We start from the raw sequence: 134115 nt of genomic DNA, 5'->3' as shown, positions 1-134115 counted from the left end.
CCCCTTTCCCGTTATATGGAGGAACTGTCCCTGCCCTCTCCAAGGCCACCTCCTCCTTTTGTGAACAGAGCCCACCCCCCTCTCTCCAATGCAACGAAGTGGCTCCAGCAGGTATCCCCACTCGCTCCTACTCTTCCACTCTTTTCTTCAGTGGATCATAAACATCCATTTATGCCTCCCATCTTAAAAAAAAAAAACATTGAATCCCACTTGCTCCTCCAGTAACTTTTCTCTGACAAAACTCCTTGAAAGCATTGTCTATGCCGGCTCCAGTTCCTCTCTTCACAGTCTCTCTGGAAGCCACTCCAGTCAGGCGTGTGCCCACCACGCCAGTAAAACTGTTCATGAGAAGGGTGATTTTCCTCCACGTTGCTAAATCCAGTGGTCAATTCTGTCCTTTTCTCACTTGACCTGACAGCAGCTTTTGTCACCACTGACCGCTCTGTCCTCCTCAACACTTTGATCACTTAGCTCCCAGGACCTCACACTTGTCTGATTCTCCTCCCATCTCCTTTTCAGTCTCCTTTGCTGGTCCCTCTTCATCTTCCTGACGTCTTCTTTTTGTTTGTTTGTTTGTTTTTTGATAATTAAATATTTTTATTTGACATACAGAGTTCAATCTCACATGTATTTGTATGAAATTAATTTTTTTTCTAATGAGTAACTGTTCAGAATTGCCTGTTAGTTCCACTGATCCCCTTTTAATTTTCTATTTACATTCTAAGCCTCACGCTGCCCTTTCGTAACCAAAGTTGTCAGCACCAAGAAGAAAACAGCTGCTTGTCCCTTTCCTTGCAGCCACATAGGGACTGTGTGTACATAAAGCATGCTGGGCAGGTTCATGTTTCTACGGCAACATTTGGTTTATTAAATATATATAATGAAAAGGGTCCCATTATAAAAGAAATATGAATATATTCAATGGGCCAGGCTGTTTAACCTGGTGTGTCAGTAATCAGGTGCATTATCTGCCTTGCAACTGCAAAGTGCAAGAATTTACAATTTGAGTGTGGGAAGGCACCCGAGGTACATCAGTCCAACCCCTTCCCTTCCATTTTACAGATAAGGAAAGGGGTTCAGGAACACAGGTGAATGGCAGGACTGGGACAAAAACACAGGCTCTCAGCACTGGGCTCTTTATTATACTATGTTCGTTTATCTCCGTAGACTGTCAAACTGTATTTGAATAAAATTGTGCTACATGAGCCAAATTTTTTTCAGTCTGATGTGCCAGAAAAAATGCATTTTTATGATTAAGTTTCTTCTGCATGGCTTTTTCAGCCTAGGTTTTAATTAAGATGGGGACAATTTTGATCTGTCATTCCACTGAAATTTAGGGCATTTACTTCAACTTGAGTTTGGGGATTAATATGTGAGTGGAATGGGCTTCAAGAATTATTTATCTTAATTATTTACATAATTACCTATTCTCAAATTTAATATTGAGGTCAATGACTTGATTTATTTTTTAAAAGGTAACACCAGATATAGTAATAGGACAGAGAGAAACAGTGTAGTTTTCATATCCCAATCAGGAAGAAAATTTTTTCCCAATAAAAGGTGATATAAATTATATGGAGAAATAATATTAAAAAACATTTAGAAGTAGCCCTTGTTAAAAGCATTTTAACAACGGCCAGCAGGGGCGAGTGATGTGCTAGACTCCAAGGAGTTTTATCAGCTTCAAAATTAAAAACAATTTTCTAAGATAAAAGGAATGATTAATAACACAATAAAGAATAATCAGTGCTGAATTTCCAACTGAAAACAGTAGAGCTTATTTACTTTCCTAAAAAAAAAGGATTTTGCCTTTCACTGTAAAATTCAGATCTGTCATTTATAATGTTGCCTGGATTATCTGAACTAGTGGGCTTCCTGGGGAAGTGTAGATTCTGGTAGACCCAGGTGAACTGTTCTTATTGAGCAATAAATCATTGGCAATGAGGTAGGGTAGAGGCACACCTGCCTCATTAATCTTTGATGGCCATGGTTCAGAGGAGCAACTGGTCAGTTTCTATACTCACGACCCCAGATCCATCACAGATATTAGAAGTACTGACCAGTATTCCAAAACCAAGCACATGATTGGTGAGGTTCCACGTTAGGCCTGTTGTGGTAACCTGATTGCCAGGCTGTCCAACAGGTATAAGGCCACACCAGTCACTTTCCATTCCAGTGTCTACATGCAACTTGTGCTTTCTGGTTGGAACAGGTAGATGAGAGATTTATTTTGAATTATTACAATTGGCAAAAAGAGTGATATCAGTCGCCTAAAACAGGGTGCTAGCAGATGCCGTAATCTGGTCAAAATGTCCACCAAGTCCTCCCAGTGTCACAATCATATCAACCTGTAAGTCTTTCTCTTCTATCTTCTTTTGGAGCACTTGGAGGCACTTGGTAGTCAGTGTGGTCTTGATCAGGAATCGAAATCAGCTCATAATCCTTAATACTGTAGTACTCTCTGACTTCAGGCCTAACAGAATCAAAATCTCCATTGACGAATTCAAGCAAAAAGCTTTCCCACTCCCCTTTGGTGATACCATGTAAGCGGTTGGCACCTTCGTCAGCATAGGCTTTTAAAAGAGCTTTGCTCCAAAGTTGATGAAAACAGTCATCCAAAGGCTGGCTCAGAATCAAAAGGCAGTACTTCAAATTCCCAGTGGGAAGCAGGGGTTCCAATGGGGTAAAGATATTCTCCGTATTGGAATATTGGCCTGCAAGGGCAGGTGGAGCCACTAGTGAAAGGAGCGCACACTGTGAGAGCAAGGGCGGTCGATGACTTGGCCCTCAGCTGAAGACCCTCTGGAGCTCTTCCTGACTTCTTAATGTCAGAGTAGCCCAGAGCTCAGACCTAGGATCTATTTCCTATCTATACCCACTTCCTAGGGGATCCATCCAGGCTCATGGCTTTAAATACCATCTTGAAGGCTGTCCCTTAAGGCTAGAGCAGAACTTAAGAGTGTGACTCCCAAGGCCAGGCCATAAAAAACACTGTGGCTTCTGCCTCCTTTTCTCTTGGATCACTTTCCAGCCGCCATGTTGGAAGGACACTCATGCAACCTTATGGCAAGGAACTGAGGCCTTCTGCCAACAGTCAACAGTAATGTGACAGTCAAGTGAGTGAACCACTATGCAAGTGGATCCCCCAGGCCCAGTCAAGCCTTCAGAAATTGCAGCCCCTGCTCACATTTTGCCTGCAGCTGCATAACAGACCATGAGCCAGAACTACCCAACTGTGGTGGTTATGTTCATGTGTCAACTTGACCAGGTGATGGTGTCCAGCTGTCTGGTCAAGCAGGGACTGGCCAGGCTGTCCAACAGGTATAAGGCCACACCACACCAGTCACTTTCCATTCCAGTGTCTACATGCAACTCGTGCTTTCTGGTTGGAACAGGTAGATGAGAGATTTATTTTGAATTATTATAATTGGCAAAATTATAATGTTGCAAGAACATTTCGTGGACTAAATCATCAGTATGTTGATTGCATCTGTGGCTAATTACCTCTGCAGTTGGCCAAGGGGAGTGTCTTCCGCAGTGAGAGATGCTTAATCTAATCATTGGAAGGCCTTTAATGGGGAGGTGATAGCTTCAGCAGTCAGAAGAGAGAACTTTTCATCTCTACTTCATCCAGCCAGCCCCTCCTAGGGCATTCATTGAAGACCTTCATCAGAGTGCCAGCTTGCCACCTGCCTACTGAATTTTGACTCATGCATCCTCACAGTTGTGTGAGACACCTTTACAAAATCTCATACTGTTTACAGATATCTCCTGTTCATTCTGTTTCCCTAGAATACCCTGTCTAATACAGCTTGGTACTGGGAGTGGTTCTTGAGAAACAGAATCCTAAAAATGGGTTTTTGCAATTTGTTTTCTACTCTGATTAGATTCAAAGGCACTCATGACTCTATTTCCAATAATCAAGATGGCACTGACAGTCCATGGTGTGTGTTGGCAATAGAGATGCGCAAAATATCATCATTTGATTCTGCTAATCATACACTTACATGAGGCAAGGCTCTGGATGACAGTGTTTTTGACACCTTGAAAGAGTTTTCTGGAGTTAAAAGGTATAATGATGTTGGCTGGTTGTTTCTAGATATGCTGGATACAGTTATAAAAGAAAGGGATGAGCTGAAGGCTTCAAATTTGGTATTTAATGTGGTATGAAAGATGTAAATATTTCTATGTGTGCCCTGAAAGAAAATCTTATTTCCTATAGACACAGACTTGAAATCTCTGAAAACCAGACCCAGAGTCTCATTGTGCAAGTAGCAGATTTACAACATAAACTTAATTCTCAACCTTGCAGGGTGTCTATTGTTAAAGTAAGGGCATTGATTGGAAAGGAATGGGATTCTGAAAACTGGGATGGGGTCATAAGGGTTGATAATGATGGCAGTGGGGACACTGAAACCCTAGATTCCGCTGAGTCTTTGCTAGATAAACCCATAATGGTTTGCCCTGAGGAGACAGCTGCCCTATCTCCAGCCAGCCCTGAGAAAACAGCCACCCAATCTCCAGCCTGCCCTGAGGAGCCTGCCATCCAACCTCCACCTGAAGAGATTAACCCTTCAGTGTCTGCTAAACCTGTAAACACCTCTCCTGAGGAAACAGCCTTCACTCCTCTGTCTTGAGAGATTTATCCTGTTTCACCAGATTAAATTGCAAGGGAATGTCCTGAGGTAATTGGTTTGAAAGGCACTTCTAATTTTTTTCATGACCCCCCCCCACTACCCCTTTTTCTTCCAGGCCTATAAATAGACTGAAGTCCAAACAGGCCCCAAAAGGTGAGATACAAAGTGTGACCCATGAGGAGGTACGCTATACTCCAAAAGAACTGCATGAGTTTTCCAATTTATATAGACAGAAATCAGGGGAATATGTTTAGGAATGGATATTAAGGGTGTGGCATAATGGTGGAAGGAATATGAAGCTAGATCAAGCTGAATTTACTGATATGGGCCCACTAAGCAGAGATTCTGAATTCAGTGTTGTAGCTCAAGGGGTTTGAAAGGGTGTTAATAGTTTGTTTGGGTGGTTGGCTGAAACATGGATCAAAAGGTGGCTGACATTACCTGAGGTCCAAATACCAGAACTGTCCTGGTATAATGTAAATGAGGGAATCCACAGGCTTAGAGAGATTGGAATATTGAAGTGGATTTATCATGGAAGACTTGCTCACACACCCCAGGAATGTCCAGAAGACAGGCCTATTACCAGGACATGAGGAATAAATTTATAAGACTAACTCCATCATCCATAAAGAGCTCTGTAGTTGCCCTGTCTCTGTAGGTCAGATATTACTGTGGAAATTGCTGTCACTGAGCTGGAATCCTTAAACACAACAGGTTTGATTGGATCCCAAGTTGGGAGAAGCCACATGGCAGCAGTTAATCGCCAAAGAAAAGGTAGGCATGGCTACCATAGTGGACAGCAGGCTCAAGGCAGCAGTCAAAATAATCTGACTTGAAGAGACTTATTGCTTTGGTTAGTAGACCATGGGGTACCTAGAAGTAAAACAGATGGGCAGTCTACTAAATTCTTGTTTGATCTCTATAAGCAGAAGATTTCTAGGTAAAGTGAATCAAGGTTTACAAAAACAGAGAGTCACGGCCTGTATTAGTCAGGGTTCCCAAGGGAAACAGAACCAACAGGAGATATCTGTAAATATGAGATTTTATAAAAGTGTCTCATGCAACTGTGGGGATTCATGAGTCCAAATTCTGTAGGGCAGGCCACGAGCTGGCAACTCCGATGCAGGTCTTTGATGAACTCCCAGGAGAGGCTGGCTAGCTTAAGAAGAAGTGAAAATTCTCTCTTCTCTCATGAAATACTTCAACTGATTGGATAATATCCAACTGATGAGATTCTCTCATTGGAAGACACTCCCTTAGTTGCGCATAGATGTAATCAGTCACAGATGCAGTCAATTGACTGATGATTTAATAAACTAGCCTTCTGGTTTATTAACCAGCCATGAAATGTCCTTGCAGTAATGGTTAGGCCACTGCTTCCTTGACCAGACAACTGGGCACCATCACCTGGCCAAGTTGACACATGAATCTAACCATCATATGACCCATTAATCAATTCCCAGACTTGAGACAGTTTGCAGACCCAGAGCCCCTTGAAGGAGGGGAAGGCCAGGTACCCTTGGGGAAGGATACTGTTACACTGCCAAAAAGTTGTACTGTTAATCTTCCTCCAAGCCTTCCCCAAAGAGACCTACATCCTTTTACCAGGGTAACTGTGCATTGGAGTAAAGGAAATGATCAGATATCTCATGGATTATTAGACACTGGCTCAGTGCCACTAGAACTGCCCCTGCCTAGCAAAATAGTAAATCGGAAGCTTTACCGGATTCGTGGAGGGATTGCAGAGATTAATGCCACTCTTGAGTACCTGAAGGATGCAGAGGTGGTGATTCCCACCACATCTCCATTCAACTCTATTTGGCCTGTGCAGAAAACAGATGGGTCTTGGAGGATGACAGTGGGTTTTCATAAACTTAACCAGGTGGTGACTCCAATTGCAGTTGCTGTTCCAGATGTGGTATCATTGCTTAAGAAAATCAACACATCCTCTGGTACCTGGTATGCAGCTATTGATCTGGCAAATGCTTTTTTCTCAATAGCTCTTAGTAACAGTTTGCTTTCATCTGGCAAGGCCAGCAGTATACCTTCACTGCCCTACCTCAGGGGTATATCAACTCTCCAGCCCTGTCATAATCTTAACCGCAGGGACCTTGATCCTTTCTCCCTTCCACAAGACATCAAACTGGTCCATTATATTGATTATATCATGTTGATTGGACCAAGTGAGCAAGTAGCAACTACTCTAGACTTACTGGTAAAGCATTTGTGTGTCAGAGGATGGGAGACAAATCCAACAAAAATACAGGGGCCTTCCACCTCAGTGAAATTTCTAGGTGTCCAGTGGTTTGGGGCATGTTGAGATATCCTTTCTAAGGTGAAGGATAAGCTGTTGCATCTGGCCCCTCCTATGACCAAAAAGAGGCACAACGCCCATTTGGCTTTAGATTTTGGAGACAACATATTCCTCATTTGCGTGTGCTATTCCAGCCCATTTACTGAGTGACCACAAAAGCTTCTAGTTTTGAGTGGGGACCAGAATCAGAGGAGATTCTGTGACAGGTCCAGGCAGCTGTGCAAGCTGCTTTGCCACTTGGACCATATGATCCAGGAGATCCAATGGTGCTGGAAGTGTCAGTGGCAATTAGAGATGCTGTCTGGAGCCTTTAGCAGGCCCCTATAGGAGAATCACAATGCAGGCCCTTAGGATTTTGGAGTAAAGCCTTGCCATCCTCTGCAGATAATTACTCTCCTTTTGAGAAACAGCTTTTGGCCTACTACTGGGCCTTAGTAGAGACAGAACATTAACCATGGGCCACCAAGTCACCATGAGACCTGAGTAGCCTATCATGAGCTGGGTGTCGTCTGACCCACCAAGCTATAAATTTGGGTGTGCACAGCAGCACTCCATCATAAAATTGAAACAGTATATACAAGATAGGACTCAAGTGAGTCCTGAAGGCACAGGTAAGTTACATGAGGAAGTGGTCCAAATGCCCCTGGCCCCCACTTCTGCCACATTACCTTCTCATTTCCAGCCCACAGTAATGGCCTCTTGAGTTCCTTAAAGTCAGTTGACTGAGGAAAACTCGAGCCTGGTCTATAGATGGTTCTGCATGATATGCAGGCACCACCCAAAAGTGGACAGCTGCAGCACTGCAACTCCTTTCTGGGATGTCCCTGAAGGACAGTGGTGAGGGGAAATCCTCCCAGTGGGTAGAACTTTGAGTAGGGCACCTGGTTGTTCATTTTACTTGGAAGAACTAGCCAGAGGTGCATTTGTATACAGATTCATGGGCTATTGCTAATGGTTTGGCTGCATGGTCAGGGACTTGGAAGGAACATGATTGGAAAATTGGTGACCAAGAGGTCTGGGTAAGGGGTATGTGGATAGACTTTTCTGAGTGGGCAAAAAACATGACGATATTTGTGCCCCATGTGAATGCTCACCAGAGAGTGACTTCAGCAAAGGAAGGTTTTAATGATCAAGTAGGTAAGATGATCCATTCTGTGGATACCAGTCAGCCTCTTTCCGCAACCATTCCTGTCATTGCCCAATGGGCTCATGAACAATGTGGCCATGGTGGTAGGGATGGAGGTTATGCATGGGCTCAGCAACATGGACTTCGACTCCCTAAAGCCAACTTGGCTACAGCCACTGCTGAGTGCCCAATCTTCCAGCAGCAGAGACCCACCCTCAATCCCCCATATGGCACCATTCCCCAAGGTGATCAGCCTGCTACCTGGTGGCAGGTTGATTACATTGGACCACTTCCATCATGGAATGGGCAGCTATTTGTTCTTACTGGACTAGACACATACTCTGGATATAGGTTTGCCTTCCCTGCATGAAATGCTTCTGCCAAAACTACCATCCATGGAGTTACAGAATGCCTTATCCACACATTGCCTCTGATCAAGGAATCCACTTCACAGCAAATTAAGTGAGGGAATGGGCACATGTTCATGGAATTCTCTGGTCTTACCATGTTCCCCATCATCCAGAGGCAGCTGGGTTGATAGAATAGTGGAATTGCCTGTTGGCACTCAATTATGGTGCCAACTAGGTGGCAATACCTTGCAGGGCTGGGGCAGTGTTCTCCAGGAGGCTGTGTATGCTCTGAATCAGAGTCGTCCCTGTGGTGCTGTTTCTCACATAGCCAGGATTCATGGGTCCAAGAATCAAGGGGTGGAAATGGGAGTGGCACCACTCACTATCACTCTTAGTGATCCACTATTAAAATTTTTGCTTCCTGTCCCTGCAACTTAAGCTCTGCTGGTCTACAGGTCTTAATACCAAAACGAGGAGTCCTTCCACCAGGAGGCACAACAATGATTCCATTGAACTGGAAGTTAAGACCGCTATCCGGCCACTTTGGGCTTCTCATGCCTCTGAATCAACAGGCAAGGAAGGGGATTACTGTACTCGCTGGGGTGATTGATCCTGACTATCAAGGGGAAATAGGACTGCAACTACACAATGGAGGTAAAGAAGAGTTTTCATGGAATTCAGGAGGTCCCCTAGAGCATCTCTTACTACTACCATGCCCTGTGATTAAAGTCAATGGAAAACTGCAACAATCCAATCCAAACAGGACTACCAATGGTCCAGGAACTTCAGGAATGAAGGTTTGGGTCACCCCACCAGGCAAAGAACCATGGCCAGCTGAAGTGCTTGCTGAAGGTAAAGGGAATATGGAACGGGAAGAAGATAGTGATAAATATGAACTATGACCATGGGTCCAGTTACAGAAATGAGGACTGTGATGGTGTGAATATTTCTCGTTATGTTTGTATTTGTAAATAAAGCAAATATCTTTTCTTCTCTATCTTATCCCCTTATCCTATGACATAAGTTGTATTGTTCATTTTGTAGTATTTAAGTTATAGGATATCAGTTTTAAGAGTTAATACTACCTAAGGGCTTGTACCCTATTCTGGAGAGATTTAGTGCATTTCTTGTTGTATGCAGGACAGCTGAGTATTGTTAGCCAATACATATGTCTGTTATTATTTTTTATTTAGGGATTAAGCATGGTTTAAGGTGATGTGTATACCTGCCAAGTTGACAAGGGGTGTTCTGTGGTGGTTAGGTTCATGTGTCAACTTGGCCAGGTGATGGTGCCCAGCTTCTTGGCAAGCAGGCACTGGCCTATCTGTTGCTGTAAGGACATTCTGAGGTCTAAATCATCAGAACGTTGATTGCATCTGTGGCTAATTACCTCTGCAGTTCGCCAAGGGGAGTGTCTTCCGCAGTTAGAGATGCTTAATCTAATCAGCAGAAGGCTTTTAGAGGGGAAGTGATAGCTTCAGCAGTCTCAAGAGAGAACTTTCTTTATTTTGGCCAGCCAGCCTCTCCTGGGGAATTTACTGAAGACTTATCAGAGTGACAGCTCACAGCCTGCCCTAGAGAATTTGGATTTGTTCATCCCCATAGTTGCATGAGACAACTTTGTAAAATCTCATATTATTTACAGATATCTCCTGTTGATTTTGTTTCCCTAGAGAACCCTGACTAATACACCAACCAAGATAATGTCAAATTACGAACCCACAGAAACTGTGTGAGGTTATAAATATTTACAGTTTTAAGCTGTTGAATTTTGGAGTAATTTGTTATGCGGCAATGGATAACTGATACACATTACCAAATGTACAATAATAACCCACAGCAGTCTTCTCTTTCCTACTTTATACCCACATCTGGTGAATTGAGAGGCATCTCATATTTAAGATGTCCAAAACCTAGCTTCTGATCTTTTTCCTCAAACCTCCTCCCATAGGATCCAATTTAGCTACTGGCAGCTCCATCCTTCTAGGCACTTGGGCCAAAAATCTCAGAGTCTTGTTTTCACTTCTCTTTCTCTCACATTCCACCTCTAATCCATGAGTAGATAATGTTGGCTATCCCTTCAAAATAAACCCAGAACCAGCTACTCATCACCACCTTCACAGTCACCACTCTGGTCCAAGACTCCATCATTTCTCCCTTGCGTTATTGCAGCAGCTTCTTATCTGGCCTCTCTGACTCGATTCTTGTGCCCTTTTGTCCATTCTCAACCCAGCATCCGGAGTCATCTTAGTAAAACTCAAGTCAGGCCAGACCACGCCTGTGCTCACAGCCCTCTAAAGGCTCCTGTCTCACTCAGAGTAACAAAGTCATTACAAGGGCCCCAGAACCCCACATGTCTCTGACCTCATCTCTCACTCCTCTTCCCCCTGGTTCATGGGTCCAGCCACTCTGGCCTCCAGCTGTCCTTGAACTCCCAGGCACGCACCTGCCTTCCTGATGGTTGCTCCTGCACCCTGGAGCCCTTAGATATCCTCAGGGCTCACTCCCTCGAGACCTTGCTCAAACATCACTTCTCAGTGAGCTCAGTGAGCCTCCCCTGACCACTCCTTCCGAAATTGCATTCCTTCCCCTTTCCCAGGTGTGCTCGTCCCTCTCCTGCTTCCTTTTTCTCCATTACGATCTACACCACGATCTGGCTTATAAGTTAATTTTTTCTTGTCACCCCTCCTGGAATGTAAGTTCTCCCAGGGCAGGGACATCTGTCTGTTTTATTCACTGTGGAAGCCCCGGGGCCAAGAACAGTGCTGGCTCATGACAGGTACTCAATAAATAATGGTAGGATGAATGAAAAGCTAACTTGAACCAGTGAAGCTCAACGCCTGGGCGCTGACTGGGCTCCAAGGACCAGGGCAACTATGGAAACCACAAAAGATGGGCACCGAGCCGAGTAAGCCCAACCACAGGGGGGGCACTGCATAGCGGAGGCCCAAGTCCCTCCTGAGACTGGGTGTGGGATCTGAGCAGCCTCCAAAGCTCGATGTTGCCAAAAGATGATGCCTTGAGATGGAGGCTGACGCTGCTGGGCACAGGAGCTGGGCATCCTCTCAGTCGGGAAGAGCAGGTGCTTTGGGCTGGGCAGGAGTAGGGAATCTTTTGGGAGCAGGGGTCCTTAAATTGACCTCCACTGGGCCTCTGAAGCCAGGTCTGAGGCCAGAGCTGGGTAGAGCCACTGGGGGTCAGGTAATAATCGCCAGAGCTCCCTGAGTACTCACAACCTGCTAAGCTGAGTTCTAAACATTCTACATGCTCTAAATTATTCAACCCTCCCATGAGCCCTATGAAGTGGGCCCTATTATCAACCCCATTTTACAGATGTAGAACAGTGTCTGGTTCCTGGGTCAAGGTCACACAGGTAGTAAGTGGTGGAGCTGAGATCAGGACATGGGGACTGGGCAGCAAAGCCTGCTCTCTTCTGCACAAAGCCCCCCCACCTCTCAGGCACCGGCAGGAGAGGCATCCCCTGCTGCCCCTCACTAAGAGATAGTAACGTGGGAGACATGGGAAGCTGTTTGCCAAACTATTCCCAGCACCTTGATGACACAGGGGCCTGGGGGACCTGGGCCCAGCTGGTGACCGGTGCAGAGGCCTCCTTTGACTAATGGCTCTGGGGAACGTGTCCGCGTGTGTGAACTAAGTTCTGGCAATGCCTTGCAGCTTTGCTGTGGGACCGCCCCTCAAAAGGGTCCGCTGGGCTGGGCTGCTGCACTGCTAGGATGTGGGGTCAACAGGAGTGGCTGCAGTGACTGAGCTCAGGGCAGTAGTGCTGCCAGGGGTTGAGCCGCAGGGCCATGGCCAGCGTGCATTTGGACGCTGCTCAGCCCATCTGTGGTTTAAGCAATCTGCGGAGGGGGCCTCTGGAAGAGACTTGATTTCCTGCAGCCAAGCAGCATTCACGTAACCACACTTGCTTTCCCAGACCAAGGTGCTGGAGGTTTGGGGAGAAAATCGGCTCAAATGGGACCGTGCTGAAGACAGTATCTTGTTGACAGAGGGCCTTAAATTGTTAAATCTCAGTATCAGATGATTCCTTTCAGGAAAATGGCAAGGTAGCCCTCTGTACAGCCACTAGCCCCCAGCCAAGGACTGGTCAGGAAGTAGGTGGGTGGGGGGTCCCGGGACCCCTAGATCTGTCCAGGTGAGGAGAGAGCTAAGTCATAGATGTCACCTCAGCTCATCTCAGCCAGAAGCTGTGACATAACCAAAGCTTCACTAACCAAGGGTGTTATCACTTATTTTGTCAGCTCTGAAGTAAGACAGAAAGTGGGGCAGTCCCAAGGGATCTGGTGTAAGTCAAGCCCCCAACGGACTCACAAAGGGGAGGAGGTTTAGGCAAGGTCCCAGGCGGGTAGTGGTTTCCTGCCTCTCCCAGGCTCTTTCTGCCCTTTGGAGTGAGACAGGTGCCTTGATCACCCTGGGGAGGGGGGCCCCCCTTCTGGCCCAGCCCCAGTGCTCATCGCAAGGACATTGTCCTTGAGCGATGACATCAATCTGATCTGGAACCTCCTCTGTGTGTGGGGAGAGCAGGGCCGTGGAGCAGGAGACTCAGGGCCCCGGGGATGTAGGGAAGTGGGGTTGCTGGAGGGGGACCCAGGCCCCGAGTGTGGTTTGCAGTTGGTGGCCTCCTGCCCCCCCACCCAACTCCCAGGACCCACAGACATGGAGCTGCCAGCTGCAGAGAAGTTTATTGCTGGGACTCGGAGAGGAGCTGAGGCTGGGGCCTCCCAAGGAGCTGTGTGGTCTCCAGACTTGGGCCCGGCCAGGGTGGGCACTGGTTTCTGTGGTTGTGGGGGGGGTCAGGCAGCAGGATGAGCAGTGTTGCTTTCGGGGCGCAGGGCTGCTGCTGGGAGTGGGGAGATCGAGGGAGCAGCACTGGGCGGACACCCTCTCCTTCCCCAATGCCACTGCTTCGCTGCCCACGAACCTGCAACAGTGCTGCCTTCTGGAAGGCCTGGGCCTCCTCCTGGATGGCTGGGGCTCCCTCCTGGATGTCCCGGGCTCCCCCCTGGATATCAAGGGTTCCGTCCTGGACGTCTCCGGCTCCCTCCTGGACGTCTCGGGCTCCCTCCTGGACGTCTCCGGCTCCCTCCTGGACGGCCTTTGCTTCCTCTTTCTTCAAACTCTTGTATAACGAGTTGGGCTGGAAGAAAGGATTGCAGGGGCCAGAGAGGGCAGCAAACCCTGGGCAGGACTGTCTGAGGCCCCTCTAGCCCTGGAGCTGGGCAGGGAGGAAGGCGAGACAAAGGAAGGGGGTCCTGGACAGAACGTCTTACCAAGTTTTGCAGCTTCTCCCCCAGGACCAGATTTTCCATTCGAATAATGTTCAGTGATTCCCAAAGCCTAGGGTTGAAGAGACACCCCTCAGCCCCCAGGCTCTCATCCCTGGCAGCTCCTGAATAACCCCTTTATGACCTGACACAGCCTTACTAAGAGCCCAGTCTTTTCATTCAGGCACAGCCACAGGTAGGGAGGGGCTGTTCTCCCATGACAGGGGGGCAAGAGAAGGGTAGGCTGGAGGACTGTGGGAAGACGGGGGAGTAGAAAGCCCAGGAACCAGTCCCTTTACCAAAACAGCTGCTGAGTTGGCAGGATCTGTCTGAATCAACTATCTGGAAACTCTGGAGTCTAATGGAACACTGGACTGCATCCAGGGAAGAGCTGAACAAGCAGGCTGGTAAACTGCAGTTGTTAGCAGTGAATCTCACCCTGTACATAGCAGCTACCATCCCTCCATACCCCAGGCGTGTGGCAGGCAGCCTGGGCTCCTAATGCAGCTTGCTTGTCCCAGGATGGGCTATTCGTACCTAGTCCTCCAAAATCCTGCTTCAAATGGCTAGAGGGCCAAATCTGAGGGCAGCCATTGTTCCAATCCCCCTCAGGGAAAAGCAGCAGAGGGGACTTAAAGAGACAGGATCTATTCTTTATTTTATGTTTTTCTCCTCTTGACACTTTCTATTCCCTATGTGAAAGCAAAAATAGGTTGGAAAAAATCACAAGTTGATGGCTCCAGCCATCCTCATCATCAACAACAAAAACAACCACAAACATCCTGCAATCTCAGAGGTGTAGAAGAAGGAGATTTCCAGAGTTATATAACAACATAACACTCGGCTGTTAAGTTCTCAACAAAAACTTACAAAACAGGAAAGTATGGTCCATTCACAGGGAAAAAGAATTTGCCAGAAACTATCCCTGAGGAAGCTCATATATGGGAATTATTAGTCAAAGACTTTACATCAGCCATCTTAAATATGTTCCTTTGGCCACAGGAATTCATATACAAAGAACTAAAAGAAATTAAGAAAATAATGACTGAAAAAAATAAAAAGAAGGAAATTATTTAAAAAGAACCAAACAGAAATTTTGGAGATGCAAAGCACAGTAATTGAAATGAAAAAACTCACTAGACAGATTCAACAGCACAGTTGAACAGGCAGAAGAAAGGATCAGCGAACTTGAAATTCAGACAATAGAAATTATACAATGTGTAGTGCACAAAGAGAAAAATAATGAAGAAAAATGAACAGAGCCTGGGATACCTTAAGCATACCAACATACACATCATTGGAGTCCCAGAAGGAAAAGAGAGAGAGAAAGGGGCAGAAAAAGTATTTGCAGAAATAATGGTCCCAAACTTCCCCAATCTGATTAAACACATGAATATACACATTCAAGAAGCTCGAAGAATTCCAATCAGGATAGACTCTAAGGGATCCACAACAGAACAAATTATAGTGAAATTGTCAAAACCCAAAGACCAAGAGAGGAGTTTGAAAGCAGCAAGAGAGAGGGAACCTGTCACAAACGAGGGATCCCCAATAAGATTAACAGAGGATTTCCTATCAGAAACTATGGAGGCTAGAAGATAATGGGATGGCATATTTAAAGTCCTCAAAGAAAAAAATAAACTATCAATCATGATTCTATGTCTGGAAAAAATATGTTTCTGAAATGAAGGCGACTTTAAGACCGTTACATATAAGTTGAAGCTTAAAGAGTTCATTACCAGAAGATGTGTGCTACAAGAAATGCTAGAGTCCTTCAGGCTGAAATAAAAGGACACTAGATAGTAACTTGAAGCCACAAGAAGAAATAAAGAACATTGAGAAAGGTAACTACATAGGTAAATATAAAATCCTGTATTATTGTACTTTTTATTTGTAAACTGCTTCCCCCCCCTGCTGTATGACTTAACAAGCAAATGTGTAAATTAACATTAAAAAGCTATGCTAATATCCAGACAGTGTTTAAGATGTAATCTGATACAATAATGATATAAAGGGGTACATAGGAGTAGAAGGTTTTCACTACTGAAACTAGGTTGGTACTAGTCAAACTAGGTTGTTATTAGTTCAAGAAGTTTATTGTAAGTACAAAAGTAACCACTAAGAAAATAACGAAAATATACAGAGAAAAAGGAAAGAAGGGAATAAAAAGTGTACAATAGAAGACAGCAACTAAATACAAAAACAAACAAAAACAAACAAAAAAACAGGCAGCCATGAAATAATTAAGGGATAACAAACACACAGGACATACAGAAAACAAATAGCTAAAAGGCAGAAGTAAATTCTTTCTTCTCAGTTATTACCCTAAATGTCAGGGAGAACCGAAGATGGCGTCTAGGAGAGACAGGGCCAAAAAACACCTCCGTGAAAAATACTAGCTAAAAGCCAGAAAGTGACCGAGAACACCAGTTCCAGTGATGCACCAGCTGGACAAGGTCTGCTAAATCCACATGGACTGTGCCCTTGGAGTAAGCAGGAGTCAGCATTCCGAAACGAGTGAGTGAGCCTGGTGAATGTCCAGCAGCCATGCTGTGGTGTGGGCAAACCGTGGGTCAGTGTTTTGAGTCAGACTAGCTCTTTTTTAAAAAACCCAAAAGTGCCTGCGCACACAGCAGCGAGAACTGCAGAGTGAAGTGCGGCAGGAACGGGCTGTGTGAATGCCTCAGTATCTGGAGTAGAAGATAGCCTTTCACACACCCGCTGCTAACTGTCTCAGAGTGAGGAAGGCAGAGTTGAGCCAAAAGGAGAAAATAACCACGCCCCTTGCAGCCATCTTCCCGGCAGGCTGGGAACGCTTCTTCCCAGCACCGGAGCCACAGGCCAAAGTCGCACCAAAAAACCTAGTGTGACAGGAAGTGTTTCCAGCAACTCCCGCACACGCCACAATATCGAGTGTGGACAATAGCCTTTCGCTCACCCACAGCTAATTGTCCCAGAGCTGGGAAGGCAGAGCTGTGCGAAAAGGGGGAAATTAACATGTCCCATACAGCCATCCTTACAGCAGGCTGGGAATGCACCTACATGGCCTGGCGGCCCAAAACTTCCCTTAAGGGACGGCGACACTTGTGATGTAGCACAACCTTCCCTCAGCAGAGGTCCTAGAAGGGCACGGCCTGGAAGAGGGACCCACTCGGAAATCCCAGGGACCATATGCCAATACCAAGGACTTGTGGGTCAGCAGCAGAGACAATCTGTGGCGAGAGTGAAATGATGGTTTAGACCCTTGCAACAGCCTTAAATCTCAAGGAACACCTGGGAGGTTTGGTTATTAAAGCTGCCCTCCCTCCCTAACCGCTCAGACACACGCCCCACTTTCAGGGCGGACAGCACAAACAACACACCCAAACTTGGTGCACAAATTGGACCCCACAAGAATCAGAATCCCACACACCACAAAGACAAAGTTGGGGAGAACTGACTTGAGTGGAATAGGTGACTTGTGGGCGCCATCTGCTGGTTAGTTAGAGAAAGTGCATGCCACCAAACTGTAGATCTGACAAATTAGAGATTAGTCTTTGAATAATCCTACATATCCTAAAAGAACCCTATCAAGTAAAGCACATGCCAAGAGGCCAAAAACAACAGAAAATTTTAAAGCATATGAAAAAAACAGACAATATAGAGAACCCAAACCCAAACACCCAAATAAAAAGATCAGAGGAGACACAGTACTTGTAGCAATTAACCAAAGAGCTAAAGACAAACAATGAGAGCATGGCACAGGATATAAAGGACATGAAGAAGACCATGGCACAGGATATAAAGGACATGAAGAAGACCCTAAAAGAGCATAAAGAAGAAATTGTAAGAGTAAATTAAAAAATAGATGATCTTATGGAAATAAAAGAAACTGTTGACCAAATTAAAAATATTCTGGATACTCATAGTACAAGACTAAGACTAGAGGAAGCTGAACAACGAATCAGTGACCTCGAGGACCACAGAACAGAAAAGAAAGAACAAAAGAAAGAATGGGGAAAAAATTGAAATGGATCTCAGGGATAGGATAGATAAAATAAAACATCCAAATATAAGACTCATTGGTTTCCCAGAAGGGGAAGAGAAGGGTAAAGGTCTAGAAAGAGTATTTAAAGAAATTCTTGGGGAAAACTTCCCAAACTTTCTACACAATATAAATACACAAAGCATAAATGCCCTGCGAGCTCCAAATAGAATAAAACCAAATAAACCCACTCCAAGACATATTCTGATCACATTGTCAAATACTGAAGAGAAGGAGCAAGTTCTGAAAGCAGCAAGTCACCAATTACAAAGGAAACAACATAAGACTAAGTAGTGACTACTCAGCGGCCACCATGGAGGTGAGAAGGCAATGGCATGACATATTTAAAATTCTGAGAGAGAAAAATTTCCAAGCAAGAATACTTTATCCAGCAAATCTCTCCTTCAAATTCAAGGGAGAGCTTACATTTTTCACAGACAAACAAATGCTGAGAGATTTTGCTAATAGAAGACCTGCCCTACTTGAGATACTAAAGGGAGCCCTACCGACAGGGAAACAAAGAAAGGAGAGAGAGATAGAGAGAAAGGTTCAGTACTAAAGAGATTCAATATTGGTTCATTAAAGGACAATAAAGAGACAGGAAAAAAATATATTTGACAAACATAAACCAAAGGATAGGATGGCTGATTCAAGAAATGCCTTCATAGTAATAATGTTGAATGTAAATGGATTAAACTCCCTGTGCCGGTTTGAATGTATTATGTCCCCCAGAAAAAGCCATATTCTTTGATGCAATCTTGTGGGGCAAGCATAATAGTGGGGATTAAGTTGGACCGTTTGGATTAGGTTGTTTGCATGGAGATGTGCCCCACCCAGCTGTGGGTGGTGACTCTGGTGGGATACTCCCATGGAGGCATGGCCCCACCCATTCAGGGTGGGCCTTGATCAGTGGAGCCATATAAATGAGCTGGCTCAAGGAGAGGAAACGGAGTGCAGCTGTGAGTGACGTTTTGAAGAGGTGCAAGCTTGCTAGAGAGGAACGACCTGGGAGAAAGCCATTTTGAAACCAGAACTTAGGAGCAGATGCCAGCCACGTGCCTTCCCAGCTAACAGAAGTTTTCCGGACGCCATTGGCCATCCTCCAGTGAAGGTACCCGATTACTGATGTGTTTGTTACCTTGGACACTTTATGGCCTTAAGACTGTAACTGTGTAACCAAATAAACCCCCTTTTTATAAAAGCCAATCCATCTCTGGTGTTTTGCATTCCGGCAGCATTAGCAAACTAGAACACTCCCCAATTAAAAGATAAAGATGGGCAGAATGGATAAAAAAAATATGAACCATCAATATGTTGCATGCAAGAGACTCATCTTAGACACAGGGACACAAAGAAATTGAAAGTGAAAAGATGGAAGAATATTTCATGCAAGTTACAGCCAAAAGAAAGCAGGTGTAGCAATATTAATCTCAGATAAAATAGACTATAAATGCAAGGATGTTATGAGAGACAAAGGCCACTACATACTAATAAAAGGGGCAATTCAACAAGAAGAAATAACAATCATAAATGTTTATGCACCCAATCATGGTGCCATAAAATACATGAGACAAACACTGGCAAAACTAAAGGAAGCAATGGATATTTCCACAATAACTGTGGGAGACTTCAACACACCACTCTCTCCTATAGATAGATCAACCAGACAGAAGACCAGTAAGGAAATTGAAAACCTAAACAATCTGATAAATGAATTTGGTTTAACAGACATATATAGAACATTACATCCCAAATCACCAGGATACACATTCTTCTCTAGTGATCATGGAACCTTCTCTAGAACAGACCATATGCTGGGACACAAAACAAGTGTCAATAAATTTAAAAAAATTGAAATTATTCAAAGCACATTCTCTGACCACAATGGAATACAATTACAAGTCAATAACCATCAGAGACTTAGAAAATTCACAAACACCTGGAGGGTAAAAATGAGGGGGAGATGAAAACATTCCCGGATAATCAAAAGTTGAGGGACTTTATCACCAGTAGTTCAGTTCTGTAAGAAATGCTAAAGGGAGTTGAGCAGGCTGAAAGGAAGGGACACTAAACAATTGAAACTACATGAAGAAATAAAGATTTCCAGTAAAGATCACATGGGAAATATAAATACCAATACTACTGTATTTTTGATTTGTAACTCCACTATTTACTTCCTACCGGATCTAAAATACATAAACTGTAATGATAAATCAGTGGTTTCGGACTCAATGTAAAATATGTAATTTTTGACAAGAAATACATAAAGGTCGGGGAGTGATGGAGTATTGGAACATAGTTTATGTGTCCTATTGAAGTTAAGTTGGTATCAAAGAAAAACAAGATTGTTATAGATTTAAGAGGTTAAATTTAAGCCCCATGGTAAACACAAAGAAAGTTTCAGAGAATATGACCATAGAGATGAAAAGTAGAGTAGGGGTTCTGAGAAGTGGGGAAGGGGCAATGGGGAGTTAAGAAATGAGTGTAGGGTTTCTATTTGGGGTGAAGGGAAATTTCTAGTAATGGATGATGGGAAGGTGATCGTTAGATCCCAGAAGAAGAAACTAACATGTAAAATGAGTTTCTAACTCAGGGGCCCCACAGCTTATCTCACAAGAAAACAGGTGCCCTGTAAACTAAAGAATGAAGCTGTTCAAAGCTGTTCAAGGCCATCCCAGTGGCCCCTTGAAGGCGAGTAAGGCAAGGTCAGAGATGCCCATAAGATAAACAACCAAAAAGGCCTGCTCTCCCCAGTTAGATAACGCAGCTGCTTTCCTAAAAAGAATATTGTCTCCGAATTCTACCAACCAATCAGCCCAAAACTAGATAGGCACTTACCTAATCGAGGCACAGAACATCACAGCAGACACCCTACCCAACGTGGGTTCCGTTTTTCGTTAAAGAATGCTGCTCTCAGATAGGGAGTGGGAGCCATTATCTTTTTCTTGTTTTCTGCTGGCTCCCACCTGCTTTCTTTCTCTAATAAATCTTAAACTTTATACTTAAACTTTGACTAGCTGCATTGTGTGGATTCCTGAACGGCTCCGAACCTAACAGTGATAGCATTGCAACATTCTAAATGTGATTAATCTCACTAATGGAATACTAGGGAGGGGGTGGAATGGGAAGATTTAGGCTGTATATATGTTTCCACAATTGAAAAAAAAGACAGTCTAAATAGATGACAATTAAATGCCAAGGATGATCCTGGGTGGAATCTGAGGATAGAGGAGAGGACGCTCAAAGGGACACAGATGAGACATAAGGAAAAAAAGGAAATATAGAATGTAAGCTTTGTATCAATGTTGAATTTCTTGAATTTCTTAGCTGCGCTGAATGGGACTGCATAAAAGAATGTTCTTGTTCATGGGAAATGTATATGTGAATTATATTGTTTGTTCAAAGATGTGTGCAGCTTGCTCTCATGTTCAGAGGACAGAGCAATAGATGATGGATGATAGAGAAGGAGGGAGAGAGGGAGAGAGGGAGGGAAAGAAAGAAATGGTGGTGTGACATGATGTTAAAGTTGGTGGATTGGGGTATCAGGGGAGGGGGGTCGGGGTATGCTGGAGTTCTGTGTATGGGGTTTGTGTTGTTTTTGCAACTGTTCCTGTAAGTTTGAATTTATTTCAAAATAAAATAAAAAAAAAAGAATGAATGGGGATCCCTGTCTCTCACCATATATGTAAATTAATTCAAAATGTATAAGAATTAATTCAAAATTAATTCAAAACTCTTGTAAGACTAACATGCCCACAGACATAGGGGACTGGTAGTTTGATGGGTTGAGCCCTCTACCATAGGATTTACCCTTGGGAAGACAGTTGCTGTAAAGGAGAGGCTAGGCCTCCCTATAATTGTGTCTAAGAGCCTCCTCCCGAATGCCTCTTTGTTGCTCAAATGTGGCCCTCTCTCTCTAGCTAAGCCAACTTGAAAGGTGAAATCACTGCCCTCCCCACTACGTGGGATCAGACACCCAGGGGAGTGAATCTCCCTGGCAACGTGGAATATGACACCCGGGGAAGAATGTAGACCCGGCATCGTGGGATGGAGAACATCTTGACCAAAAAGGGGATGTGAAAGGAAATGAAATAAGCTTCAGTGGCAGAGAAATTCCAAAAGGAGCCAAGAGGTCCCTCTGGTGGGCACTCTTACACACAATATAGACAACCTTTTTTAGGTTCTAATGAATTGGGGTAGCTGGTGGCGGATACCTGAAACTATCAAACTACAACCCAGAACCTATGAATCTTGAGGACAATTGTATAAAAATGTGGCTTATGGGGGGGGGGGGACAGTGGTATTGGGGGGGCCATGGGGATCACACTCCCGTTTGTCTAGTTTGTGGATGGATGAGTGGAAAGGTGGGAAGGAAACAAAGAAACAGACAAGGGCGCCCAGTGTTCTTTTTTACTTTAGTTGCTCCTTTTCACTTTAATTATTATTCTGGTTATTTGTGTGTGTGTGGTAATGAGGGTGTTGGAGATTGATTTTGGTAATGAATGTATAACTATGTAATGGTACTGTGAACAATCAAATGTACGATTTGTTTTGTATGACTGCATGGTATGTGACTATATCTCAATAAAATAAATAAAAAAAAAAACTCTTATAAGAAAACGTAAGGAAATATCTTCAGGACCTTGTAGTAGGCAATGGATTTTTAGGTTTTATACCAAAAGTATGAGCTACAAAATAAAAAAGATGAGGACTTCTTCAAAATTAAAAACTTTTGTGAATCAGAGGACATTAACAAGAAAGTGAAAAGACAACTTACAGAATGGGAGAAAATATTTGGAAACCATGTATCTGATAAGGGTTTAACTTCCAGAATATATAAAGAAATCCTACAACTCAACAACAAAAAGACAGACAACCCAATTTAAAAATGGGTCAAGGGGCAGCCCAAAATGGCCGACTTTGAGGATCGGGTGTCGGATGAGGAGAAGGTACGCATAGCTGCTAAATTCATCACTCATGCACCCCCAGGGGAATTTAATGAAGTGTTTAATGATGTTCGGCTACTACTTAATAATGACAATCTTCTCAGGGAAGGGGCAGCACATGCATTTGCCCAATATAACATGGATCAGTTCACACCTGTGAAGATAGAAGGATATGACGATCAGGTCTTAATTACAGAACATGGTGACCTGGGTAATAGCAGATTTTTAGATCCAAGAAACAAAATTTCCTTTAAGTTTGATCACTTACGGAAAGAAGCAAGTGACCCCCAACCAGAGGAAGTAGATGGAGGTCTGAAGTCTTGGAGAGAATCCTGTGACAGTGCGTTAAGGGCCTATGTGAAAGATCATTATTCCAACGGCTTCTGTACTGTTTACGCTAAAACTATAGATGGGCAACAGACGATTATTGCATGTATTGAAAGCCACCAGTTTCAGCCTAAAAACTTCTGGAATGGCCGTTGGAGATCAGAGTGGAAGTTCACCATCACACCACCTACAGCCCAGGTGGTTGGAGTGCTTAAGATTCAGGTTCACTATTATGAAGATGGCAATGTTCAATTGGTTAGTCATAAAGATGTACAGGATTCAATATCTGTTTCGAATGAAGTCCAAACTGCCAAGGAGTTTATTAAAATCATAGAGCATGCAGAAAAGGAGTATCAGACAGCAATTAGCGAGAACTATCAAACAATGTCAGACACCACATTCAAGGCATTGCGCCGGCAGCTTCCAGTTACCCGCACCAAAATCGACTGGAACAAGATACTCAGCTACAAGATTGGCAAAGAAATGCAGAATGCTTAAAAGGCTGAATGTAGGATTCTTCAGTACATGGGGGATAGAGGATTCATTCAACGTGTGGTCATATGATAAACAGGTGGTTTATAAATGAGAGTGATATTTTGCTAGGGCTTTCAAAGTTAACTGGTTTTCTAGCCTCATGGGATACTGTTGAACCTCTAGGATTGTCTTGATTCTTTTGTGTTTTTTGCTTTGTAATTTTTTGTTCCGCTGCATCTACTTTTTTTTTTTTTTTTTTAAATTTTGCCACGTTTAATGTTGGGGAGAGAGCTCTATCCAGGAGTCATTTGACTGTTTAGAAAATTTTCCTAGCCATGAAGCCCTGGTGCCAATATAGACAGGTAATATGTTCAATATTTTTTATCCCATCTTCAAAGCATTTCTGGTACTTCATAGGCTTTTACTGATCTACCAACAGCCCAAGAGGCTGTCCTACACTATAGCTAAATGGAAGACACATTCATCCTTCTCCCTCCAACTGCTTTGATCATCACTTAGGGCATCTCATAACGGTGGTTTTCAAAATTTGGGGTTAGCGCTTTCAGGTTCTTTTTGTGGGGCAAAGGAAGTTTTCTGGAAATTCCATTATAGCCAGCTTCTCTGGGGAAGTTGTTTTTAAATCCAAAGACTTGAACCACATTCCCTGCACATGAATGTGTTTGCTTTTTTTCCTTCCCTCATTGTCTCTTTTCCATTTAGTACCATTATAAATATATACATCTGCATTTTTAGAAGAGAGTTTTACCCATTTATTATTATTTTTTTAATATTCAAGAACTGCTGACATACTGTGGATGTAGTAGAGTAAATCTAAAACTTGAAAAATGCAGATGTTGAAGAAATAATAGGTATCTTGTGCTTTAATACTTTGTGGCAGGATTGTACTATAAGCAAATGAATTAACTATGTAAATCACAAATAAAAAGTAAAAATGAACCAAAGTGAGAAGGATAGCTTCCAGTCAGTATCTTTCTATTGTAACCTGTTATTTAAGGGAATACTAGTGATTTGTTCTATATAGGATGTAAAACTTTTTCCAAATTACTCTTCTTCAGTTCTGCCTGCCAAGAACGCAAACCTAACTGTGATATAGCAAGCCTTCCCAGGTATATTGGCAGGTATGTGTGTTTAATCTCAGAGTACACAGGTGACATAGATATGATATGACAACTGGTAATGATGGATTCATTTACATTGTTTACACTTCTATGACCAGGCCTTAAAGGAAGGTCAGTTTTTTAAAAACCAAGTAGTGTCTTCCTACCTATCTCCAAATACATGTCAAAAAAGAAGGGTGATTGTGCTTCAGCTTTGTTTTTGCTCAGTAATACAGTCAAGCAAGAGTGTTTCCAAGTGACTCGTTGTGCTGTATAAGCATTTTTATTTCAAATAAAATATATTTGTATTATTTGTCATACATACTCTTCATCCATACCACACTATCCTCTGTATCAGGTAGTCTAATAGAAATATACCTGTTTTGTTCTAAAAAAAAAAAAAAAAATGGGTCAAGGATTTGAATCGAAATTTCTCCAAAGAAGATATTCAAATGAACAATAAGTATATGAAAAGATATTCAACATCATTAGCTGTTAGAGAAATGCAAATTAAAACTACAATGAAATACTACTTTATACCCATTAAGATAACTATTATTTGAAAACCTGAAAATAACAAGTGTTAGCAAGGATGCAGAGAAATAGGAACCCTGATACATTTTGTGGGCAATGTAAAATGGTGCAACAGTATGGAAAAGAGTTTGGTGGCTCCTCAGAAAATTAAACGTAGAATTACCATATGATCTGGCAATTTCACTCCTAGCTATATAACCAAAAAAACTGGATGCAGGAAGATGCCAGAGTGGGTGAGATGGAGCGGGCTTCTCTTCTGTGAAAGAAACTAGAGAGGGGCCAGAGGACCACTAGGTCCATGGTTTCGTGGTGTGACTGGTCATAGAGGGACTCCTACAGTACACGGTGGGGGGTGTGAAAGAAAGAAAAAAAAGCAACAGAGAAATTGCTCCTTGAAGGACAGGGTGAGTTTGTTTGGCTGGGACCACTTCCTGGGGCTGGCAGCAGCCAGATGGCTGCCAGGCAAGGGAGTGAGCAGCAGCTCTTCTCTCCCATGCACCCGCCTTGGCAGTTAGCCGGGGAGGTGATCCTGATCCTCCACAGCCATATGGCCAGGGGCAACCGTGAGGGAATCCAGGAGTCGGCATTTACTCTCCCCCCACGGAAGTCTGGGGCGTGCACCGGCAAGAAGTGGAGATAGGAGAGGGTACTTTACGGAGACATCATGACCACCTCTCATACCCCAGAGGCTTCTGAGTGCACGGTAGGAAAGGAACAGGGCACATTTGAGCTGAAGGGTGCCCTTGAGCAGACTCCCTGCTGAACTGAATAGGGCCACATTGCACCCCAGGGCAGACAGTTCCCAGTGCACAGGGAGAACTGGTGCATTGATTGGCTCCCCACTGGGTTTGGACCCTGCAAAGAGCATAGGAGAAATTCAGGGAAGGCTGACTTGAGAATAAAAGGCTGCTCAAGGGTGCCACCTGCTGGTAGAATAATGAAACTTCACTCCAGTGAGCTATAGCTCTGCCAAACTATACATGTGCTCAAATAATCCTGCATTTCCCAAAAATAACCTTATCAAGACAAGTAAATGCTCTGAAGCCAACAGAAAATCACAAAGCACATGAAGAATCTAGACAATATGGACAAGGCAAATGAACAAATTAAAAAACCAGAGAGACACAAAAGTTGGAGCAGTTAAGTAAAGAAGTACAAAGAAATCCCCAAAACAACTTCAATGAGATGGCTAAAGACACAGAGGACATCAATAAGACTCTAGAAGAGCATAAAGAAGAATTTGAAAGAGTAAATTAAAAAATAGCAGATCATGGAAATAAAAGAAAGTGTGGATCAAATTAAAAATATATTAGTGTGCCGGTTTGAATGTATTATGTCCCTCAGAAAAAGCCATATTCTTTGATGCAATCTTGTGGGGCAGACATATTAGTGGGGATTAAGTTGGAATCTTTGGATTAGGTTGTTTGCATGGAAATGCGCTCCACCCAACTGTAGGTAGTAACTGATGAGATATATCCACGGAGGCGTGGCCCCACCCATACAGGGTGGGCCTTGATCAGTGGAGCCATATAAATGAGCTGACGGGCAGAGGGAACTCAGTGCAGCTGTGAGTGATGTTTTGAAGAGGAGCTACAGCCAAGAGGGACACTTTGAAGAAAGCACAGAAGCTGCAGCTGAGAGGCATTTTGGAGATGACCATTGAAAGCAGACTCTTGCTCTGGAGAAGCTAGGAGAGGAGAGATGGCCATTGAAAGCAGACTCTTGCTCTGGAGAAGCTAGGAGAGGACAAATGCCCCAGGTGCAACTGGGAGTGGCGTTTTTGAGGAACTGCAGCCTAGAGAGGAACATCCTGGGAGAAAGCCATTTTGAAACCAGAATTTTGGAGCAGATGCCAGCCATGTGCCTTCCCAGCTAACGGAGGTTTTCCGGACACCACTGGCCATCCTCCAGTGAAGGTACCTGATTGCTGATGTGTTACCTTGGACAGTTTATGGCCTTAAGACTAACTGTGTAACCAAATAAACCCCCTTTTATAAAAGCCAATCCATTTCTGGTGTTTTGCATTCCAGCAGCATTAGCAAACTAGGACAACTAGAGACACACAACAACAGATTTGAAGAGTCAGAAGAAAGAATAGGAGAATTAGAGGACAGACAAATGAATGCGAATGCACAAAAGAACAAATGGTGAAAAAAATTAAAAATTTTGAAGTGGATCACAGGGAAATGACAGACAATGTGAAGCAAACAAATATAAGAATCATTGGTGTCCCCGAAGGAGAAGAGAAGAGTAAAGGGCTAGGAAAAGTATTTCAAGACATACTCGGGGAAAACTTCCCAACCTTTATAAATGACATAAATATGCAATCAGAGATGCCCAATGAACTCCAAATAGAATAAATCCAAACAAACCCACTCTGAGACATATACTGATCAGATTGTCAAATGCTGAAGAGAAGGAGAAAGTTTTGAAAGCGGCAAGAGAGAAGTGATTCACAACATACAAGGGAAACAGCATATGACTACTCAGCAAGCACCACGGAGGCCAGAAGGCAGCAGTACAACATATTTAATAATCTGAGAGAAAAAAAATATAAATATATACATAACTAAATTCACTTGGGAAGTTATAACTTTTATATATATAAATTTTACATACTTTTCTTTCAAAGTATGATTTACGAAATAGTCATATAGGAAATTTCCAAAACTGTTGAGTTACAGCACCATAGTTTCAGTAATTTCTTTATTGTGAAATATAATATATATACAAAAAGTGATAACTTTCAAATTACAATTTAACAAGTAGCTCTAGAACAAATTTCAATGCATGTTTTGGTTGCATTTCCACCATTTCAATTCTTTTCTTCTAGTTCTTCTAATACACTAGCAACTAATAAAAAAGAAAATCATATAGAGATTCAGTATTCATAATCCTTTGTTAAATTCCATCTTGTTGGTTGCTAACCCTTTCTTTAGTTTAGTCACTTTCCCAAACTTCAGGAATGTCTAAGCAGTGACCACCCTAACTTGTTCATGTTGAAAAGGGGTGTTGACTATATACAAAAAGGGGACACGTCTGGTTGATGTTCATAAAGAGACTATTGCCTCTTGGTTTTGGGACTTAGCTGGCTTAGGAGTTCTCTGAAGCATTTGTTTCTGAAGAATAAACTTAATGATTGAAACTTTTATAGTGTCCCAGATAGGGATCCGGGTATTCTTTAGGGTTTTCAGGACTACTGTTGACTTGGGCTTATCATACTGCGGTCATTTGGCATATCCAGGTGAAGCTTGCATAGGAGTAACCTCCAGGACAGCCTCTTGACTCCATTTGAATTCTCGTAGCCACTGAAACATTATTTTGTTGCCTTCCTTTTCTCCCTTTGGTCAAAAAGGCACTCTCAGTTGCTCAAGCCAGGGTCAGGCTTACTCTGAAATCTGTGTCCCATGTCACCAGGGAGACTCATTCACCTGGATATTCCTGTCCCAAATCAGGGGGAGGGTGATGAATTTATTTGCAGAGTTAGGCTTAGAGAGAGGAAGTCCAAATTTGAGCAACAAAAGAGGTTCTCTGGAGGTGACTCCTAGGCATAATTATAGGTGGGCTTAGCCTCCCCTTTACAACCATAAGTTTCACCAGAGCAAGCCTCAAGATTGAGGACTTGACTTACAAAGTAGGGGGTTCCTAAATTCACATAGCATATGTTATGTCCACAATAATCTATCCAGATCTCACATTATCATCACTTAGTTGTACAATCCTCATCACTCTCCATTTTAAACAATTCTCATGACTCCAAACACCTCACAGCTCTTTTCAGCCCTTAATTATCTGTCCCTAGTATTTGTGTGGAACTTGTATGGTATTCCTATTAATTATGGCCCCTAGTATGCTATAAGTAGATTTTTCCCATATGCCATTCTGTTGTCAATTCTCGGTACCAGTGTCATACCTTAGGAGTGTATCGTGTAAGTACCTATCTATATTTGTAATGCTGATCTGTGGGATATATATGCCTTTAAGCAACCCCTTTCAATCTTATTTGCCTTCAGTACAGCTCTGATACTTATAATCCCACTAACAATCATCACCCCTATCTGTTCTCATACCTTTGAATTCACCCTCATTAACATATCTGAATATAATAGATTATCTATTCCCCCTACACTACCTTCTATCTATCACTAGGTCTCCAATATTCTACATAATAAGACATTGATTTTACATTGTTCAGGGAGTTCACAGTAGTGGTAACATACAATATCCCTCCTTTTGTGTCTGACATTTCACTCAGCATTATACCTTCAAGGTTCATCCATGTTGCCATATGTTTTAGGACCTTGTTCCTTCTTACTGCTGCATAGTATTCCATCACATGTACATATCACAATTTGTTTATCCACTCCTCTTTTGAAGGAAACTTGGATTTTTTCCATCTCTTAGCAATTGTGAACAGTGCTTCCATGAACATCGGTGTACAAATGTCTGTTCGTGTCACTGATTTCAGATCTTCTGGGTATATTCTGAGAAGTGGAATTGCCAGGTCATGGGGTAATTCGATATCTAGTTTTCTAAGAAACTGCCAAACTGTCATTCCCACCAGCAATGAATAAGAGTTCCAATTTCTCCACATCCTCTCTAGCATTATTGTTTCCTGTTTGTTTAATGGCAGCCATTCTTATTGGTGTGAGATGGTATATCATTGTTGTTTTGATTTGCATTTCCCTAATAGCCAATGAAGACGAACATTTTCTCATGTGCTTTTTAGCCATCTGTATTTCCTCTTCATAAAAAATGCCTTTTCATATCTTTTGCCCATTTTATAATTGGGCTGTTTGTACAACTGTTGTTGAGTTCTCAGATTTCTTTATATGTGCAGGATATCAATCTCTTATCAGATACATGGTGTGCCGGTTTGAATGTATTACGTCCCCCAAACACCATTATCTTTGATGTAATCTTGTGTGGGTAGACCTATCAGTGTTAATTAGATTGTAATTCTTTGAGTGTTTCCATGGAAAGTGCCCCACCTAACTGTGGTGATAACTCTGATGAGATATTCCCATGGAGGTGTGGCCCCACCCATTCAGGGTGGGCCTTGATCAGTGCAGCCATATAAATGGGCTGACAAACAGAAGGAACTCAGTGCAGCTGCAGCTCACAGTGACATCTTGAAGAGGAGCTACAGCCAAGAGGGACACTTCGAAGAACACACTGTAACTGAGAGGAGCTTCAGCTTACAGAGACATTTTGGAGATGGCCTTTGAAAGCCGACTTTTGCTTCGGAGAAGCTAAGAGAGGACAAATGCCCCAAGAGCAACTGAGAGTGACATTTTGGAGAGAAGCTGAAGCCTAGAGAGGAATGTCCTGAGAGAAAGCCATTTTGAAACCAGAACTCTGGAGCAGATGCCAGCCACGTGCCTTCCCAGCTAACAGAGGTTTTCCGGACACCATTGGCCATCCTCCAGTGAGGGTACCTGATTGCTGCTGTGTTACCTTGGACACTTTATGGCCTTGAGACTGTAACTGTGTAACCAAATAAACCCCCTTTTATAAAAGCCAATCCATTTCTGGTATTTTGCATTGCAGCAACATTAGCAAACTAGAACATATGGTTTCCAAATATTTTCTCCCATTGAGCTGGCTGACTCCTCACCTTTTTGACAAAGTCGTTTGAGGTGCAGAAACTTTTGATTTTGAGGAGCTCCAATGTATCTAATTTTTCTTTTGTTGCTTGTGCTTTAGGTGAAGGTCTAAGGAGCTTCCTCCTATTACAAGGTCTTGAAGATGTTTCCCTATATTATCTTCTGAGAGTTTTGTTTTGCTGTCTCTTCTATTGGGGTCTTTGATCCACTTTGAGTTAATTTTTGTATAGTGTGTGAGGTCGGGGCCCTCTTTCATTCTTTTGGTTATGGATATCCAGTTCTCCCAATCCCATTTGTTGAAGAGACTGTTCTGTCTCAGTACAGTGGATTTGGGGACCTTATCCCAAATCAATCAACCATAGATCTGGGGGTCTATTTCCAAACTCTCTATTAGATTCCTTTGATCAATATGTCTATCTTTGCATCAATAGCATGTTGTTTTGACCACTGTGGCATTATAGTAGGCTTCAAAGTCTGGAAGTGTAAGTCCTCCCACTTCGTTCTTCCTTTTTAGGATGTTTTTGGAGTCTGAAGCCCCTTTCCCTTCCAAATAAATTTGATAACTAGCTTTTCCAAGTCTGCAAAGTAGGTTCTTGGAACTTTGACTGAAATTGCTTTGAATCTGTAGATCAGTTTAGGTAGACGTTTAGTCTTCCTATCCATTAGCACAGAATATTTTCCCACCTATTTCGGTCCTTTTTTATCTCTTTCAGTAACATTTTGTAATTTTCTGTGTCAAGGTCTTTTACATCCTTGGTTAAGTTTATTCCTAGGTACTTGATTATTTTAGTTGCTATTGTAAATGGAATTTTTTTATTACCTCTTTGGTTAGGTCATTACTAGTGTATAGGAACATTACTGACATAATGTGCCTTAATCTTATATCTTGCCACTCTGTTGACATTTTTTATTAACTCAAGTAGCTTTGTCATCTATTTCTCAGGATTTTCCAAATATAAGATCATATCATCTGCAAATAATGACAGTTTTACTTCTTCCTTTTCAATTTGGATACCTTTTATTTCTTTGTCTTGGTGAATTGCTCTGGCTAGAATTTCTAGCACAATGTGGAGTAACAGAGATGACAGTAGACATTCTTGTCTCATTCCCGATTTTAGGGGGAAGGCTTTCAGCCTCTACCTTTGAGTGTTCTGCTGGCTGTGGGATTTTCATGTATGCCCTTTACCATATTGAGGAAGGTTCCCACCATTCCTACATTTCATCAAAAAGGGATGTTGAATTTTGTCAAATGCTTTTTCAGCATCTAACAAAACGATCATTTGATTTTTCCCTTTTGATTTGTTAATGTGTTGTATTACATTGATTTTCTTATGTTAAACCACCCTTGCATGCCAGGAATGAACCCCACTTGTTTGTGTTGTATAATTCTTTTAATGTGCCTTTGGATTCAATCTGCAAGGATTTTGTTGACAATTGTTGCATCTATGTTCATGAGGGAGATTGGCCTATAGTTTCACTTTTTTTGTAATATCTTTATCTGGTTTTGGTATCAGAGTGATATTAGCTTCATAGAATGAGTTAGGTAGTGTTCTCTTTATATATCTTATATATATCTTATAACATCTTTGCATTTAAAGTCTATTTTGTCTGATATCAGTATATCTACCCCAGCTTTCTTTTGGTTGCAATTTGCATAGAGTATTTTTTCCATTCTTTCACTTTCAGTCTCTTTGTGTTGCAGGGTCTAAGATGAGTCTCTCGTAAACAGCATATGATGGATCTTACTTTCTAATCCATTCTAATCTTTCAGTTGGAGAGTTTAATCCATTCACATTCAAAGTTATTACTGTGAAGGGAATTCTTGAACCAGCCATCTTATCCTTTGGTTTTTAGTTATTAGATTTATTTTTTCCCCTCTTTCTCTTTTTTTCCTGTAAGTTATCCTTACTAATACTCTTCAGTTCTGTGCCCTTCTCCAGACCTCTCTCTCCATTCTTTTTTCTCAGCTGGTAGAGCTCCCTTTAGTATTCCTTGCAGGGTAGGTCTCTTGTTAATTCTCACTGCATTTGTTTGTCTGTGAAAATTTTAAACTCCCCTTCAATTTTGAAGTTGAGGTTTGCTGGATAAAGAATTCTTGGCTGGAAATTTTTCTCTTTCAGAATCTTCACTGTCATGCCACTGCCTTCTTACCTCCATGGTGCCTGCTGAGTAGTCAGTATTTAGTCTTATGTTGTTTCCCTTGCATGTCGTGAATCGCTTCTCTCTAACTGCTTTCAGAACTTCCTCCTTCTCTTCAGTATTTGACAATTTAATCTGTATATGTCTCAGAGTAGGTTTATTTGGATTTATTCTATTTGGAGTCCGCTGGGCATCTTTGATTTGCATATTTATGTTATGTAGAAGTGTTGGGAAGTTTTCCCAAGTATTTTTGAAACATTTTCCTAGCCCTTTACCCTTCTCTTCTCCTTCTGGGACACCAGTGATTGTTACATTTGTTTGCTTCATGTTGTCCATCATTTCCCTGAGCTCCATTTCAAATTTTTCAATTTATTTCACCATTTGTTCTTTTGTGCATTCACATTTGATTGTCCTGCCTTCTAGTTCACCTATTCTTTCTTCTACCTCTTCAAATCTGTTGTTGTGTGCCTCCAGTATATTTTTTTTTTTTTAATCATCATTTTATTGAGATACATTCACATACCACGCAGTCATACAAAACAAATTGTACTTTCGATTGTTTACAGTACCATTACATAGTTGTACATTCATCACCTAAATCAATCCCTGACACCTTCATTAGCACACACACAAAAATAACAAGAATAATAATTAGAGTGAAAAAGAGCAATTGAAGTAAAAAAGAACACTAGGTACCTTTGTCTGTTTGTTTGCTTCCCCTACTTTTCTACACATCGATCCATAAACTAGACAAAGTGGAGTTTGGTCCTTATGGCATTCCCAATCCCACTGTCACCCCTCATAAGCTACATTTTTATACAACTGTCTTCGAGATTCATGGGTTCTGGGTTGTAGTTTAATAGTTTCAGGTATCCACCACCAGCTACCCCAATTCTTTAGAACCTAAAAAAGGTTGTCTAAAGTGTGCGTAAGAGTGCCCACCAGAGTGATCTCTCGGCTCATTTTGGAATCTCTCTGCCACTGAAGCTTATTTCATTTCCTTTCACATCCCCCTTTTGGTCAAGAAGATGTTCTCCATCCCACGATGCCGGGTCTACATTCCTCCCCGGGAGTCATATTCCACGTTGCCAGGGAGATTCACTTCCCTGGGTGTCTGATCCCACGTAGGGGGGAGGGCAGTGATTTCACCTTTCAAGTTGGCTTAGCCAGAGAGAGAGGGCCACATCTGAGCAACAAAGAGGCATTCAGGAGGAGACTCTTAGGCACAAATACAGGGAGGCCTAGCCTCTCCTTTGCAGCAACCGTCTTCCCAAGGGTAAAACTTATGGTAGAGGGCTCAACCCATCAAACCACCAGTCCCCTATGTCTGTGGTCATGTTAGCAACCATGGAGGTGGGGTAGGCGAATACCCCTGCATTCTCCACAGGCTCCTCAAGGGGGCACTACATCGTTTTTTTTTTTTTTTTTTTTTTTTTTTTTTTTTTCCTTGTTTGTCTTTTTTCTTTTTCTTTTTTTTTTTTTTAACTTTCCCTTCTTTTTTCAAATCAACTGTATGAAAAAAAAAAGTTAAAAAGAAAACAAACATACAATAAAAGAACATTTCAAAGAGACCATAGCAAGGGAGTAAGAAAAAGACAACTAACCTAAGATAACTGCTTAACTTCCAACATGTTCCTATCCAGTATATTTTTAATTTGATCCACACTTTCTTTTATATCCATAAGATATACTATTTTTAATTTACTCTTTCAAATTCTTCTTTATGCTCTTCTAGAACTTCTTGATACTCTTTATGTCTTTAGACATCTTGTTGAAGTTGTTTTGGAGATTTCATTGTACTTCTTTAATTAATTGCTCCAAATTTTGTGTCTCTCTGGCTTTTTAATTTGTTCAGTTGGCTTGTCCATATCTTCCAGACTCTTCAAGTGCTTTGTGATTTTCTGTTGACTTTGGAGCATTTACTTGTCTTGATAAGATTATTTTTGGGAAATGCAGGATTATTTGAACATTTACACATAATTTTGGAGAGCTGTAGCTTACTGGAATGCAGTTTCCCTATCTACCAGCAGATGGTGCCCCCAAGTAGGTCTTCCTAGAACTTGTCTTGTGCAATGGGCAGAGTCCACACCAGGTAGGGATCCAGTCAGTGCACTGGTTCTCCATGTGCACCGGGGACTGCCTGCCCGGGGGGCCGCGATATGGGCCTTGAGCAGTTAGGTAGGGGGTCCACTCAAAGGCACCTTGAAGGCCACTCCCTGCCTGCCATGTGCCCACGAGTCTCTGGGGTCTAAAATGATTTTTGTGTTATGTATATTTTACCACAATTAAAATAAATAAATAATTTAAAAAAAAAAAAGAAAAAAGAAGGGCAGGCTGTTCCACCCTATAGCTGGGCTGGAAATCTCCCGAGTCACCCAATCCCCCAGATGGGGGAGGCACTGGGTTCACCACTAACTGGGGTGTGATGGGGGCTGTGACAGGACTCTGTGGCACTATGGGCAGACATGGGCTCCGGGTCAGGTGGGGGTGAATGAAAGCACTGATCGCTCAGATCCGTAGCCCAGGGAGCCCACCTGCAGCCCTGAGGGTGTGTATTCCCTCCTCCCAGGACCTCTGTCCCCTGGTGGGGCGGAGGTAATGGGATTGCACAGCCCCTAGCTCCAGAGCCTGACATCCAGGGAACAGACCCCTTCCCCATAGACTGAATCACCCCTAGTTCCTGGACAATGAAATGTGGGGTCTCCTATGGGCAGCTCCCAGACTGCCTGCCATCCAGGCAGTTGGGTGTGTTTGGTTATCTGGAAAGAACTATGGCAAGAGAAACTGCAAACCCACAGCCATCAAGGCCCAGGCCTGGACCCAGGAACCAGGTCTGGCCTCAGTGGAGAAAAGGCCCTTCACCCTCCCTCTCTCCTGCATCGCCCTCCGCTGCCCCTGCCCGGCTCACCTCATGCAATCCTTCTTCAAGTGCCTCATCTCCTTTGCAGTCTGCCGGGGGCCCCAGTCGTCCTTCTCTAGGAATGGGCACTCCGGGGTCTCCAAGTCCCTGGGGCGCAGTGGGCAGTGAGGGTTGGACCAGAGGGTCTGGGGTGGGGTGCAGGGGGCCCAGGCAGAGGCCTTGGCTTCTTCATCCCTGTCTGGGGCCTCTGCTCTGCACACCCCAGGGCTGAGTCCTAGCCCAGGTGTGACTATCCATGAGGGGGAAGACATCCCTCCTCCCCCACCATGGGCACACCCCACCCACTCCCACACACCCTCACAGGCTTACTCTCCGGAGTCATTGGGCTCCACGGGCTCCGATGTGTTCAGGAGTGTAAACAGGAATGTGATGGTGGGTTCTGATTGCAGGCCCAGCTTCGGCTCCCAAGAAGGTGGCTTTGGCAGAGGAGGTACTGTGGTAACCAAAGTGGCTTCAGGCCACCAGAGGCTCCACCCCATGAACCCCGACCCCATGGAGGAAAGCCATGGGAGGGGTGTGAATGAACGTCGTCCAGGAGGCCCTCCAGCCCCGGAACTGCCCTTTGCTCTCCCTTCCAGAACCTTAGCCCCAAAGCTGGGTCCAGGCTCCCCACCAGCTGGAGACTGCTGAGAGTGGGTGGGGGTGAGATGTTGGGAGTTGAGGTTCATCCAGCCAGGAGAAGATTTCTCCAGCCCCTTGTTGACCCTGCCCTCTGCCTTGGGAGGCCCTGGTACTTCCCATCACCTCCACATCCGGCTTCTTGGAGACCTGACGGATTTGGGGCTTCTGTTCCTCAACGTGCTGCACCACCAGCTCTGCCACGGGCTTGGGGAAAGCTCTTCGTCTGCCCATGGAAAACTGAGGAGACAGAAGCCCTGGTTGGTGAGCCACGAGCCCCCATTCCACCTGCCTGTCCTTCCAGCCTTGTCTGGTCTGTCTTCTTGGGGCAGCCTCCAGCCTGGGGACACTACACCACCAGCTCTGATATCTCAAAATTAGGATGGCCAGATTTAGCAAATAAAAATTCAGGATGCCCCATTAAATTTGAATCTCAGATGAAAAAGGAATATTTTTTTAAGTATGGCCCATGGAATATGTATGACATACTTATATTAATAAAATATTCCTTGTTTATCTGAAATTCAAATTTAACTGGGTATTCTGTATCTTATCTGGCAACCCTACCAATGCAACATGTTCAGAGCATCTCAGTAAACTGAGTTCCTAAAAATGCAAGGTGTGGGGAGGTGGGGGTGGGGGGCACCATTTAAAGGAATCCTACAGAAGTGTGTCAGTCTGAATGTATTATGTCCCCCAAAATGTCATCACCTTCGATGCAATCTTGTGTGGGCAGATGTATTAGTGTTGATTAGACTGTAATTCTTTGAGTGTTTCCATGGAGATGAGACCCACCCAACTGTGGGTGATGACTCTGATTGGATAATTTCCATGGAGGTTTGGCCCCGCCCATTCAGTGTGGGCCTTGATTAGTTTACTAGAGCACTATATAAGCTCATACAGAAGGAGCAAGCTTGCTACAGCCACGAGGGACACTTGGAAGAACACACAGAGAGCTGAGAGCAACTGAGAGTGACATTTTGAAGAGGAGCTGCAGCTAAGAGAGGACAAAATGCCCCAAGAGCAACATTTTGGAGAAAACCATTTTGAAATGTAACCTGGGAGCAAGCAGATACCAGCCACAAGCCTTCCGAGCTAACAGAGGTTTTCGGGACACAAATGGCCATCCTTCAGTGAAGGCACCCCCTCACCTTGGACACTTTATGACCTTAAGACTGTAACTTTGTAACCAAATAAACCCCCTTTATAAAAGTCAATTCATTTCTGGTGTTTTGTGAAAAGTCAGCGTTAGCAAACTGGAACAAGAAGCTTGGTAAAAACGTCTAGAATCCCTCCCATTCTTGGTGTGGAAATTACCTGTTGGATGGACTGGGAGGCAAATCAAAGGGCAGAGTGGCCAGAGTGGCATTCAAGACCCCCAGTGATCAACACCCTTGTTTTCTAACCCACCTGATTTTCCACCACCCCCAGGCACACCTCGCTCAGACCAACCAGGGGCCTCACCTCCCAGTGCCATCCCGAATTCATCCCCGCCACTCACCCCTCTCCTCTTCCTCTCCACTGTCTGCCCATGTGAATTCTGCCCCCCCATTCCCCTGCTGGGCAATGTGCCTCCCGCAGGGCCCTCTCAGGCTAGAGCTGGAGCTGGGATGAGCCTGAGGATTTTTTGATCTCTAGGAGTTGGTGTGAGATGCCCTACCAAGAAGTCTCGAAGTAGCAGCTTCTCCCCAAGTCACCAAAAGTCTTAAGTCAATAGATAGAATTGTCATCATTTTTCACCCTCAGATTTTGCAGGACCTTGGTTATCTGCTGCAATTGTTCAAGGACAACCCAACTAGGGGGACAAGTTGTCACCTTCTTCACACCGAGCTCTACCTGGTCCCTTGACAGACCCGTGGGTTTGTGGCAAGGACTGTAGGGCAAACAGTTTTGCTGGTGCTAACCTTGCTTCCCTTGCTTGTCCCATGGGAATGAAGGAATCCCTGACCCATCATCAATCTCCTAGGAAGAGGGAGCACTGGAACACAAGATTTGATGGCTCTGGTTGAAACTCCTTCTTGTGTCCGTTGAGTGTCTTGGTGCACAGACCAAGAGAAAGAACTTCAGAAAGAATGAATATTCCTCAAGATACCTTTCAAGTCTTAGGATTTACCTTCCCTCTGGCTATGTGCCATCTTTGTTCTTTGCCTATATAAACTGCTGTGAACCAACGGCCCCCCCCACCCCTACCCTATTGGCAGAGATCTGCCTGGTTGCAATTGCCGCCTTGGACCACGGTTGTCTCCGTTAGCAACCCTCCTGCAATAAACAATTGTATGAACTGCCCATCTCCCAGAAGCATTCTGCAGGCTTCTCGGCAGGGGTGCCAGCACCCTAGGACCAGACGCAGTGGTCTTGTGGCTGTAGTGCCACAGGGATTCTATAGAAGGTGTCATCTGCATTCAATGGAGCTTCCTAGGCGGCTGAAAGTAGCTCATTGCCCATCCACATGATGTAAATAGGTCTCCCAGTGGCAGCCGGTGGCCCGTAGAGGGCCTGGACCTCCAGGGTGGTACGGATGCTCGGAAGCAGGCAGCTCTGTCATCTGCTGTGATGTTTCCCAGAGAAACCTGGCAGCATATAGCAATAGCTAAAAAATTAGCTGGAGCCTTGCTCTGGGTAACTTCACTTTGGAGACTATGCTCTAAAGAAAGGACCCCCCAAAAATAAAAATAATTTACATAGAGGTCCACAGTAGCAGAGTCACAGCAAGAAGAAAAACCGGAAATGGCCTAAAAGGCCCAAATGTAACCAAATGTCAGCAACCATATGACCAAGCTATGAACATGAGAGAACACAAATCATGCAGTGCATGGTCCCCAACAAAAATTTCTTGACCGACCACTGTCGGTGCAGTAGGCTTTGGGCCAGTCCCGAGAACCCACAGATGGACACAATTCACGGTGCCTAGGAGAAGCTCCCGGGGTGTGGGGGAGGCCCCAGGCTTGCAGGTAATCACAATGCCTGCAGATGTGCAAACAAAGTCTGCATGGAAAGTCACGGCCTCAGAGGAGGGAGTCACGCAGTCCACTTAGCAGCTCCAGAAATACTCCCCCGGGAGGGGACGTCTGATCTTAAACCACGAGCTGGGTGTCTGTTGGCCAGGGAAGGACAGAGGGCCTCCTGGAAGAGGAGTGGCTTGGGCAACAGCAAGATGGTGCAGATGGTATGGTATTCGGATGTGGCGTGCTCCTGCGATGCAGGGTGTAGAGGCAATGGGGAAGTGTGGGGGCGTTTGGTGTGTTTGTCTGCCTGGGCTGTTTGGGCGGTAGCTGGGAGGATGGGTGGGATGAGGAGACCTTGGGGGCAGGAAACTGAGGGCATTGGGAAGGAAGGAGGGAAGCAAGATGCATCTGCTGCATGTGACACTGTCACCACAACAGCAGGCCTCATGAGGGTCTGTACACAGAGGGACCAGGGCACCATGAGGCTGCCAACCCAGACAGATGTGAATTCCCGATAAACAACAAAAAAGTTTTTTTAGTACAAGCATGTCCCAAATATGGCATGGGACATACTTATATAGAAAAAGTATTCATTGTTTATCTGATTTAGGACATGCCCATAGGAAAAAAAAGACAAAAAAATAGTTGTTTATCTGATATTCAAATTAAACTGGATGTCCCATGTTTTTATTTGCTAAATCTGGCAACCCAAACACCACGTCCACATGTTGGTACTTTTAAGGCAAATATTTTCTTATGTGCAAACTTCACTTCTCCCCTTCCCTCTCCCTCCCTCTGCTCTCTAGGAAATGGTACAGAAAGGGTTCCAAGGGCCCTGGCCTAGCCCCAAGGAAGGAGGGGGTGTTTGCTTCATCAGAAAGTGTCCAGGACGCAGGGCAGATAACGCTGGTCAGAACTGCCCTGTGACTGTGATGGATGAAGTTGTTTTAGACAAGATTTCTGTGACCGTGCACGGGGAGAGCACATTCACATTTCTGAGCGTGATAAAAAAAAACTCTTGAGACCTGCCCGGTCTGGCTCGGTGCCTTCTTTGAGCTCCCCCCATACACCCCCATGTAACCGCTGCCTGCTGCTTGGAGTCCAGTTGCCACCCCGGACTGCGTCTCCTGTCCGTGAGCAGTATAGTGAGTGAATAAAGGATTATTGTGTGTTTTGCCCGTGTCTTCCCAAGGTGTTCTTTGGGCTCCTGAGCAAGGGCAGGACCACCCTGGGACTGCAGCTGTGTTTCCATGGCAGTGCCATTGGCGAGCTGGCCCAAAGTCTCCAGACACAGAAGACTATGGGTGAGCCGGGAAAGGAGACTCCGCAGGGAAAATCCCGGGGTGGCCCGTGTCTTCCATGTGGGGGGCTGTGGGGCGGATCTTGGACACTCAGGATCCAGTGCGTGAGTACAGGGTACCCCGAAAATACCAAAGGGCCTGACTGAGGTCTTGGAAGCTCCTGGCGCAGAAAGGAAAAGAAAGAGTGCTGGGAAGCGGCTGTAGTCTTGGGATGGCCTCTGCTGGCTGAGACAGCAGCCACCGGCAAATGTCTGTCAACAGGACGAGAGCCGAGTTTAGAAAAGGACGTGCGAGTAGCATGCACCAACAATGCAGAACTAATGACCAAAGAACAGGATGCACAGGTGGAAACCTTGGCCTGCCATGTGGCTTGGTGGAATGGCCATCGCTTATTGCGACAGTGGGTGCAAGCCCTTATCTCCATGCTGCAGTGGGACCCATGAAGTTAGGGTCCCAGTGAGAGTAGGACATCGGGTAAAGTGAAGTGTGGGGGAGTAGATTGGAAAGGAGAAAGAGAGGCATCTCTGCAGGCTAAGCTTCTTATGACAACAAAAATGGAGGCCGAGAGACCCAGGACCTGCATCCGGAAGAGGAAATTCCAGCCTCTTGGTATACGACTGTGAGAGATCACACCCTGGCTGAGTTTATAAAACCAGGGGCAAGGTTTCGCCAAGACGGAAAAGAACCAGTTGCTGGTTGGTTACTGCACCTGTGGGATCAAGGGGCTGAGGGTATGGTCCTGCCGGGACCTGAGATGTCTACACTGGCGGTTGTTACCATGCATCCCGTGCTGCAACAGTGCCCCTGTGCAGCCGCTAATGACCAGGGAGGATGTCTCTTTTATATTTGTTGTTTCAGGCTTGCTGGCAGATGTGGCCGATGAAGGAGATATACTGGGATGGCAAGTTCGCTGGGCAGCCACGGGAAAGTTACAGGAGGAAGTAAGGGAATTGGGAATCAAACATGCTGTTTATGCTGAGCACTTTGGAGGATGTGACGATGAATTATTCATGGCAGTTATGAAAGATAACACCCTCCAATCAGCTCCCAGACAAGGGTGGGGTTCTCTTGTTTCTATCCTCAGTCCCATGGCCCTTATCTCCCTTGGCCTCTGTGTTCAGAGCCACTCAAGCTGATCCAGGAGAAACTGAGCAGATATGGAAACAGGGTGCCCGGGCAGTGGGAGCAGCGTTTGGACAAAAGGCAAAAGAGAAAAGTAAAAATGGGCCTGAGCAGGTAACTAGAAAACAAATGCGGACTGACTTCCTAGCAGCTGGGATACCAAAAGAAAACCCAACTTGGTATTAGTGGAACCGTGGAAGAAGCTAAAGCTGGAACAAAAGTTCTGCAAGGCCCCATTGGCCCCTCCCAAAGTGGAGGCTTGAGGAGGCCTCCGGGGGAGTGGGATGGGCTCCCCGAGTCCCAGTAGATTAGGGGAGGCCAAGGTAGCCGGGTGATCTGGTACATCTCAGGTGACCAGAGGCCTCACGTTGAACTCACTATCCATTAGTCTCCTCATGCTAAACAAAAGGTTTTGGCTGCAGTGGACACTGGGGTGGAGTGTTCCCTGATTTGTGGCAATGTAAATGCCTTCCAAAGTCCCCTGCCAGCCACTGATAGTTGGGGGTGGATGGGAGTGGAGTGGTGGAGGTGAGGCAGTTTTCTCTCATTATGCAAATAGGCTGGTTAATTCCCAAATGCTATGCTATATGCAGAGCCCCCATACCTGAATATATTTTAGGCACTGATTTTTTACCTGGATTGACCCTGTCAACATCAGCAGGTGAATTTCGCCTATGCATACGACTAATTACACCAACAGGATAGATTTCGGCTAAGTGGGAGCTGTTAAGCTCCCAGTTACTCGCCATGCGGTGGTCACAAAGCAATACCAACTGCCTGGGGGACATAAAGAAATAGGGGAAACCATCAAAAGACTCCATTGTGTGACTATTATTGCCAAAAGCTCCTTTAATTGTCCAGTGTGGCCCGTTAGGAAACCAGATTGTTCATGAGGAATGACGGTGGACCGTCAGGAACTGAACAACATAGTGCCACCTCCACATGGTGCAGTGCCACATACTGCCCAACGGATGGAACAAACAGGAGAGGCTTTGGGCACCCATGACTTTGTTTTAGATCCAGCCACAGCAATGGCCCCCGAGACATGGCCAATTTGTTTTCACATGGGAAGGGAGTTCATAGACCTTTCAAGTTCTCCCACCAGGATACCTTCATAGCCCCACAATTTGTCACAGGGTGGTCGCTGCAGAGCTGTCTAACTGGGTGTGTCCAGAGGGGGTCACCAGTTTCCATGACACTGATGGTGTCATGCTACCCTCTGGCTCATTCCAGCTCCTGAAAGTGGCTGTGCCTGATCTGGTGGGCCACCCCGGGAGCCGAGGATGGGCTGGAAACGACAACAGACCACAATGTCTGTGGCTCTAGGTAAAATATGTGTGTGTTCTCTGGTCTGGGAAGACTCACGTTGTCCCCGAGGCGGTTATTGATAAGGTCCAGCATTTCCCTTGACCCCAATCACCAAAGCAACTGCATAATTTTGTGGGATTGTTGGGGCTTTGGCATCTTTATACTCCACTTAGTCCAAATATTAAGTCCTCTACATCGACTAATAAAGAAGGGGACTGTCTGGGGTTGGGGAACCCCAGAGGAAGAAGCCTTAGAAGGCTAAGATAGCAGTAAAGCAAATACAAGCCTTGGGAGTTTTATTCCAGACACAGCCATGTGAATTGGACAAAACCTGCTACCCAAAGGGGTAAGGATGGGGCCCCCAGCAGTGGCAAGGAAGTAAACAAATTCCCCTGAGGTTGTGGTCTCAAATATGAAAAGGTGTGGAAAGCAGGTGTAGCCCCTAAAACAACAACTCTGTGTCCCCTACATGGCCCTCTGACAAACAGAGACCATGATAAAAGTCCCCCCAGTAGTGGTCTGCACCTCTTTTCCCATCCCTGGCTGGATCAAAGGTACACTTATTAAGCCAGCCTCGGGAAGGGCATAAAGCCAGCCCTTACAGAGATGGCAAGCATATTTGCAACAAGGAACTAGGGCCAAAAGTCCCTTGAGTGCTGAGTTACATGCTCTGTTGGGGCTGGGGGAGTAACCACCCTAGATTGGCACTCCACTATGACATGGGAGCCAGACCCTTGGCCTTGCCTGAAAACATAAAAGGAGGAACAGGGCCCATTCAGAACGATGCTTGGCACACTGACAGGTCGGCTAAAGGCTCTCATGCATCTGGATGGCTTTGCAGTGCAGCCCAAGACTGACACCATCTGGATGGAAGATAATATGGGGCAGAGTAGTCAATGGGCAGAGCCACAAGCCACTTGGCTGGTGCTTGTTCATGAATCCAGCCCGATAACCCTCTGTGCCAATGGCTGGGCTGTATACAAGGGTCTGACTATTGACTGCCCCAATGGGAGTATCAAAATTAGGAGGTTTTAAATAAACCCTACATGGGGACAGGAAATGTGGAAGCAGATTGCATCCTGTTTAAAAGGAATGAAAATAAACGATTTTCACGTAACTGCACATACTGCTCGAACTCCTCCAGGAAGTCAGCAGGCGGATCAATTATCTCATCTGCGAGCCCTGGAAGAAGTGTCAGCGGACGACATCACTGTATGGCTACATCGCAAGGCAGGTCACAAAGGACAAAAAGCCCTGTGGGCCCTCTCAAAGGAAATGGGACTGCCATTGAAGTCTCTGGACATCTTAAAAGACTTGCAACCAGTGCCCCGCAGGCCAAGTGCAGCAACCTCAGACCATCCCCCATCGACAAGAAGTAGCACGAGCAAACCAGCCAGATGGCAAATAAACTATATTAAACCCTTACCTGTAACAGAAGGTCAGAAGTATGCTCTGGTATGTGCGGACATGGCCACCGGCCTTCCACAGGCCTTCCCCACCAGAAGGGTGACTCAGCAAGCCACCATTTTGGAGTTTACAAAAATTAAGCGTAATGTATGGACTCCCCGTCACCATCGACAGCAATCAAGGGACCCACTTCACCAGCCATGAGGTACAAGAATGGCGGAGGAGAATGACCTCCAGTGGAACTGCCACCTACGCTATAATCCAACAGCTGCCAGCCTGGTGGAACGGATGAATGGAGTTTTGAAATAGGAATGAAGGTTTCTAACATCCCACAACACCTGAAAAGTTTGGCCCTAGACACTCCCACGAGTCATCCAGAACATCAATGCTAACTTGCCCAGCGGCTTATTAACCACTCACTGCTGAACCAGTTATAACTAAAGCTGTAGTGGCCTGAGCCACCATTTCTAGCGCCCCACTACTAGAAAAGGGGCAACCAAGTAACATTCTCCTTCATCTGCCAGAAGACTTATCCATGGGGTCATCCCTTGTCCACTGGCCCTGACGATGGACAACTCCACCATCGTTTGGGGTTTTGGAGCTCCTGGGGAAAGGATAGAGCAGGACCTTGCAATAAGCCCCTGAGCATCTCCCACACCACCCACACAGGCCCACATCGCTAATCCAGGGCTGCCTCTCCAGAAGGGAATGTGGGTATTATCCATGGGTGGTGTTACTTGTACTATTGCAACACCAAGCTCCAGTTGGACGATTATGGTATTGTAAGCCTGGCACAAAGCCTCAGGGAGTGTGATCCTCAGCCAAACCGATGTTATTGCTCGTGCTCTCGTAAATGGTCAGAACCTACCTAGTCTAATCCCTTGAAAACAACTCACTTTTCACACCTACTTTCCTAAGTAGCATTTATACCCACACCTTTCCAGACTGGATGGAGACATTTGCTGCTGGGCACAACTTGTCACACCGCTGGGGCTGCAGGGAGCTGCCCCCTTGGCTGCACACAGCAGGCCGTGGACTCTTCACCCGGCCGAGTGACCAGACAGTGTGCTCAATGACTCCCCGAGTGGGGTCTACTAACTGCCCCCTCTACCCCACAGTCCCCCACTTGGAACCAGACTAAAATGCATATCCTAATCAAGGTAAAAATAAAATCAGTATAATTGCACGGTAGCCCGTGTCAGTGTGGGGTATTCTATTACGGACGGCAAGGGATGGTTTTATACTGAACAAGGCAAGTTAAATATCCCTGCTCCATCGTGGGTTGAAAAATTTAGTAACAGTCTAAACAGTGCAGGAGGACCCCATATGGAGTGGTGACTGCGAGAAGTATCGAGAGCACACACACGCTACGGTGACACCCGAATGGGGCATTCAGACAGGGTGCATATCCTGCGCCTACAGTGGGTTATGGTTATGTGGGTATCACCTCTGGCCTTACCTCCCATATACCTGTATAGGTGGTTGTACCTGGGGCATGGCCCAGCTGCCTGGCATCATACAAAATGCCCTAACAGACATCCCTCACGATCTGCCAGTCCTAAAACATCGACTAGGGATCACCAGGGCAACCCCCTGGTGGTTCTATCCAGTAACCATATTTAACCCAGCAGGAGGTGTATAATAACTGTAGGATACCAGGTGTGAGCACTCACCAACCACACAGCCCAAGCCCTAGAGGACAGGAGAGAAGTCATACTACTGTTATCAGGAGAGACGCAACAAATGCAAAAGGTGGTGTTATAGAACTGTGTAGTTCTAGATATTCTTACAGCTGCCCAAGGTGGGACATATGCTTTAATCCGTACACAATGCTGTGTTATATTTCCCTGACTGTGGAAGTTTGAAGCTGTTATGTACCCCCAGAAAAGGCCATGTTCTTTTAATCCATTCCTGTGGGTGTAGACCTGTTGTGGGTAGGACCTTTTGATTAGGTTATTTCAATTGAGATGTGGCCTGCGTGGGTCTTGATCCTCTTGCTGGAGTCCTTATAAGAGGAAAAAACACATACAGAAGCTAAGAGATGAAATTCAGAGAACCACCCACCATGGAAGTTTAGAGAAAAAGCAACAGATGGAGAAGCCAGAAGCGGAAGCAATGAAACCCAGGAGCAAAGGACCAGCAGATGTCATCGCCATGTGCCCTGCTATCTGACCGAGGAGCCCAAGCTCGCTGGTTACCAGTCTTCAGAGAAGGTATCGTCCTGTTGATGCCTTAATTGGGACATTTTCATGGCCTCAGAACTGTAAATTTGTAAGCTAATAAATCCCCATTGTTAAAAGCCAGTCCATTTCTGGTATATTGCATTTTGTCAGCTTTAGCAAACTAAAACACTGACCAAACCCAAAACATTACTAATGTCTTACAAAACATGGCAGGATATGTAAAAGCCATTGATTCACTTCATTAATCCTTTCCTGGAAAGGTTACATTCCCTCCCTGTAGCACGGTGGCACACTTTCACCAGTGTGCTAACAATCCTTGGAGCTATTTTATGGAGTTGCTGTACTTTATATTGTTGTTGTGAAATGATCATGCAATGCTCCTCTGCAAATCTGGCTCAAGAGCTGTCATGGAAGAATGGCTAATAAAATCATAAGGGTCAACAAGGTTTGCAGGAGTGGAGTATAAAGTGAATATTTTCTCACATGCAAGCTTGGCTTTCCCCCTTCCGTTCCCTGGGAAACGGTACAAAAGAGTTCCAAGGGCCCTGGCCCAGCCCCAAGGAATGAGGGAATGTTCACTTCATCAGAAAGTGTCTGGGACGCAGGGCAGATTATCACTTGTCGGAACTCTGCCCTGTGACCATGATAGATGAAGTTGTCTTAGACAAAATTTCTGTGACCGTGCACCAGGAGAACATGCACATTTCTGAATGTGATAAACAAGTCTTGGGACCTTGCAAGGTCTGGCTTGTTGCCTTCTTTGCTCTCTACCCCCATACACCCCCCATGTAACCGCTGCATGCTGCTTGGAGTCCAGCTACCGCCCTGGACCGCGTCTCCTGTCCATAAGCTGCCCTGAATAAATGATCATGTGTTCTGCTCGTGTCTTCCTGAGGCATTCTTTGGGCTCCTGAGCAAGTGTGGGACCACCCTGGGACTAGAGCTGTGTTTCTGCAGCAGTGCTGTGCTCATTGGAAGCAACGGGAGCCTGAAAAACTTCATGGTTCCCAGTCAGTACACGAGGAGAATGGCTGGAGAGATGTACAGACAATAAGAATTAGAAGGAAAGTTGTAACGAAATAGGGAGTCCAACTATCACTGGCTCCTTGGCTCTCCCCTCCGAGCCCACGGCCCGGCCTTTAGCCCTGGCTGCCTAATTGTCAACTGCGCCTGAGCTCTCTCTCCCGGAGAATGCTCTGCGGTTCCCTTGGGGCCCCCCTCAGGGTTTCACTGGCCAAGCCCAGACAGATGCCTAATTCAATCTTGGACAAAAGACAGCTCAGAACTGAAAATCAGCAGCCTCAGGTCTGAGTCCTGCCTTGCCACTCTCAGGCGGGGCAGCCCCAGGCACGTGAAATAGGCTTCAACGCCACAAACACTGTTCCAGGTCCTGTCCTTGGGTGGCAGAAGGGTACAAAAATGAATCTCTTCCTTTGAGGAGTTAATCCTGGATCGGGTATGATAACACTAGCAAGCATTTATTAAGCACTTGAGAGTACCAGGAACCCAACCAGGTGCTTTACATGGGACCATCAGCTCTGAAAATAAGCCCCAAAGCAACTCCATGAGAGAGAGGTGGAATTAGCCCCCTTTTCCAGGAGAGGAAACTGAGGCTCCAAGAGGCTGAGTGACTTGCCTGAGGCTCACAAAAGAGGCAAGGTTGGGGTTCAGACCCAGGGCTATGTGCCTCTCCCCTCAGATGGCTGGTGTTCCGGTTAGCTAAAGCTGCCATTATACAAAACACCAGAAATGGATTAGCTTTTATAAAGGGGGTTTATTTGGTTACAAATTTATAGTCCTAAGGCCACGAAAGTGTCCAAACTAAGGCATCAACAAGAGGATACCTTCACTGAAGAAATAGCCGATGGAGTCTGGAACACGTCTGTCAGCTGGGAAGGCACGTGGCTGGCGTCTGCTGGTCCTTTGCTCCTGGGTTCTGGTTTCAAAACGGCTTTCTCCAAAATGTCTCTGGGCTTGTCTCGCTTAGCTTAGATTCTCTTGTGTATCTAAGCATCTGGGGGTCCTCTCTTAGCTTCTCTCTCTCAGCTCCTGTGCACTCTTGCTTGTTCTCCCAGGGCGTTTCTAAGCATCTGAGGATCCTCTCTTAGCTTCTCCCGAGCAAACTCTGGGCTAGCATCTCCAAATGTCTCCGAATATCTCTCAGCATCTGTCTGCTCCAAAGCTTCTGGAGCATTTTTTCCTCTCTTCACAGGACTCCAGTGAATCAAGACCCACCCATTCGGGTCCACACCTCCATGAAAATAATTCAATCAGAGGTTCCACCCTAATCAACAGACTAATCAATCTGCTCCACAAGATTGCATTAAAGAATATGGCTTTTGTGGGGGGCATAATAGATTCCAACTAGCACAGCTGGTAAAGAGCTTGGCAACTCATAAGTCACAAGGCAGGGGTGCCTGAGGGGAAGGCAGCGTGCTCTAGGCCTAGATGTTGGGAGGACAAGCCAGGCCTGGGGCCAAAGCCTCATCTGCAGGGGTGGGGAGGGGGCTCAGGACCCCAGTGAGCAGACACTGGGCCTGTAGGCTACGTGGGGAGCTGTCGGTGGAGGAGTGAGGGAGAAGCCCACTCCCCAAGGGGTGGGGTTGGCATGAGCCAACTGGCTGGCTCCTGGCCTCACATGTCTGCTACTGGGACTAGGACTGACACTGTGGGAGGCGAGGCCAGGCAGGCCACCGAGGAGCCACTGCTCCCAACTCCACCTGCACCTCCCCCCTCCAGGGTGCTCGGCGTCCTTTGGAAGCCCCTGCCCCCAGCTGCCATGGGTGGATGCGACCAGACCAGGCTGGTGGAAAACTACCACATCCCTTTATCTAGTCACTGTGTGGTGGATGCTGGGGGACAGGGACAAATACAACACTGCCAATACCCTCAGGGAGCTCCCGGACTGCTATAGAAATATGTGTGCAGGACAGACAGAATAGAGTTTAAAGGGACAGTGATGGAGGTCTGTGCAGGGTGAGGGGGTTAAAAAAGGAAGGAGTGATCATTTTGACTTGAAAACAATAACAATTGTTCCTCAGGCATTTACTGTGTACTTTACTTGTATTATTTCATATCACTCCCAGCAAAACACAAAAAGGCAAGTAGTGCTATTAGTCCACTTTACAGATAAGGAAACCAAGGCACAGAGAGGCTAATTAACTTGCCCACAGTCACACAGCTAGAAACTGGCAGCACCAGGATTCAAACCCTGTTGGATTCCGGAACTGTGCTCTCACTCACCATGCTATAGCTGCTAAGGGTGCTGGCAGGAAGGAGCAGAGAGGACGCTGAGCCAGGACTAACTGATGCAGGACTCAATGGGTGAGGCGGGACTGGTGAGAGCACTGGAGCGGGCAGCTGTCTGAGCAAAGGCTCGGGGGTGTGGACCCTGCAGCAGCTTGGGGCCTGCACTGGTTCTGCAGACTGTGGGACCAGCGATGTGGCACCTGCCCGGTCCTGGGATTCTCATCAGCTCTGCTAAGGAGCCTGCCCCTGACGGAACAATAACAGTTTCGATTGTAAACAACAGAAAACAATGCTAGCTAATTTGACAGAAAAGTTTATTGGTAGGACACTGTGGAGTCACAGAACTGAAGGAAAAACCAGATTCAAAAGGTCAGGAACTGTGGGATACTGGTGGCTGGAGCAAAGGATGGTGCTCTGCTGTCTCCACACTGGACGGTGGAGGCCCTGGGGGCATGAGTGCCACTGGACACATGCTGCCACCTCGCCGGGCCTTCCAGATGTCCACGTCCTGGCCTCAGATCAGGGAGAGCAAGTATCTGGCCTCTTCAATCCCATGGAGGGAAGTGGGGTCTTGCAGATCGCCCATCTGTAGGAGGTTGGGACACTGGGCAACCAAAAACTGATGACCATCCATTTCACCACCATATGGACACTGGGAGGTCATGGAAGGATTTTAAGCAGGGAAGCAATGGGCTCATATTTTGTCTCAGGACACTCTTGGCTGCATTGTGGACAGTTTGGTGAGGTGAGAGATCAAAGAGAAGGATACCCACTAAGAGGCCCGTGCAATTGTCCAGTGGCCATGGGATGGAGGTATGTGAAGAGGCAGCACTCACAGGCCTTACGGGTGACTGGACAGGGGAGGCAAGGAGAGGGCAGAGCCACACATAACCCTTAGAGTCCTGGCTTGTGCGGTTGGTGGCGACACTAATGGCATAGAGCACACAGAGGAGGCGAGCTGTTGGGTAAGCCAAGTACAAGATGATTTCTGGGTCAAGATATCTGCAAGGCAGTTCTAGATTCCGATGGGAAGCTCAGGAGCTAGAATGACAAGTCTTCGGCAAGGACATGGCCCAGGGAGCTTGAGGTTGTCCAGGGAGAGCAAGCAGGTCTGAAAGAGGGTACAGGACTGAATCCGGGTGCCCCGACATTTAAGGGGAAGCCGAGGAAGAGAAGCTGGTCAAGGCGTGAGCAGTGCCATGGACTCCAGGGAGGGTGACAAGGAGGGTGATCCTGGGCCAGGCAGAGTCCCGAGTCCGTAGCTTTGAGGATTAGGTCACCAGAATGAATGGGAGGAAGCCGAGAGCAACTTTAGAACATTTTTTTCAAGGAATTTAAGTGTGAAAGGAGGGAGTCATGGTAGTAGCTGAAAACAGATGCTGGTCAGACTCTTTGGGTTGTTTTAACAATAAAATGAAGTCATTTAGGACTTGCAGGAAAAAGAGAAGCACAGTCTCAGAGATGAGAGAAGAGGATCAAAGGCCAAAGAGGAAAGGCTGGCCTTGAAGAGGGGACCCCTCTCCTCTGGGTGGGGAAGAAGTAAAAATGGGTAGGTCTGGGGAGATTGTGGGGAAGAACCTAATGGCCTTGATTTTGTTCTAAGGATGAGGCGAGGACAAGCAGAGGCTGACCCTGGAGGGAGGCTGGTTTGCCCCGCCTGCACCAAGGCACATGCATGTTCCTGGGCCCGACCTCAGACCTGCTCAATTTCCAGGGGCAGGGCCCAAGAAGCTCCCCAGGGGCTTCTGCAACGCCTACTGCTGCGCAACATCCGGGCAGGATGTAAGAAGCGTAAAAGGAAAGGGGGCATGAAGACTGGACCTCAGTGCCTGGGGACCAGGACACTGGGGGAGGCTCTTGGCAGCATCACCCCAGATGATTTCTTTCCTCCTGGATAGGAGGGGGTGGGGCTTGCCTGCCTTGAAGGCAGGTCCAACTGATTGGACAGAAAAGACTTGGGAGGGGGTGACTAGAGAGAGGCAGGGATTCACCACCAGCTACAGGAAGGCCAGGCTGGTACCCACTGTTCAAAGGGACAGCCCTGATGACACAGCCCAAAGGCTTGGCTTCCTGGGCCTTACACCCTCAGTTCAGTCTTTGACCCAATAAAAAAAGTCCACATGAAGGCAGAAATTCTTTAACCGTTTTTTTTTATTAAAAACAAAAAAATCCCAATTTTCCCTTAACTCAACATTCTTAGTCCCTAGGGACAGAGAAATGTTTGCAGTGATGATATGAACTCAACATCATCTGTCTACCCTGGATTCTGTACGACTGACATCTCCCAAGAGCCCTGCCCCACCAGACAGTGCAGACGATTCTTCAAATGTGGTTTGACTTGAAGGGCTTCTGGGCCCACATCAGCAAGGGGGCTTGCATGCAGGGTACACAATGCACCAGATATCCTGGGACCTCCAGGCCTTGCAAGGGGTGTCATGAGCACCCAGTGGGTGCTGTTACATCCAAGGGCCCCATCAAGTGCTCGTCTTCCCTGGTGTTATCTGTGAGCTCCTCCACATTCCACTTAGCTTCTAATGACGCAAACTTGTATATGTCAAAAGAGGTATTGGCCTGGAGTATGGCGGGAGTAGTGGAGGCTGAGGGCAGCATTCAAAACCACCCCCTCTACTAGAATTGAGAAAATGGGTAGGAAATTCCCGACACAATGGGATCCCCAGTTCAACTCCTAGCACCTACCTCAAGCAATGTTCTCATCTAAGAAAGGAAGCTAAAAGTTAAAATTTCTACCTTCCTGGTATGTAAGAAAAGCTTCCCCAAACTTTACAAGTGTAGCTGTACAATGCTGGTGGGACTGGGACCTTTCAGAGCAAGATTCTTCTAGGGCTAAGTAAGCACCGTGCTTTGTGCCAGAAATGGGTGTGAGGGACAAGAGGGGGCCCCTCCCCACCCCTGCAGCAGAGGCAAGACCCCAGGCTCTGGGCAGGTGATGTCTCATAGTCCGTGGGCCTCAGGTTCCCTGGCGGCTGTGCCCTGAAATATACCCTGAGCCCCAGACAGCCAGCATTCTGCCAGTCTGGCATTTACGGAACATTGCAACAGCAGAACACAGAACTATGAAATACAGCTTCTATGCAGGAAAAACTTCTGGCCTGAGACCCTCCAAGGCCTCCCTTCTTCCTTCAAATCTTAGGCTCCACAGGCTGAAAGTCCAGCTTTTCCCTCCAAGATAGGACTGGCCCCCAACCCATCGACTCTCTCGGGGACCATCCCCTGCAGAACCCCAAACCTCTTTACATAGATGGCGTGGGGCTGGGACTCAGGAGGGAAAGCCAGAGGCCATCAGTGGCCTCAGCACCAGTTTCTGTTGGGGCTGGTTCAGAGCAGCCAGGCACATCTCAACAAGGGCAGAGGTGCCCTCGCCTTCAAGCCCAGCCCTTTAATGTCCTTTGCCGGGTCAGTGATTCCTATTCCCCAGCCTGAGGCCAACCGGCAGTTGGGTGGGACACTCAGAGGCCAGCAGGCCACTGACCAAAGACAGGATACGAGTGAGGAGCTGGCTCAATGGTCGTTTCCTGAAACTGAGACCGCGGCCGCCACACGAGCCCTCAGAGGTGGACAAGCCTCCCGTACGGCAACGGCATAGGCATTGGGAGCAAGGAAGCCCAGGGAAGGTAGACCCCAAGTATCTTCTCCAGACTACCACTGAGATGGGGGAAGGGCTATGTATAGGGAGAGGAGGGAGAGTCTGGCCAGAGGCACCCCCACTTCATCTCATTCAACCAGGAGATCAAACTGCTCAGCAGCTTCAAACTCCGCATTCATGGCCGCGGCCCACTCATCCAGCTGTGATTTCTGGGGGGAAGAGAAATGGGGCTCAGGTGAATGGGATAGGGGGACAGTGGCCAGAATATCTTCACCCACACCCTGCAGGTGCTGACTTTTCTCCCAAACAGCCATTGCTGAGCCCCGGCCCTCCACATCTTCCCTTGTGCATGTGTGATGGCAGAAGAGCCCACCCCTCACTCACCAGGATCTCTGGCACCTTCTTCTTCTTCCGTTTCTCTTTCATGATTAGTGGGGAGATTCCGGGAAGGGCTGTGTCTGGGATGCAGGGTTTCACAGGGACACTGGGGGCCTCAGCTGACTTTGAACACACCACAGGGGAGACTCCGGCCAAGTCTTCTGCCCCCAGCAGCCTCTCGAAGCCAAAGCAGGACCGGCGGCCTGGGGTAGAGGTGGAGGTGGAGGCAGAACCAAGGGCCTGTAGCCGGCTGTAGGATCGCCTGACCTTCTTAGACATTTCCAAGTCTCTGGCATCCGGGTGTCTTTCCTTGGAGCTGGACTCAACCTTCAAGGAGTTGAGCACCGGAGTAGTGGCTGGAGTGATGGGCACGCTGCATGTCTTGAAAAGGTCCTCCTTGGTAGGTTCCTTGATAGGAGGGTTGTTTTCTTTCTCCAAGAAAAAGGCAATCTGCTCCAGGACATAAGAGAGAAGGCTCCCTGTTACTAAGCTATACTTTCAGAAAGCAGCATGGAGAATGAGGTTGGAACGACAGACCCATGGGAGAAACACTTTTAAAGGGAAAACATGAGAAACGTAACAAATCAGACCCTGAGGCAGAGGTGGGGAGGGAAGAAAAGAACAATCCATCACAGCTTCTAACGAATCCGCTTTTGTGATAAAAGACTGGCCACCATCAGCTGGTGCTGTCGGCTCTGTCTCCAAAACCCAACTGGAATCCAGCCACCTTTCGCCAACTGGTACCAGCCACCACTATGTCACCTAGGCCAGCCACCAGTATGACACCTAGGCCAGCTCAATAACCTCTTAACTCTTCTTCCTGCCTCTACCTGGCCCTCTATGGCCCAGGTGCTGCAGCTGGCAGCGACTTTTCTGAAATGTCCATCCAGGCAGCAAGACTTTATTGATTGCCTGCCACGTGCCAGGCACTGTTCTAGGCTCTGGGAAATAAAGCAGGAAACAAAACAGGCAAATTCCCTGCCCCCACATAGCTTCCAATCTAGTAAGGGAAACCAGATAATAAATAAGGAGAATCACACAGTTTGCTAGATGGTATTAAGCATGACACGAAAAACAGCAGGGCTGACAGAGCTGGGAGCAGGCTGGGATTCTAAGCAGAGAGTCAGGGCAGCAGGCCTCAGTGAGGTGACATCTGCGCTCCAACTGGAAGGTAAGGGAGCGAGTCATGTGGATATCTGGGGAGGAAGTGTTCTAGGCAGAGGGAACAGAATGTGCAAAAGCTCTGCGGTGGGAGTGTGCCAGCCAGGGTAATGGGACAAGGAGGCCAGTGTGGCCGAGGTGAGAGGAAGCCAGGGGGAGAGGAACTGAAGATGGGGCTCTAGAGATAAGAGGGGGCGGTGGCCACAGGGAGCTTCGTAGGCCACTATAAGGGGTTTTTGCTCTGAGACACAGGGAGCCGTGACAAGGCTATGATGGAGTGCCCTAACCTGACATGTGCATCAAGAGGTTCACCTGTGGGCTCCTCACAATTCCCCTCTCAGCTCAAAGCCACCGCCCCAGGGAAGTCCTCCCTTACCAGTCTAGAGCAGCCCCTCCTTACCTCAGCCCAATGCCCTTTTTTATTTCCTGTAAAGCAACCACAGCTCTGATTTTGGTTCACTGGTTGACTGCCACCCCAACTAGAACCCTGCCTGTGCCCAGCCTCTACAGCAGAGCCCTGCATGGAGCAGGCACTCAATTAGTGCTCACCGAATGATCAATGCACACAAGTCTTGGCACTGCACTTTCTGGAGGCCCAGACAAAGGAGGAAAGAGGACAAGCCCCAAGGTTCCTGTGATCTACTACAAGAAAGTACATTGGTCATCAAGACAGACATTTCCTGGCTATGGGCTCAGGGGGGAATCTGCCCCAAGGGTTTTGGTAAAAAGGGATGCTGAATGAAATGGAGGCACCCCTGATTATTTCCTGATTTTCTACAGCCAAGCAATCACCTGAGTCCTGGCAGCTTTAGTTGCTCAGTGTCTTATGAATTGGCCATTCAACCAAGAATGAGTGGCAACCACGGGGATGCAGAAGCCCCTGCCCTCAAGATGCTTATGTTCTTCTAGGGGAAAGCAACTGACGTGAACAAATATGTGCTGTCAGATATTGGTAACTCTTAAGGAGAACAACACAGAGAAATGTGAGTGGCAGGTAGGGTTGGTCAGGGAAGGCCTCTGGGAGGAGTTGCCCTTTAAGGTGACAGGGCAGGCATGCGGGGAGCCGGGTGGGTGAACATCACCCTGTCATTAGCTGAGTGCAGGCCTTGACCCCTTCTCTGCAGGATTCCAGTCCAGTCCTCTTAACTGGTCTTGGGGCCCCAAGGCAGCCTTTTGCCAACTATTTTCCACACTGGCCCCCAGAGGGATCTTTCTAACACCCTTTCCCCCACCCCCCAGCTTGACTCAGTCACTATCTTGCTTAAGACCCTCCAAAGGCTGCCCACTGACCTGAGGATAAAACCCAAGCTCCTGAGCATGGCTTTCTTGGTTAATCAGGATCCGCTCTGGCTTACTGCTCTCCTCTTCCCTGACAGGCTTGCTGATTTCTTTAGATTCCACGTCTCTGTAACACGGCCTCCTTTGCCTGGAACAGCTCTACTTCTCTTTAAAGACTCACTTTAAACATTTCTTCTTCCGTGAACCATTCCCTGAGCCACCTAGTCTGGGCTAGGTGTATCACAGCATCTAGTACTTCCCTCATCACAGCCCTCTATACACTGTTATAATCACTTATTCATTTGTCTTTCTCCCTGCCTGACTGTAAGATCCATGAGCTCTTCAAAGGCAATTAACATTCCTCAGTTATCATATCTTTAGATATACATTTTCTAATAATGAAACACCCTTGGTAATAATTTCTATGAAGACTACAAAGACATTGTCCACACTACTTGTCTTACAACAACCATAAGTAAAAGTGGAGAACAAGATGGGTAGGAAGGAAGGAGGAGTAGTTAGGACACACCTGAGCTTTTGAAGGAAGCACTAAGGGAAATGGCAGAAATACACAGGACATCACCAGGAGCTAAAGAAATGAAGTCTACAGGGAGTAATCACACCTGGCATTGCATGCAGGTATCCAAAGGCATTCAAACACAAACTGTTTCAAAATACTGCAAAACAGTGTTCCCTGGGGAGATCTGCACAGCCAATTTGCCCTGCCCCAGGTCTGGAGTGTCCTGATTCCACCCAGTTTAGCAGATGAAAGGAACTCACCCTAGGGCTCCTGCGAGGCGAGTGGACAGCTGGGATCTGTGGAGACAACACTAGTTCAGAACAGAGCCCGCTACCAATTTTGGCTCCCCACCCCACAACCCCCTTCTCAGCCCTCACCTCCAGCGAATGGGCCACTATCTTCTTCAAGACGATGGGCTTTCGGACTGGTGCTGCAGGGGATGCCTGGACAAGAGGGGTGCGTGTGAGATCCACATTAGTCCCGGGGTCTCTGGGGCAGGAACTGAGAAACTCAGGACTCACCTTCGGCCAGATTTCAGGGAGGGTGCTCGGGAGATCGGAGCCTGATTTCCGCTGGGACCTCCGCGTTAACCTGGTAGGAGACGGGGCCTTAGGCCCTGTAAAGAGAAAAAAGGAAAGAGATAAGGCGGGTCTCTAGGCCCTAGAGTCTAGGGAAAGGGTTCTGGAGAGCGCGGCTTCCCAAACAAGCCATTTGCGAGCGCCTTCCCAGGGTGAGACGAGCTGGCTTTCCCTGCGGGGATCCCCAGCCTCCCCTCTTGTGTGGGGGTGGGGGTGGGGTGTCTTCTTCCCGGGGCTGCGGCCCCATCTTTCCGCACGCTCTCCGCTCACCTGAGTGCCGGGCGGCCCCTCCGGACCGCGTCTGCCTCCCAGACATTCCTGGTTTTGGCTTCAGTCTCCTCCGCAGCCGCCGCCGCCAACGGCTCGCGCCAAGCCGGACGGCTGTCGGCCGCAAAAAACGTTCGAATTACCCGCCCTGCCGAGGAGGAAGCGGAAGTGACGTCAGGCGGGCCGTTTTGGTCTGGATTTCCCTCCTTCTTTACCAGCCTCTGGGCTAGCGCCAGTAGGGGCGTGGGCCGGCGGCGCCGTGGCGTCATCAGCGCGCGCCGCACCCGGAAGAGACGTGGCAGCGGAGGGGTAATCCGAGGGGCCCGAGCCGAAGGGAGCAGAGAGGGATCTCTGGTGACCGTAGTCTCTGTCCTGCCGCGCTTACGGCCACCGCACGCGCCCGTCGGGACCGGTGCCGCGACCGATCAGTAACACGGTCGGGAGAGTGGGGTCTGTAGAGAAGGTGAGGGCGGGGCCTAGAGGGGGTGGGGTTCAGGAGGGGTCCCCCCCGGAGGCGGGGCCGGTGGGATGGGAGACGCTGATGGAGGGGCCAGGAGGGGGGCGGGATCCAGGAGGAATGGGGGCTCTCCGGAGGCGGAGTTTGTGAGGGGGCGTGGCCCGGAACGCGGGGGCGAACGGTGGACCGGAATTTGGAGTTCGTGCTAATATGAGATTTATTTAGAGGAGTTGGGAATGGAAAGGAACTTGTCTGGTGAGAACCCAGTAGCGGTCTGGCTCCTCACCAACCCAGGCCCTTTCCCCAGGGTCGACCATGGGGCTTTGCAAGTGCCCCAAGAGGAAAGTGACCAACCTGTTCTGCTTCGAACACCGGGTCAACGTTTGCGAGCACTGCCTGGTAGCCAATCACGCCAAGGTGGGGCCTTAGGGAAGCGACTGAGCAGGGCACTGGGTGGGCAGACAGCATTGGCTTCTGCCAGATCAATGACTGAGGGCCCCCACACTAGAATGTAAGCTCCACGAGGGCAAGGACTTCGTTGATTTTGTTAATTGCTCCATCCCCAGCACCTTAGACAGAGTTTGGCACACTGTACTTGCTCAATAAGTGTTTTTTTGATGGAACAAATAATAGGATGAGCCTCCTCTGTGATGAGAGGAAAAGAGGCAGTTGAATCTTGGGGTAATGGGCTGTGGGACCCCCACGCCAGTTTTGGCATCTCTTTCTCACTCCAGTGCATCGTCCAGTCCTACCTGCAGTGGCTCCAAGATAGTGACTACAACTCCAACTGCCTCCTGTGCAACATACCCCTGGCCACCCGAGAGACAGCCCGCCTTGTCTGCTATGGTGAGGCCTGAGCATCTTGGGGGAGCCAGGGCAGCCTCAGGGTCCTGCCTTATGACTGGTTTCCAGGCCCAGCCACAGCAGCAGGATAGTGAGACCCCCACTCTGGGGAGGAGGGAGCTCCACATTCTAGTCCTGCTAGGTTACTTACCTGCTTACTTTGGGGCACTTGCAAGTCACTTTCCCTTTTTAGGCCTCAGTGCCTTTCCCTGAAAAGTAAACCTCCCAGTCTCTGCCCTGCCAAACTTGGAGAGTTGAGTGAGAGCCAGTCAAGCTCATGGCTGGGGCTGGGGCTATAAGCAGGGGCTGGCCAAACCAGCAGGGGGCTTTCAGACATTCAGGATCCATCATGAATTCCCAGAATGAACAGGGAGGAAGTGAATTTTCCATGTTAAAGGTAGTTCCTAAAAGAAGTCAGCTGACACATGGTCTGACTTTGACCTAATATAAGAGCCTTAGCTCTGTTTTTTTAAAAAGCTATGCTTGCTTTTTTTTTTTTTTTAAGTTTTTACAAAGTTTCTTTTTTCAGTTTTTAATTGTGGTAAAATGTGTATAGCATAAAAATAATTTGAACCACTTTAGGTGGGTAATTCTTTGACATTGATTAATGCACATTGATAATGCTGTATGACTTTCACTGTTATCTACTTCCAGACTCTTTTTATCAACTAAACCAAAACTTATACTCATTTAGCAAGAACTCTGAATTTCCTCCACCCTCCACCCCGGGTAACCACTATTCTGCTTCTGCCTCTATAAATTTGCTTAATCTAACTATTTCCTATGAGAGAAGTCATACAATATCTGTCCTTTTGTGCCTGGCTTATTTCACTCAACATCACAGCTTAAAGGTTCATCCATGTTGTAGCATGAACCAGCACTTCCCTTCCTTTTATGACTGAATAATATTCCATTGTACAGATATAACACATTTTGTTTATCCATTTATCAGTTGATAGATACTTGGGTTGTTTCCACCTTTTGGCTGTTTGTGAATGATGCTGTGATGAACATTAGGGTCCTTTAGGAGTAGAATTGCCAGGTCCTATGGTCAAAATATAATACCCTTCTTTGTCTCTTATAATCTTTTCTGACTTAAAGGCAGTTTTGGCATATATGTACATGTGCATATATCCTGTAGCAGAGTGGGGTTCTTGCTGGGTGAGGGATTATAAGTGTCATCTACTTCATGCCTTTCCTTCCCTATGTCATGGACCCTAAGATCTCTTCCACTGGGCCTGCCTCAATGAACGTGCTGCCCAGTTACCCCAAAACACGGCACCTGCTGGCTACCAGTGCCCCAGCTGCAATGGCCCCATCTTCCCCCCGAGCAACCTGGCTGGCCCCGTGGCCTCTGCGCTGAGAGAGAAGCTGGCCACGGTCAACTGGGCCCGGGCAGGACTGGGCCTTCCTCTGGTGAGTGTCCCTCTCTCTGGCCGTCCTGCTCTCCTGACCCCATCCAGGGATGGGGGCAGCCCTGGGCAGGCTGATGACACAGGTTCCTTCCTCCAGATTGAGGAGGTGCTGAGCCCGGAGCCCAAGGCCCTCAACGCCTCTGACTTCTCTGACTGGTCCAGTTTTAACGGTCAGTGTTGGCCTCCACCTGCTGCTTGGGCCCTTGCTCCCTGCTCTGCTCACAGCTTTCTCCCTCCCTGCCCACAGCCAGCAGTGCCTCCGGACAAGAGGAACTGGACGGCGCTTCTGCTGCCCCAGCCTTCTACAGCCAGGTCCCCCGGCCTCCTGCCTCCCCAAGCCAGCCTGAACAGCACACGGTGATCCACATGGGCAGCCCTGAGCCCTTAGGCCATGGTGAGCTGGGGAACTGTCTGGGGGCAGAGAAGGACCAGGGGTGGTTTGTGTGGAGGGAGGCCAGGGTTCCACAGACCCACTCAGAGGGACCCTTCCCCATTCCAAACACAGACAGTACCCCCCTACAATTCCGGGTTGCTCTACCAACCTGAGAAGGGTAGGGGTCTCCTGTCTTGCCATCCTCCACACCCTGGGGCCAGTTTCCTTGAGCTTATTGAAGCTGGTGGCCCCATCCCTACAGTCTCAGCCCCAAGGAAGGTGTATGACACGCGGGAAGATGACCGGGCTCCCGGCCTCCACGGGGACTGCGACGATGACAAGTACCGCCGCCGGCCTGCCCTGGGCTGGCTGGCCCAGCTACTCAGGTACATGGGGTGAAGAGGGACAGGCCAGGTGGGGCGGGAAGCCAGGAAGGGGGGTAAGAGGAGGTGAGAGGCCAAGGCCCCGGGTGGGATGATTTCACAAGAGGAGGCTTGTTCTGGTAATAGAGTATCTGGTGTCGGGGCTGTGCGAAGAGCCCTGGGCTTTGCAGTAGAAATCCTGGTTCTGCTTCTCTCTGGGCCCCTTTCTGTGCTTGCCACCTGTGAGGTTTGGTTCCTTGAGGACTCTCCCTGCTCTGCTGTTTGTACCTCTTCCCAGCCCTGACACATTGCAGTTTACAGAATGCAGTCATGTGCCTCACCTGTTTGAGTCTCACAATCACCCCACATAGTGGGAAAGAGCACCCCCAGGGAGGCACCGATGAGGAAACCGAGGCTCAGGAGTGGTGGCGCTGGGACCAGAAGATGAGTGTGCTGACTGGGGCTCCTCTCTGGGCCACGGGGGCCCCCAGGGACTGGGGACCCTGACCCTGACCAGCCTTGCCCCCCATCCCTCCCAGGAGCCGGGCCGGGACTCGGAAGCGGCCGCTGACCCTGCTGCAGCGGGCGGGGCTGCTGCTCCTGCTGGGCCTGCTGGGCTTCCTGGCCCTGCTCGCCCTCATGTCTCGCCTGGGCCGGGCCGCGGCTGATAGCGACCCGAACCTGGACCCGCTCATGAACCCTCACATCCGCGTGGGCCCTTCCTGAGCCGCTTGCTCATGGCGGGGCCAGCCTGGGACCTGGGAGCCTGAGGAAGGAGCCGTGGGAGACCTGGGGGCCCTTCTTGTCTGACCCCCTCCCTCAAGCCTGAGACACTAAGACTCCAGGCCCAAAGCCGAGTCCACCCGGGGTGGCGCAGGCTGGGCCTGGGGTCCCTGCAGGGCCACCGTTTGCCTCGACCTGCCTCTCCCGGGGTCTCCCGTCTCCCTCCTCACCCCTCATGAAGGAGCTGACAGGTGGAAATAAACAACAGACTTTATTAAAACACCAAAGCAGACTTTTCCTTGCCCATTCCCAGCCTTGTCCCCAGTCCCCAGGCCTCAGTGGTTCTCCTCTCGGTACTGGATGGCCAGAAACTCCAGGGACAGGCGGTTGAAGAACATGATTCCATTTAGTACTGGGCAAGGGAGAGGGCACCCATCAGCCTCACTCTCCCTGCACCCTTTCTCTGCCCCCTCCTTGCCACCTTGCAAGGTGCCAAAACTTCCCCTTCCCCTCAGCATAGCCCCCTACCCCTTCCTCCACTCACTCAGGATGACCAGAGCAAAGCACCGAAGAAATTTGTCCTCTGTCATCTCAGCGTAGAGCGACCCCATGGCGGCCCAGCAGATGCTGATCACCTGGGAGAACTGTAGGCCCCGGCCAGTGGGAGAGGGACCCCCTGGCACAACAGTGGCATTTCCATCAGCCCCTCATGCCTCCCCCAAGCAGCCCTTGAGCCCCTGCCCCTGGCCCTACCATCAGGACAATCGTGTACTGGAAGCTCATGCGGTCGTAGTGGTGGGTGACATAGAAGTTGTGCACGTCGCTGGCAAAGACGCCCAGGTGCACAAAGAAGAATATCAGGGCAGCCACAGTGAGCATCATGCCCTGTGGAAAGAAGAGCACGGCCACGCGGTCCTGCCACCGCATCCTGGCACCAGCATAGATTCGGGTCACACAAGAGAGGGTGAGCAAGCCGGCCCTGCCCAGGAGGAGCGCCCCACCCCTCTTGTTCTAGAGTGGAGAGTCTGGAATGGCAGTGAGATTCTAGAACCAGGAGGACACTGAAGGGGATGAGATTCCAGAACAATACAGGCTAGTTCCTGCCAACAAAGGAGTGTTTCCTGGGTGGCTGGGGGTGTTCTGAATTGTGGAGAGGCAGCAGGCTGAAGGCATAGACCAGTGGGGGCTCATCCCTTTGGGGAAGGGGCAGCAACCCTTTTCAGCCCACCCCTCACGTGTCATATTCCCATGCACACATTCTCACTGAGTCCTCTTGACATCCCCCAGAGGAGGTAGTGCAGGCATATTCTACAGAAGAAGAACCAGGGTCAGAAAAGTTGAGGGGCATGTTCTAGGATCTCAGCAATTCTTAGATTAGGACTTAAATCAGAGATTAGGACCTAGAAAGCATCCCTGGTGAGGGGAGGCGCTGGGCTGAGTCCTGAGTTCCAGGTAGTTGCTCCAGTCCCTGATAGGAATTAGGGGAAGGGAAGGGATCACAGAGTTCCTTTGCACCATTCCCAAGAACTTCCCAGGGCCTTCCCCCTGCCCTCCCCAGAGAGGGCCCAGAGAACAACTGCTTTTTCACCCTCTCCCAGATGATCTTCCAGGACGCAACGCAACCAGCTCTCCTCTCTCTGCCACCTTCAGGTGCTCAAAGCATTTTCACATCCATCACCTCCATCATTCCAACAGTCCCAGGAAAAAGCTGGGGCATAAATTGTGTTGTACATATGAGTCTGAGACAAAGAGGGTTTGTCTTGTTCAAGCTTTCACAGCCAACGAATGAGAGTCAGGACTACCTAAAGTAAGATCTGATTCTAGCTGGGGCCGTGTTGAACAGGCAGGGGGCAGCTGGAAGCCAGGAAGAAAAACAGTTTCCTCCCTCCAACTAGGGAGGTGAAAAACCCTAAGGCTGTTAACAAAATAAGCCAGAAAAACAGTCAGAAATGGCTTGGAGAGACATGCAAGCTCCCAGGAACTGTAGTAGAGAAAGGAGGAGGAGAGGATTGGACAATCAACTCCACATCCCACTGCCTACTACCCAACCATCTGTCCCAAAAGCAGGTTCCCAGGTCAGGCCAGACAAGCCCTGGAGGTCTCCTGCCTCCAAGCAGGGGAATTAGAACCTGCACCCGTCATCCAGGCTTGCTGCCCCATCAGTGACATTAGTCCCCAGAGACCCTCATGGGAAAGGGATCATGGCCCAGTGCCCAGTCATGGTCCCATGTTGGAACAATTTATTTACACCTCAGTTTTTATTTGAATACAGGCGAACTTTTAAACATTAGGGTTCCTAGCTCAATGCCATTTAAAAAAATTATCCAATCTTGTAAAGGATTATCCAAACTTGTAAAATATTTGGATAATGCACAAGTGACAGTCTCCCTCCTCTGCTTCCATCCTTGCAGAGGTGATCCCTTTACCAGTTGGGTGAAGGGGGCTTCACTGGGGTCCCTTTATGTAATTCCATGCAACTAGATGTACATATAGATGCATAACTGAAAAAAAAAAAGTAAAAACCATATGTATTGGTAAAGTATAATTTTCAAGAAGTTAAAAATGACATCAGAATATAGAATGAACATGTAATTTATTCATTTATCAATGAGGGGGTTCCCTCATTGATAAATTGGCAATGCATCTTGAGGAATTGGATTTTGATAACTATTTAAAGAGGAATGTTAGAATAAGATTACTAGGTTAGATACAAAACTGGTTAATGTCCTACAGGGCGATGGAAATTATAACTTTTGAGTTATCTTTTCTACTGGATATAAATTTTGCATCTCCTGGATAATACCTACAGATGAACTTGTAATTTCACAGGGTCTGACCCCTTAATATAAAATAGCAAAATCAAACAAAAGTACTTTCCCATGGGTAATTAAATAACCCCTGGGTAGGCTTGTGAAATCCTATCCCAATATGACATTGACAGGACATGCTAGACTCTTGGCCTTATTTCCAAATTTTGAGTAATTTTCCCCAGTAGTCTTTTTTTTTAATAGACTTTCTTTCCTAGAGCAGTTGTAAGTTTACAGAAAAATTATCCACAGAATTGCTGTAGACACTTCCCACACACAGTTTTCCCAACTAACATTTTTGCATTACTGTGGTACATTTGTTACAACTGATAGTTGGAATATTATTGGAGTATAATTAGACTATTATCAGAATTAGAATATTAACTGAAATCCATCAGTTAATCCATTAGGGCTCACTCTGTGTTGTACATTTCTATGGGTTTTTTATTTTTTAATTTTTATTGTGGTAACAAATAACATAAAAATTCCCACTTTAACCACTTTCAAGTATACAATTCAGTGGTGTTAATTACATTCAGAATGTTGTGCAACCATCTCCACCATCCATTACCCAAACAGAAACTCTGTACCCATTAAGCAATAATTCCCCTTAACAGTATTCTGCAACATTTTTTTAAGTTTATAGACCTCTTAGAATAGATCTGTATGTTTTTTTTTTAAACTATTTTTACTAGTAGCAAGTACAAGATAAACAGAGATCAACAAAACTGACAAATTTGGGGGAAGTTACAGAGTTACAAGAAATCATAAAATTACTAGTAAATAATTATTCCTGGTCATCACTCAGTTATAGTTGGGGTTTGGCTTGCTTGCTTTTAGTCCTTCTCCTAACTCCCTTCTTAGATGTTGGCTCCTGGGCTTCCCTGCCAATCTTGTCTGTGTTGGACTATAGACCAGGCTACTCAGACTCTAGCACAAGGTAGATTCAAGTTGGCGCCAATGCTGGGTCTGAATCCCAGGTTGTTCCCTCTGACCCTGGGCTGAACTGCATGTCTATTCCACAGCCACCCTGGATCCAAAACCCCCTGGGTAGGAAGGCACTTTCCTATCTGACCTCCAATATTTCTCCTTTGAGGTTTCCCTGGTTCCGTTTCCTTGTAGCTTCCCTTTCTTTCCTGGTCTGTTTTTCTCTCTGGTTAATTTGTCTGAAGTGTGTCCACTAGCTGGTAATTCAACTGGCTGTACCCTCAGTAAAGCTAGTTTCATTTACCCTTGTTCCAAACTAGTATCTAGGCCCAGTCTTGATGTAGCCCTGTGGTTTTTGCCATCATGCTAGAACTCTGCACTTAATCAATTTTTTCTAGTAGCCATCTCTCCTTATTCCAGAATTCTTGCCCCTTTTGTGCTTTTCATTAAGGTTTTTGTTTTTTAAGGGATGCCATTATTTTGCCACTTAATTTTGGAGGGAAGTGACATGCTGAGCCCATTGAATAATCAAGTTCTTCCCAACTGAGAATACTATTTCCTCCCACTCCCCAAGCTTCCCTTTGATAACTGATACCTCAGGTGCCCTGCACCCCCAGGGAGTGTTCTAAACAGAATCCAGTAAGTACAATTTTACATTACAACATCAAACACATAAAACAACAATATTGTAATTACAGAAATTACATATAATGCAGAAAACATTTCTACCAAGAGAGGAAGAATAGGGGAGTTTCTAAACCCTCTTTAACTAAAGAATTCATATCTTTTAAATACATAGTTCTTACAAATTAGCCCAGAGGTTTCAACCTTTGGTCTGCTGGCTATGGACACTTTTGTTTGTTCATTGATTTGTTTTTCACTTTTAAAAATTTGGTATGTGGAGAATTTTCTTTCTTTTTTTGTTAAAGGATTTCCTGAGTAGTTCTAAAATTTATTTATAAACTTGTCATTGCATCTTGGAAAAATGAAATGGAATTTTGTTTCAATAGTATATTCATACTTGACCCATCATATATCTGCTTAAAACCAAATTCCTTTCTATTTTTTATTCTTTGCCAAAAAGTCTAAAATCTTTAATCTTTGGCCAATCTGAAAGTTTTGCTGGGCCATGAGAATTGAAATACCAGGGCATGGATGGTAATAAAGCAGTCTTTCTTTTCTGCATTTTCCCATCGCAGATATTCCAAATTTTACCAATTACTTCAAAATCTGTAAGATCTAAATCTTTTCTCTTTTCTTCAGCTAGGATTCTGTCTGAGGCTGAAATCTTCACGTGTATTTTTTTTTTAAACAGCCTCTGAACGTTCCATACATTCAGGGGACAGCAAACTGTGAAGGACCAGATAGTAAATTTTTAGAGTGTGTGGACCATATGGTTTTGCAACTACTATGCTGCTGTAGCACAAAAGCAGCCATAAGATTTTAGGTAGATGAATAGGCATGGCTGTGTTCCAATAAAACTTTATTTATGGACACTGAAATGTGAGTTTTATATCATTTTCATGTGTCAAGAAATGTTATTCTTCTTTTGATCACCCCCCACCCCTTAAAAATGCAAAAACTATTCTGGGTTCCCAGGCCATACCGTGTTTGGCCTGCAGGATTCCTGCCAATGAATTAATTATATTAGTGGGTTGTTTCCATTTTAATCCTCCTTCCCCAGCTCATCACAGATAATGTTTCAATGACCACGCTGATGAGGAACAAAGACTTTTTCTCCTTTTCATCCATTCAACCTCAGCGTTTTCCAATCTGAGATTCAAGTCATTCCCCATCTTCCCACGTTTTTATCTCCGCGACAAGTAGTGCCTTTGTCCAAGTCAGAATACCTGGGAATTATCCTCAACCTCACCACTTCAAGCCCTCACTTAGTAGTCATTCAAGACCTACTTCTAAGCATGGTACAATAGCGGTTCTCGAGCTTAAGTGGGCACTAGAACCACTCGAGGAGTTTTTTAAAAGAAGCTAGGTCGGTGGGGTAGGTGGAGGTGGAATCCCCGAGTGCGTGCATAACGTGCCAAAAGTAATTCCGAAGGCAATTCCGATGCCCGTCAGAGGACCAGGCCTTGAGAAACACTGCTCTAGGAGGCACCGGGTACGGAACATGCATGTAACCCTTGCAGCCCCGCTGTGAGGAAATGCCATTTTAGGAATGAGGATAAATTGAGCCGCTGCTCAGGTAAGGAGGCAGAGGCAGGACTCTCACATCCACTCTCCCAGGCTCCACCCACGTCACCTGAGAACATATTCTGTGGGCCGCCTGCCTGCAGGGGTGCGGGGTGCTGGAGCCACGGCCCACCCCCCTTTTGGGACGGAAGTAACAGGAGGCAGTTTCAGAAAAGTCCTTCCGTCCGGAACCTCTTCGCTCGAGTAGGCAAGGCACGGGGGAACTCTAGTCTCAGAGGACCCAGTGTTGCAGGGGGACGTTTCACCTGAAGGACTGCCTCGTTTCAGTAACAACTTTATGGCTCCCGGAAGTGCCTCCTCCCCGTCCTCTTCCCAGCCTCAGGGCTGTGGGCTGCAGCTCCAGCGATGGAGGCGGTAGCCGCCGGGCCTGGCCCGGGGTCTGGACCTGGAGACTCCCCCGAGAGTCCCGAACCGGAGGCTCCGGAGCGGCGGCGGAAGGCGCATGGGATGCTGAAGCTTTATTACGGCCTCTCGGAGGGGGAGGCGGCGGGGAGGCCCGCGGGGTCGGACCCCCTGGACCCGACAGATCTTAACGGGGCGCACTTCGACCCGGAAGTGTACCTAGACAAGGTGTGGGGGGAACGAGGCTCCAGATATATTGCACCCCGAGATCATGCCTCCGACTTGGTTGTGGGAGTCGGGGACGGGAGTAGGGGTTTCATAAGAGTGGTCGGGCCTGGGGAGGACGCCCCTTCGCCGGGTAGTAGGGGCAGAGCTGGAATCTGAGGGGGCGTGGGCAGGTTTGGACAGGCCTGAGGTGGCACAGCGTTTGCGGTCCCCTGGGTTGATGGGCTGAAGGACCAGTGTGGGGGCGTGGCCCAGGCGCTGACAGGCACAGGGTTGGACTTGGGTTGTGTCTGAGGATTTCAAATGCTGGCAAATCCCAAACAGGCTTGAGCCTGGAAACCCTGAGCTATGCTGTTTACGAGCTCCATGTGTGGGATTCCTGACAAGGGTGGGATCAGGATTTTCTTGCATCCAGTTGGGAGCGTGGTTGGGGGGTTGTGAGTGCCCTCTGACCAGAAACACTAACCACCCAACTTCCTCCAGCTTCGTAGGGAGTGCCCCCTGGCCCAGCTGATGGACAGTGAGACGGACATGGTGCGGCAGATCCGAGCTCTAGACAGCGACATGCAGACCCTGGTCTATGAGAACTACAACAAGTTCATCTCAGCCACAGGTGACTCCCACTGGGATGGCCCGTCACAGCCCCACAGGCCCCAGTCCCTCCTCCTGGGTAGGGGGAACCAGTGGGGGATTTAAAGGGAGGAGCTCCAAGTTCCAGTCCTGCACTTGTGTTGATATACTTTTCACCTGCCCCTCTCTAAGCTTTTGTGGTGAGATGACTGTGGCAGTAATAGTGGCCCTCAGAACGTTGTTTTGAGGACCAAAGGGGAGAATGGATAAAATGGAATTAAAAAATGAAATACATTTCTCTAAAGCACTTAAAAGAATCCCTGACACCAAGGAAGACTCAGTGAGGCTTAGTTTCTCTTATTAGTGTTTGCTTTCTCCCCTGGTACAGGCCTATCTTGAAAGTGGCCTTTTCCTGTCTTGTTTCTTTTCTTTCTTTTTTTAAAATTAAGCAAAGACACAGAAAGTTTATGACATTAGGGACACAGAGACCATGTAAAAGTTTTATCTTTTCTTTCTTTTGTTCCCTTTATTTTCTTTTCAAGACAGTACTAAATGCTCTTCAGCTTTCATACCCACTGGCTTTTTGGTGAGATACACTACTTGGACTTTTGTAATATTTTTGGATCCACATGAATGTACTCCTGGAGGCAGACCCAGAGGGTTTACCTGCAGTCCATGGGAATGTTCTGCGTGCATCTGGGGGGGAGTGTTCTGATACCTGTTACTCTCCTGGTGTCACAGTCATGCGTGTAATAACATGCTGTTTGTTCTTTTATTGATCTGAAGTAGGGTTAACATTACCTTTGTTGGAATATGCGTAATGTTTTGGCATTCAGCTTGTGCAAGGATGGTTTGTTATTTTCATCTTTTTCCGAAGAAAGAAGGGGAAATTATAAAGTGAGTATTGGGGGTCAAGAGCTCGGAATCTATAAAGACTAAAGTCTTTTACTCATTGAAGAAATATTCATTGAAGGCCTCATTGTTTTTGCCAGTGGCTGTTGTATACATTGGGGATATAGCAGTGAACCAGCCAGACAAAACTCCTACCTCTGGGAGCCCACATTCTAGTTGGGGAGACAGACAATAACACTCAAAGGTGGTAGTAAGTGCTACCAATTAAAAAAATAGTAGAGTGGGAGGAAAAGGGAAAAGAATAATATTGTGGATGGCGTCCTACTTTAGATAAGGTGAGTGTGGAAAGTTTTCTCTGAGGTAGTGACATTTGAACAGGGCCCTGTTGAGAAGGAGCCAGCTATGGGGAGGAGGGGTCGGGGGAGGAAATGAGGGTACAGAGGCTCCAAAAGGAGAGCATATCTGGTGTACTTGAAGGGCAGCAGGGAGGCCAGGTGAGTTTAGGAAGGGATGAAGGAAGGAAAGAGTGGTAGGAGTCTAGGGCAGAGAGGTAGTGGGGGCCAGATCATGTAGAGACTTGAAGGTGGTTTGAGAAATTCTCCTTTTTATTCTGAGAGAGATTGATGGAAGCTGTGAGCAGAAGAATGGGGTGATCTGACTTGTGTTTTAAAAGGATCCCTCTGTCTGCTTTGTTAGAATGAACTATGGGGAGGTGAGGACAGCAGAGACACCAGTTAGAAGGCTATTGCAGCTGCCCTGGCAAGATGCTGGTGGCATGGACCAGGGTGACAGCAGTGAAAAAGTGGAATAATTGAAGATTTACTTTGAAGGTCGAGCTTATGGGATTTACTGATGGGATTGTATGATATATGAGAGAAAGAGCATCAGGGATGATGGAAGTTTTGAGTCTGAATCACTAGAGGGACTAAAATGATGTTTATTGTGAAAGGGAGCACTGGGAAGGATAGAGGGGTGAAATTCAAAAATTCAGCTTTGGCCTCGTCTAGTTTGAGCTGTCTATAGACAAGTTCAGGAGAAAGGCTGAAGCTCGAGCTACGTGGAATAGGATGAAATCTCAGGGCACCCTGACATTGAGGGATCAGAAGGAAGTTTGAGGACCGAGCCCTGGGGGTACTGTGACATTCAGAAGTCACGAAGAAAAGGAAGATTTCCATGGAAGGTTTGAGGACAACTCAAATGAAGGAAGTATTTCAAGAAAGTGGTAAAATGCTAATGAGAATAATGTTGCATGAGTGCCTAATGATGGTGAAAGAAAGAGAGGGGAAACTGCAAGAGCAAAGTCCTTGGGAAAGAGCAAGGGATGGAACAGTGCACAGGTGGAGGGATTGGCCTTGGCCAAGGGCTGAGAGCTCAGCCACTGTTGCAAGGCAGAACACAGAGTGTGGGCTGAGGGTGGATGTGTGGGGTTTACCTAGAGACCTTCCAGGACACATTAAGGAATGTTGCCTTTTTCACAAAGTTCTAAGCCAATCGTGGTGCGTAGGCAGATGAGTGACGTGCTCATTACCTCCAGCCGCAGGGGGAGAAATGGATTGGAGAGGTGGCAGGAGTCAGGCCCTATCAGTGGTCCAGGGCAGAGATCTCGGTAGCTGGTGCCAGGATAGTAACGGTGGGGACGAGCAGTCATGGGCAGGTGGAGAGGTATTTGTGGGCAACACTGATAGGAATTGGTATTGGGGAGCTTGGATATAAAGAATGACTCTGGATTTCAGCCTGAGCACTGGATGGTGGGTGTGGTACTTAAGAAACTGCAGGAGGATCAGGTGGAGACATAATGAGCTCGTTTTTTGGTTTTGTTTTGTTTTTTATTATAGCAGTTGTAGTTTTACAGAAAAATCTTGTAAAAAATACAGTTTTCCCATACACCCCCCCCATTGGCGCTCTGTGTGGTACCTTTGTTACAGCGGATGAAAGAATATTAACTTTGTACTATTAACTATGGTCCTTAGTTTACATTAGATGTATTTTCCCCCCATATACCACCCTATTATAATTTTTTTTTTTTGGCTTTTATAAAAGGCGGTTTATTTGGTTACACAGTTACAGTCTTAAGGCCATAAAGTGTCCAAGGTAACGCATCAAAAATCGGGTACCTTCACTGGAGGATGGCCAATGGCTTCCAGAAAATCTCTGTTAGCTAGGAAGGCACGTGGCTGGCGTCTGCTCTGGAGTTCTGGTTTCAACATGGCTTTCTCCCAGGACGTTCCTCCCTAGGCTTCAGCTCCTCAAAAATATCACTCTTAGTTGCTCTTGGAGTGTTTGTCCTCTCTTAGCTTCTCCAGAGCAAAAGTCTGCTTTCAAAGGCTGTCTCCAAAATGTGTCTGTAAGCTGAAGCTCCTCTCTCAGCTCTATGCATTCTTTTTTTTTAATACCAATTTTTTTTTATTTTGAAACAATCCAAACTTACAGAAAAGTCACAATGATAATACAAAGAATTCTCAAAACTCTTCATCAGGTTTCATCAATTGTTAACAGTTTGACACATTCACTTTAGCTCTTTATATATGTACCTATTTTTTTTTTCTGAACCATTTGAAAATACATTGCAGACATATCCATTTACCCCTAAATATTTTCACTGTATATTTTCTTAGAACAGCAAGGTTCATTTTTATAACCACAGTATAACTATCAATATCAGGAAGTTTAACATGATACAGCACCGTAATCTGCACACATTTTTCAAGTTTTGCTAATTATCTCATTAATATCATTTACAGCAGTTTTCCTTATTCTGGTGTAAGATAGTCCAGGATCGTGCCTTGCATTTAATTTTCATGTCTCAGTCTTTGTTGGGAAAGTTCTTCAGCCTTTCTTTGGCTATGATGACTTTGAAGTTTTTGAAGAACCTTGTTTTAAAAACAATGCCTAACATCTGCCCACCACACCACAGCTGGTTTTGTTTTTTTGTTTTTTTAATTCAATTTTATTGAGATATGTTCACATACCATGCAGACCACCCTATTATTAACACCTTGCTTTAGTGTGGTACATTTGTTAGAATTCATAAAAGAACATTTTAATAGTTGTACAGTTAATTATAGTCCATCATTTACAATAGGGTTCACTGTGTTGTACAGTCCTATGTTTTATCTTTTAATTTTTATTGTAGTAACATATATATGACCTAAAATTTCCCCATTAACCACACTCACACAAATAAATCAGTGCTGTTAATTACATTCCCAATCTTGTGCTACCAACACCACCATCCATTTCCAAACCTTTAATCAACCTAAATAGAAATTCTGAACAAATTAAGCATGAACTCCCCATTCTGTATCCCCAACCCAGTGTCACAGTTCTTCTCTTTTTACCTCAAACCTATGATCTCCGTTAGAAAAGGCCTGAGCTTCGTCAGGTCGTGATTCAGTGGGTTTGGGCTTCTTTCAAGCAGCCTCCCACTCAATTAAGAGTCTAGGGACAGACAATAGTTTAAAAGTAAAGAGCACTCAAGACAAGAATTCACCTTTAACACATTTTTACTAAAAGGAGCATTTAAGGTAAAAGGAACAAGTTTACAATGTAAAAATTAATTGATACATTACCAAGCCTGGGAGCCCCCCTTTCTCCCGACACAGCTGGACATGAAATCAGAGAGAGCTCCCCCTTGTCTCAATTACAGAAAATTTATAGCCCTTGATTTAGAGTAACTTTAATTGTCATTCTCTATTTTTACATTAAATGATGCTTCATGAACACGAATGCCTCACGAAGCAGAGCATCTCAATCCATGAGTTGTTCAAGATCAAAGGAAGGTATCCATGTTATCAGAGACTTAGCCTTGAATGCCCATAAAACTCTACTGATAACATTTTTACTAATTAAGCTATGATTTCTGTAAGAATGATGTAATACAACTTTTACTTGTATAAAAATTAGAAAAGAGATTACTATTACTTGTTTCTGTCAATATAGTTTTTTTTTTTAATTCTATTCTGTTGATTAGTTTAGCCATTTAATCATATTGATAAACATACATTTGATTTGGACTGTATTCAACCTTGCTACATTATTTATGACTTCTCTATGATTAAAGTAATAGCTGCAACCCATCCTGTTTTCACAGAGGACTAAGGGATTACATGTTATCTATATCTAAGAAGGTTGAGAGGGCCTTTCTGCTTTCTTAAAAAATATTCACAGTTCGTTTAACTGTTTAGCTTCTCCTTCAGTATAATTTTCTAATATGGGACTTGAAGGGTATGAAACATCTGTCCCGGTTATTATAGTAATGCCTTTCCACTTTTTATCATTTGGAAATTGTGCTTGAGTGTTTTTAGGTAAAAGTTCTGTTAAATATGCTTCTATATCAGAAGGAATAACCAGTTATTCACTATCAGAACAGAAAATATCAGGTGGTACATGAGAGCAGTATAAAGAGAAAGAATCAGCATTCTCATTATCAGATTCCTCCACAGAGGTATTATCCTGTGATACTAGCCCATGATAACCTGTATTCTAGACCCTAACTCTATGAGTTTATTTATTCTAATTATTTCATGTCAGTGAGATCAACAATATTTGTCTTTTTGTGTCGGGCTTGTTTCACTCAACATGAAACATGTCTTCAAGTGTCATCCATGTTGTAGCATGCATCAGACCTTCATTCCTTTTTATGGCTGAATAATATTCTGTTGTTTGCATATACCACATTTTGTTTATCCATTCATCGGTTGTGGGCACTTGGGTTGCTTCCATCTTTTGGCAATTGTGAATAATGCTGCTTGAACATCAGTGTGCCAATATCTGTTTAAGTCCCTGCTTTCAGTTCTTTTGTGTACATGCTTAGTAGAAGGATCGTCAGGTCCTATGGTAATTCTATACTTAGCTTTCTGAGGAACTGCCAAACTGTCTTCAACAGCAGCTTCACCATTTTACATTCCCATCAGCAATGAGTGTTCCTGTTTTTCCACATCCTCTCCAACACTTGTAATTTTCTTTCTTTTTTTTAAATTTAGCCCTTCTGGTGGGTATGAAATGGTATCTTGTGGTTTTGATTTGCGTTTCCCTAATAGCTAGTGATGTTGAGCATCTTTTCATGTGATTTTTAGCCATTTGCATCTCATCTTAGGAGCAATGTCTGTTCAAGTCTTTTGCCCATTTTTAAATTGGTTCTTTGTCTTTTTATCGTGGAGTTGAAGGATTTCTTTATATATTCTAGATATTAAGCCCTTACGGGCAGTATGTGGTTTCCAAATATTTTCTACCATTGAATAGGTTGTCTTTTCACTTTTGTGACAAAATCCTTTGATGCACAAAAGTTTTTAATTTTGATGAGGTCCCGTTTATTTGTTTGTTTTTTTTTTCTTTCATTGCTTGTGCTTTGGCTGTAAAGTCCAAGATACCATTGTCTACCACAAGATCTTGAAGATGCTTCCCAACATTTTCTTCTAGGAGTTTTATGGTCCTGGTTCTTACACTTAGGTCTTTGATCCATTTTGAGTTAATTTTTGTATAAGGTGTGAGATATTGATATGGATATCCAGTTCTCCAGCACCATTTGTTGACGAGGCTATCCTGTCTCAGTTGAGTGGACTTGGCAGCCTTGTCAAATGTCAATTGGCCATGATGTGAGTGTCTTTTTCTGAACTCTCAGTTTGATTCCATTGGTCAATATAGCTATCTTTATGCCAGTACCATGCTGTTTTGACCACTGTAGGTTTGTAATATGTTTTAAAGTCAGGAAGTGTGACTCCTCTGACTTCATTCTTCTTTTTCAAGATGTTTTTGGCTATTTGGAGCCTCCTACCCTTCTAAATGAATTTGATAATTGGCTTTCCATTTCTGCGAAGTAGGCTGTTGGAATTTTGATAGGGACATGTTGAATCTGTAAATCATTTTGGGTGTAACTGATATCTTAACAATATTTAGTTTTCCAATCTGTGAACACAGAATGTCCTCCCATTTATTTAGGTCGTCTTTGACTTATTTTAGCAATGTTTTGTTTATTTCTGTGTATAAGTTCTTTACATCCTTGGTTGAATTTATTCCTAGATATTTGATTCTTTTAGTTGCTATTGTAAATGGAATATTTTTCTTGATATCCTCAAATTGCTCATTGCTAGTGTATAGAAACACTAATGATTTTTGTGTGTTGATCTTGAGCCCCACCACTTTGCTGAATTCATGTATTAGCTCTAATAGCTTTTTATGTAGATTTTTTGGGGACTTTCTATGTATAGGATCATGTCATCTGCAAATAGTAAAAGTTTTGCTTCTTTCTAATTTGAATGCCTTTATTTCTTTTTCTTGGCTTACTACACTACTCTGGCTAGAACTTCCAGCACAATGTTGAATCACAGTGGTGACAGTGAGCATCCTTGTCTTGTTTCAGATTTTAGAGGGAAAGCTTTCAGTCTTTCCTCATTGGATATGATGTTAGCTGTGGGTTTTTCATATATGCCCTTGATCATGTTGAGGAAGTTCCCTTCTATTCTTATTTTATAATGTGTTTTTATCAAGGAAGGATGCTAGACTTTGTCAAATGCTTTTTCTGCATCAATTGAAATAATCATGTGATTTTCCCCCTTAATTTTATTAATGTAGTGTATTACATTAATTTATTTTCTTATGTTACACCACCCTTGCATACCTAGGATAAAACCCACTTGATCATGGTGTATAATTCTTTTAATGTGCTATTGGATTTGGTTTGCAAGTATTTTGTTGAGGATTTTTACATCTGTATTCATAAGAGAAATCTGTAATTTTCTTTTCTTGTAGTATCTTTATCTGGCATTTGTATTAGGGTAATGTTGGCCTCATAGAATGAGTTAGGTATTGTTCCCTTACATTCAGTTTTTTTGGAAGAGTTTGAGCAGGAATTGGTTTTAGTTCTTCTTAGAATGATTGCTAGAATTCACCTGTTAAGTCATCTGGTCCTGAGCTTTTCTTTGTTTAGGAGGTTTTTTGATGACTGATTCAATCTCTTTACTTGTAATTGGTCTGTTGAGATCTTCTAATTTCTTCTAGAGTCAGTGTAGATTGTTTGTCTGTGTCTAGGAATTTGCTCGTTTCATCTGGGCTGTCTAATTTGTTGATAATACGGTTGTTTATAGTATCCTCTTATCTTTTTTATTTCTGTGAGGTCAGTAGTAATGTCCCCCCTCTCATTTCTGATTTTATTTTCTTGCTTCTTCTCTCTTCTTTCTTTGTCAGTCTAGCTAAGGGTTTGTCAATTTTATTGATCTTTTGAAAGAACCAACTTTTGGTTTTATTAATGCTCTCTATTGTTTTTTATTCTCAGTTTCATTTATTTTGGCTCTCATCTTTCCTTCTGCTTGTTTTGAGTTTAGTTTGCTGTTCTTTCTCTAGTTCATTCAGGTGTGCAGTTAGGTCTTTGATTTTAGCTCTTTCTTCTTTTTTAATGTAAATGTTTAGGGCTATAAATTTCCCTCTCAGCACTGCCTTTGCTGCAGCCTATACATTTTTATATTGTGTTCTCATTTTCTTTTGTCTCAAGATATTGACTAATTTCCCTTACAATTTCTTCTTTGTCCCATGGATTGTTTAAGAGTGTGTTCTTTAACTTCCATGTATTTGTGGATTTTCCAGTTCTCTGTTATTGATTTCCAGCTTCATTCCATTATGGTCAGAGAAGATGCTTTATAAAATTCCAACCTTGTTAAATTTATTGAGACTTGTTTTGTGATCTATCTTGTGGTCTCTCCTGGAAAATGATCCATGTGTACCTGAGAAGAATGTATAACCTGCTTTTTTGGGGTGCAGTGTTCTATAAATGTCTGTTAGATCAAGTTCAGTTGTATTATTCAAGTTCTCTGTTTCCTTATTAATCTTCTGTCTGGAAGTTCTAGCTATTGATGAAAGTGGTGTATTGAATTCTCCAACAATTATTGTAGAGGTGTTTATTTCTCCTTTAAGTTTTGCCAGTGTTTGCCTCATGTATTTTGGGGCACCATGGTTAGGTATATAAATATTCGTGATTATTATTTCTTCTTGGTGGATTACCCTTTTTATTAATATATAGTGCCCTTCTTTGTCTCTTGTAACAGCTTTTGACTTAAAGATGTTTTTGTCCAATATTAGAATAGCTACCTCAGCTCTTTTTTGATTACTGTTTGCATGGAATATCTTTTTCCATCTTTTCACTTTGGGTGTGAGTCTTATGAACACCATATAGTTGGATCCTGCTTGATTCTGCCAATCTGTGTCTTTCGATTGGGGAGTTTAATCCATTAACATTTAGTGTTATTACTGTAAAAGCAGTACTTCAGCCATTTTGTCCTTTGGTTTTTATGTCATCCTTTTTTTTTTTTTTTTTGGTCTCTCTTTTCCTTTATTGCAACCTCCCTTTCTGTATTGTTGATCTTTTGTGATATATCTGATTGGTCCCTTTCTCATTTCTGTTTCTGTATATTTTCTTAAATTAAATTCAGTTTTATTGAGACGTGTTCACATACCATACAATCATCCATGGTGTATAGTCAACTGTTCCTAGTACCAGCATGTAATTATGCATTTATCACTCCAGTCTATTTTTGAACATTTTCCTTACACCAGAAAGAATAAGAATAAAATATAAGTAAAAAAGAACACCCAAATCGGTTGCTGCGTTGCGGGTTCGGTGGCCGTGACGCGTTTCTGTCTGCGGAGAAGATTGCTTGCGCCATAGCTTTGAGTCGTGGAGTTGTTTGAGCTGTAGGCCGTCGGGAGCGGTCGGGAAGGCCGGAGCCTTTCGGTGCTGTTTGCGGCGTTTTGGATAGAGGCTCGTTATGTTGCTGCTGTGCCGTTTCGTCTGTGAATTCTTTTGAACTGCGGTGGGAGCTCAGCCTCGTCCAGTAGCCGGTAACAAAAAGTACAGAAATAGTGGTTCATCTTCACTCAGCACCTCCCAACCAAGAACCTGGTCCATTCCAAAGAAGTAAGAATTCCTATATCAAACTCTCCTTCAAAGAACTTGGCCAGACTGAATGTAAAAATAGTGGTTCATCCGTGGAATATGACTCCCGGGGAGGAATGTAGACCTGGCATCGTGGGACGGAGAACATCTTCTTGAACAAAAGGGGGATGTGAAAGGAAATGAAATAAGCTTCAGTGGCAGAGAGAATCCAAAAGGAGCCGAGAGGTCACTCTGGTGGGCACTCTTACGCACACTTTAGACAACCCTTTTTAGGTTCTAAAGAATTGGGGTAGCTGGTGGTGGATACCTGAAACTATCAATCTACAACCCAGAACCCATGAATCTCGAAGACAGTTGTATAAAAATGTAGCTTATGAGGGGTGACAATGGGATTGGGAAAGCCATAAGGACTACACTCCACTTCGTCTAGTTTATGGATGGATGAGTAGAAAAATAGGGGAAGGAAACAAACAGACAAAGGTACCCAGTGTTCTTTTTTACTTCAATTGCTCTTTTTCACTCTAATTATTATTCTTGTTATTCTTGTGTGTGTGCTAATGAAGGTGTTGGATTGATTTGGGTGATGAATGTACAACTATGTAATGGTACTGTGAACAATCGAAAGTACGATTTGTTTTGTATGACTGCGTGGTATATGAATATATCTCAATAAAATGAAGATTAAAAAAAAAAAAAAAAAAAAAAGACATAATGCTGAGCAAAATAAGCCAGGCACAAAAAGAGAGATATTGTATGTTACCACTAATGTGAATTCTGTGAAAAATGTACAATGTTTTATACTGTAGAATGTAGGGGACCTAGAGATACCAATTAGTGGAGGGGGAATGATAATCTAATAAGAACAGATAAACTATGGAGGGTAATCTCAAGGTTATGGGAATGCTCAGGAATGATTATGGTTTGTAAACTTTCTTGGATATAGTAAGATCATGTTGGAAGCAATAGAGTTATTTTAGGTTTTTTTTTTCTCTTATTCCATTGTTTTCTTAGGGATTGTTAATTTTCTTGGTGTATGGTAGGAACATATTGGAAGCAATGTAGTTATTTCAGATTATTTGTTTTTCTTACTCCTCTGTTTGGACATGGTTTATTAATTTTCTTGGGGTGTGGTAGGAACATATTGGAAGCAAAGTAGTTATTTTAGGTTATTTGTTTTCCTTAATCCATTGCTTTGTTTGAAATATTGTGGGGTTTTTTTGGTGGTTGTTTGCCTGTTTGTTTTTAATTTTTTGATAAAGTTAAAAAATTGAAAAAAAATCAGTAGAAAAATGGGAGTAAAAACTAAATGACAAATAGGGTGGGATGGGGGGATGGTTTGGGTATTCTCTTTTCACTTTTATTTTTTATTCTTATTCTGATTCTGATGTAAGGAAAATGTTCAGAAATAGATTGTGATGAACGCATAACTATATGATCATACTGTGAACAGTTGATTGTATACAATGGATGACTGTATGGTTTATGAATATATTTCAATAAAACTGAATTAAAAAAAAAAAAGGGGGGGGGATGTGAAAGGAAATGAAATAAGCTTCAGTAGCAGAGAGATTCCAAAAGGAGCCTAGAGGTCACTCTGGTGGGCACTCTTACGCACACTTTAGACAACCCTTTTTAGGTTCTAAAGAATTGGGGTAGCTGGTGGTGGATACCTGAAACTATCAAACTACAACCCAGAACCCATGAATCTGGAAGACAGTTGTATAAAAATGTAGCTTATGAGGGGTGACAATGGGATTGGGAAAGCCATAAGGACCACACTCCACTTTGTCTAGTTTATGGGTGGATGAGTAGAAAAATAGGGGAAGGAAACAAACAGACAAAGGTACCCAGTGTTCTTTTTTACTTCAATTGCTCTTTTTCACTCTAATTATTATTCTTGTTATTTTTATGTGTGTGCTAATGAAGGTGTCAGGGATTGATTTAGGTGATGAATGTGCAACTATGTAATGGTACTGTGAACAATCGAAAGTACGATTTGTTTTGTATGACTGCATGGTATGTGAATATATCTCAATAAAATGAAGATAAAAAAAAAAAAAAAAAAAAAAAGAACACCCAAATCATCCCCCCCATCCCACCCTATTTTTCATTTAGTATTTTCCCCCATTTTTCTATTCATCCATCCATACACTGGATAAAGGGAGTGTGATCCACAAGGTTTTCACAATCCAACTGTCACCCATTGTAAGCTACATTGTTATACAATTGTCTTTAAGGGTCAGGGCTGCTGGGTTGGAGTTTGATAGTTTCAGCTATTTACTTCTAGCTATCCCAATACATTAAAACCTAAAAAATGTTATCTATATAGTGTGTAAGAATGTCCACCAGAGTGACCTCTCGACTCAATTTGAAATCTCTCAGCCAGTGAAACTTTATTATATTTTTTAATTAAATTCAGTTTTATTGAGATATATTCACATACCATACATCATCTATGGTGTACAATCAGCTGTTCACAGTACCATCATATAGTTATGCATTCATCACCCCAATCTATTTTTGAACATTTTCCTTACATCAGAAAGAATCAGAATAAGAATAAAAAATAAAAGTAAAAAAGAACACTCAACTCACCCTCCCCATCCCACCCTATTTTTCATTTAGTTTTTGTCCCCATTTTTCTCCTCATCCATCCATACACTGGATAAAGGGAGTGGGATCCACAAGGCTTTCACAATCACACCGTCACCTCTTGTAAGCTACATTGTTATACAATCGTCTTTAAAAGTCAAGACTACTGGGTTGGAGTTTGATAGTTTCAGATATTTACTTCTAGCTATTGCAATACATTAAAACCTAAAAAGTGTTATTTATATAGTGCATAAGAATGCCCAACAGTGTGACCTTGACTCCATTTGAAATCTCTCGGCCACTGAAACTTTGTTTCATTTCATTTCGCATCCCCCTTTTGGTCAAGATGTTCTCTATCCCACGATGCCAGGTCCTGTTTCTGAATAGTTTTAAAATATTTTCTTTGTGGTTACCCTAATTTGAAAAATATACTAACCTAGCTTCAATAACATACGTGTTCTTTGCTCCCATATCCCTCTGATTCCCCTGTGTGTTTTTTGTTTGTTTGTTTGTTTTGTCCCACTTTATTTATATTTCATGTCTGTTACTCGGAAATATGCCTTTTCCTTGTTCAGTTGTTTTCTGACTCTTACAGGAATTAAAGAGTAGAGTTCTAGATTGAGGATACAGTACTATTGGGTTTTGCATTTATCCTTTTAGTTACCCTTACTGAAGATCTTCATTTATTCCCTCTACTCCATACCACTCTCTCCTTTCTTTTTCTTTCAACCTGCAGAACTCCCTTTAGTAATTCATCATTTCATTATGTCTGGATTTTTAAACCCTCTATTCTATTCAGCTGATCTCTAATTATCCTTGTGCCATGTCCATATTTAACACATTTTAAATTGTTGTAGCTTCATAATGCTTTAAGTTGTGGTAAGGCTAGCTAGTTCTCCCTCAGTACTCTTTGCTTCTAAAATTTCTTATGTATTTTTATTTTTCTATATGAATGTTAAATTAACTAGTATTTTTCAAAAAAAAAATAATAAAACCAGTTTCTTAAAATTTCACTGGGATCAAGTTAAATTTTGGGGGAAAATTGACATCTTTGTGATATTGGACTTCCTGTCAGGGAATGTAATATACCTTTCTGCTTTTTCAAGCATTCTAGTAAGTTCTTTATTAACTTAAAAAGGTATATTCTATGGAATCTTGAAAAGAATTCAGTGTAAATCAATTAGGTCTATATCAATTATGTTATTTAAGTCTTCTATAGCTTTGCTTGTTTTTTTTCCATTTGATCTGTCATGGATTAATAGAGGTAAATTAAAGTCTCCTTTGACAGATAAGTTTCTGCTCCATTCTTGCTTTATGAATGTTGATGGTATATTCAGGAGTGGAATTAGGGAAATTAGGAATTGTTGGCAGTGGTTGGACAAGGATGATGGTGGCTTGGAAAGAAAATGTTGGAGGTAGACCCTACATGACTTGCTGATGGATTGAGTGTGGGAGGCAGGAAAAATAAGAATCCAAGATGATGCTTTGGAAATGGGTGGGAATCAAGATGGAAGAGACTAACAGAGGGTCAGGTGTGGGGTGAAGCCCAGAGTTCTGTTTTGGGTGTGTTAGAATTGAGTTGCATGGAGGTGTTAAGTGGGTCATTAGGCAGGGGTGTCCAGAACTGGAGCTGAAATGTCTAAGTCACCACAGCTGGGGCACAGGGTGAGACCCTCAGGGAGAGGAGAGTGGAAGGCACAGGCTCTACCCCGACGTGGTCAGCTCCATGGACTTGGAGGGGGTTGATCTGTACGGTATGAGGCAGGATCACCAGTTGAGAGTTAGTTCTGGTTTGCTAATGCTGCTGTTTTGCAAAATACCAGGAATGGATTGGCTTTTATAAAGGGGATTTATTTGGTTACAAAGTTACAGTCTTAAGGCCATAAAGTGTCCAAGGTAAGGCATCAACAACAGGTACCTTCACTGGAGAAAGGCCACTGGCGTCCAGAAAACCTCTGTTAACTCGGAAGGCACGTGGCTGGCATCTGCTTGGTCCCAGGTTGCATTTCAAAATGGCATTCTCCAAATATTGCTCTTGGGGCATTTTGCCCTCTCTTAGCTGCAGCTTTTCCAAAATGTCACTCGCAGTTGCTCTGAGGTCCTTCTGTCTGGGAACTCCCCTGTACAACTCCAGTGATCTAATTAACACCCACCCTGAATGGGCGGGGTAACACCTCCATGGAAATTATCTAATTAAATGTTTCACTCACAGTTGATTGAGTCACTTCTCCATGGAAACACTCAACAAATTCCAATCTAATCAACACTAGTACGTCTGCCCCCACAAGATTGCATCAGAGAACATGGAGTTTTCAGGGACATAATACATCCAAACCGGCATGGGGGCATGCAGGGAGTTCTGAAGACTAAAGACAAAATGTGAATGTTATTTTGGAAAATGGGGAAGCAGACCCACCAGAGGGTTGGGAAGGATGACTGGGCAGTGTGGAGTGCCACTTTGGGAATTTAGGTAAAAGGAGGCCAGTTGGTGTGATTTGTGGCCTCTTTGAGCTGTTCAGGTACACAGGGTATGGGAATTGTTGGGTTTAACCTGCACTGGGACTGACCTGACAAGCAATGGGAGGGGGCTAGAGAGGTAAGGGGGCTTGTAGACTGCGTGGTGATGACGGAAGACCACAGATTCTAAGAGGGATGAGAAGGGAAGTGCAGCCAGGTGGGGTGTTCCTACCAGTGATTAGTGCTAGAATCACTGGGTCAGGGCTCCTGAAAAGGCCGGAGAGTTGTCAGAGTGAGGAGAAGCTGAGATGCTACAGGGGGCAGGAGAAGCTGGCACAGACAAGGCAGAGGCAAGAGTAGATGGGATTGCGGTGGTCAGTGAACGGAGAGCAAAGAATGTTTGAAGGTTCATCTTTGTAGTTGTTGATGTCCACAATGCGATGGCAGGAAGGGGACAAGAAAAGACAGCAGGCAGGAACTGAGGGGAGTGGCAGGGAACAGTAGGGGCAGCCATCGGATGGTTTGATGGCATGGTCTTCAGAGAAGCTAGGTTTTTGAAGGGAGGAGGAGAAAAGATCTAGAAGCATGAAGAGGCCAGGCCCTGAGGCACCATGGGGGTGGCAGGTGGGGCTAGGCTGCGGGGGGCTGCAACCTTGGGGACAGGCAGGTTTCTCTCGCGCAAATGGAAGGGCATGTTAAGAGAAGACACGCTGTGCCAGAAGGCAAAGTTGAAAGCTTTAGGTCAGAGAAGAGATAAGGGTGAATAAGTATTTCTTGTCTTCCTTGTGTGGGCTGGTGAGCAGGGCAGGAGGATGCCCCTGGGGACAGCAGATCTGCCTTTGCCAAGCTCACCTTCCACTCTAGTTTGCTAATGCTGCCAGGATGCAAAACACCAGAAATGGATTGGCTTTTATAACGGGGGTTTATTTGGTTGCACAGTTACAGTTTGAAGGCCATAAAGTGACCAAGGTAACACATCAACAATCAGGTACATTCACTGGAAGATGGCCAATGGCATCCAGAAAACCTTTGTTAGCTGGGAAGGCACGTGGCTGGCGTCTGCTCCAAAGTTCTGGTTTCAAAGTGGCTTTCTCCCAGGACATTCCTCTCTAGGCTGCAGTTCCTCAAAAATGTCACTCTTAGTTGCTCTTGGGATGTTTGTCCTCTCTTAGTTTCTCTGGAGCAAGAGTCTGCTTTCAACCGCCGTTTTCAAACTGTCTCATCTGCAGCTCCTCTCTCAGCTCCTGTGCATTCTTCAAAGTGTCCCTCTTGCCTGTAGCAAGCTCACTCCTTCTGTCTGAGCTTATATAGTGCTCCAGTAAACTAATCAAGGCCCACACTGAATGGGCGGGGCCACACCTCCATGGAAATTATCCAATCAGAGTTATCACCCGCAGTTGGGTGGGGTGCATCTCCATGGAAACAATCAAAGAATTACAATCTAATCAACACTAATATAGTTGCCCACACAAGATTGCATCAAAGATAATGGCGTTTTGGAGGTCATAACACATTCAAAGTAGCACACCTTCTAAGGGGGCAGTCAAAAAAGTGCTTCGGCTGGGGCTGTGGGCCCTCCCCCAGCTCTGGGCACCTTCAGGAGGCTCCCCACAGCCCCAGGGCTAGTGGCACACGGGGGTGCTCAAGACAATTGCCTGCTGCATTGATGAAGGACCCCCACCCACTACCCCAAGTTTATAAGATGACCATACAACCATCCCAGCCCTTTTCACTCTGAGTAATCACTGCGACCCTTGAAGTCGGGCTCATGCCCCTTCTTGAATGTGGGTGGGCGGGGTGATTGTTTGTACCCTGTCCCAAGCCACGCACTGCGCCTGCCCCTCAGTCATCTCGCTTTCCCTCTCCTGGGTCTTTGGCCCCCCAGACACCATCCGGAAGATGAAGAACGATTTCCGGAAGATGGAGGACGAGATGGACCGACTGGCGACCAACATGGCGGTGATCACGGACTTCAGCGCGCGCATCAGCGCCACGCTACAGGACCGTCACGAGCGCATCACCAAGCTGGCAGGTGGGCTCTGCCCTGTCCTGTTCCACTGGTGTGCCACCTTCCAGGTGGGCCCTGGGGCTAACGCCGCACCCCCGGCCCCCAGGCGTCCACGCGCTGCTGCGGAAGCTGCAGTTCCTCTTCGAGCTGCCCTCGCGCCTCACCAAGTGCGTAGAGCTGGGCGCCTACGGGCAGGCGGTGCACTACCAGGGCCGTGCGCGGGCCGTGCTGCAGCAGTACCAGCACCTGCCGTCATTCCGCGCCATCCAGGATGACTGCCAGGTCATCACGGCCCGCCTGGCCCAGCAGCTACGGCAGCGGTTCAGGTACGGTCCGGCGCCCTGGCCCTTGCCCCTGCCCTCCTCCCGGGCCCTGCGCGCCAGGGGCCTTGGAGCCCTACCTGCACCCAGGCACGTTTGGCCCTGCTGAGCTCTCACCCTGCCCAGGCTTCCCTGTCCCCCACCAGCTTCTGTCTTCCTCGCCCCAGCCACCCTTCCAGTCCCACCTGCGGCTCAAGTCCCTGCCCTGACCGCCCTGTCCCTCCCTGCAGGGAGGGCGGCTCAGGCGCCCCGGAGCAGGCTGAGTGCGTGGAGCTGCTACTGGCCCTGGGCGAGCCTGCAGAGGAGCTGTGTGAGGAGTTCCTGGCACATGCCCGTGGGCGGCTGGAGGAGGAACTGAGCAGCCTGGAGGCAGAGCTGGGGCCCTCCCCTCCCGCACCCGACGTTTTGGAATTCACCGACCGCGGGGGCAGCGGCTTCGTGGGCGGCCTCTGCCAAGTGGCTGCGGCCTACCAGGAGCTGTTTGCCGCCCAGGGCCCGGAGGGTGCCCAGAAGCTGGCGGCCTTTGCCCGGGACCTGGGCAGCCGCTACTTTGCGCTGGTAGAGCGGCGGCTGGCACAGGAGCAGGGGGGCGGTGACAACTCGCTGCTGGTGCGGGCACTGGATCGCTTCCACCGGCGCCTGCGAGCCCCCGGGGCGCTGCTTGCCGCCGCAGGGCTGGCCGACGCTGCCACTGAGATCGTGGAGCGGGTGGCCCGTGAGCGCCTGGGCCATCACCTGCAGGGCCTGCGCGCTGCCTTCCTTGGCTGCCTGACCGATATGCGCCAGGCGCTGGCAGCACCCCGCCTGGCAGGGAAGGAAGGCCCTGGCCTGGCTGAGTTGCTGGCCAACGTGGCCAGCTCCATCCTGAGCCACATCAAGGCCTCGCTGGCCGCCGTGCACCTCTTCACCGCCAAAGAGGTGTCCTTCTCCAACAAGCCCTACTTCCGGGTACGCCTGACCCAATCCTGCAGACTGGCCCTCTAGTTCCCTTCTGCCAGTGCTCGGGGGACTGGGACAGCAGGGACCAGGGCACACAGTCCCTGCCCCAGGCACTCTGGGTGTGGTTTCAGGCTCTCTGAGGAAGGTTGGCACAGGAACAGAGCAGATGGAGGGGTTGGGAAAGCTCTGAGGGGCATCTGCAGCCTGGGTGAGAACAGGAGGGTGACAGGGTCCCTGGTGCTGGCTCTGCTCCTTCCGCGTCCCCTTCCCAGCACAGGAGCTGCTCCAAGGAACCAGAATGCAGGATGAAGCTGCCCCTGGGCCCAGCACCCAGGGCCATAGCAGAGGGTCCCCTGCAGTGCTGTCCTGGAAGAGGGAACCTGCTGTGAATCTGGGCCCCTCTTCCTTGCAGGGTGAGTTCTGCAGCCAGGGCGTCCGTGAGGGCCTCATCGTGGGCTTCATTCGCTCCATGTGTCAGACGGCCCAGAGCTTCTGTGACAGCCCCGGGGAGAAGGGGGGCGCCACGCCACCTGCCCTGCTGTTGCTGCTCTCCCGCCTCTGCCTGGACTATGAGACGGCCACCATCTCCTACATCCTCACCCTCACCGATGAACAGTTTCTAGTGCAGGTACCCGGGCTCGGTGGCTGGGAGCCCAGGAGGCTGGGTGGTGCCCTCCTGGCCCAACCCAGGCCAGCTGCCCACACCACCCCCAAGCTCTGCATCGCACACTCCGGTCCTGGCTGCTGGCCTGGCAGTGGCCCCTAGGATCCACTTCTCCCTCCACCTCCCCGACTCAGGACCAGTCTCCAGTGACGCCTGTGAGCACGCTGTGTGCGGAGGCCCGGGAGACGGCGCGGCGGCTGCTGACCCACTACGTGAAGGTGCAGGGCCTGGTCATCTCGCAGATGCTGCGCAAGAGCGTGGAGACGCGGGACTGGCTCAGCACTCTGGAGCCACGGAATGTGCGTGCTGTCATGAAGCGGGTGGTGGAGGACACGACGGCTATTGATGTGCAGGTGCTGCCCCGGAGCCCTGAAGCAAGCTCCCTAGGGTGTTGGGGAGACAACCCTGTGAGGCTCAAGACAGCAAGGCGGGCATTGCCTGCATCCGTGGCCTTGTTGCTCTTTGGTCCTGGAGCATGGCTTCATCGCCCCCACTTCACTGATGAGGAAGCTGAGGGCAGGGCTGGGCTGAAGACTGGGCCTCAGAACCAACACTTGGGTCCTGCCTTTGTCCCTCTCGACTGGTTCGATAAACAGTGATTGGGAACCAGTTAGGTGGCAGGCACGGCAGTGACAACTCTGATTCTTGTAACCAAGGAGTAGGAAACTTGGGGCATCCTAGGTGGGCTTCTTGATACCCAAGGGCACCTGGTGGGGGGCTGGAGGTCCCCCGTGCCCTGGCCTTCCTGCAGTACCTGCTTTCCCCCCAGGTGGGGCTCCTGTACGAGGAGGGTGTCCGCAAGGCCCAGAGCAGCGACTCCAGCAAGAGGACCTTCTCCGTGTACAGCAGCTCACGGCAGCAGGGCCGCTACGCACCCAGCTACACACCCAGGTCAGGCCGTGTGGTCTGGGGCACCCCAATGGGAATGGAGAGAGAGGATGGGTGTGCAAGACGGGTTCTGATTCCTGTCTTTTCTCACCCTCCCCCAGTGCCCCGATGGACACCAACCTCTTGAGCAATATCCAGAAGCTGTTCTCTGAACGAATTGACGTGTTCACCCCTGTGGAGTTCAACAAGGTCCAAAGTCCCCGCTGACCTGGGGAAGGTTGGCTGGGGGTGACCCTGGCCCCCAGGCCTTGTCTCTGAGCTTCCCCAGGGCTGCTTCTAGGAGTGGGTGGTCGACCAGAGACCCACCCTTTTCCTTGCCTACCCCCACCCCATCCCATAGCCCCCTGCCTGTCCTTGGTATGGCTGTGGTTTATGGGGACTGACCTGCTATGCCTCTTGCCCCTGTCCTTGTACCCATAGTAGTTCTTGGTCCTCCCTGGGAATCCTATTCACACCATGGTCCCTGTCCCACTCCACTCCAGGCTCAGGGACCCAGTGTTCCTCTTTCTGTGACTAATGCCCCCCATCCCTTGTCAGTGCTGACCCCCATCTCTGCCTTTCCCCTCCCCTCCAGATGGAGGTTGGAACCCTCTATCCCTCCCTTTTCCTGATTCCTGGGACTTCCCACCCCAATCCCTACTTGAGGCACTTTTGCCTCCCGGGCACCTGCCCAGAGCTTGTGTTCCCCTCCCAACCCCTGCTGTGGTTGAGCTGCGGTCCCTGGGTCCCTGTTGCAGGTCTCGGTGTTGACGGGCATCATCAAGATCAGCCTGAAGACGCTGCTGGAGTGTGTGCGGCTGCGCACCTTCGGGCGCTTCGGGCTGCAGCAGGTGCAGGTGGACTGCCACTTTCTGCAGCTCTACCTGTGGCGCTTCGTGGCCGACGAGGAGCTGGTGCACCTGCTGCTGGACGAAGTGGTGGCGTCGGCGGCCCTGCGCTGCCCGGACCCGGTGCCCATGGAGCCCAGCGTGGTGGAGGTCATCTGCGAGCGCGGCTAGGGCCCGCGGCCGCCCCGCCCCGGCCCCCCTCACCCCAGTCTCTCTCCTAATAAAGAGGTGCCGTCTCTTTCAGGCTCTGGCTTTGCTGCTGCTGGGTGTCTGCCGGCGCTCGCCGGGGGTGGGGTTTGCAGGCTGAGGCTACCGGAGCGCTCGCGTCGGGCACGCCCCCGAGACCCGATTGGCTGGTCCGCTGGGTCCTATTAAAGGCTCAGGGACAGGCGCCTTCACAGCCGAGCTGAGGTGACAGGTGCCGGAGAGGCGGTCCGGATCCTCGGCGTCACCGAGCCCTTCTCTGGGGCATGGGGCGGGCTCCGTTTCCTTTGTGAGCCGCCCCCGGACCCGGGCGTAGAGGAGACCATGGCCCCTCCTCAGGGTCCCCGGGCCCCGCTGGAGTTCGGGGGCCCCTTGGGTAATGAGGCAGGGAGGAGAGGGGTCCTGGGGGTAGGGGTTCAGCGAGGGTGAGCTCCGAGCGGGGTTGGGGGCGGGGGCTGCGGAGGACGAGGTGGGTGTCGGGATGGAGGGCTTGAGGGATCTGCGGGCCTGCGCGGAGGGGGGGGGGGTGGTGTCCAGTTCTTGGACTGCAGAGCGGGGGGCTTAGGAGTGGAGGGCTGAGAGGAGTGGGGGAGCAGGAGGAGGGTCTTCGAGGGGTCCTGGGGACGGAGGACCAAGAACGAAGCCTGGGAAGGGGGTTAAGGACTGAGAACAGGCTATGGAGGCGGGCAGTGGGAACGCGGAGCGGCTCTGGAGACGTGATCGGCCCCGTGCCTTTGTCGCCCCATCCCCCTTAGGCGCCGCGGCGCTGCTGCTGCTGCTCCCCGCCACCATGTTCCATCTGCTCCTGGTGGCCCGCTCGGGGCCGGCGCGCCTCCTGGGCCCGCCCCCCTATCTGCCCGGGCTGGAAGCCCTGTGGAGCCCGCGGGCGCTGCTGCTCTGGTTCACCTGGCTCGGCTTGCAGGCGGGGCTCTACCTGCTGCCTGCGCGCAAGGTGTGGGTTCCGCTCCCAGACGCGCGGGGTGGGGGGTGGGATGGGGGAGAGCCGAGGGAGGGGGTCGGCGAGGGGAAGGCACCCCCCTCCTTACTTCTCTGAGTCCCCCTGTACCCACAGATGGCCGAGGGGCAGGAATTGAAGGACAAGAGTCGCCTGCGCTACCCCATTAACGGTGCCTGGGGGGACCTGCCCTTGCAAGGGCGTCGCGCGTGTGGGGGGTGGAGCTCTAGGCCTAGTGGGGAGGACCGTGGGGATTAGCCTGGGCTACCCCCAACTCCCTTTCACACCTGCCGCGGACCCCCGGGGGAGTCACTGCCGGTCTCCGCGCCACTTGCCCCACCCCCCCCACCTCGTTTGCTGCTATTCTGTGCACCTAAGCAATAGCTGGGGAGACTCTGAACACCAGAGAGACAGCCTAATGGCTCGGGACGAGGTCCGTGACCCCCTAAGCTTGGGGCTGTGTGCGTCAAGGGTGGAGGGTCGGGGGTGAGGGGCCGCAGCCCCCAGGGCTCACTGTGTGCCGCGGTTCAGGCTTCCAGGCCCTGGTGCTGACAGCCCTGTTGGTGGGGCTGGGGGTGTCAGTCGGGCTGCCCCTGGGGGCGCTCCCGGAAATGCTCTTGCCCTTGGCATTTGCGGCCACCCTCACCGCCTTCATCTTCAGCCTCCTTCTCTATTTGAAGTCCCTGGCAGCCCCTGCTTCGGCCCTGGCACCTGGCGGGAACTCAGGTAAGAGGGTCCCACTGAGGGAGGGGGATGGGGGTGCGTGCCTGCATCTTCACCCTCCGTTATTCTCCAGGCAATCCCATTTACGACTTTTTCCTGGGACGGGAGCTCAACCCGCGCATCAGTTTCCTTGACTTAAAATATTTCTGCGAACTGCGGCCTGGCCTCATTGGTTGGGTATGTTGAGCTTGGTGGAGCTGGCCCCGGGCCTGGGGTAGGGGTGCGTTGGGATGGGGTAGGGCAGTGGGCAGGGCCAAAATTATGCAGACATAAATAATTACTCATTCATCCAGTCCACAAACACTTGTTGAATTCACTATGTGTCCCAGGGCTGCTCTAAGTACTGGGAGACAAAAGAGGAAAAAAAAAAAAAAAATCTGTGTCCTCAAGGAGCTTGTATTCTAGTGGAAAAGAGAAAAGAAGGTTAGCAGGTATATATATGTATATAGCATGCTAGGGTATGACAAGTGCTATGGAGAAAAACAACAGGGAAGGAGAGAAGAAAGCATGTGCATTTTTTTTTTTAAATTTTATTGATATTGTTCATATACCATATACAATCATCCAGGGATCCAAAGTGTAGAATCAGTTGCCCACAGTACAATCATACAGCTGTGCATCCATCACCACAATTTTTTTTCAATTTTTAGGACATTTTCATTACTTCAGTAAAGATATAAAGACCAAAAAGGAAACTCAAATCCTTCCAAACCTCTCACCACCCTCCCTCCATTAATGACTCATAGTGTTGGTATAGTACCTTTGTTACTGTTGATGAAGGAATGTTAAAACACTACTAACTGTAGTACATAGTTTGCAATATTTTTTTCCTATATGCCCCTCTATTATTAACTTCTAGTTATAGTGTCATACATTTGTTCTAGTTCATGAGGGAGATATCTAATATTTGTACAGTTAATCATGGACATTGTCCACCACAAGATTCACTGTTTTATATGTTCCCATATTTTAACCTCCAACTTTCCTTCTGGTGACATACATGGCTCTAAGCTTCCCCTTTCCACCACATTCACACACCATTCAGCACTGTTAGTTATTCTCACAGTAACATGCTACCATCACCTCTGTCCACTTCCAAACACTTAGGTCCAACCTAGTTGAACATTCTGCTTATAATAAGCAACTGCTCCCCATTCTTTAGCCTCAGTCTATATCCTAGTAACTTATATTTCATGTCTATGAGTTTACATATTTTAATTAGTTCATATCAGTGAGGCCATACAATATCTGTCCTTAAGTGTCTGACTTATTTCACTCAATACAGTGCCTGCAAGGTTTCTTCATCAACCTGTTTTTTTTTTGTTTGCTTTTTTTTTAAAGATGGTTTTGTTCACCCAGCATACATTCCATCCTAAGTAAACAATTGATGGTTCCCTGTATAATCATGTATTTAGGCATTCACCACCATCACCACTATCTATATAAGGACATCTCCATTTCTTCCACGAAGAAGGAGGAAGAGTCAAAGAAGGTAGAGAGACAAAAGAAAAAGAAAAACAACTGCTAAAACGCAACAAAAGAGAAGATAGAATTAAACTAAAGTACACTACAAGATTCAGACAACATCACCAATGCCAAAAGTCCCATACACTTCCTTTATGTTCCCCTCTTATAAGCATTTAGCTTTGGTTTATTGCCTTTGTTACATTAAAGGAAGCATAATACCATGTTTCTGTTGACTACAGTTTCTAGTTTGCGTTGATTGTATTTTATCCCCAATACCACCATATTTTTAACACCTTGCAAGGTTGACATTCATTTGTTCTATCTCATGTAAAAACATATTTGTACATTTTATCACAATTGTTGAGCACTCCAGGTTTCCCTGAGTTATACAGTCCCAGTCTTTATCTTTCCTCTTTCCTTCTGGTTTCCCACATGCTCCTAACCTTCCTCTTTCAATCATACAGTCATCTTTGTTCAATGTACTTACATTGTTGTGTTACCATCACCCAAAATTGTGTTCCAAATCTCTCACTCCTGTCTTTTCCTGTCTGTCTGTAGTGCTCCCTTTAGTATTTCCTATCGTGCAGGTATCTTGTTCACACACTCTCTCATTGTCTGTTTGTCAGAGAATATTTTAAACTCTCCCTCATATTTGAAGGATAGTTTTGCCAGATATAGGATTCGTGGTTGGCAGTTTTTCTCTTTCAGTATCTTAAATACATCACACCACTTCCTTCTTGCCTCCATGGTTTCTGCTGAGAAATCCACACATAGTCTTTTAAGCTTCCTTTGTATGTGATAGATCACTTTTCTCTTGCTGTGTTCAGGATTCTCTCTTTGTCTTTGACGTTTGATAATCTGATTATTAAGTGTCTTGGCATAGGCCTATTCAGATCTATTCTGTTTGGTTTATGCTGCACTTCTTGGATCTGTAATTTTATGTCTTTCATAAGAGATGGGAAATTTTCATCGATTATTTCCTCTATTATTTCTTCTGCCCCTTGTCTCTTCTTTTCTCCTTCTGGGACACCCATGACATGTACATTAATGCACTTCATGTTATCATTCAGTTCCCTGAGATGTTGCTCATATTTTTCCGTTCTTTTCCCTGTCTGTTCTTTTGTGTGTAGGATTTCAGGTGTCTTGTTCTACAGTTTCTGAGAGTTTTCTTCTTCCTCTTGAGATCTGCTGTTGTATGTCTCCATTGTGTTTTTCATCTCTTGCATTGTGCCTTTCATTCCCATAGATTCTGCCAGTTTTTTTTTCAAACTTTTGATTTCTTCCTCATGTTCACCCAGTGTTTTCTTTATATCTTTCATCTCTTTTGCCATTATCTTCCCTAAACTCGTTGACTTGGTTTTTGAATTGATTTAGCATATTTCTTTGAAAATCTTTAATTGTTTCATTAAAGTGAAACAATATCTCAACTGTATGTTAATTGAGCTGTAAGTTTGTTCCTTTGACTGGGCCATATCTTTGTTTTTCCTGTTGTAATCTGTAGTTTTCTGTTATCTAGGCATCTGGTTTCCTTGGTTATTCCAATCAGATTTTTCCATACCAGAACTGGTTCAGATCTCAGAATGGGGTTATATTCAGTTTCAAGTCTCACTGCAGATGCGTCTTAGAGATTGAGTCTTTCCTGTGAGGCCTCTAGCCACTATGCTTTTCCTAACATGCCCAGCAGGTGGCGTCTGTCAACCTGTCACTGCCAACTAGTGTAAGGAGGTGTGGCCCCTTTAGTTTCTGTTTTGGCTGTTTTCCCCCAGGGTCTGGGGGCTGAGTTCTGACGGGAGGGCTGTCCTTGAGCTGGGCCCCACCTCCTTCCTCTTAGGGAAGATACACTCCCTAGGGGTGCTTCTGTTATCTCCACCTGTCTGGGTCAGAGCCCTGCAAACTGAAAATGGCTGAGGCTCTCTCCACTGAATCACTCAGGTTGAGAAAGAGAGAAAGGGAAAGAAAGCCCCTTTTCAGAGCCAGTTCACAGCCCTCCAGTTTCGCCCACTGGTCAGAGAGAGCCCCTGGTCTTTCTGGCTCTTTAAGATCAGTCCTCTCTAAAAGCCTCTGTCTGCTTGTGAGGGGTTTGTCTATGTTGGTAGCTTGTATTCAGCAGTCCACATTTGTTAATTACAACCCCAATTGGAGCTGAGCTATATTTGCTGGCTCTGGGAAGGCTGGTTTCTTCTACAGTGAGAGTTTGCAGCTCAGCCTGCTGTAGGGGGAGGGGACTCCTGGCACAGTTCCGCAGTTTTTACTTACAGATTTTATGCTGCAATCTTAGCCATTCCACCCAATCCAGGTGGGTGTACAATGTGTGGACAGTCACGGTTGTCCCCCAGCAGTTGTTCCAGATTATTTACTAGTTGTTCCTGGTTGCTTGTTAGTTGTTCCAGGGGACTAACTAAATTCCACTACTCTCTATGCCACCATCTTGCCACAAGTCCAGCATGTGCAATTTTAAAGAAAGCAGTTATGCACAAAATCTATTTCATGGAGAGGAGGGAGAGCACACATGCTGTTTGATGTGTCAAGACAGTGAGAGCCTAATCTCGCCTACTGGCGGCCCAGGCAACATTCCAGACATGTTCTTAGGTTACCATCACCCATGCTGGATATTGGCCAAGATTTCCCAAACAGCCTCTTGGGCAAGGTCTCATCAGCCTCCAAGGCTATTTCCTCATCCTGGAATTGGGATAGAATAATAGCTTCCTCTTCAGACCATGGTGAGGACTGGAGATGGTCACCCAAAGGACCGCAACGAGCCAGGTGCTCTACAGTGGGGGTGTGCAGGACAGGCTGGCTCCCAGCCAACTGTCACTGGGCACTTCCCATGTGCCAGACATGCTGTGCTTAGCGCTTTGCATGCATTATGCCACTCAGTCCTCAGACGGCTCCGAGGGGCAGATATACAATCATCCCCATTGTCCACCTTGGGGGGAAAACCAAGCTTCATAGAAGGGGAGCAGCTTGCCCAAGCAGGAAAGCTGAGCTGCAAAACCAGGTCAGTTTTACCTCTGGAGCCCAAACATCCAACTGCTCCCTCTGCTGCTCTCCCAAAGGGCATGCTACAGGCCAGGGTGAGGGAAAATGGGCCCAGAGGGCCTCAGCCCACTGCAGCTCTTGCCCCTGGGTACAGGGCCTGCATGTATTCCACAAAGGGCTGGAGAGTGAGCAACTGTGCCAGTGAAGGCAGAGAAGGGGAGAGGCTAGCTGCAGCCCCACCCAGGTGCTGCCATCTCTGTGGAGACCAGCTGGGGACAGACTGTCTTGTCTCCCCTCCCCCAAGGTCCTCATCAACCTGGCATTGCTGGTGCAGGAGGTAGAGCTGTGGGGCAGTCCCTCTCTGGCCATGTGTCTGGTCAATGGCTTCCAGCTACTCTATGTGGTAGATGCCCTCTGGCACGAGGTGAGGCTGGACTGGGCAAGGGAGGCTGGACGGGGGTGTGAGGGCTTTGTGGGGACACAGCTGGCATGTTTGGGCCTTGTCCCTGCAGGAGAGCATCCTTACCACCATGGACATCACACATGATGGGTTTGGCTTCATGTTGGCCTTTGGGGACTTAGCCTGGGTGCCCTTCACCTACAGCCTGCAGGCCCAGTTCCTGCTGCACCACCCGCAGCCCCTTGGGCTGCCCATGGCCTCCATCATCTGCTTCATCAACGGTCAGTCAGGACAATGCAAAAGGCTGGGCCCATTAGTCCCTTTCCTCTTATCAATCATTCAGTTTACTCAGCACCCACTAGGGAGGTGCCAACCTTCAAGTTGGGGGTTGGGTCCTGGGGCTCCAAGTATACTAGGTGGGGCTGCGGACATGGTGGGCAATCAGTGTCAGGCAGAAGACTGTGACCCTCGACCTGCCCACTTTTCCCCACAGCTACCGGTTACTATATCTTCCGTGGGGCCAATTCCCAGAAAGACACCTTCCGAAAGAATCCTTCTGACCCCAGAGTGGCTGGTGAGCTGGGGCCCTAGGGTGCCTTTGTGGTGGCAGGGCTGCTGGGCTTCCTGGGCATTTCCCTCACCCCTGCATCTCTCCCCAGATCTCGAGACCATCTCTACAGCCACAGGGCGGCGGCTGCTGGTGTCTGGGTGGTGGGGTATGGTCCGCCACCCCAACTACCTTGGAGACCTTGCCATGGCTCTGGCCTGGTCGCTGCCCTGTGGTGAGCAGGTTGGGGGCCAGAGGTGGAGTGGGGGCCATAGGATGCCAGCCTGGGTGTGGAACAGAGAACAGGGCCGTACCCCAGCAGAGGGAGTAGAGAGGGAGTTGAGATGGGCCCAGCCTGGGACTGCCTCACTGCAGTCCCTGGACAGATTCTTTCACTGCTGAGCCTTGATGCACCCGGAGCCCCTGGGTGTGGAAACCTTTGTGAACAGGAGGACTGGCTCGGTGATCAGAGTATACCATCCCCACAGGGGTGTCCCACCTGCTGCCCTACTTCTACTTTTTCTACTTCACTGCACTGCTGGTGCACCGGGAGGCTCGAGATGAGCGGCAGTGCCTGCAGAAGTACGGCCTGGCCTGGCACGAATACTGTCAGCGTGTGCGTTACCGCATCGTGCCCTACATCTACTGAGAAGCACCACACCTGCCCTAGGTCCGGGCTCCTGTGCACCCATCTAGCACATCCAGCATGAGGAGCCTGGGCACTACCCAGCCCTGAGCTCCACCAGGGACCTGAGGAGGTGGGCTTGAACAGCCTCACAGAAGAGGTGGCTTGGAGCAAGGAGAAACGGAAGCCAGTGCCTAAAACTGGAGTGGAGGGGGCAGGGATGGTCTTCCTCCTTTGAATAAACATCTGAAACCCTTAGTGTTGTATCCCTCCCATTCTGGGGTGGAGGAGTTACAACTGGGGGGGAAGCAGCCCTGATTAGGGGGAGGCAGAAACGTGGTTTGTGGACCCAAGAATTTAAGGTTGGGTGGGGCAACAGTTGTCACTCAGAAATGGGCACTGCCAAGAGGCATACCAGGCAGTTTTATTCATGACAAAGGCTCCCCAGTTCAGCCAGGGAGCTCCTCAATGAGAGTCCTGGGGGCAGGTGGCATGGGGCCTCCCCAGAGCCGCTCCAGCTCCCCAGTGAGGGCTGCCACCTCATTGGCTGCCACTGCATGAACTCGGTAGGCTCTAGCGCAGTCTAGAGCCAGGGGTGTGAGGGCCGCCTCATTTTCGTTGGTCCAGGCCAGAAGGAACTGGCACTTTTTCCGGGCCCGGTAGAGGCGATCTCGCTCCTCGGTAGCCATGGCCCGTTTCCGGGCCCGGCCCAGGGTCTGCGCCAGATGCCCCAGGGCTGCCAGCGTGTAGCCTTTCTGGTTGGCCGGACTCTCGCCCAGCAGGATGCGGGAGGTCTCCTGCATGGCACCCCGGGTGCCCAGGGGCCCGGGCGGGTGCTCGCCTGCTTCCAGCACTTGGGCTGCGGCCTGCAGGGCTTCCTCCGCAGAGGCGAAGACTTGCTGGGAGCCCAGGACCCCGGAAACGCCGAGCAGCGTGGCACAGAAGTCGGAGAGGAGAGCATCATCACCGCCGTGATACAGGGAAAGAGTATGCGCGTAGCCGAACAGCACGTTGAGTAGCTGGAAACGGACGAGGGGCGAGGTCGGGCCGCGGCTCAGGCTGGCCAGCGCGGGGATGCGGGTGGGCACGGAGGGCGCGTCGGCCTCAGGGGCATCTCCGAGAACCTCCTCTGCTACCGCGACATCCTTCGCGCCTTCCGGCGGGGTTTTCGAAGACGTAGGCTCCAGCTCCACGGCGTGATTGTCCTGAGCGTCATCCAGCTCCTCCAAAAGCCGCGGCCCGGCTCCGCGGCCCCACCACCACGGCTGCCACGGCGGCAGCAGCCGCCCGGCCTCGCCGCAGCTCAATAGCCGCTCGAAGGCCGCCTTCTCGGCCGGGGCCAGCCCCTCCCAGAGTTCTGAGAGGCCGCCGGGCAGCGGGCCAGGGCTGAGGCCTGCTTCCTTGGGCTCGTCCTCGGCCTCCCGTTGCTGACGCAGCCGGCGTAGGGCGCTTGCCAGGCGGCTGGGCGAGGCGGTGCGGCCGCGGAGCTCGCCCAGCACCTGGTCGCGGTAGAAGTCTTCGGCACAGGTGCCATGCGCCCTGTAGCAGCGCAGAGAGCAGTAGGGGACATTACAGCGCGGGCAGGTATAGCGCGCTGACTGGGCCTCCGCGGCGGGGCAGAAGGCGCAGAGCCCGACCGGCTCCATGGCAACTGGCACTGCTAACCAACTGCGAACGCGTACACGCGATGCTCGGAAAGTTCCGGTGCTTCTTCGATTGCTTCCGGCCCTTCTTTGGTTACTTCCGCCTCTTTGCGAAGACGGCGGAACGCGTTGGCGAAGCCCTCTCGAGCACTCTCGGCAATTCCCGTCCACACTCGGAAGCCAGACTCCACCCCTCTCCCAAGTAGCTCTTTTGGGCAGGCGCAGAAGCCGGGCGTGATGTCAAGCCCCGCCCCGGACGAGCCCCGCCCAACACGGTGACGCAAGCACAGACGGGAAAATGGTCAGTAGCCGGAGGGTGGTCCTCCGCTACCAGCTCGCCCCCTGCTGGTTGCCCCAAAACGTGTCTCTAATGCTTAAAGAAAAAGTCTACCTTTTTAATATATAAAGCGCTGAGGTGGAATCAATCGGAAGGCCCTACTCTGGGCCTTAAATTGTGCAAGGCCTATGAGAGATCAAGAGGAGCTGTGTCCCTACGCTGGAGCAGCAGCCATTCCCCTAAGGGGCATCTATAGTGGAAGAAAGGCCATTATGGGGGGTACTTAGTCAAGCCCGGGTGTGTGGGTTGGGGTAATCTCCCCACCTCAGCAGACAGCAACATTTAACATATATGAGCTCATTTTATTCTCCAAACTCACCTCTTCTGTATTCTCATCAGCCTTTGCGCAACTGCTCAGTCAGAAGCTCTAAGTGTGAACTCTATACTAGGAGCCAAGAGAGATGGGGTCCCTGTTCTATTGGAGCTTACAGTCTGGGAGGTTGGATGGAGGTGGGATGATGAGACATGAACCACCACTCTGTGGCTGTGAAGACTTGATCTATGGCACCCCTGAAAGCCCTGGTTCTTTCTTCCCCTTCACCCCACATCCAAACCCATGTCCTGCAGTGTTCCAGTTTGCTAATGCTGCCGTTATGTAAAATATCAGAAATGGATTGGCTTTTACAAAGGGGGGATATTTGGTTATAAATTTACAGTCTGAAGGCCATAAAAATGTCCAAATTAAGGCGTCAACACAAGTATACCTTCAGTGAAGGAAGGCCAATGGCGTCCAGAAAACCTGTTAGCTGGGAAGGCAGTTGTGTTCGAGCTCCTCTCTCAGCTCCTGTGTATTCTTCAAAATGTTGCTCTTGGGGTGTTTTGTCCTCTCTTAGCTTTTCTGGAGCAAACACTGGACCAAACACTGGATTAGCATCCCCAACGTGTCAACAAAAGTCTGCTTTTAGTGGCCATCTCTAAAATGTCTCTGAGCTCTCTGAGCTCTGAGCTGCTCTGAGTCTGCGAACTCTTTTATATGACTCCAGTGATTTAATCAAGACCCACCCTGAATGGGTGGGCTAACACCTCCATGGAAATTATCTAATCAAAGGTCTTGCCCACAGTTGATTGAGTCACATTTCCGTGGAAATATTCAAAGGATTCCAACCTAATCAACACTAATACCTCTGCCCCCACAAGATTGCATCAAAGAACATGGCATTTTGGGGGACATAATACATCCAAATAGCACATGCCCGTTCTGTCTCCAAAATACCTTGTATATTAATATTATTTCCATACCAAGATTTGAGTGGATTTGATAATTTTCTAATCTATTTCTTTGCATCCCCATTGTCTCTGGTGTTCAGGCTACCTGTCCCCTTACCTGGATTATATCGTAAACCAGTTTCCTGTCTTTCTCACCAGCCCTCCAGAAAAGCAGCCCGAGAAAATATCCCATCAGTCCCTTGCTTATAACCCTTGGGATCCCCCACTGCATTTGGAGTCAACCCTAAACCCCTCTCCACAGCTGACAAGGCACCCCCTGCAGTATTCGCCACCCTCCCCCAAACATCACTCCTTTTTGTCGTTGCACGTTTTTCTCAGCTGAAACTCCCCATCCCGTCACTTGGCTACTTCTACTTCAGATTTCACACATCCTGTCTCTGGAGCCCTTCCCTAGAGATCCTCTGAAGGAGTTCCCCCTGCCCTTGTTTTCATGACATCACCCGGCTTAAACTTTTAATTAGTTTATTTCACTTTTCTCTCAGTTACCCAAGCTTCTAGAGGACAGGAGGCTGTGTCCTTTTTAAAATCACTGTAGACAAAAATGGCCAATACTTTGCACACTCACTATATGGCAGATAATACCTAAGCACTTTACATCCTTTAATTCATTTAATCCTGACAGCAACTCCACATGGCACAATAAATAATTTGATTCAAGGTCAGACAGACAGGATCTTAACTTGGGCAGTCCAAGGTCTGTAGCACCATACCCTGGTTTGCTGAATCCTAAGAACCACCAGGTTCAAAAATGTTAGCTGACTGAACGGGTATGAATATGTCGGAAGCCTCAGTTGTGAGGTGTGAAACTACTGAGACATGTTTTACAACTCCTCCCCAGAGGAGCTCTACTTCTGGAAACACTGAACTAAAGATGGCTATGATTAGGTTAGCAAGGCCAGCCAACCGATACTGAAGCTTTCCAAACTGTGGCAGACCAAGTTCTTGTCCCGGACTCCATGAAGTCTACCGCTGGATGGATGTTCCCATTTATCTTCTATTTGAACCCCTCCCCCTTCCTTACTGACTCCATAACAAAGCTCCCACAATGATTTCTGCTACCTTCTCTGTTAAAAAAGTCAGGACTTGGGGGAGAATTATTGAGTTATTTAGGATCTGGAGGTTCCAAACTCTACATCTGAAGGGCTGGCATCTTACCATTTCTTCCCCCCAGACCAAGGGCCTCTATGTCTTTTCCTAATTTGGCATTGCCAAGAAACAAAACAAAGCCTCACTGTTCTAGGGGGGCACACCACCAGCTGTAAAGGACATACCCCACTCCCCCACCCCGAAACCTTGCAAAAGAAGATGAAGCAAAGACATGAGTGGACAAAGTGGCTTTATTAGAGAAAGCCAAGTTTACAACGGACTTAAGAGTTGGCATTGGGGCCCTTCTTCTTGCCAAAGGTGGGCACGACGTTGACAAAACGCCTGTTGTATTGCATCCGCCGCTTGGCCCGGCCCGTCTTCTTCTTCTTCTTCTCCTGTTTGGCCACCTGGAAAAAGGGAGAGCTGATCAAAACCTGGCTGACCTCTTTTAGGCCCAGCATTCCTTCCCTCACCCTCATCCCCTGGGAGGAAGGTGGATGACAGGACGAGAGCCAAGGATCCTGGTTTACCAGTGAAAGGAAATAAAGGCTGAAGGACACCACTCACTCACCTTGGGGGTCTGACCTCTCACTTTCCCAGCACGGGCCAGGGAACCATGGACTTTACCTATGGTGGGAAAACAGAACAGCAAACAGTTAGAAGAGCAAAAAGACCCCACCCAGCAGAATCCCTCCTCCTTCAACTCAAGCTTTTAAAGGCCAAGCCGGGCCCAAGAAGGAATGAGAACAGGACAGCAAAGATTAGCTTGGCCTTTAACCAAGAATGTGCTGGTCTCACACATTCTGGGGTTTCACTTCAGGCTTTTTCAGCCTCTGACTTTAAACAAGGACTGGAGAGTACCATGGGGGATCTGGTCTGACCTAATTTTAGTGAGTAAATTTGGAGCCAGACAAATACAGTAAGCGACTGAAGTAGAAATAGACAATGGCTCACTCTCCATGAATCCTCACAGGTTCCAGCTGAGGGAGGCAAACAGGAAGAATCACTCTGGACTGAGGATACCTGGACAGCACTACACTTCTCAGACTACCGATTCCACACCCGTTGAGAGATTACAGGCAGTTCAAAGGACACTCCTCCCCTACTCACCTCCAAGCATGCGGCCGGCTACTTCCAGAGTGGTCAGGGCCTCCACCCCACACTGGCCCAAGGTAGCCTCATCCTCCAGGGGCGTGCCTGCCAGGAGCACGACTTGATCTTCCGGGGCGATGCCTTCCCGCGACGCTACATGGGCCTACAGAAAAAAATTAGGGTCGTAAGCGCTCCCGCAGAGGGTGAAGGTGAAGGAGACAAGGGGATGGAGCCCAGGGAACACCACGCAGCCTTACCTTGATTTGGGCGACGGTCTCCTCACCGGTCACCTCGAGGGTGTGTAGTTCCTGGGCGCGGACAAAGAGCTGCATGTTGGCGACTGAAGACAAAAAGAAAGCGTGTACGAGAAAATCTCCGAGAGGAAGAGGAGTCGGGAATGGATGACGGGCCGGAGAGGATCGCGCCGGGGTGGAGGTAGGTGGTCGCGGAGTCTCACGTGGGGATGTTCGGGCCCGCCAGGGCGGTTGGGGGTGAGGTGAGAGAGCAGGGCCAGGCCCACAGAGCAGCCCCGGTTCCTCTGTTTCTCTCACGCCCTCTAACCTCACGACCAACCCGCCATTAAACTCTCCAGATCCAGCCGTAGCCCAGCCTTACCTGAACCACCGCCGCTGCTGCCACTACGCCGAAGATGGAGACGAGAAAGAGGAAGGAACAAGGGCGCGCACGACTTCACCACTTGCTGCGTGCAACGTCACTGCTGAGCGACTGCCCTGGCCCCTGCTTTTGTACTTTCCACGGCCATCCTGGCCCCGCCTCTTTACGCTTCGCGTAGGCGTCCTTCCAATCGCGCAGGAGGGGGCGGGGCCACGTAGGCGCACGCGCGGAAGGCTAGTGTGCGGGGCAGGTGAAGATGGCTGCGAGCGTGGTCCGGGTTGTTTTGTGGAGATGGAGAACCGGCGTCCAGCCGGGCCGTGGGTTGCGGCACCTGGTGAGAGCGGCTGAGCTTGGGGTTGAGGGAAGAGGCTTGGGTGTGAGGCTCACAATTATTCATTGTAGCTCTGGAACCTGCGTCTGCTTGGAGGCCTTGGCTGGAGCTTAGTACAAGAACTAGAGGGATGGAGGCAGGGCCAGGAGCGCGGCTTCGGCCGTGTGGAAGTTAGAACCTGGCGAGAGGGCAGCCCGGGGAGCCAGAACTGGGAAGGGCTTGTACACCGAGTCTTGCTGCTCAGTTTTTCGAAAAGGAAACCATTTCACAGGGTGGGGCTGGTTCCAGATCATTGGCGACACTTCTGGGAACCAATGGCTCCTGTTACGCGGGCCATTTCATCCTGCTTTCCTGCTCTTCTTGTGACCCCTGGACCTGTCAGGACTCCGGGGTATCTGTTGGGAGAAGTGTCTACAAGAAGGATCTTTAGGCTGGAAGGATAGGAGTATGGTTTGTGGATTGTGACCTTAGGGTAGATTATTTTCTTAATGTCTTACTTTACCTTGGCTGTAAAAAGAGGGTGGTAAAATATCTAACTTGTCAGGTTTTAAGAATTAAGTAGAAACAATGCCTGGAAAGCAGTTAATACGATGCCTGGTAGTGTCTCCATGAGGCTGAAACATTCCAGGAAGGGTGTCCCATTATATGAATATGGGTGAGAATTTATTATGATTGCTGGAAAATGCCTAGCCCAGAATTAGATAAATTCAACTGAATGTTCAAAGGAAACTTTAAAATGCTGAGAAGTGCCATATTGGTCAGATTTATAGTTACTGGGCTTTCTAGATGTATATACATATTCTCATTTAAGTCCCATAGAAATTCTGAGAGAGGCAGGCCCTTCTGCCAGTCCCACCTGTACCCTGCTCCCTCACAAATTGAAATCTAGTGTTTTCCCTATCTCCAGGCTTTTATTTAATCCATTCTCTCTGCCTGTAATGTTGCCCTTCTCCACTTACTAGTGTTTTACCATCCTGTTTTGGGTGGGTGGATCAATGGTTGGCGGGCCGATTGAGCGATGGTTGTGTTTTTTTTTTCCTTTCTCCTCAGAGCCAAACCCAGGGACCTCCTGATTACCCCAGCTTTGTGGAGTCTGCACATGAATACCAGTTTGTGGAGCGCCTTATACCCCCCACCAGCATTCCAAAGCCCCCAAAGCATGAACAGTATCCCACCCCCAGTGGCTGGCAGCCCCCTCAAGGTGAGCTGAGTGATGGGGATGGCTTGAGAGGAGCAAAAATTGTCCCCAGAGGGGGACCCAAAGACCCACAGAGACCCTGGCCTTGACTTCATTTTTTCATTCATTCCATAGATATTTACTGAGCACCTACTCAATGCCAGGCTCTGTGTTGGGCCTTGGGGTACCAGGGTCAACAAGCTGATCCTGTGACCCTAAACTTAGGGAAAGGGGAAACCCCTGTCCTGGAATCTGGAGGTGGTGTGGCCCAGTGCACCGACCCTCTGCAAACTTTGCAAGGGGAAGGGCCCTTAGCTGGGTGGGAGTGGGGCCTGGAAAGAGTTGGCTTATCACTGTGCCTTCCTGTCACAGACCCTCCACCCAACCTGCCCTATTTTGTGCGGCGCTCTCGGATGCACAACATTCCTGTCTACAGGGACATCACACATGGCAACCGTCAGATGACAGTGATTAGGAAGGTGGAGGGGGACATATGGGTAAGTGGGTCAGGGTCTGGTCCTGACCCTTTCAGGGCAGAGGGGGTGGGACTGTCTTCTCTGTCCTCTAGAGGAGAGGGGCTTCTGGCCAGGCCTGTTCATCATTTCCCCCCAGGCCCTGCAGAAGGATGTGGAAGATTTTCTGAGCCCACTGCTGGGGAAGACACCCATCACCCAGGTCAACGAGGTGACAGGTACCCTGCGGGTCAAGGGCTACGTTGACCAGCAGCTCAAAGCCTGGCTCCTGGAGAAGGGCTTTTGAGGCCCCACTGAGCAGCCTGTATGACAGCATCCCCCATGGACTAGAAATCTTGGGGGATGGAGGTGGGTGTAAGGGACGGGGAGCACTGAGAGACCAGGGCTAAGGGCTTAGACAGGGCAGGATGAGGGATAAAGGGCCTCGGAGTCAAGCCTTGCTTGCATAAATGGAGAAATGGGACTCTACTCCAGTATCAGCACTGAGGGAGAGAGATCTACTTGGGAGACCCACCAGGAACAGCCAGCTAGTGGGGGGCATTAGCTGCTGTTCCCCCGTTTTCACTTTCCCTTCACTGGGGCTCCTTGGACTCAGCTATTCAAAATCTGGGGGTGGTGACTGCTCCTCTGGTAGAAGCAATAGCCTAACTCAGTTTAGGGGAGGGCAGCACAGGGCAGACCCATTGGGCCCATCTCTCCCTTGGCCCTCTGGCCTTTCTGAGCTCACTGCTACCCTCATTTCTGAGACCCTGCTGTGGGCCAGAGCTGGCTTGATTGGAAGCTACAACAGATGACTCAGGCCTGGATCCTGCTGGTCTTAACAGGGCTGGGCACTGGGGCAGACTGCCCTTCTCAGCACCTGGGCTCTTTCTACCTGATGGAGAGGTAGAAGGTTAAGCTGGGGTTCCTGTTCCTTTCCAAACTAGAATTGTTCTTGACTGGCTTTCGAAGATCCTGAAAATGGAAGCTCCAGGAAATGAAATGATTTGCTTTGTGGCCTGACCATAGGGGAGTGTTTGGAAGTACCAAGGAAGGAGCCCAATACAGGGCTACCCTCCTCAGCCTGGTTACCTAGTTTCAAGGCTGCTCAGGGAGTCTGCAGGCGAAAGGATGCTGGCTCTTGCCCTCACCACCCCATTCCATCCCATCCTATGCCAAGTAGCCTTCATACTTGCCTCTTCCTTGGAGTCTCAGGGCCAGAGACGTAAGTCCTCTCCTCTGCCTCATCCGACTTGACCCCACCACCAGACTGGCTAAGATAAGATTTAGATTCTGGCTCCAGTATGTTTCTAAGGGCAAAGTACTTGACCTCTCCAGAGTGTCTCCATATGGAAAATGGGTCTGTCTTCATAATAGTTCAAAAACTCAACACAGTGCTGGCCTGTGCATAAAACCCTCTCTCCTGGAAGCTCCAGGCCTCTCTAATCTACAGCCTTGGCAACGGAAAAGGAGCCTGACACCCTGACTGACCATACGACACCAGCCCCACCAATTGTTAATGCAAGTTTTTATTTGGCTGTATATACAATTTAAGCTATTAAAATTTGTACAATATTTACAAATTAAATAATCATCTGAAACTGTCTCCAGCCACTCTTGTAACGCAAAACCAAGGGGAAAAAAGGCAGGGCAGGCAGGGCTTGGCTCCTGTGGTCCCTACCTGGCCCGCTGCCTTCTCTAAACTGGAAAGACCAGGAATCTGGCACTCCTGCTCTTCTTTCCTGGGGTCAAGCATTCAAATTCAAAAGACAAAATTTAAGCCAAAAGACACTAGGAAGGAATTCCAATTCTTCTAAACTCAGGAAAAGTTCTGTGAGTTGAGAAGTGGCCTTCCTCAGATTCTGGGGTGTGCAGTGGTTAAGGAGCAGACACACTGGTCCTCAGCCCGGAATGAGGCTGGGCAGTGGCTGCTGGGTGAGGCGGGGCAGTCCCACGGAAGAGAAGCTGCAGGGGGAGAGGGGCCCGGGGAAGGGGTGGGGCGGGGTCCCTCAGCGCTGCCCACCTGCCCCCCCCCCCCCACCAGGCACTCCTTTCCCTGAGTTGCGTGGTTGCCGGTAAGACATGGAAATGCCACAGGGCACAGGGGGCACAGCCACCACCACAAGGGGCTTCGGGGGAGATCAGGTTAAGAAGGAAAATCAGTACCAGTCTTCGCTGGTGGTGCAGGGAGCGAGGCCCTGGTCGGCTCCAGCCCCCCTGGAGTCCACACTTAGGAACAGGAGCTAATACTGTTGGGCACTGCAGCAACTCCGCACACACAAGTAGAACTCGGAGGGGCTACCCCTTCTCCAGGGTGGCAGAGAAAGGGGCCATCTCGAGGCCAAGGCTTTCTGCCTTCACTGGCCTAGCCAGGCCCCAGAATGCAGGGCTGAAGAGTTGGAGGAAGGCCAGAACTGACCTACGACCCCCCCCAGTGGACTGAGACTATAAGGCCTGGAATCATGGAGACTCGGGTCTTTTTCCCTTGGCCTAGGAAATGCTGCCTCCTAGAGGTTACTACTCCCTGGTGCAGACAGAGGGAGCTGGCACTTGGTGGCAGGACTTATTCCAGCGAGGGCTGCTCGAGTGGGGCAGGGGCTGGGACTGGGGCAGTGTCAGTGGGCAATTGGGGACTCCAATTTCTGCAGGCGACGTCGTCGAAGCTCTGCTGCATCCGGTTCCCCGTCTTCGGGAAGCTCCTCAGTGCTCACTGGCTCAGGAGCTGGGGGCAGAGAGGTCAAGGGTAGAGCCCAAAGAAGTCCCCTGCCCCACCCTGCTGTAGGCTGACGACACCTACCTGGAGGGTTTTCAGGTTCAGGGGCTGGTGGGGAGGCTCCTGGGGATGGGGTGGTGGCCTCGGAGCTGGGAATGCTAGTGGAGGAAGTAGCAGCAACAACTGTAGGGGCAGCATCCTCGGTAGGGTTGCCAGAAGTGGTGGGCCGGGAGGGCCTAGGAGAGAAGGGACAGGAGGCAGGCCCTGCCTTGGCATCCTGGGCTGGGCCAGGCCGAGATGGCCCTCCTAGCCTGTGGCCAACAGACATGGTGACCATTGACAAATGAATTCTGGGATGGGGCGCCCCGGGATTATATACTGCAGGATGTAAACCGCTCGTGGGCAGTGAGTGTTGGCCTTGCTAACTCTTACCCTGCAGCCTCCTCCCTGGACTGGACTGAGGTACTGCTCATACGTAGTCTACTGAATACAAGCTCTGCTCCAGGCCTGTGTCCTGCTGGGTGCCGGGCCCTGTGCTTACTGCCTGTGAAGAGGAATTACAACCCCTCTGACCAAGTAAGTTAATGGAGGCCACAGAGCAACTGCCTGAGGGAATCAGAACTTGAACTCAGGCCAATCTGGCTCCAAGTAACTTTCCACTATTTGCCATCTCATTTCTGAGCTGTAACTCCCAGTCACAATGTCACCATATGTCAGGAGGGTGTTGCTGTAAAGTCCTGAGAATTATGAATAATTTGACTTTTAGAAAAATATAAAGGCATGAGATTCAAGGTCAGCTCTCTAATAAATGTCATTTCTCCTTAACTTGCATCCAGACATGCTATCTGGAGTGTGAGGAACAAAGGGCACAGAGAGTCACCAAGACTCCTGAGACCCTGAGTTTTCCTGCAGAGAGGTGGCTGGCACCAGCAGGTGTCACGGGGTGCCAGGGAGACAAAGGCCAAGAGCCACAGCTGGGGACCTTCTCTTGGTAGCCACACCCCCACACTCCCCAGTTCCCCTGTGCAGACGCACCCCAAGGAGGCAAGCACGGTGAGGTACTGGTTGATCTGCAACATGGCGGCATCCAGCAGTGTGTGGATGTTGCGCAGGCTCTGCAGCCGTGCCTCCAGGTGTTGCCGCTCGTGGCCCTCCAGAGCTCGCAGTTCCTCTGGGGTCAGCCCAGCAAAGCCCGCAGGGGGCACAGGCATTGGGGGGAAGCCTGGAGAGGGAGAGGTTCAGCCTGGGCGTGACACCACCCCCACCCCCCAGAACAGCCCCAAGAGTGGCCCGACTTACCAAAGGGTGGAGGCAGGGGCATGCCCATCCATGGCGGAGGGAAGGGGAAGCCCGGGCTGGGGCCGGCCTCTGGGGTAGGGACAGAGCCAGGTGCCAGGGCAGAGGCAGCAGTAGCAGTGGTGCCAGCAGCTGTGGTCGTGGCCGCTCCACTGGGCCGTGAAAGAGCTGAGGAACAGGAAGAAGAGAAGTCTGTGAGTGTTGTTGGGCCTCTGGTTCCATGCACCATCCCACCAGATGCTGCTGTACCCAGCTCACCTGCACTGGTGGACGGAGGGGCCCCAGCCTCTCCTGAGCTGGGGGGAGGTGGGACAGGTGGGAATGGGCCCATGGGGGGCCACAGCGGGAACATGCCTGGAGGAAAGGGAGGCAGGAGGCCCTGGGGGACTGCAGAGGGAAGAGAGGAGATGAGAAAAGGGTCAAACTTCAAAAATAGATTCAACTTTGAAGCAGGGCTCTAGGTTGTTGGGAACTCTGCTCCCATAGGGCCCTGAGATTGCCACCAACTCAGCACTGATCACGCAGGATTGCAGTCATCAGTTTCACCTGTTCACCCCCTCCCCAGCCCTGACCTCTAGAGGGCACGGACTGCATCCCATTCACTTCAGCACCTCCCACGTCCAGGCCCAGGGAAAGTGCCAAACAAAACAAGGGAGACTCTCACAGTTGGGGGGCTGGGGCAGGAGTGGTGGAGGATGGGGAGCAGGTGGTGGGCCCTGGTCTGCGGGCTCAGGGGGTGGAGGTGACTGGGCTGGCAGCGATGCCCGGAGAACATCCATCCGGCAGGTAGGGCAGGTCTGCTGCCGCTGGAACCAGGAGCGCAGGCAGCTGGGAGCCAAGACCAGGCAATGGTGAGCGGGTCCTGAGAGGCCTGCCACTGGGCCCGCCCCTGCTGTGCAGGCTCCCACGCATGCTCTCCCACCTGGTGTGGAAAATGTGGTTGCATGGAAGTTTCTTGGCACCAGTCACCATCTCTTCCCTGCAGATGATGCATACGTTGTCCATCGCCTGCAGTTCCTCTGGGGTGGCATCTGGATACCTGGTTAGGACAGGCCAAGGAGGTGTCAGGACCAGAGCTGGAGGCAGGGGGACCCAGGACAGAGCTTGGGGGAGTAGCCAGACAGGCCCACTCACAGTGTGTTCATGTTGCGGATGGCTCGGCGAGACATGATGGCATCTGTCACAGCTTTCTTGAACTGCCTAGAAGGACAGTTTGGTTGGAGGTCAGGAGAGGAGAATGAGGAAGGTGTCAGCAGGGGGCAGGGCAGGGCTGAGCTCACCTCATAGCCAGGTACATGGGTCGGATGGCAAAGAGAGGGAAAGTGTGCACCTTGATCATGATGGTCATGAAGGCCATGTACAGCAAAACCTTGATGAAGCCTGGGGAGGGTGGGGGATGCAGAGAACAGCAGGTCACAGGCTCTGGGAGGGAGAGCTGGGGATGCTGGGGCAGGTGCAGGCTCCTCACCTGTGAACAGCTCCGTGTAGAGCATGTACACAGCCTTGTTGTCCCAGGGGTTCTCACTCTGGAGGTCCACGGAGTGCAGCACATATTTGATGAAGATGGTGAGGACCATGGTCATCAGGATGGCATACTGGTGGGGGTGGGGGGAGGGAACATAAGCACAAGGCTCCCCGGCTGCACCAGCCACACTTTGCTACCCCCAGGCCTGAGTACAGGCTGTCAATGCAGGGTCCTCCTGGCTCCTCCAATTACCAGTTAGTGGGACTTCAGGCAACTCACTGAACCTCTCTGATCCTGTCTGTCTGTAAATTGGCAGAACTGCTCCCTTATTCAGTGCTGCTTTGCTCATTAAAAAGAGATGTAGGTCAATTACTCAGCACAGGGCCTGGCACTCAGTACTGGGTCAGCTGTTGGCACTGAATACACTCTCCATCTGCCAGGGGCATGCCCCCTACCCTGACTTGTCCATCAAGCTAATTCCCTCCTGTCCATCAACAGTCAGCATCACTCTCCAGGAAGCCTTCTCTAGGCACCCAGGTTGGGACTCTGGCCTGTCCTTGCTCCTTATTGTGCCTTCCCCAGTCACCTAGGAGTGAGCACTTGGAGGGCAGGGGCTGTGTCTGACTGATCACTACTCCCTGGTGGCCGGTACGGGGGCTGGCCACAGAGCAGGTGTTAAGTACGGGTTTATGGGGTTATTCAAGGCACATACAGGGCCACCGCAGGCTTGCCCCCCAACCTCCCAGGCCAGTTTTACCTCAAAGCCAAACACCAGCTGCACAGAGGCCCCACGGGTCAGGATGCTGTGATAGGCATGGCTGACGAAGAGGAAGTCCAGGATGCCCAGGAGGAACATGAGGGCTGTGGGGACCCCCCCAAAATGGGAGGTGTGTGGGGTCAGCCTAGGGCCTCACAGCCATTTCCTGCTCTAGGACAGCCCCCACCCTCAAGCTCACCACAACCCCAGCAATCTCTAGTCAGGTGGGCACACTCCACCAAACCCAGCCCTTTGGGAATACTAGTCCTGCCTGGGGAGACATTGGGGTAGCCCAAGCCCCAAGTGAGCAGGCAAAGAGATGAGGGCCTAGGCAGTTGAGAAGCCCTAGAGTGGAACAGGGCAGAGAGACAATGCAAATTAACTTCCTAAATTATCTTTCCTGTTCAGCTGTGGGCAGAGGGGTCAGCCTGTGCTTGGGTTGGGGTTCAGGTCCACAGAAAGTGACTTTTCATGTTCCAGTCCTCCATGGTGCCTCCTTCCCCTCCAGCCCCTTCCCCTCACTTCCCATAAGCCTCACTCACAGACAATGCGGCAGTGAAAGAGCCAGGAGATGTTGGGGCTGCGTTCCATCTGAGCAGAGCAGAGAGGGAGCCTGTCAGGGAGGCTGGGACTCACCCTTCATCCCCAACCCAGTCCTTACTCCACGAGCCTTCCTCTGTTGGCTTCTATCTGTTCCAGAGAATCCTCTGACTCAACTCACAAAATCCACACGGTCCTCAGCCAGCCAGTGGAAACACTTGAGGAAGAGAAGCAGAGTGAAGAGCGCAACAAAGCGGGGGCTGAAGTCGTCTCGAAAAACAGTGAAGGCCAGACAAGTCTCAGTGACAGCATACCAGGAACGCTCCAGGAGGTGCTGGGGATTGGGCAGGGAATGCTGTGGAACCCACGCTTTCTGCTTTCCCAGCTCCCTGCCCCCCACCTTTGGGGCCACCACCACCTTACCTCCATCTCTGCTGCCCTCAGCTGCCCAAAGAACACCTTGCCCATCACTTTGCCCAAGAGGAAGACAAGGACAAAGGCCTGGATGTATAAGACCTAGAAGTGGGGAGAGGCTGTGCCTTGAGATCACTTTCTGCTTTCCTCTGCCTGGGGACTCATCATGCAGGAACCTCCCCACATCCCCAACGCATCTTATTCATAGTGAAGCAGCTGGTGGCTACCTCCCTTCTCCCTTACTTACCTGACCTCTGGCCCCACCCCTGTCCCAGGCAGACTCCTCCTTCCCTCCCCGGGGGTACCTCCCTCCCTGAGCCCTGAACTCACTGCCATGCTAGGGCTGGACTTGGTCAAGTACACCACAGTGGGGTAGAACTGGTGCTTGAGGTAATAGGCGTGAGCCACCACGGCCCCGGTTAGCGCCATGCTGGCCGCCATCATCACTGCTATGCGGAACATTGCCCTGGCCCAGAGACCTGCGTGGGGAAAGGGAGGGGGATAACTTCCGCCATACCTGAATTCTGCAAACCTAGCACAGTGCCTGACAAGCAGCGTCAATAAATAGAAAGAAGAAAAAAAAAATCTCACTTCACTCTCATAATCATCCAGATCAAGAATATATGCTCCCCCACTTTACAAATAAGAAAACTGAGACTCGACAAGATTAAGTGATTACACTGATGCAAAGTCAGGAACCTGGGGCAGTCTTGTTCTTTCTCAGTCTGCCTGCCAAACTTCCTCCTTAAGGGAGGCAATGAGGAAAGGCAGCGGACGCGAAGGGAAAAGCAACAGCTGGCCCTCAATTGAAGATACTGGGGTGGGAGGCAAAAGTAGAAACCTGCTTCAGAGGCGGGAGGCAAAAGTAGAAACCTGCTTCAGAGCCGGGACTGCGCGGCCTGGACAGGGAGAAGACAAGACGCGAGGGGGCGCGGCCCGACCAAGGGGCAGCGCCGCTGACAGCTCTGCCAGGGTGGGCTGGGTGGACACGTGCCCCACGGGAGCGGGCGGGATACGTCAGCCTGGAACCCTGGCGTCCCCCAACCCCCGGGGCAGTGACAACTCGGGGCATCGGAGAAACGGCCAGCGGACAGGGTGCAGTGGCTGGACCGGGTCGCCCTTGCGACCGCGCACCTGCGAGCGCCGGGAGCTGCCGAGAGTCGCAGGCTAGGGCCCAGCCTCGGGGAGAGCGGCCGCGCCGGCGCCTGAGGTCTACAGCCAGCTGACAGGCCGACAGCAGGCGGCGGAACTGAGGGGCCTCAGAGACCTCGGAGCCCTCAAGGCGAAAGTGCAGGCCCCGACCCCGACCACAGCCCGGGCCCGACCCCGGCTCACTCACCAGGAGCGCAGCCGCAAGCCCGCTCAATCCCCGCGACTGCGGCGGCCGCTCCGGTTAACAACACTCCCCACCCCCTGCGAACCGGAACTTCGGGGGGTGCGACACCTCACTTCCGTCGGCGCGGGGCGCGGCGTGGGTCATACCAAGTGCTCCCTGCGCTTCCCCGCACCTTGCAGCCGGCAGCAGTACACTCCCCACCGCATCTGGGCTTCCTGCCCACGGGGAAGGGCTCAGTAGAAGGTGGTCGGAGGACAAGGCAATCCGGGGGTCTAGAGTCCCTCTATGTACTGGGCACAGGTGGGGTCGTCTCTACCTCTCTGAGTGGACTCAACCTAGCGGAAGACTATAGCTTTCCCCGCGTCTGAATGGCGGCGCACCGTGCGGGCCGTACCACTCGGAGCGGGAAATAGGCAAGGGACAAATCTTACAAGGGCTCAGGGAAAGAAAATGTTTTACAACTTCTTTCTAGGGGAATTCTCAACAGCTTGATAAGTACGGTGCTCTCCGGGAGAACTGAATGCAGAAAAAAATATATGTCTCCCACGTTCTCCCCCCCCCCCCAAGTTATGTGGGAGTGAGTTGGGTCCCCGTGGCTGCCACTGACTGGTCGAGGTAGAATTACGCGGCCCAATAAGAAAAAGAAAGAAAATTTGCTGGCCTATAAGAAGAGAAAAGCGAGTGAGTGGTTGTTAGGGGCGAAGGGTAGCGTTGTTTCGGACCCAGTCTTACCTCAGCTGGCTGGGACTAGGGAAGGCGCGGACCGTGGCCGAGTGGTACCTGTCCCTCCGGGTGGAACACTTGCCGCGCTTCGAAAAGAGGAGGCAGCCACATGGGACAGGGACTGGGAAGAAGACAGGCCTTTAATTCTGGTCAGTCTTGGGACGGAAGTGTTCTGTGCAAAAGGATTGCCTTTTCCACACCCCCGTGCCCTCACCGCTCCCGGTGCCTACAGTTTTGCCGTCCTCCTTGGATTGTTCATTCCTGGGCTCGAACCGCGGTCCACGGGCCGTACTTCAGTTTAAGCCAGCTCGTCGACTGAATGGAGCTTACGCACGCACTCGGTGCCTTGCGTTTTCCTCCTCACCTCATTTAACTATTGATGATCGGAGCGTTGTGAGCTATCGCTCTTTTATACGTGGGATAGTAGAGATCAGAAACTTAACAAAACCTGCCCTATCTGCCTCTGCAGCCCCATGCTGGGGACCTCAGCCACCTTCACCACCACCTGTTGACCTGACCTGGCCTGGCAGGTTCAGCTTGTAACAGGCGTGCCTTTATCAGGCCGTCTGTGAACTTGCTAGAGACTAAATCCAATGGTCAGCTTTCAGGAGCTGGAGCCCTATCTCACACCTTCTGAACCGCAAATACCTTCCCAATAAGTCTAGAGTACAGGCATATTTCAGGAATATTGCAGGTTCAATTCCAGATCACTGCAATGGATGTCGCAATAAAGCCAGGCACACGAGTTTCTTTGGTTTCCCAGTGCATATAAAAGTTATTTTTACACTATACTGTAGTCTATTAAGTGCACAATAGCATTATGTCTTAAAACATGTACATACCTTAATTAAAAAATACTTTATTGCTAAAAAATGCTAACCATCATCTGAGCCTTCAGCGAATCATGATCTTTTTGCTGGTGGAGCGTCTTGCCTGGATGTTGATGGCTGCTGATCCATCAGGGTAGTGGTTGCTGAAGATTGGGGAGGCTGTGGCAATTTCTTAAAATAAGACAATAAAGTTTGCCGCATCAATTGACTCTTCTTCCTTTCATGAAAGATTTCTCTGTAGCATGCAATATTGTCTGGTAGCATTTTACCCACTGTAGAACTTCTTCAAAATTTGGAGTCAAGCCTCTCAAACCCTGCTGCTGCTTTGTCAACTAAGTTGATGTAATATTATAAATCCTTTGTTGGCATTTCAACAATATTCACAGCATCCTCTCCAGGCATGGATTCCATCTCATGAAACCATTTTCTTTGCTCATCCATAAGAAACAACTCCTTAACCATTGAAGTTTTATCATGAGATGGTGGCAATTGAATCACATCTTCAGGTTCCACTTCTAATTCTAATTCTCTTGCTATTTCCACCACATCTGCAATAACTTCCACCATAACGAAAGCCCAGATAGGCCAAAAGCTAGGCCTCTTTTGCCAAGTGGTTAGCTAAGCTGGGAATGCAAAGCAAAAGTTCTTGAAGGAAATTAAAAGTGCTACTCCAGTGAACACACGATAAGAACGTAAAACTGCTCGAGAATCTGTTGTTCAGTGTAACCATCTTCAACAATTATCTTAGCTAGATCTTCTGGATAACTTGCTGCAGCTTCTACATCAGCACTTAATGCTTCACCTTGCACTTTTATGTTATGTAGATGGCTGCTTTCCTTAAACCTCATGAACCAGCCTCTGCTAGCTTCAGACTTTTCTTCTACAGCTTCCTCACCTCTCTCAGCCTTGATAGAAATGAAGAGAGTTAGGGCCTTGCTCTGGATTAGGCTTTAGCTTAAGGGAATGTTGTGGCTGTTTGATCTTTTATCCAGACCACTCAAACTTTCTCCATGTCAGCAATAAGGCTGTTTCCCTTTCTTACCATTCATGTGTTCAGTGGAGCAGAACTTTCAATTTCCTTCAAGAACCTTTGCTTTGCATTCACAATTTAGCTAACAATTTGGTACAAGAGGCCTAGCTTTTGGCCTATCTGGGCTTTCGCCATGCCTTCCTCACTAAATTTAGTCATTTCTAGCTTTTGATTTAAAGTGAGAGACTTGCACTCTTCTTTTCACTTGAACACTTAGAGGCCATTGTAGGGCTATTAGTTGGCCTAGTTTCAACATTGCTGTGTCTCAGGGAATAGGGAGATGTGAACTGCCTGCCCACAGGAGTTCTGTTTGGTGTGCAACATTCCCAGCTACTCCCAGCCTAGAGGGCCAGCCCCTCCCAGCTTTCCCTGATGACCCCCAGAGAACTGCACCAGGTGTGGGACTGAGCCAGAATGTCTGTCTGTCTGTCTAGATTGCCTTCAGTCTTCCCCAAACCTCTGCTTTCATTTCTTCAATAGGCAAGCATTTATTGAAGGCATACTATGTGCATGTCCTGTTCCAGGTGCTGGAGACACTACAGAGAACAAAATACAGACCCCACAATGTCGTGGTGGAGAAGTACATTAAACAAAGAATCACAGGGCAATATCTGGTTCTAGTGCTGATACAGAGGATATTCTCAGCAAACATTTGTTGAATGAATGAACGAATGAATGAATGGAATGGTCCAAATTCCTGCCTTGTCAGAATTGCTGTCCTTTTATTTAATATTAAACACATTTTTTTTGAGCACTTACTATGTGACAAGCTTAGACTGGGGTTTTTGAAGGGCTCAACATACAACACCCTGGATTTCCCTCCTCAAATTCAGAACCAAGGGAGAAATAGATACAAAAGACACAGATCAAATGTTACTTATGTTAGAAACAAAGTTATTGGGGAAAAAAAAAGACTCTCTTCATCAGTCTACACCCTCCTTGAGTTGGAGAGGCTTATCCACTTGGTTTCCATTGGCTTCTCCTCCTTTGGGCCCCTGGGTCCATGACTAGAGGCTGAGCAGAATACATGCAACCTGCAGGCAGGCAAATCCGAAGAAGGAAGAGAGAGGAAAAGGTTGTACAGAACATGGTTGATTTTTTCTACCAACCTCAGCAACCAGAAGTTACTTCTCTTCTCCTTGTGAGGACTAAGTGAGAACAAGTGGGGCAAGATCAGGAGTGTTAGTTACTCCACAAAAGACCCAGTGCATAGAAACAAGAAGTCTGGGAAATAATCCTTAGATCCCATCAATCAAACTAAAAAATCAATTATCCCACCAATGAGTCAACTGATTAATCTGTGTTTCATGTACTCCAAGCAGCCTAAGTCCGTGGCCTCCTTAGTAGGTTTGTGGATTACAGATGGCCACAGGTTCTTTATCACTCTTCCAAGAGAGGTGGGGTCTACTTCCCCACCCCTTGATTCTGGGCTTGGCCTATGACTTGCTTTGAATCAGTAAAATATGGTGGAAGCAACTCTGTGCCAGTTCTGTGTGGAGGCCCTTGCAGAAGAGAATTGAAGCTTGTTGTAGTTTGCCAGAGGTGTTGTAACAAAGCACCCCAGAGTGGTTGGCTTAAACAAGATGAATTTACTGTCTCATAGATTTGGAGGCTAGAAGTCCAGAATCAAGATATTCTCAGGATCAGGCATTCCCTGAAGTCTGTATCACTCTGGTGGTGGCTGCCTCCAACACGTGGTCATCCATCTCCCTCTGTTTTCTACTATTGCTGTGTCCCAGCCTCTCTTCTCATCAGGACTCCAGTCATATTGGATGAAACCCCACCCTGATTCCGTTTGGCCTCACCTTAACAAAAGAACATCTTCAAAGATCTTATTTACAAATGGGTTCTGTTCTGAGTGAGGTGAGGGGCTGTGCAATAACAAAGCCTTCTGCCGAACTACGAGGGGTACAAAAGACCAAAGAATGACTCGGATGAGTCCTACTTGGAGAGAAAATGGGCAGATTTATTAGGGAGCTTACGTGGGGTTCTTGTCCTTGGCAGCGGAGGAGATACACCCCTTTTTGGGCTTGATTGTCCACACTGACCGGAGACAGGACAATGTTTTATAAGATTTGAACAAAGGGAGTGGGGTGGAGGCATTGGCACATGGTGATTGGCTGTGTATACATTCAAATTAAGGATTGAAAGTTGGCCTATCGGGTTTCCATAGTACTTCCTTCTGGGCATAACTTTTGATGACAATGCTGTTTTCCTCAAGCTAAGATTTACTGTTTTGCTGTTAGGGAAGACATCTGTTCTCTTGGGCTCTGGGAAAGGGAAGAGTTGGGAGATAATGCAAAAGTTCATTTATGTTACAGGTTCACATCCACAGGACCACAGGTTAGGACTTAAACAAGTTTTTGTGGGAGACATGATTCAGCCATAACAAGGCCCAACCAACAGCCAGCATCAACGTGACAGTCACGCGAGTGCACCGTCTTGGAAGTAGATCCTTCAGCCCTAGTCAAGCTGCTCTAGCTTGTGCCACATGGAGAAGAGAAGAGCTGTACTCAAAAGGCCTTGTCCAAATTACAAAATGGTGAGGAAATGATTACTGTCATTGTATGGTGATAGTTTTAGGGTGGTTTATTCAACAGCAATAGATAAGCAAAACAGTAGGCATCATGTCTGATTTGTATCCCTGTTCCAGGCCCAGGTCCTGCTACAGCATAAGAATTCAGTGAGTATTGAAGGAATGACTAAATGCATAGACGGATGGATGGATGGATGGTTGGATGGTTGGATGGATGGGTGGATGGGTGGACGGGTGGTTGGGTGGTTGGGTGGATGGGTGGATGGGTGGTTGGGTGGTTGGGTGGATGGGTGGAGGGTGGTTGGGTGGTTGGGTGGTTGGGTGGATGGGTGGATGGGTGGTTGGGTGGTTGGGTGGATGGGTGGATGGGTGGTTGGGTGGATGGGTGGATGGGTGGATGGATGGATGGTTGGATGGATGGATAGATGGTTGGATGATTGGTTGGGTGGACGGGTGGATGGATGGATGGATATTCTTGGGCCTGGCAGCCCTGGGATGGAGGGTTCTGGAAGAATCAGAGACCCAGAGGTCAGCAGCTTCATGGAAGAGGAGGAGACAGCCTCTGCTGGGATTGTCATAAAACTTTTTCTGGGCAAGACCCCTGTCAGATCTACTTGAGATGACATGTCACAGATGGTGCATACACAGCCATTCAAGTGAGATGGTAACTGCAATCCGGGGACCCAGAAGCCTCCAGGAGCAGTTGGTTCTGGAGCCACACCATACCCGCTGGAATCACATCAGCAGAAGGGATGGCTTGAGGGACATCATCTCTCTTCCCCCATTTAACTTGGTTCCAAATTTAAGTTTTGCTTGATTGAACTGTAAGAGGAAGCTAACCATCCGGAAAACATGGTTTTTACAATTCCAGCCTCCGCAGTCCAGGAAGGTAACTGGGAGGAGGAGGCTGGGGCACACACAGAGTGAGCCAATGGGCCATACTAGCTTCCACTCACTGTTCAGACAAAGGCCACACGTTCGAAGCTGGCATTTGGGCCCTGCATGGTCTGTTTTCCTGCTCACATCCCCGCTTCCACCATGCACCTTGTGTTGTAGCCAAACTTAACTTGTCCCCATTCCCCACACTCTTCTTGTCCCTTCAGCCTAACTGTCTGCATTTGCTCCTCCCTTTGTGTAGCTGCTTCTTCCCCTCCTCTCAGTGCCCACAACTTCTGACCCAACATGAACGCAGCCCATGTGATTCTATATTGTAATTGCTTCAGTGTCTGTGACCACCAGAGGGATAAAAGTAACACTATTTATGTGCTGTAAATTGGAAGAATTTACGTGTGTTGAGCTCTGACTGTGTGCCAGGCACCGTTTTAATCCTCTTGACCACCTTGTGAGCCAGGTACTATTATTGTGCCTCTTACATAGGTAAGGAAACTGAGGCACAGAGAGAGTAAGCAACTTGCCCGAGGTTTGCATAGTTAATAGGGAGTCAAATCCAGGAGTCAAATCCAGGCAGTGTGGCCCCACAGCCCTGCTCTCACACCCCCTATGCTCTGCAACACGTACATTTTTTTCCAACTCCCTGACAACTCAGCATTTTATTAATGAGAAAACAGAGGCTCAGAGAGGCTAAGGAACTTAGCCCGAGTCACCCTGCTGGAAAGTGCTGGAACTGGGACTCTCCCTAGTTTCCTGACGCTTCACAGCATCTCCTGTGAGCTGCCAGGGTGGGTGTCGAGGCCCAAAGTCCCCCAGGGCTGTGGCCAGCCCTCCCCTCCAGAAGCCTGTCTGGGGGCTGAGGCATTCCCGGCAGTTTCTGGACAAAGCCAGGGAGCAACCATCTCAGGCAGGCTGGCAGGCTGCCGTCCCGACAGTCATCGAGCCTGGGTGTCCTCAGAGGGTGGCAGGAAGCCAAAGTCTCTCCCTTCTGCAGGGGCAGGCAGCCAGGTGGGGAGGCCGTGCCAGGACTCTTAGCCCAGCTGACCTGGTCGTCTGTGATAGGGAAGTAGCGGTCAGCTGGCACCAGCCAATCAACACATTTACAGGAGCCCGTTATGTGCCAGGTGCAGCGCTGCGTGCTGGGGACTTGGAAGTGAGCAGAAAGACACAGCCTGCCCTCCTGAGCCTTCTGGCCCGATGCGAGGATTTCAGTGCACACACCTTTCCTCCTGGCCCTTGCACCTGCTCCTGCCTCCTCGTTCTTCCTTCCTTTTGGAATGGATGGAGTTTCCCTCCTCCCATTCAGCCATTGGTTCATCCAACAAGTATTTCTTGAGTGTTCATCAAAGCTAAGCTTCGTTTTAAATGGAGAGGATGCATCAGTGAACAGAACTGTCAAAAGTCCCTGCCCTCAAGGAGATGACAGTCTACAAAAGACAAAAAAATAAACCAAGAAACACAGCAAAGCCATGACTTTGAGAATTCAAGAGTGGGAGGGCCCAGAACCTTCAAAAGGATGAGAGGCAGTACTACCATCCTGGCAGGAGGGAGGGCAGAGAAGGTGGGCACAGGTGCAGATTCAGGTAGATACAGGAGCAGGAAGGTGGAGGGAAATGTGCCTCCACTCGGACCCAAATTTAAAGTCCAATTTAATGTAAAACAAGAACTTACTGGAGAACTATAGTAGGACTGCCAGGGAATGGGAGAGCCCAAGGAGGCTTGTGGGTCCTGAGCTCAACAAGAAACAATCATCTGGTTATCTCAACTCCTTTCTCCTCGGTGCAGGCACAGAGTGGGTGGACGGATGGGGACAACCAGGGCTGGAGTCCTACAGGTGCTGTGGTTTTAAGGTAAGCCCATACATTCTCCATATGGTGCCCAGCCTTGAGTGTGGGCCTCACTTAGTGGCTCACTTCCAGTGAACAGTGGAAAGTCAAAGCGATAGTGTGAAGCTTGGGAGACCTGGTCATAAAAGGCACTTTGACTTCCCCTTGCTTGCTCTCTCTTAGATCACTTCAGGATGCTCAAGCAGCCTGGTGGACAGGCCCCCGTGGTGAGGAACTGAGGCCTCCAGCCAACAGCCTGTGACTGAGCCACCTGGGGAGGGTGTGGTCCTTCAGCCCCAGTCAGGTCCGCAGGTGACTGCGATGCCACCAATATCTTGACTTCAAACCTCTTGGGTGATGGGGAGTCAGAACTGCCTGGCTAAGCTGCTCCTGAATTCCTGACCCACAGAAACTGTGAAACAAGTTTTTTTTTTTTTTAATTTAAACCACAAGTTTTGGGGTAATTTTTTAAGCAGCAGCAGATAGCTAATATACCAGGTGTCTTTGATAAAGAGGCGTGATCATCTACCTGGTTATTCAGGGCTCCCAGCTCCTGCCCTCCTGTGGCTCTGCCGTCCCCTAGGGAGCCTTGGGGTTCTCTGGAGACCTTTTGCATCTGACTAGAATTCTGGGGGACAGAGAGTGGGGCAGGTTGTGAGGGAGGGTGGTTTTCAAGGGCCATTCCTGGTAATGAACAATAAAAAGTAGTGACAAATGGGATGAGGAAGTGACTTGAAGATGAAATAAAAAAGATGACTGCAAGGTAGGGTAGGAGGAGGGGAGAAGGGAATAAAGACTGGTGGAAATCCTCTGGCCTGAAAGTCTGGGTGTATTTAAGGAAACAAAGGGAAGCCCAGGGTGCCTGGAGCTTTGAGAATGAGACTGAGAGTGGCAGAAAATGAGTCTGAGGAGGCGGGCCGAGCCGGATGACACAGGGACTTGTACACAGCCTCTTAATGACTCTGGGTTTGTATGGGGATCAGCAGGAAGACATGGGAGGGTTTAAGCAGGAGTTAGTTGAGCTGATCTGCATTGAAAAATACCACTGTTTCAAACTGTTATGTACCCCAGGAAAGACTATATTCTCTAATACAATCTTGTAGGGACAGACTTATTATGGGTGGGACCTTTTGATTAGGTTGTTTCCATGTTGATGTGACACACCCAACTGTGGGTGAGACCTTCTCATTAGGTTATTCCCATGGAGGTGTGACTCTGCCATTCAAGGTAGGTCTCAATTAGTTCACTGGCATCCCCTCTGAGAGGATAAAAGGCAGAGACATTTTGAAGAGAGCTGAGACAGACTCTTGGAGATACAGACAGAAAGACGTTTGGAGATGCTAAGCTAAGAGATGAAGCACAGAGTTTGCCCCAGAGAAGCTAAGAGAGGACCCCGAGATGATTTGTTCTCCCTGGGAGAACAAGCAAGGATGCACAGGAGCTGAAAGAGAAAAGCTAGGAGAGACAGAGGCCCAGAGACATTTTGGAGAAAGCCATTTTGAAATGCAACCCAGGAGCAAAGGACCAGCAGATGCCAGCCACGTGCCTTGCCAGCTGACAGAGGTGTTCCAGAAGCCATCGGCAGCTCTTCCGTTCTTAGTTTGGACACTTTTATGGCCTTAGAACTGTAAATTTGTAACCTAATAAATCCCCATTGAAAAAGCTAATCCATTTCTGGTATTTTGCATAACGGCAATGTTAGCAAATGGGAACAACCACCCTGTCTGCAGCAAAGAGATAGCCTGGAGGAGGGAGGGGAGAAGCTGTGGGGGGAGGAAGTGTGGTCAGGAAGCTGATGCAGCCTCTGGGAGAGATAGTGGTGGCCTGCTCTCAGCTGGGCAAGGTGGATGGAGAGGCCGAGAGCGTGGAAGGCCCGGATGTGGTATTTGATTGGATATGGAGGGAGAAGGAGGAGTGGGGGTTGGGTGCTGGGCTCAGGCTTCTGTCTGGAAGGTAAAAATTATTTTCTAAATGGAGAATCCTGGAGACAGTAGGTTTAGGGGCAGCACGTTGAGTTCGCTTGTTCAAATTATGAAATATTTGCTATGTACAAAATAAGGTCAAATCTACATAAGGAATGGAGTGAAATAAAATTAACACCCAATTTGGGAAGTAGAACATTAGCAACATCCTCCAGCTTTCCTATTTCCTCTTCCCCATCACATCACCCTGCCCCCCTACCCACTGCCCAAAGATAACGCCATCCCATATTTTATTATCTTTAAATTTCTCTTGCTTCTATGTTGTTCATAAACCAAGTGGTTATTGTATTATAAATATGCTTACAAAATAGTCTAGTTAAGAACTGGAAAGATTTGCTTTTTCAAGGCAAAACGTACTGTTTCAGAAAAAGCTCCCAACAACGAGATCCCATCTCAACAACAGCTCAAATGACTTTCTGCACAGGGGCTGCACTCTCTACATTCAGTGAGTGATGCACATTTTATCCTCTAAAGGGTAAATAACATTAATTAATTTTCTAATCTTAAATTAACCTGGCATTCTTTGAATAAATCCAACTTGGTCAGCTCAGAGGTGAGCAAAAAGACACAGTTTGTTCTCATGAGCCTTCTTGCCTGATGCAAGGAACTCTGTGCACACACCTTCCCTCCCAGCTCTTGCACCTGCTCCTGGCTCTTTTCTATACAGTACTAGATTCAGCACGCTAATAATTTGCTTTAGGATTTTTGCATCTATGTTAATAAGCATGCAATTTTTCTTTCTTATGCAGTCCTCATTTGCTTTTGTTATCAAGTATGCTACCTTTTTGATGTGTCGGGGCAGGGAATGTCTTTCTGTTTATGTATGCCGGAAGGATTTGTACAGATAGAATTATTTATTCTTTCAATGTTTGGTAAATCCTGCTGGTGGAGCCATAGAGGCCTGGAGTTTTCTTCATGGTAAGTTTTTGTCTACTGATTCAATTTGGTTAATGTTACAGGACTAAGAACTTCTACGTGAGTCAGTTTTGATAAGTTACATATTTTTTCTATAGGGGTTTGTACATTTTCATATAAATTTTCAAAAAGGTTAGGAAAAATTTGTTCATAATATCCTCAGTTTTTATTGTCTAACACTTTTAATTATATCTCCTTTTTCATTCCTGTTATTAATTTGTAGCTCCTGTTTTAAGAAATTATTATGAATCAATCTTGTCAGAGGTTTGTCAATTTTATTGGTCTTACCAAAGAACAAAATTTTGACTTTTTTTCTGATTCTTTCCATATGTTTTCTATTTTATTAATTTTTGCTCTTATCTTCTTTATTTTATTCCTTCTACTTTCATTAGATATATTTTGCTAGTTCTTTTTTTACAGCTATTTGTTTTGAAATAATTTTAGACTTACAAAAAGTTGCATAAACAGTACAGAGAGTTCCTGTATGTCCTTCACCCAGCTTCTCTTAATGCTAATTTCTTATACAACAATAGGACAGTTATTGAAATCAGGAAATTAACATTGATATAACACCATTAAGTAATCTATAGTTCTTATTTAATTTTTCCAATTGTCCTACTAATATTCTTTTTCTGGTCCAAGATCCAGCTCAGGATTCCACATTGCATTTAATTTGCTTTATCAGTTATCTGTTGTTGCATAACAATCACCCCCAAACTTAGCAGCTTAAAACAACAAACATTTATTATCTCTCAGTTTCAGTGGGTTGGGAATTTGGGAACGGCCTAGCTGGGTGGTTCTCACTCAGGTTCCCTGAGGAGGTTGGAGTCATGATGTCAGCAAGGGCTGCAGTCATCTGAAGGCTTGAGCAGGCCTAGAAGATCTGCTTTTGGGATGGCTTACTCACATAGCTGTTAACAGGAGTTGTCTGTTCCTCACCTTGTGGGCCTCTCCATAGTGCTGCTTGAGTGGCCTCATGACATGGCTGCCAACTTCTCCCAGAGAAAGTAAGGTGGGAGCTGCAAGTCCTTTATGACTGAGCCTCAGAAATCACACTGTGTTCTTTCCATCCACCCTGTTGGTACACAGGTCCGTCCTTTTCCACGAGGAAGGGGACTGCACGAGAGCATGAATCCCCGAACATGACGGTCGTTGGGAGGCCATCTTGGAGGTTGGCTTCCATGGTTGCCATGGCATGTCTCCTTAGCCTTCAACCTTGGGCAATTTCTCAGATTTCTTTTTCTTTCATGAACTTGACCCTTTTGAAGAGTGCTGGCCAGTTATTTTGTACACTGTCCCTTATGGTGGGTTTATCTGATGTTTCGTAATGATTAGTTTGAGGTTATTCATTTTTGGCAAAAATACTGCAAAAGTGATGTTATGCTCTTCTTCATGCATATCAGACAGAACATGACATCATTTGTCTTTTTACTGGTGAGGTTAACTTTGATCACTTGGTGAGGTGGTGTTGCCAGGTTTCTCCACTGTAAAGTTACCCTTTCTCCCTTTGGGATTAATAGATATCTTTTGGGGAGATGCTTTGAATTCATGCAAGTATCTCATCACACTCTTTCCCTTTAGTTTTAGCTTCCATAAACAATTTGAGCCTGCAATAATTATTAGTGTGGTGTTTGCCTAATAGTGATTTTCTATTTCCACCATTCCTTTTGCTGGAATTCTACTGTAAGGAGGAGCTGTATCTTCTTCCCCATTTACTTATTATTTACTTATTTATTTAATCAGAATGGACTCATGAATATTTATTACATTCTATGGGAAATAATCCATTACTATTATTACTGATTGTCTTGCTTAAATTATCCCAGATTTGGCCCTAGGGATCTCCTTCAAATTGGCTCTTGGGTCCTTTTGACAAGCCCCCATCATTTTTTTGAAAACTTCCTTATTTTCTGTCACTACATGATGTTTCAGACTCATCTTGTATTATGTCTGTGCCAGCACTGAAATGAACCATTTCTCCAAAGATCCCTGGTTCTTTTTACTGGAGAATGGAATTTAAAAACCAAGATCTGGATGTTGGGGTGCTCACTGCTACTGGGGCATCATTTCTGCTAGGGCTTCTCAGGAATAGAGTAGGAAGTATATGTATTTACACACACATGCATATTCACATCTATTTATTTCTAGGTCTATCCATTTTGTGTGTGTGTATAGATAGATAGGTAGATAGATAGATAGAAAGATCTATCCATGGATAGGGAGACATAGAAATAAATATATATTAATATATATGTTAAAAGCATGTGTTCATACTAATACTTCTAATTCCAATCTAATAGAGCAGGAATAATTCTATCCTTCCCCCTTACCTTATTTGAAACTTCTTTCTTTATCAGTGAGAAACCTGGTTCTTATTGTCCACAATATAGTACTCATTTGCTCAATACAAGTATTTACATTAAATAGTTTCAGAATTTCTAAACCATATCCCTCTGAAAAACCAATTTACTAATTAGAGTACAGTACAATACTTGTGTTCAGTTCTTTATGTCTTTTGCCTCATGGGATGTAGTCAAGACACTGTTGGTTAAGTCTTCTCTTCCCCACCCCCTTCAGTGTCGTTATTGTGGTAGTTTGAAGCTGTTATTACCCTAGAAAAGGCCATGTTCTTTTATGCATTCCTGTGTGTGCAGACCTATTGTATGTGAGACCTTTGGATTAGGTTATTTCAGTTGAACCTGCCCCAGGGTGGGTCTGAATTCTCTTACTGGATATAAGAGGATAAAAGACAGAAAGAGACCCAGAAACTAAGAGATGAAATTAAGAGAAGCTCACAGAGAAACACCCAGAGAAGATTTTAAAAAACCACAGAGAAGTCAGAAGCTAAAGCAATGAAATCCAGGAGAGAAGGACCAGCAGATGTCACCATGTGCCCTGCTGTCTGACAGAGGAGCCTTATTGATGTTGATGTCTTAATAGGGAAATTTTCATGGCCTTAGAACTGTAAATTTGAAAGCTAATAAATCCTCATTGTTAAAAACCAGTACATTTCTAGTATATTGCATTCCGGCAGTTTTACCAAACCAAAAAGTTACTAGTTTAGGATCCTTGCTTGCTCAAGCAAATACCATGTAGTGGATCAATTTAAACAATGGGAATTTACTAGTTCATGGTTTTGAGGCTAAAAGAAATTTCAAATCAGTGCGTCACAAAGGTGATGCTGTCTTCCCAAAAACTGGTGATCTAGAGTGGACCGCTCATGATCCTTGGTCCTTAGCTTATCACAAGGCAAGGCACATAGTGGCATCCCCTGATCTCTCCTTTCTCTTCTTGGTTCTGTTGATGTTCAACTTTTGGCTGCTGCTTCTGTGGCTTTCTCTCTCTACGTCTGAATTTCATTCCGCTTAAAAGGGATTCCAGTAACAGTATCAAGAGCCATCCTGATTGAGGTGGGCTATACCTTAACTGAAGTAGCCTCATCAAAAGGTCCTATGGGCGCACACCCACAGGAATGGATTAAGTTTAAGAACATGTTTTTTTGTGGTACAGAGCGCCAAACCAGTTATATTGCTCATTTTTAATACCAATAGGTTCATTTGTTACTATTTATTTTCCCTTTCGGGTCCACATCCCACTTTACTATTTATTTATTTATTTAATCTATTTATTATTTTAGGGGTGGGTGAAACATTTTCATAGGTCTAAGAGTCAAAACTATACATAAAAATTCAACTCAGAAGTGTCACTCTTCCCTCTCCCCTTTTACTATAGCCCCATCCCTGAGTCTTTTTCCCCCATTCCCATGCACCCCATCTAGGTAATAAATGTCATTAGTTCTGGTTTATCTTCCTTGTATTTAATAAATGAGCATATATATATATTTTTTTTTCTTATAACTTCTTCCTTCTTACATGATGGATAGCATTCTATAGACACTCTTTTGCACTTATATCCTGCAAATTATTCCCTGTCAGTTAATATAGCTCCTCCTCCTTTTTTTTTTTACAGTTACACAATACTCCATTGTGTGGATGTACAGACTGTATTGGCCCATATCCTAGGTATGGAATGATAAGTAAAGGTTCCAATAAATTTGCAATTACAAATGTTGCTCCAATGAATCATCTTGTGCATATGTATTTTCATATTTTGTTGGAGGTGTATCTTCAGGGTAAATTCCTAGAAGTGGGATTGCTAGGTCAAATGTAAGTATGCATGTAGTTTTGTTGGACATTGCCAAATTTCCATATAGAAGGGTTGATCAGATCACATTTCCATTAGCAATGTATGAGAACACCTGTGTTGCGTATGGAATGTGGTCTTATACTCTTCAATTTTTGTCCGAATAATAGAAGAGGAACGATGGTGTTTCAGTTTTGTTAATTTGCATTTCTTTAATTTTAAGTGAGTTTGAACATTTTTCATATGTGTAAAGACTATCTTATACCTTTATTCTATGAATTTTCTGTTGCTATCTTGTTCCCATTTTGTCCCTCATTTTGAAATAGTTCTTTCTATATTAAGAGTATATGCTGCAGATATTCACTCCTACTTTGTCAGGTGTCTTTGTTTATGACGGTTTTGCCACGAAACGTTTTTTTTCCACTTTTAGGTAGTCAAATTTATTAATCTTTTCTTTTGTTGTCTTTGAATTTGAATCAGAATTAGAAAGCCTTTTGCTACTCAGAGGTTAAAGAGGAATTGGTCCATACTTTCTTTAGTACTTGAATGATTTCATGTTTTACATTTAGATCCCTGATACAATGAGACTTTCTTCGTATGTAGGTTGTGAAGGATGGGCCTAATTTTATCTTGTCCGAATGGTTATCCAGTTGTCCCAGCAACATTTATTATACAGTCTGTCTTTGCCCCACTGAAGTGAGATGCCTCCTCTGCCTGTTTTACATATACTAAATTTTCGTGTGTATCTGGGTCTATTATTAAGCTTTCTATTCTATTCCCCTGGTTCATTTGTCTTTTCATGCACCAGTACCTCACAGTGTTAATTATAGAGGCTTTATAGGATGTTTTAAGGTCTGGTAGATCTAGTCCTCTTTTTAGCTATCTAGTGCTCTGTAATAATTTACCCCCAAACTTAGCAGTTTTAAGCAACCAACCCTTAGTATCTCACAGTTTCTAAGCCCCTGGAATCTGGGAGCAGCGTAGCTGAGGATTCTGGCTCAGCATCTCTCATGAGGCTGCAAACAAGCTGCTAGCCAGGACTGCAGACATCTCAGGACTCTACAGAGTCTGAGCCTGGAGGATGAGCTTCTAAGCTCGCTCACACGGCTGTGGGCAGGCCTCAGGTCCTCGTGGGCTGGAGACCTCAGTTCTTGGTCAGATGGGCCTCTCCATGGGGCTGCCCTCCAAGTGAATGATCCGAGAGTGGGAGTGAGAGAGAGAGAGAGAGAGATGGAGAAAGAGATAGAGATAGAGATAGAACAGATAGATAATAGAGAAAGAGAGAGCAAGGACCAAGATGGAAGTCGCAATCTTCTATAACCTAGTCTCAGAAGTGATGTAACCACACAGACCAACCCTGGTATGTTGTGGAAGGGGATTATACGAGGATATGAATACAGGGAAAAGGTATCTCTGGGGGCCATCTTGGAGCTGGGCTCTCACACCTTGCTTTCTAGTTTGTTGTTGTTCTTGAACCCAGTATTTTCCTGTCTATTCTTACAGGTTTGGGTTTCCATATGAACTTTAGTATTAAGGATGCCTGATGATTTAGTATTAAGGATGCCTAATGATTTTGAGCATCCTTTCCTATGCTTATTGGCTGTTCATGTATCTTCTTTAGAGAAATGGCTATCAGATCTTTTGCTCATTTTTAAATAAGATTATTTGTATTTTTATTATTCAGTTGTAAATATTCTTTAGATATTTTGGATACAAGTCCCTTATTAAATATGTGATTCTCAAATATTTTCCCCCATTCTGTGGGTTGTCTTTTCACATTATTAATGGTATCTTTTGAAGCATGAAAGTTTTTAATTTTGATGATGTTCAATTTAATTATTTTTTCTTTTGTTGCTTGTGCTTTTGGTGTTATATCTAGAAAACTATTGCCTAACTCAGGCCATGAAGAACTCCTTTGTTTACTTCTAGGTGTTTTATAGTTTTAGCTCTTACATTTAGGTCTATGATACATTTTGAGTTCATTTTTGTGTATAGTGTGAGGTAGGTGTCAACTTCATTCATTTGCACATGGCTGTCCTCCAGTTGTCCCAGCACCATTTGTTGAAAATCCTATTCTTTCTTCCATTGACTGATCTTGACACCGTTATAGAAAATCAATTGACCATAAATGTATGGGTTTGTTTCTGGACTCTCAGTTCTATTCCATTATTCTGTGTGTCTGTCCTTATGCCAGTACCATTATTGTAGCTTTGTAGTAAGTTGTAAAATCAGGAAGTGTGAATCTTCCAACTTTGTGCTATTTTTTTTCGCTCAAGATTATTTTGGCTATTCTGGGTTTCTTGCATTGTCACATGAATTTCAGCATCATTGGTTTGTCAATTTCTGCCAAAAAAAGAAAAGGTAGCTGGGATTTCAACAGCAATTGCGTTGAATTTGAAAGTCAATTAGAAAAATGTTGCCATCTTAACACTGTGAAGTCTTCCAATCCACAAACATGAGCTGTCTTTCCATTTATTTAAATCTCTAATTTCTTTCAAAAATGTTCTCTAGTTTTCAGTACACAGGTTTTGCATTTCCTTTTTTAATCATATTTTTAATTGTTGAATATAACATATATACATAGAATTGATAACTTTCCAAGTGCAATTTAACAAGTAGTTAGCAAATTTCAAAAAATATTATAGGTTACAGTTCCATATTTTCAGTTATTTCCTTATTATAAAATATGACATATATACAAAAAGGTAATATCTTTCAGAGTATAATTTAACAGGTAGATAAATAGGAAATTTCCAAAATTTTTTAGTTATAATACCATAGTTCCAGTTATTTCCTTATTGTGAAATGTAACATATATTCAAAAATGTATAACTTTCAAATTACAGTTTAACAAGTAGCTGTAGAGCAAATTTCAAAGGATGCTATGTGTTACAGTTCCACCATTTCAATTCTTTCCTTCTAGCTATTCTAGTACCCTAGCAACTAAGAAAAAGAAAATTGTATAAAGATTCGATATTCATAATCCTTTATTAAATTCCATCTTCTCTGTTGCTACCCCTTCCTCTAGTTCAATCATTTTCCCAGTCTTCAGGGGTGTCTAGGCAGTGACCACCCTAACCTGTTCATGTTGAAAAGAGGTGTCAATCTTATGAGCAAAGGGGACACATCTGGTTGATGTTCTTGAAGAGGCTATTGCCTCTGGGTTTTGGGGCTTAGCTGGCCTAGGAGCACCCCAAAGGATTTAAATCTCTGAAGAATAAACTTAGTGAATGAAACTTTTATAGAGTCCCAGATAGGGATCTGGGTATTCTTTAAGATTTTGGGGACTACTGTTGACTTGGGCTTATCATATTGTGGTTATTTGCATATCTAGGTGAAGTTTGCATAGGAGTAACCTCCAGGACAGCCTCTTGACTCTATTTGAACTCTCTTAGCCACTAAAACCTTATTTTGTTGTCTCTTTTCCAACCTTTTGTTCAAAAGGCACTCTCAATCCCTCCATGCCAGGGTCAGGCTCATTCCCAGAATCCATGTCCCATGTCTCCAGAAGGCTCATTCATCTTGGGGGTCCTATTCCACATTGGGATGGGGGTATGATGAATTTATTTGCAGAACTAGGCTTAGAGAGAGAAAATTCACATTTGAGCAACAAAAGAGGTTCTCTGGAGGTGACTCCTAGGCATAATTATAGGTGGGATTAGCCTCTCCTTTACAACCATAAATTTCGTCCAAGCAAGCCTCAATATCGAGGATTTGACTTACAAAGCAGGGGGTTCCTAAGATCACAGAGCATATGTTACGTCCACAAAAAGCCATCCATATCTCACATTATCATCATTTAGTTGTACAATCCTCATCACTCCCTATTTTAAACAATTCTCATGACCCAAAATATCTCGTAGTTTCTGTCAGCTCTCAATTATTTGTCCCTAGTATTTGAGTAATACTAGTATGGTATTCCTATTAATTATAATCCCTAGCATGCAGTATGTAGCTTTTTCCCACATACTCTTCTGTTGTCAGCTCTCTGCACTATCTATATTTGTGGTGTTGATCTGTGGGAAACATGTCTTTAAACAACCCCTTTCAATCCTATTTGCTTTCAATAGAGTTCTGATACTTACAACCTCATTAACAAACAATCGTCACCCCTATCCATTACCATACGTTTGAATTCACCATCACTAACATATCTGAACATATTAGATTATCATTCCCCCTCACCAGCTACTGCATCAATAGGTCCCAATATTTATTATAAGACATTGATTTTACATCTCTCAGATAGTCCATGGAAGTGGTAACATACAATATCTGTCCTTCTGTGTCTGACTTATTTCACTCAGAATTATACTTCATGGTTCATCCATGTTGCCATATGTTTCAGGACCTTGTTGCTTCTTACTGCTGCGTAGTATTCCATTGTTTGTATATACCACATTTTGTTTATCTGCTCCTCCGTGGAAAGACACTTGGGTTGTTTCCATCTCTTGGCAGTTATGAACAATGCTGCTATGAACATTGGAGTGCAGATATCTGTTCGTGTCACTGCTTTCCGATCTTCCGGGTATATACCGAGAAGTGCAATCGCTGGATCGAAGGGTAACTATATCTAGTTTTCTAAGGAACTGCCAGACTGACTTCCAGAGTGGTTGCACCATTATACAGTCCCACTAGCAATGAATAAGAGTTCCAATTTCTCCACATCCTCTCCAGCATTTGTAGTTTCCTATTTTTTTTGATGGGAGCCATTGTGAGGTGATATCTCATTGTGGTATTAATTTGCACATCCCTAGTAGCTGGTGAAGATGAACACTTTTTCATGTGTTTTTTAGCCATTTGTATTTCCTCTTCAGAAGAATGTCTCTTCATATCTTTTGCCTATTTTATAGCTGGGCTATTTGTACTATTGTCACTGAGTTGTAGGGTTTTTTTATATATGCAATATATTAGTCTCTTAGCAGATACATGGTTTCCAAATATTTTCTCCCATTGCGTTGGCTGACTCTTCATCTTTTTGACAAATTCCTTTGAGGTACAGAAGCTTTTGATTTTCAGGAGTTTCCATTTATCTATTTTTTTGTTGTTGTTGCTTGTGCTTTAGATGTAAGGTGTAAGAAGCAACCACCTAATACTAGGTCTTGACGATGTTTCCCTACATTATCCTCTAGGAGTTTTATGATACTGTCTCTTAAATTGAGGTCTTTGATCCACTCTGAGTTAATTTTTTATAGGGTGTGAGGTAGGGGTCCTCTTTCATTCTTTTGGATATGGATATCCAGTTCTCCCTGCCCCATTTGTTGAAGAGACTGTTCTGTCCCAGTTCAGTGGATTTGGGGGCCTTATCAAACATCAGTTGACTGTATATCTGGGCATCTATTTCCAAAATCTCAATTTGATTCCATTGATCAATATGCCTATCTTTATGCCAATACCATGCTATTTTGACCACTGTAGCTTTATAGTAGGTTTCAAAGTCTGGAAGTTTAAGTCCT

The 134115-nt window shown here is 47.1% G+C and overlaps 11 protein-coding genes and 1 pseudogene across 17 annotated transcripts; 5 read left to right on the top strand and 7 right to left on the bottom strand.

The window, feature by feature from the left end:
- Positions 1–1970: 1970 nt before the first annotated feature.
- LOC119536574 lies at positions 1971–3943 on the bottom strand (annotated as a pseudogene).
- Positions 3944–13129: 9186 nt separating this feature from the next.
- Positions 13130–37906, bottom strand: LOC119536573. The gene is made up of 6 exons (XM_037839432.1): positions 37829–37906; positions 36535–36658; positions 36110–36233; positions 35789–35887; positions 13719–13785; positions 13130–13585 (listed from the first exon to the last, which is right to left on the bottom strand). Exons 1-6 carry the CDS (start codon positions 37904–37906, stop codon positions 13130–13132), a joined length of 948 nt encoding a protein of 315 aa, XP_037695360.1.
- LOC119538329 (F-actin-capping protein subunit alpha-1-like) lies at positions 22643–24912 on the top strand. The gene has a single exon (XM_037841202.1). The coding sequence runs from the start codon at positions 22647–22649 to the stop codon at positions 23505–23507; it is 861 nt and encodes a 286-aa protein (XP_037697130.1). The 5' UTR covers positions 22643–22646; the 3' UTR covers positions 23508–24912.
- A 14167-nt stretch (positions 37907–52073) lies between the features above and the next one.
- LOC119538330 (sororin-like) lies at positions 52074–57830 on the bottom strand. Of its 2 annotated transcripts, XM_037841204.1 has the most exons (6): positions 57723–57830; positions 57396–57490; positions 57252–57317; positions 57135–57170; positions 53922–54365; positions 52074–53746 (listed from the first exon to the last, which is right to left on the bottom strand). In XM_037841204.1, the coding sequence occupies exons 1-6, from the start codon at positions 57766–57768 to the stop codon at positions 53666–53668; spliced, it is 768 nt and encodes a 255-aa protein (XP_037697132.1). In that variant the 5' UTR covers positions 57769–57830; the 3' UTR covers positions 52074–53665. The 2 variants fall into 2 exon arrangements, with proteins under 2 accessions (XP_037697132.1, XP_037697131.1); XM_037841203.1 differs by having other exon boundaries at positions 57135–57317.
- A 154-nt stretch (positions 57831–57984) lies between these two features.
- On the top strand, positions 57985–62179 carry ZFPL1 (zinc finger protein like 1). The gene is made up of 8 exons (XM_037838714.1): positions 57985–58182; positions 58484–58593; positions 58911–59022; positions 60242–60435; positions 60532–60604; positions 60682–60828; positions 61070–61193; positions 61709–62179. Exons 2-8 carry the CDS (start codon positions 58492–58494, stop codon positions 61893–61895), a joined length of 939 nt encoding a protein of 312 aa, XP_037694642.1. The 5' UTR covers positions 57985–58182; positions 58484–58491; the 3' UTR covers positions 61896–62179.
- Positions 62180–62227: 48 nt separating this feature from the next.
- Positions 62228–62819, bottom strand: TMEM262 (transmembrane protein 262). Its single transcript, XM_037838715.1, has 3 exons — positions 62646–62819; positions 62437–62536; positions 62228–62304 (listed from the first exon to the last, which is right to left on the bottom strand). Exons 1-3 carry the CDS (start codon positions 62817–62819, stop codon positions 62228–62230), a joined length of 351 nt encoding a protein of 116 aa, XP_037694643.1.
- Positions 62820–68081: 5262 nt separating this feature from the next.
- On the top strand, positions 68082–90497 carry VPS51 (VPS51 subunit of GARP complex). Its single transcript, XM_037839052.1, has 11 exons — positions 68082–68404; positions 68885–69014; positions 85642–85788; positions 85871–86090; positions 86315–87032; positions 87436–87651; positions 87822–88040; positions 88457–88578; positions 88677–88764; positions 89313–89630; positions 90362–90497. Exons 1-10 carry the CDS (start codon positions 68180–68182, stop codon positions 89571–89573), a joined length of 2346 nt encoding a protein of 781 aa, XP_037694980.1. The 5' UTR covers positions 68082–68179; the 3' UTR covers positions 89574–89630; positions 90362–90497.
- TM7SF2 (transmembrane 7 superfamily member 2) lies at positions 89708–97560 on the top strand. The gene is made up of 10 exons (XM_037839053.1): positions 89708–89982; positions 90362–90558; positions 90679–90733; positions 91093–91287; positions 91358–91461; positions 96035–96154; positions 96243–96411; positions 96624–96704; positions 96790–96912; positions 97166–97560. The coding sequence occupies exons 1-10, from the start codon at positions 89931–89933 to the stop codon at positions 97324–97326; spliced, it is 1257 nt and encodes a 418-aa protein (XP_037694981.1). The 5' UTR covers positions 89708–89930; the 3' UTR covers positions 97327–97560.
- Positions 97561–97644: 84 nt separating this feature from the next.
- ZNHIT2 (zinc finger HIT-type containing 2) lies at positions 97645–99106 on the bottom strand. The gene has a single exon (XM_037839054.1). It carries the CDS (start codon positions 98946–98948, stop codon positions 97752–97754), a length of 1197 nt encoding a protein of 398 aa, XP_037694982.1. The 5' UTR covers positions 98949–99106; the 3' UTR covers positions 97645–97751.
- Positions 99107–101828: 2722 nt separating this feature from the next.
- On the bottom strand, positions 101829–103446 carry FAU (FAU ubiquitin like and ribosomal protein S30 fusion). The gene is made up of 5 exons (XM_037838824.1): positions 103303–103446; positions 102945–103027; positions 102706–102850; positions 102167–102222; positions 101829–102002 (listed from the first exon to the last, which is right to left on the bottom strand). Exons 2-5 carry the CDS (start codon positions 103017–103019, stop codon positions 101877–101879), a joined length of 402 nt encoding a protein of 133 aa, XP_037694752.1. The 5' UTR covers positions 103020–103027; positions 103303–103446; the 3' UTR covers positions 101829–101876.
- A 60-nt stretch (positions 103447–103506) lies between these two features.
- MRPL49 (mitochondrial ribosomal protein L49) lies at positions 103507–113023 on the top strand. Of its 5 annotated transcripts, XR_005217360.1 has the most exons (6): positions 103507–103636; positions 104684–104834; positions 105183–105307; positions 105423–105631; positions 108415–108551; positions 112193–113023. XR_005217360.1 is itself a non-coding variant. In XM_037838823.1 (4 exons), exons 1-4 carry the CDS (start codon positions 103559–103561, stop codon positions 105567–105569), a joined length of 501 nt encoding a protein of 166 aa, XP_037694751.1. In that variant the 5' UTR covers positions 103507–103558; the 3' UTR covers positions 105570–106863. The 5 variants fall into 5 exon arrangements, 1 of the variants encoding a protein (XP_037694751.1); XR_005217361.1 differs by lacking the exon at positions 108415–108551 and having other exon boundaries at positions 112193–113020; XR_005217359.1 differs by lacking the exon at positions 112193–113023 and having other exon boundaries at positions 108415–108790.
- Positions 106776–114106, bottom strand: SYVN1 (synoviolin 1). Of its 2 annotated transcripts, none has more exons than XM_037838820.1 (16): positions 113787–114106; positions 112778–112926; positions 112457–112549; positions 112215–112367; positions 112036–112084; positions 111494–111597; positions 110740–110866; positions 110552–110651; positions 110406–110471; positions 110194–110310; positions 109936–110099; positions 109530–109658; positions 109275–109439; positions 109011–109197; positions 108060–108211; positions 106776–107984 (listed from the first exon to the last, which is right to left on the bottom strand). In XM_037838820.1, exons 2-16 carry the CDS (start codon positions 112907–112909, stop codon positions 107878–107880), a joined length of 1845 nt encoding a protein of 614 aa, XP_037694748.1. In that variant the 5' UTR covers positions 112910–112926; positions 113787–114106; the 3' UTR covers positions 106776–107877. The 2 variants fall into 2 exon arrangements, with proteins under 2 accessions (XP_037694748.1, XP_037694750.1); XM_037838822.1 differs by lacking the exon at positions 113787–114106 and adding an exon at positions 113582–113770.
- Between the last annotated feature and the right edge of the window lie 20009 nt (positions 114107–134115).

This window comes from Choloepus didactylus, chromosome 6 (assembly GCF_015220235.1).
Source record: "Choloepus didactylus isolate mChoDid1 chromosome 6, mChoDid1.pri, whole genome shotgun sequence".
In the NCBI taxonomy this organism is placed as follows: Eukaryota; Metazoa; Chordata; class Mammalia; order Pilosa; family Megalonychidae; genus Choloepus; species Choloepus didactylus.
This window is presented reverse-complemented; position numbering and strand designations above follow the sequence as displayed.

Bases quoted from the DNA above. Each gene is read 5' to 3' on its own strand.
- LOC119538329 (XM_037841202.1), top strand. From the start codon at position 22,647: ATGGCCGACTTTGAGGATCGGGTGTCGGATGAGGAGAAGGTACGCATA.
- LOC119536573 (XM_037839432.1), bottom strand. From the start codon at position 37,906: ATGAATTCGGGATGGCACTGGGAGGTGAGGCCCCTGGTTGGTCTGAGC. The intron at 35,888-36,109 runs GTAAGCCTGTGA...ACTGCGCCCCAG, and splicing joins GAGCCCAATGACTCCGGAGA to GGACTTGGAGACCCCGGAGT. The intron at 13,586-13,718 runs GTAAGACGTTCT...CCTTTCTTCCAG, and splicing joins GGGAGAAGCTGCAAAACTTG to CCCAACTCGTTATACAAGAG.
- LOC119538330 (XM_037841203.1), bottom strand. From the start codon at position 57,768: ATGTCTGGGAGGCAGACGCGGTCCGGAGGGGCCGCCCGGCACTCAG. The intron at 54,366-57,134 runs GTGAGTTCCTTT...GTCCTGGAGCAG, and splicing joins CGCCTCGCAGGAGCCCTAGG to ATTGCCTTTTTCTTGGAGAA. The intron at 53,747-53,921 runs GTGAGTGAGGGG...TCTTCCCCCCAG, and splicing joins AGAAGGTGCCAGAGATCCTG to AAATCACAGCTGGATGAGTG.
- ZFPL1 (XM_037838714.1), top strand. From the start codon at position 58,492: ATGGGGCTTTGCAAGTGCCCCAAGAGGAAAGTGACCAACCTGTTCTGC. The intron at 60,436-60,531 runs GTGAGTGTCCCT...TCCTTCCTCCAG, and splicing joins CAGGACTGGGCCTTCCTCTG to ATTGAGGAGGTGCTGAGCCC. The intron at 60,605-60,681 runs GTCAGTGTTGGC...CCCTGCCCACAG, and splicing joins TGACTGGTCCAGTTTTAACG to CCAGCAGTGCCTCCGGACAA.
- TMEM262 (XM_037838715.1), bottom strand. From the start codon at position 62,819: ATGCGGTGGCAGGACCGCGTGGCCGTGCTCTTCTTTCCACAGGGCATG. The intron at 62,537-62,645 runs GTAGGGCCAGGG...CGGGGCCTACAG, and splicing joins AGTACACGATTGTCCTGATG to TTCTCCCAGGTGATCAGCAT. The intron at 62,305-62,436 runs GTGAGTGGAGGA...TCCCTTGCCCAG, and splicing joins CTTTGCTCTGGTCATCCTGA to TACTAAATGGAATCATGTTC.
- VPS51 (XM_037839052.1), top strand. From the start codon at position 68,180: ATGGAGGCGGTAGCCGCCGGGCCTGGCCCGGGGTCTGGACCTGGAGAC. The intron at 85,789-85,870 runs GTGGGCTCTGCC...CCCGGCCCCCAG, and splicing joins GCGCATCACCAAGCTGGCAG to GCGTCCACGCGCTGCTGCGG. The intron at 87,033-87,435 runs GTACGCCTGACC...TCTTCCTTGCAG, and splicing joins CCAACAAGCCCTACTTCCGG to GGTGAGTTCTGCAGCCAGGG.
- TM7SF2 (XM_037839053.1), top strand. From the start codon at position 89,931: ATGGCCCCTCCTCAGGGTCCCCGGGCCCCGCTGGAGTTCGGGGGCCCC. The intron at 89,983-90,361 runs GTAATGAGGCAG...CATCCCCCTTAG, and splicing joins GGAGTTCGGGGGCCCCTTGG to GCGCCGCGGCGCTGCTGCTG. The intron at 91,288-91,357 runs GTAAGAGGGTCC...GTTATTCTCCAG, and splicing joins GGCACCTGGCGGGAACTCAG to GCAATCCCATTTACGACTTT.
- ZNHIT2 (XM_037839054.1), bottom strand. From the start codon at position 98,948: ATGGAGCCGGTCGGGCTCTGCGCCTTCTGCCCCGCCGCGGAGGCCCAG.
- FAU (XM_037838824.1), bottom strand. From the start codon at position 103,019: ATGCAGCTCTTTGTCCGCGCCCAGGAACTACACACCCTCGAGGTGACC. The intron at 102,851-102,944 runs GTAAGGCTGCGT...TTTTTTCTGTAG, and splicing joins AGACCGTCGCCCAAATCAAG to GCCCATGTAGCGTCGCGGGA. The intron at 102,003-102,166 runs GTGAGTGAGTGG...CCCTTTTTCCAG, and splicing joins TGAGAGGTCAGACCCCCAAG to GTGGCCAAACAGGAGAAGAA.
- MRPL49 (XM_037838823.1), top strand. From the start codon at position 103,559: ATGGCTGCGAGCGTGGTCCGGGTTGTTTTGTGGAGATGGAGAACCGGC. The intron at 103,637-104,683 runs GTGAGAGCGGCT...CTTTCTCCTCAG, and splicing joins GCCGTGGGTTGCGGCACCTG to AGCCAAACCCAGGGACCTCC. The intron at 105,308-105,422 runs GTAAGTGGGTCA...ATTTCCCCCCAG, and splicing joins AGGTGGAGGGGGACATATGG to GCCCTGCAGAAGGATGTGGA.
- SYVN1 (XM_037838820.1), bottom strand. From the start codon at position 112,909: ATGTTCCGCATAGCAGTGATGATGGCGGCCAGCATGGCGCTAACCGGG. The intron at 109,440-109,529 runs GTGAGCTGGGTA...CCTGTTCCTCAG, and splicing joins CCCTCCGTCCACCAGTGCAG to CTCTTTCACGGCCCAGTGGA. The intron at 108,212-109,010 runs GTGCGTCTGCAC...CTTCTCTCCTAG, and splicing joins ACCGTGCTTGCCTCCTTGGG to GCCCTCCCGGCCCACCACTT.